We start from the raw sequence: 125,515 nt of genomic DNA, 5'->3' as shown, positions 1-125,515 counted from the left end.
AAACATATTTCTTCCATTTCGTCTTTGCAAAGGCATAGTTTGAACAATCTTTGCCAAACATTCTCCGAACAGATCCGTTCCCCTGGAACATCAAGTAAACTGGTGTTGACTTTAGCAAAAGCAATCTCCTCTGGAGCTACTATAGAGTCACTTGTTCTGAGAGTGTTGAAGTTGTTTGCCCGACTCCTAGTTGGATGTAAATGGGTATACTGTATGTCTTTTGATGAATCACTAGCCTGCCAGTCAGTTCTAGCAGGCTGACTCAGCTCTAGTGGCAATGTCAGGAATGGTTGGATCTACACATATTTTTAGCTTCCCACAATGCCCCAGAGCATCTCTAAATTAGGACATTGTGAGAAATCAAATGGTTAGCACTGAGAGTTGCAATCTGTGAAAAAAAAAGATGCCGAGAAGTAGCCTTACCCCTGCAGTTGTTGTGCTGAGGCTGCCCAAACAGCCATCAGGCAGCAGTTAAATTTTTGTTTCAGCAGTGATCTCTGCCCATAGATGTCTGGTCCGAACTATGTTGACGTCATGTATCATGACATCATCAACCCAATAGCATCATAATGCACATTATATCACTTTCTCTTTTCATGAAAACCCACATCTTTACCTTGCTGCAAACTATCAGCTGATACCACAGGCCAACCTTGGCTCTATGGAGATTTGACAACGCCCTTGGAAATGCAGAGTGTGTTCTCTACTACAGCCATTCCTCTCCAGATACAGACTACATTCACATGATACCTCACCCTACCACTCCATTAATTGGCAACTGAACTCCAAATTACTCCTCTTCCTATTATGCACAGCTCTTTAATTAACTTTGAGGCATGTTGTGTTCCCTAAATATGAAATGGCAGCCACCTGGGAATTCCTGCAGCTGGAACAAGTTTTGTTGGAGGTTACAGATCCTGGTTTCAGACCCCCCACTCCCCCACGGTTGTTTTGGATTCAGACAGTATGGCACAAGGTTTAGTTAAAGGACCACACAGGATGGGAATGACAATGTATCATTGTGAACCAAGCTTTTTAATGTGCTGTGTAAAGGCCCATCAAGCAAGAGATGTTCTGTGATCTAGGACAGCAATTAAGCCCAGCAGTGTTCCTCATCCTTAATAGGTATAATTGTTTTGGAGTCAACTTTAGCTGCTGGCTAAAACATTCCTACCCCAGCTGTTTCCCAGATGTCTTGGGAGAGCAGCTCCCTGAATTCCCAGCCAGCAATGAAAAGACAGATCAATGTCTCTGCAAGGGAACGAACTTAACCAAGACCATCCTACAGCTTCATGAAAGGTAAAACCTCCTTCAAGTCAAACACAGCTCCTGGTGACTTCATGGAGACATCTGTGCAGGTTTTTCAATAACAGTGATTTACTGTGGTCTTCTTCTGGAATTTTTTTACATCTCTGTTTAGCTGAAAGCCCTGAGTTTCCCTGACAAGGTCCACCAGACATTTTATACTTGTCTTTTTTTTCAGACCAAGACCATTCTCTGCATCTCAGTTGAAGTGTTCTCCATCCATCCTTGAACTTTCAGAGAACTAGACTGGAATGAAATGTCCAGTCTTCATTGCTGATCCTTCTCCTGCTTCGTGAGTCATGAAGCTTTTGATAGGATCCATATCTGCAAATGCAGGCATTTAATACAAGTCAAGATAATGCCTGTGTTCCCATTCGTTTTTACTTTGATCCAAAGAAATGGGTGACAAAGCCCAGCAGAATTCATATCCCTTAAGGCTGCCCTTGTCTCCTGTTGGAACAAATAGGAAAATACTGCCTTAACTCTGGTACAGCTGAAGATGACCCAACTCTCTTTCACTCATGGTCTGGTGAGAAAATGAAGAATTATGATAGGAGTAGACAGAAGGGACATCTGAGCACTCACTCATTTTCACAGACTGAAGTAGAACAGATAGGCTAAAAGCTTGCTAGAATCATGAAGCCTTTGATAGGATCCATATCTGCAAACACAGGCATCCAAGTCAAGATAATGCCCCATGCATCATAATATCACACAAATTATATGATTTAAGTCATTTACATAATGCTATCTCTCACACACACATATCCACACCAGCACTCATATCTGGAGACTTATTTTTCTTCCTGCTTCTGAAATCTTTTTTCCTCACTCTTTCACTTTCTGGTTTCCGCTCAAATCCTTGGCTGTCCATATTCTGGTGTCTTAAGAACAAGGGCCATTGGCAGCCAGCCACATGTAGTAGGCAGATCAGTGTGAGGAAATGAATGGGGCAGAAGCCGTCCATGGCAACAGGAAGCTCAGAACTACAGTGGCTGCTTATAAGAAGGGTCATTCATTTTAACAAAGGATACTTGGTTATTTTGCTCCACAGCTTCAGCCATCCCAGCAGATCTTTCATCAGTTTTATGAAACCTGCCCCAGCAGATCTTTCGTAGGCAGAAGCTGTTAGGATCTGGACAGGGCAACACCAGCTAGACTTAAACCCAGCAATATGGAGTGAGTTTGGATTTGGAAGCCCCTGTGATTCTTTAAGAAGTCTCTCTTTAACTCTGGATAGGTTGCAAACCTCTGGAAAGAGCTGCCTGACAATTTGGAGTCCTCTAGGATTCACAGCTCCTGCTTGAGCAGTGAGTTGAGGCGGTGGCCAGGAGAACCTTTCCACAGCTACATTTTCTTAAGCCAGGTGTGCTCACAAAATTCTGGAATCCTTTTCTGGAACAGGAAGTTCTGTGTATGATCACTCATGCCTAGACTACTGCAGTTCACTCTACATGGTGCAACCCTTGAAGACTTCTCAGGAACGGCAGCTGGCTCAGCTGTTGGGAGCCCAAGCAGTTAACCATGGTTCATTCATGTAACACCAATACTATGGGAGCTGCATCGGCTGCCGGTCAACTTCCAGGTGCAAGTCAAGATGTTGGTTGGCACCTTTTAGCCTTACATGGTACAGGATCTAGCTATCATCGAGAGCACTTTCTCCAGCTTGGAGAATGTTATAGAATCCAACCTGTAATACCAAGGAGAAGGGATTTCTTAAGGGACTCTCCCCCAAGGGCATATCAGCTACAGGAACCCCAGTGTCGAACCTTCTGGGTGGTGGCCATCCTTTTACAGCCTACACCCAGACATTTGGACTTCTTTTGTGTGTTCTTTTAAAAACATGGCTCTTTAGGGGAGCATTTGGGGACTGATTAATATTATTTTATGCCAAGGCAATGCATTTGGCTGTCAGTGTTTATATGCTTTTTGGTTTAATCTTATACATGCTGTTTTATAAGCCACTTAGAGGCTGCTGGAATTGAGCAGCACAGAAACCAAAGTAAATAAATACATGCCACTGAGCACACCAGTGAGTAAAAGTTCCAGGAAGTCCTGAGATTTGCATAGAGGTTAATCTTGCTGGGCTTGAATTTCATTCCTGCGCTGTTTCCTTGGAAGCAAATCTGGTAAGATGGAGGGGACCGACATCAAACAACTGGGAAGTTCTCTTCAAGCCAAAAAGCCCTCACTGCTTCAGTAACCCGGGCATGTGTTCAAGTAGTCCAGCTTCCAGCTATGGCTCCCCATAGAGAATTTGGCTCGTTTGCCCATTGCACTAAGCCAAACTCTCCTAGCATGTCTAAACACTACAACTACCGCTCCTGAGCAGAAATGTTTCACCATTTGTATCAATCCAACAAATTATCATCTAGCTATTGTGACCATAATTTGTGGGTCATCTAACCCAGCAGGACGAGGCAAAACATTAAGAATTATTAACAAATTGACTGTACTGTAGTTTCTTACCAGTTTGGCTTTCTCATGAACAATTCCCTGGCTAGCCACACATTGGAGCTATAGCACTGTCTAGTCCAATGTTTGATTTGGTTCACAGGTTAAACCAGATGTCCTAATCAGATGTCCTCCACTTGCTCTGGATTTTAAGTAATTTATTATAAAATCTAGAACGTAGGGCTGTGTTTCTCAACCTTGGTGACTTGAAGATGTGTGGACTTTAACGCTCAGGATTCCCCAGCCAGCATGACTGGCTGGGGACTTCTGGAAGTTGAAATCACACGTCTTCAAGTTGCCAAGGTTGAGAAACTCTGATGTAGGGGTTAGAAGGGACTTGGAAACCATCAAGTCTAACCTTCTGCCCGGTGTGGGACCCACTTCTAGAACATCATAAATGAATCCGGCTTAAACACCTCCAGTGAATGAAGTGCCAACACTTCCCAAAATTTCAACTAACATAATCCCCAATGTTGGCTGGAGATAGTGTTAAAGTCCAATGCATAAGGACACCAGTGGAGAAGAGCTCAATCACAGAATTGTGCTAAACAAAGTTCCAGATTTCCAGTTCCAAAGGGTGCTGCTATATATTAGATGCTTGTTCCACTGAAACCCTACTAATGTCCATGCATCCCACTGTCTTCAGGTTCCTACCACTATAGATAGCTGATGGCCTTCAACCACTTCCTTCAGGGCAAATGTCTATCCTAGTTTGCCCCAGAAGCATATCCACCAGGGCAAGGAAGATGTACAGTACTGCTTAGTCTTCATCTTAAGATTGGACACAGAATTGGAGTGGCTGCAGCAAAGTTCACATGTCTCATTGTTTAAAGAACAGATTGGTACAATCATAGAGCAGAAATGAGCCATGAAGGATGAGTGACAGATGGCTGGTAAGTCTTTGCTTAAATGCATCTAGGGAAGGAGATCCTACCACTTCTACTGTTAAACTGCTTTTGGAAGTATTTTCTAACAGTCAGGATTTGACTTTGTGTGATTTATCCACAGCTCCATGTTGTGTACAAGGTCTTGACCTCCTCTATGAGATTTCTTTTCATGTGTTTGAGGTTCATGCCTAAAAGCTGTGGATTGCCCATCCTGGGTAAAAGATGGGCACTGTGTAGGCCACTGGACATCCCCAGCCACCCTCTTCTCAATTTTTCACAAATGAACATGACCAAGCATTCTAGAACAGCCTTCCCAACCTGATGCCCACCAGATGTGTTCGATTTCTACTCCCATAATCCCCTGCCCACATGCCCCCTGCCCCTGGAAATAGGAATGCAATGCTAACACTTCTGTGCTTGTCCAAGCCTGATGGGACAGGCCTTAGCCTTGAGGTGGCAAGTTTTGAGGCTTTTGCCCTTCCCTTGTATTCAGGATAAAAACAGCATCTGTAATTCCCTTCTAGTCAACGCTTGTTGTTCAGAAATGGTGCCAGCTTTGGGTAATTTTATAATTAACCCGCTGACAATAGATAATTACCTGGATGGAAATTGTCTCATTCTTATGCAGGCTGTGCTGTTTAACCGGAGAAGGCTTCCCTTGCTCCTAGTGGGTTACACTAGGGCAATATGAAGAAAGGGAAGTCTCTAGAGTTTAGATCAGTAAACTGGACACCTCAGTGACTTGCAGAATCACAGAATGCTTGAATGCATCAGTTGGAAGGCACCTTCAAGGTCATCTAGTTCAACTTCTGCCCAGTGCAGGAATCCACCAAAACATCCCTGATCGATAGCCAACTAGCTCCCATTTGTGCATCCACAATGTTCCAAGCAGAGTAGCAGACTGCTCCGTTGCTGAACATTCTTACTATCAGGAAATTCCTCCTAATTTTCACCCTGAATCTCCTTCCTTTTAGTCTCAACCCACTGCTTCTTGCCCTGCCCCCAGTTTCAACAGCAAACAGTTCGATCCTCTCTTGCACATGACAGACTTTTGTTGACCACTATCCTGTTTCCCTCAGTTTTCTCCTCTACAAGCTAAACATGCCCAGCTCCTTGAACTGTTCCTCACAGGGCTTAACTTCCAGACCCCAATCTCCTGGAGTCTCTCTTCTGGACTGGACATCTCCACATCCCTTTTAAAATGCAGTGCCCAAAATTGGATCCAGCCCTGCAAGTGTGAGCTATTCAGTGCAAGAGTACAATAAAATGAAATGGCTTCCGAAGGGAAATTGGGTTCACTTTGTGGCGCTAGCTGAGTCATCAAGATGAAGCACAGCTGCCTCACCCACAAGAAGGAGATGATTGATGTGGGAGAGTATTTTTATCACTGTGGGCTATGTATCTTGATTCTTAGGTCTGATTCACACTTCACATTCAATAAAGCTTTGTTTAACCATGGTTACTGAATCAACCACAACTGACTGGGTTTACCAACATGCTAATCCAGGCTTCTCCAGAGTGGTCAATTTTGACCCCCAAAGGTCGATCGGTGTCAGGCCTAGCCCGAGGAACTCCAGGAGACCATGCAAGTTCTGTTCAGCAATGTTTATTAGCTACTACCTCTAGCAAGAATCTTCCCAGACTGAAAACTCTGTTCCCACAGTAGCTATGAAAACAGAGTGAATTCCTCAGGGAGGTGCCAGCCTCATCCTCTTATCTCTTCCTCATCCCTTTGGAGACGAAAGAGGATGCTTGCCTCCCTGAATGTGGCCTTCATAATTCCATTCCATCACAGCGGGACTATCCATTATTGTTGTTATTATTATTTGTAATACTATTAAAATAGTGTTTATTAAATTATTTTCATATAATAAATGTTTGGGTGTCAGTGAACAATCTGAAACTTCATGAAGGGATCAATGAGCTGAAGAGTTGGGGGATCCCTGTGCTAACCCATAAACCATGGTTTATAAATGAAAATTGCTGAGTTCCCACTAAGCCCCAAACAAGTATACCACATGATGGCTTTGTTCTTGCCTTCCTGTAAGATACACAGCCAGAAACAGGCTGCTTTGCATAGTAGAATGAGCAGCAAATTTCCTAACAAGGTTTCAGCCAGGTAAATCTAGGATACTGGGAGGAGACAGAGTTTAACATGTTAAGCTGGCCCACCCACTAAGAATAATCAGATTCTTACTTATTACACTGAGATTCTGGCTTTCTCTGCCAGATCTTAAAAAATGTGAAGGGATCCAGAGTTGTTGTGGAGATAAAACACTGAGGGAAAATCATGCAACATTTTATCTTCACAACCCTGGATCTCTTCACTTTGACACCAATATGCTAAACCAGTCATTCCTAACCCGATGCTTTCCAGATGCCTTAGGACTATAGCTGCTTGAAAATTAGAGGAGTTATAGTTCCAACACATATAAAGGGCTCAGGGTTGCAAAAATATTATCTATGCACAGTCTTTCAATTGTGGATCACTTGATGTGTAGAACTAAAATTTCCATCATTCCAGATAGGAACTATGGAAGCTATAATCCAATATATTTAAGAGGGCAACCAGGTTGGGGAATGGTGAAATCTTGCATATTTTTTTCTCTTGTTCTGTTCCTAAGACTGTCTAGCCAATTATCTCTTCCCCTTCCCAAGCAATATACAAAAAGAACAAATTATCCAGACAAAATTTCTGATGTGCTACCACATACAATTTTGTACAAATTGGTAGCTTAAATCTCTATAAAATATAGGAGTCCCAACAAATGCTCTTAGCAGGGGGGGTCAATGTTCTTTTCCCCATAATTACATAATTGAGCATTTCTAATGACCTTACAGATATGGCTGGAACAAATAGAAATCTCCTTTATGGCCTTAGAATAAGAGCTTTCATGTTTTGATTTTTTTGATTTTTTTTGATTTTTTTACTTGTTCAGCACAATGTGCCCTCTTGCAGAGAACAGGATCAAGAAAAAAAACCTCTCGGAAAGCAGATGTTTTAAACAACTGCATGAAACAGCAGAATGTAAACAAGACAAAACAAAAATGAAGGCCTCCAGGTTAGCTTGTAATTTAGGCTGAGAAAATATGCTTTCCTCTCCCTGGATTACAGCTAGACTTTAGGAGCAAAAGGCAGTTTCCATGGTTCTTCCTCAAGAGAATATTCCACGAGCATGCTTAACACTGTCCCTTAGTGCAGGGGCAGAGCACATTTTACTGAAACATGTCCAATTTCCATCTTCAGCTTTCTCCTAAATTACAAGGCAAAGAAACACATCTACAGAGTTTATCCCAGCCATGCTAACTCTACACCTGGTTCCATCCAGATATATGAATTCTAGCACTCATCATCTTCATCTAGAAGACTGGCCTGTTGACAGGGGAAAACAGAAATACAACTAAAGAGGAAAAGGTTGTGCAAACCATGGTTTTGCAATAGGTATGAACTATGTCTTTGCTTACTACAACAGCAAAAAACCCCCACTGCCTTCATAAACTGAGCTACAGCATAGTTACCTGGAAGTTCTAGGAAAACAGAGAATGTGACCTCTGTTTTGTTTTGTGACAATCAAGCCCAGAATCTAGAGTACGCTCAATACTTGCCCAGTGGAATAAATGTCAGTAAAGGAAAATAGATGGAGTAGTTCCAGTGGAAAAAAAAGGACTCCTGATGGACATATTGAATCAAGGTTCCATTCTCATAAATCTGCTAAAACCATTGGCAGTTTAGGAAATGTGGCTCAACTCAGACTGTTCAGCAATAAATCTGTAAGATTATAAGAAAAGCCCTGAGGTTGATTCAGGCCAAGACCAAGATTATAAGAAAAGCCCTGAGGCTGATTCAGGCCAAGAGTTCATCTAGGTCAGCATTCTGTAGCCCGCTATGCCCAACCAGACACATTCAGGAAGCTCCCAAAATGAAGAGGAGGCATGTTCCCCTTTTTCTCTGTTGCTCTGTTGTGGGATAGTCAAATATGTTTCGAGACTGATCACATGATTGCCAAGATATATAAAAATATTACTACAATTAAAATTGAAAGATGTACAAACTAAAGATTGTATGATCAAGTGGGTAAACAATTTTGAATACAATATTGAATATGACCAATGGGAAAGAATGTGGACTAGAGAACTTAAATTTACATTGAGTTACAACCTGAAAGAGAACTTTTATAAAATGATGTACAGATGGTACATAACCCCAGACAAATTATCAGAAATGTTTAACCATACATCAAATATTTGTTGGAAATGCGGAAGGGAAATAGGTACATTCTATCATATGTGGTCGACTTGCATGAAAGCAAAAACATTTGGACATTAATACACAATACTATCCAAAAAATGTTGGCAATTGATATAGTTAAAAAACTGGAATTATATCTCCTGGGTTTAATGGACAAAGAACTCAAAAAGAAACATGGAAAGCTTTTGCTGTATCTGACAACTGTAGCTCAGATTATTTATGCTTCACGATGGAAGGAAGAAAATATCCCAACAATTGATGAATTGATTATTAAGACAATGGACCTAGCTCAGATGGCTAAACTAATGGATCAGTTAAATGACAAGAATATGGATGATTATGATTGGCGATCTTTTCTTAGATACATGGAATTAACACAAAAAGTAACATTGTGTATATAAAATGTAGTTGTCAAATATTTAATTAAACAGAAATAGAGATATTTATTGGCACTAGTAAAGATGCGAAAATAACATATTTGTAGATACATTCACCATTCAGACAGTTAGAAACCCCAGTTTTAAAATGTTCTGCGTTTTTTTTCTTTCTTTTCTCCTTTTTTCTTTCTCTGTATTTTTCCTTCTTTACTATGTTTCTTCTTTTCCATGTATATATTGTTCTATGTCATACTTTTGCATATATATTGTTATATGTTACTGGTGTTTTGTATGTATCACACAATGCCTTATATGTATTCATTTGCTATTTTTAATTAATAAAGTTTAAAAAATAAAAAAGAGGAGCATCCATGAATAGTTCTATCCACCCTGGCTTAATGAAGTCCCCTTTCGAAGGCATCTAAATGAATGGCTTTCACCACGTCTGATGAAAGAAAATTCCAATTTAGCCCTTGGTTATCTATAGAAAGAGGCATGAATGTCCACTGAGCAGAGAATCTTTTCATCCATGCCACAGTAAGGGAGTACAGTGCTCCTGCTTCTCCTTCTCCTTCTCTCTCTCTCTCTCCTCCTTCTTCTTTTCAAATGAACTAAAGTAACTCTATGATAGTACTGAAGCTTCTGACAGTGGTTTGCAAAGCAGAACTCATGTCCCAGAGAGGAGGAAGCAGCAAGAAATTTCTCCAGCTGCCCTGAAGGGAGATGAGAATGAGACAAGACAGTCGAGCAAAGGAGTGAAAGTGGGAAGGAAAAGCGGAAAGGAACATAAACAGAGCGAGCCCAGAAATGATAAAGTCCTGTACACTAGGTCTCCGAAAACTACAGTTAACAAAACCAACCTCAGAATGCATCTGTTAAATCTTCCACTGACCTGGTTAAACCTATTGCATGAATATTAGCATATTCAGCTAATAATTTTGCATCAGACTATCCTTAGGGTTAACAATGCTAGATGACATGGCGATTCAAAATTATAGGCAGGGATAACTAGTTTGGATCTTGCCTTCCAAAATCTAAGAAAGCACTTCAAACTACTTGTGACCCTTGGTTGCAGGTAAGATGACCTGCACATTTTTGTTTTCTTTCCCTATAATGCAGTAAGAACACTATGAACATTTGCAATCAGGGATGATTATGGGCAGGCGTGGGGTGGAGTCAAAAATGCCACTTGGCAGCCACAACCATATGACTGAAGCCCTACCCCCATTTATTTGCATCACAAGAAAGGGATGAGGATTTAGTTGTTGGCACAGTTGTCCCTTGTTACAATGCAGCAAATAATATTAATAACCGTATTTTTTTAAAAAACTCAACGCTCATAAAATGAGAACTTTGCCACTGGCATTCTTCTTTGTTGACTATAAAAACTACCTTCTGGTAAGTATGCGTGTGTGTGTGTATAATATAGTATTACTATAGTATATAGTAATATAGTATATAGTAATATATAGTATATAGTAATATAGTATATTATACACTGTATAGTATGGAATACAGTGGTACCTCGGGTTACAAACGCCTCTGTTAACTAACTTTTCGGGTTACGACCAGCTCCGGCCGCAAAAATTTACCTCGGTTTGCGAACTCCGCCTCGGGGTACGAACAGGATACGCGGCCATTTTCCCTCCCATGACATGGTCCGTGGCTATTTTTCCACCCGTGACACGTGGTCTGCAGCCATTTTCTGCCCCTGACATGTGGTCCGTGGCCATTTTTTCGCCCCTGACACGTGGTCCATGGCCATTTTCCGCCCCTGACATGTGGTCCATGGCCATTTTCCGCCCCTGACATGTGGTCCATGGCCATTTTCCGCCCCTGACACGTGGTCCGTGGCCATTTTCCGCCCCTGACACGTGGTCCATGGCCATTTTCCGCCCCTGACATGTGGTCCGCAGCCATTTTTCCACCCCTGACACGTGGTCCGCGGCCATTTTTCTGCCCCTGACACGTGGTCGTAGGGAGGGGGACTCTCCCTCCAAGCAATAGCTGCCTCCCTGTCCTCCACGCCAGACCGGATTAACGGTAATTACATTGAACCTTATGGGGAAATTTGCTTCGGGTTGCGACCAATTTGGGGTGCGACCAGAGTCACGGAACGAATTAAGTTCGTAAACTGAGGTTCCACTGTACAGTGGTACCTCGGGTTATGAACGCCTCTACTAACGAACATTTCGGGTTACGACCAGCTTCGGCAGGAAAAATTTACCTCGGGTTACAAACTCGCCTCGACTTACGAACCGGATCCGCGGCCATTTTCCCTGCTGCCACGTGGTCGCGGCTTCCTGTGGGCGAGGTCACGGTAGCAAGGAGACGTTCGGTGAGGCTTGTGGTGTGTTTTGTGGTGTTTTGTGAAGGTTTTTGGTGTGCGTGTTAGCATGGCTCCAAAGAAAATGCAGAGCAGGCTTGGCAGGAGTAAGGCTCTGAAGAGAAAATTGCCTCGGGTTGCGACCAAATTCGGGCGGAGGGTGGAACGGATTAACCGGATTTACATTGAACCCTATGGGGAAATTTGCCTCGGGTTGCGACCAAATTCGGAGGGCGGAACGGATTAACCGGATTTACATTGAACCTTATGGGAAACTTTACCTCGACTTGAGACCAACTCGAGTTGCAACCAGAGTCACGGAACGGATTAAGTTCGTATCCCGAGGTACCACTGTATTTGGAATATATGTATAGTATACATACATATATTCCAAATATTATCTTTATAGATGAGAAACTGTAAATCAACCCAATCTTTCAAGTGCTGGGTTCAGGAAATAATGTTAAGGGCAAGATAAGCGAAAGTTTCCCTCTCCCCACATTCATTTGTTCAGCACATCCTGTACTCTGAAACCCGTAATTGAGCATGGGCGTTCAGTAATGAGAAATGTATTGTGGAATCATCACAAGTCCCAACTCTTCCATGAAAGTCCTGGTTGGCCTTGGGAAGCTGCCCTCTTTGCAAAGTCCGTGATGTCAGAGCAAGAATTCCTCCTGACAGGGGTGGTTTGTGGGCAATATAGCGATTGCAAAATAAAAAATTAAGGTTGCAAAACAGCCTAAAGGGCTGAGAAGAAAAAGGCATTGCAGCAGAGATAACTGTAGAGTCATAGTTAAACTGGGGATTTTATTAGATGAATTTGGGTGCGGCAGCAGGTGAGAGGCCGGGTGTACAGACTTGTACTATGGATCACATCAGAGGGCAGCATCAAAATGCTGAGTCATTAGGAGAAAGAGCACTTTCGAAATGCTGAGTTGCAGGCCTATAACGGGGTAATCTGCTATACATGTTTCTTCTCCCCATGCTGTTCTCGTGAGGATGATAAAGGGGACCACCAAAGCATAACTTCAGTGCATCAATTTGCAGCAAGGTAGCCCTGTTCATCTCTTACAGACTGAGTTCACCTAAGGGAAGAATGTAACCCAGCAGCCATGTAATCCAGAATTCTGGATCCACAGTGGCCAACAGATGCCTTCAGGAAGCTTACCAACATGGATGAAACCATGACCAAAGTTGCCCCAAGCAGCTGGGATTTAAGATATGCTACCTGTGATGCTGGACATAGCAAACAGCTATCAAGACAAGCTATACATTTGATCCTCCATGAGTGTGTCCAGCTCCCTTCTAAGACCAATTAAATTGGTGGCCATCACAACCTCAGATAGTAGCAAATTCCACAGTTGGACTATATATTGTTTAGCTAAACAGTAGTTTATCAGCTCAACTGCTGTTTGTTGGGTTTGCACAAAGCTAAAAACAAGCCAATCCTGTTTTTATGGCTTAGTGTAATGTGTGAACCTAGCTACTATTTTGCACCAAAAAAGTAACAAACTTAATCCTAACAATGTACCATAACATGCTAAGGTTTACTTAACTCTGTTTATTGAACCGACCTTATTGCCTGGGTTTGCACAACACACTGAATTATCTCAATCTACGTCGTGTGACATTAAAGGCATTGAACTTGGGATCAGGGAGACCCAGGGTCACATTTACCCTCAACGAGGAGAGATTGTGGGGAGGCTGGGAAGGGAGTGGCAGGGAGAATAGACCTGAACAATCCAGAAATAGAGGGCAAATCGGCTGGCGGCTTATCTCATAAACAGCAACTCAGAGGAAACCACAAACACTTTCTAAGAAGCAGTATTTAAACAGAGATAATAAAAGCAGAAAGGGCGCTTGGAATTACCCAACGCTTATAGGAGTTTTCGTAGTTTTCAGACTGGTTTTGGCAAACATTAGTAGTAAGTAGGCACAAATGTTCTACTGAAATCACTCATCATGGCTGCATTCACAAATCACCCTAGACCACCGTTTGTTTAAATTCCATGGCTCCATTCACAATAATTTGCTAAGCTATAAATTGTGGCTTATTAAAGACACTGGTTGGATAAAGCCAGAACCAACAACTGAGACTTCCAACTCTGGCTCCTTCTCTGCCCTTCTCCTCTTGGGTTCAGTATCCTCTTTCCCTCTGGGGGAGGTGGGGTGAGTTTCCTGCACTACTCCTGATATTATTTTTCAGAATCTTCCATCCCCCCCCCCACTGCCTCTGCCCCCTAAATTCAAGCCATAATATCCTATTCAACTTTCCTCTGAGCTTTTAATTAAAAATGCTCAGTGAGTCACTGTATGTTTATTTCCACCATTAGGTTACTTGGGTTTGCCAGCAGAAAGTTTCCTCCTGTGTTTTCTGGTCAGAGTAATATGATCACATTGCTGGTCATGAAGGGTGTTCAGTGAAATCTGTAGAGTCCTTGATTCCCTGATCTTGCCTATCTGAAGGAGCTTGACATCAGCCAAGGTCAAGGAAGGTCCCTGGGAGGCCTTGAGCCATTCACCGTCTCTCAACCCAACTGGAGTTGACAACCAGAGAGCTGTCACTGTGGGGAAAAAATAGAGGTGAAAGAGTTATGTACTCCATCCTGAACTCCTAGAGGAAAGACATGGCAAATAATTAATTAGCCATTAATTAGCTAACTACATATGAGTCTAGCCTGTTGTGTGCCTGGGTTTGCAGGTCTGAGTGGGAACATGTCATGCTCTGTCAGAGAGCTAGGCTGAGCCAGCTCTTGTCCTTCGGAGAGAGCTCCCACATCTTTACACTGATTTCTGGAGCTTGCAGAAATCCAGACTGCTGCCTGTCTGAGAAATCAAAGATATTAACTTCCAGGGATTCATAACAAAAGTGAGCATGCTTCTTCCATCATACAATTTTCTGACAATCAAAAGAACCTGAGGGTATAATGTTTATGTTACGTTTGTGCCCAGCCCAAAGGCAAAGAAAGAAGAAAAAGTACAGGCTTTTATATACTTGTCATGTTATCGTATATACAGCAATCTTCCTATTCATGCACTCTAGAGCAGTGCTTTTCAAACTTGGCAATTTTAAGATGTGCGGACTTCAAGTCCCAGAATTCCCCAGCCAGCATGCTGGCTGGGGAATTCTGGGACTTGAAGTCCACATATCTTAAAGTTGCCAAGTTTGAAAAGCACTGCTCTAGAGTCTTTCAACTTGTGCCTTCAAGATGTGGTGGGACTACAACTTCCAGAATCCCCAACCAGTGCACCAAAGGCCTTGCAGTCTGCCAGATGAGCAGCCCAGACTGGGGGAGGCTGATGCAGAGGAAGGGACTTTTCTTTCCTCTTTGATAAGCCCCAATTCAATTGACAATTTTTCCAAAATATAATATAAAACCAGAAACATAGTTTCTAAGCAGCAGTGCTTAACCAGAGCAGTGTAAAATCATCATCATGACAGAGAATCAAAAGGGTGCGTCTTGGAACCATCAAACATTGTCCGAGCTTTCATAGTTTTTAAGCTGGTTTGACAAAAGGTGGTAGAAGCTAGACATATATGTTCCATTGAACCCACTAACCACCAATGGCTGAGTTCCCACATCATGCTGGACCACAGTTTGTTTAAACCCCATGACTGCATTCACATTGCTAAGCTAAAAATCATGGTTTATAAAAGACAATGGTTGGCATAAATGTTCTATTCAAATCAACAACAACTGTGTTCACACATCACACTAGACCACCATTTGTTTAAATCCCATGACTTCACAGTAACTTGCTAAGCTATAAATCATGGTTTATGAAAGGCAATGGTTGAGTTTATGCAATGCATGAAGCCAGAACCAATCAAACTGCATTGTGGCTTCCAGGTCTGACTGCTCCCCTGTTCTTCTTCTCCTTGTTTCAACATCCTTTTTTCCTCTCGCAGAATTTCCTACTCAGCCTCTGGTATTGTTTTTCAGAACCTTCCATCTCTTTTGAAGTCATTTCCCCCACCTCAAATAAATTCAAGCCATAATATCCTATTCAACTTTTCTCTGAACTTTTAATTAAAAGACCTCAGTGAGTCACTGTGTTTATATCCACCATTAATTTTTTGTGTTTGCCAGCAGAAAAAGTTCCCTCCCATGTCTTTTTGTAAGAGAAATATGCCCACATTTTGTTTGGCAGAAAATCCTCCCAACAACAGGAAAATTCCAGCTGAACCAGTTTAAATTTGCACATTCTAAGCTTCTAATCATGAAATATTTTGCAAGAAGATGTCTGATTTTATCTTTGGAGTGAGCCAGGCTAACACGCTTGGTTTCACTTCCAGCTATTGTTTGGCAGAGACTAGTGTTTGGCATAACTGTTCTTAATTTAGCATGAATGAACAAACAAAAGCACTTACTGCATTGAAGAGGCAAGGAGCAAACAGGGCGAAACAGGCAGAATTTAGCATTAAGATCATCCAGATGCAGCGGTCACATCTGGAAAGGGCCACTTTTTGGAAACAGGCAATGTTGCCAGTCAATCTGCAGGGTATAGCTCTATCCCTTTTGCAGAACAAGAGCCACCCCTGACCTTTAACGGCATACCAAGGACCTCCTTGTCCCAATCATAAAGTGGCCACAATCAGAACAATGAGGTGGGTGTGGTAGATAGAACAAAAATAAAGTGGATGAAATTAATGTGTTGAAAAAGAGGTTGATTGACCTTTGATCGTTCTCTTCATGTATTTATTATTTCCTTCTTCTAGCTCAGTAGAAATTGGAGGTTAGTGAAAATAGGATAGACTGGAGGGCAGTGACATCCATAAACAAGCCACAGCGATCTCCAAATGATGGCGTGCATCTCATGGATCAGCATGCAAGTGACCTGATTATGTAGCTGTGTCATGACAACTGAACTGAGCTGCATCGTTTGCATGGTGATGCCATGATGCATCTGCTGTCGTTTGCACCCCTCCTTGCCATTGCATGGGGCAAGGAATGGCAAGTGACATCACACACTACATCATGCACCGCAAAATACATAACACTAATTTGCACCATGACGTCACGACACCTGTGACATCATTGTGGCTTGCACTGGACCAATGGATGGTCAACTTGCGGCATTCCAGATGTTAAAATAAAAATAAATAATAGTAACATCTTGAGCGCTAACCAAGCAAGACAGCTTAGTTTCTGAGCTCAGACAAGATTGCCACACAAAAATATGTAGCTTTGGATTATTTTCCTCAATAAATCAATGAACAAGTATAATGTTTTGGACTCATGTGTTTAATTGGGTTCTCTTTATCTAGTTTGAGGATGCGTGGAGGACAGATCACAATTTAGGTCATATTTATGCAGAAATACTGAACACTCAAAAGAGTTCACAAACTTCTCAGCACCGTTGTATGGTCATTGGCCAGAGATGCTGGGAGTGGTCCTTAGCAGCATAGGAGGGCAAAATAATCTACCTCCACACTGAATTACAATGTGGTTTGCTTGGTTTAAGTTTATCATATTGGGGGTGGGCGAGATCCTTCATAAATTATAGCTAAATAACCCCCTGCTTACTGTGTTCAGTGAACCAAGCCAGTATTATTAAACAAACACTTGAATGTAAGAAACTGTATATGTGATTATCTCTTTAATGATGTCTACAACTTTTCATGTTACCCAGGTTTCTTCCTGGTGGACTTTTGTTCTTTTTTTCTTTCCAGCCCGATGGAGAGTTAGAAAAATGTGGTCTAAGAGGCTGGGGGCTGTCTGTCCATCAGCAGGTAAGCCTCCGAAAGCAGAACAGAACGGGACCAAATTTGGGGTGGAAGGAGAAGCCATCAAAAGAAAGGTTGAGATAAAAAATGGGATGGGTCTGGCTGGGGGCTGAGGAGAAAAACAATCTGGGAAAATTATCCCAATGTACCCAGTGGAGATGTCGGGCACTAGCTTGAATGGTTGCTGATGTTTCTATTCAGTGCCTCCAGGCAGAGTGACTATTAAGGAAAGACCTCCACTAGCTGTGCCCTGCAGGGTGTCCCTTGCTTTGTTTCAGATTTTCAGAATGTTTGCACAATAAAACTATTAGCTATATAGGAAGCTCTTAAAAAGAATCAGAGCAGTGCTACGTTGATTCTGAGGCCCCAGATCTGCATATGCCTGTTTGGCTCTGGTCTATCCCTGGTTTAGCATGTTGAGCGAACCAGGCAACCTGTCTAGTGTTCTCAGGCACTCAGTTTTAAACAAAGCTGAAGGTGATGGACAGTGACATCTGTAGAAACCATTTTGATGTTATGTGAGTCGTACAGTCACCTTGAAAATGTCACAAATTGCACGATCTGCATTTGTTGACTGATAAAAATCCCATAATTTGTATAATTTGCATGACATGCCTGCCATCACTCCCTTTCCTGCTCCTATGATGATGGGAAACCCTGCACCTGTACCTGATGTTGAAAACAATAACCACTCTACTGCTTTACCCAAGCTGGTACCAAAATGGGTCACTCAATTCCTGACAGGGCTTCTCAAAGGAAATTGATCCTTGAAGTTTATAGCCTGGTGGGAAGCCTGTTGACTAATCACTGAATTTCTCTGCATTGCATTGCATATAATAAAGCCTGGTTTACACGTGCTGCAAGAATTGCAGGTGGGTTGAAGAGCCATCTCATAATATCTCAGAATGAGGAAGGAGGACTTGCCTTATCTTCCCACACCCACCTGGGCTTGTTTTTTGCACTAGCGGTGGCCACGCATGCAAGCCATCTCATCCATCTTTAGGCCTTTCCCTGAGTTATCCTTGCTCAGAGTGAGGTAGCCATAATACTGCATTGTTGTAATTTGGCATTGCCTTAGTTGCAGCTGGTTGACCGAGGGGATCAAATCCTGCCTTCCAGAGCACCTAGGCTTTCAATCATCTGCCCCAGGCCTTTTGTGCTAAGCCAAGTCTGGCCAAGGGAAAAAAACAACTGCAGTTTAGAAATGGCCAATTTTCTCTCAGCACACCCTGTAATACGACCTGTGCCAGCTCTTCTCCAAGAGCCTGTCCTTAAGGCTATTGTGTCACAGCATCCAGTGTGGAATACTTCAGATTGTAGAAATGTTTTGAACTGACCTAGCCACCCACAAATGGGGGAGAGCTGGGGAGAGCTTTAATGGAATATGATTAAGATTCCTAATTTTTCTTGGAACCCTGTATTCTCTTCTTGCAGAATTATGTCCTGTTCATGCACTGTGATATCATTACATGCTACATTAGCTAACCCCAGTTTAGGCTAGAGCAGGGTTCCCCAAATTCTTCAGCATATTGACCCCTTCGTGAAGTTTTAGACTGTTCATTGAGCCCCAAACATTTATTACATGAAAATAATTTAATAAATACTATGTTAACTAATAATACTATGAATAATAGTAATAATAATAGAGACAACTCAAGGCTGCTTTCACTGGCGGCTGACCATCCATCCCTGGATAACACTGTCTCGCTGCTAGCCACCTTACCTTCAGGACTAGGGACCTGTGTGGAGCTCTACAGAGACCCCAAAAGATTAATTGACCCCAATTGACCTTCTCTCATTTATCGACCACCTATTGACTTCCAGATATTTACTGACCCCAGCCATTTACTGACCCCTTGGATAGTCCCATTGACCCTTGTGGGTTGATACTGACCATTGGGGGAACCCTGGGCTAGAGTATGGTGTGAAATCAGGCAGACATCTAAAGGGAGGATAGCTAAGTGATGATTTATAACCTGCCATTCCTCCGTGCTGTCCTGAGCCATGTAACTGAGCCATGAATGCTTTGTAAATGTGTGTAATTATTCCCTTTCTGGAAAGTCCTCTGCCACAATAGGGAGACCTCTACTTGTGCCTTGATTGCTCTGTTTGTGTTTAGAAGGAACTGATTGTTTATTTGGCTTAATTTTAGGAAAAGATTTCAAGCTGGAATAAGATGAACAAAGACATTATGTAGTTGATTCCCCCACCTCAGGGACCTTCTGCCTTGTTCTTTTGCCCACAAACATATCTAGCTGGGATTTTAATTTCAAGTGGCTAGCTTGAAAATTGAACATAAAATAAAATCTCCTTCAAGCTGATTAAACTCCTGATGATGATATGGTTTGCCATAGTTCTGAGATTCCTACCTCCCACAACATTCCAATTTAGTTTACAGCCTAGGATATCTTGATAATCTTCCATCCAAATATGACTAGATCTGGCTCTGCTCAGCTTTCCAAGATCAGAGATGGAAATACATTTTATTCAGTTCAGTGACATTTACTCTCTTAGTATGCTTAGGATTGGAGCCTCAACACTATTCTACTAGATGGAACTGACATCTGAGCAAGTATGCACAAAAACAGACCAGGACATTGTACTAGTTTAACATGGATTTTAGCTCAAGAAAATGAAGCTCAATGAAGACTGTTCCTAACAATAGAAATACAAATGGTGCTTTCACTAATGAGAATATGTGTGATTTCAAACTGAGACAGTGCGGAATGAATTATTCTTTTGTAAATCATGCAAGCACTCCGTTGAAAACGCCCAACAAATCTGTGCTTCAGGTCATTACAAGTCTCTTATTATACATTGGATTCTCTTAGATACCATTTTGCAACCCTTTCTGTTAGCCTGTTATTAAACACTTGCAATGGATCTTATAGGGCGGCATTGTGGTTTGGGAACTTGGACTCGAGGGCGTGGGAATAGTACACAACAATGAACCCACAATCTCAACACAGTTGTTTAGAAGTAAATTCAACTGAAGTCAATGAATCAGAGAACCAAGAAGTTCCCAAGAAGAGAATAATGGAGGATAAAAAAAGTTCCTCTGTTTTCTGCCATGTCCAATATTGGTAGCCTCCTTTGTGTTGAGCTCAACTATTGATGAATTCATGGACGCATCCATTCTTGGCCACAAAATGGAAGTGGTCTGCTATTACCTTCTTCCAAGATGGTCATTCAACTTCCTAGTCTAGCCTCCAGCCCTCAGATTCCATTGTGGTTTCTCCTTAAATTATTAGCCAAGTCCACATTGGCTTAGGGTCAGCTCGGCACTGGCACCTGCTGGCACCCTGCCTAATTGGATCTGGCAGCTATCCAAAATCCACAAGAAAAGCAGGAAAGCAAGAGTCCTTTCATCTTATTGCTCCCCTTGATCTCTAGCAATGCATTTTTAGATGTTGGCAGCCCTTTGAGATAAGTCAGGTCAAGAAACAGACATCATAGGTGAAGAAATGATGGACTGAAGATGGCTCTGCAAAAAGCATAGCCGACGACTGTGGCAGAACAAAGGTTGGACATTAGAGGAAACCAAAAGGAACTAAAGATTACACTTAAAGGAGAACACTTAAATTTGACTTACTAATACAGAGTGAAACAAAATATTTTAACATTGGACACATTGAAGGATATTTTTGAACAATGGACCAGAAGTTAATTTTAAGACCCCTCTATAGATAGACTGTGTTTCAAAGATGTTGTGAAAGAGGAACAGGTTTAACCTGACAAGATTGAGACTGATCTGAACGTGGATTTAAAAATGTCAGGCTACAAGAATGATATGGAAAAGGTGCTACTGGACATGCAAAAGAAACTGGCTGATGTCTTAATAATTAAAAGGGATATACAAGTAACAAACTGGAAGAGTGACCTGGATAATTTTCCTATATTGGATTTACAAAAGAGACTTGTTAAACTTTGAAGAATTTTGTGAGAAGGGACAAAGAAAAAATGAAAAGAAATCAAGTTCTAGGATATTATTTGAAGGGACTAAAGATCAAGGTTGTTAGATGTAAAAGGAAGGAATGATAAACTTGGTTTACTTGATCAAGGTTAAAATAGATATGTTGATCTCTCTGGTAACCCTTAATGGACTTTTGCAGATCAGAACTGAATGACGAGGCTTTAAGTATTTGTTTATAGATAAGAGATGGGCTATGGAAAGAAGAGATCATTTGTTGTATTTTAAGAGAAGGTGATAAGTTACTAAAATTGTTTATACTTGTTGTATATATTTTCTTTTTCTTTACTATATTATTTTTTTCTATATTCCTTTCTATTTTTTCATTTTTTGCACTTTTTATTTATTTTCTTTTTATTCATTTTTTTAGTTTGTATTAGTTTTTATCTTTTTAATTGTAACTTTTAATAAATTATAAAAAAAGAAACAGACATTATAGGGATTCCAGGAATGCTCTTTATTATTGTAAAGTGTATTAATGTAATCTTGACAGCCTATCCAAGTTTCTCTCTGTCCTATCTTATATTGAACAAAAAATTAAGGTGGGGCTATTTTGAGTTTCTTTCTCCTGCTTCCTTCAATCTCTGGACTGTTAAATCTTTTGTCCAAGTCCCCCCTTAATAGCTTTCTCACACTTTCCCCAAGGTCAACTTTAAATTCTTCTATAGACATATGATATCTTTGAACTTACCTGATACAGCCATCAGAAGTAACACCCCAACAGGCTTTCTAATTTATCTGAAATAAAGATTAGTATATTGTGGGGCTATGTATTCCAAATTAATTTTGAACAATAAGGAGAAATATTTATTATTTATTAATTTTATAAGCTGCCTGATCACAAAGCAACTTAAGGTGACAAGGATGATGTCCAAAGAAGCCCATCACCGATCAAACTGTTAACATCAGCAGAACTCAGCGAGGAGTGATATCTACTTCCATTGCAACTTCCATACATAAAATAAGGGCAGGGAATCTTGACTTTTTGACCACCCCCTGGATGCCCCTGCTCCAAAATGTGCTCCTAAAGCCCCTAGCCTCCTAGAACATATTTGGAGGGAGGGTCTACAAGGAGAGTATGAGTTGCCCCATCTTGTATGCTGTTGGAAATAATTATGTCAACATAAGGACATCATTGGATCCCACCTGCATTGTTGCATCTGACATGGATCTCTTGCAAATCAGTTTTGGCTACTTAAAAATAATGTTTGTGTCCTTCTGGGTCATAGGGGACCTGGCTGGTGATATTATGCATGATGTCACCAGAAAGGGCATGGCCAAAACGTTCAGTCTTGTAGAGGCAGCAGTTCAGAGAAGAGAAATAAGGTGCTCAACTGTCTGTGGACCAAAGGTGATGGATTATGTTATGTTATAAACTTTATAACTCACTTTTGCTTTACAGGGTTATCATCTCTCTCTCCCCCCCCCCCTCTCTCTCTGTAATCCACCTGTAATTTTAAACTAAGGGCCACATCCACCTTAGTCTTAGTCTTGGGATCACTTAGATGTATTCATACTTGCACAGCCTCCTTCAAGACAAACTCAGCTCCTGATGATTCCATGGATCCATCTTAGTTTTCTTGGCAGTCGAATTGGCTTGCCACTGCCTTCTTCTGGGATGTGTTTTTGAAATTCCATGGTGGTCTCCCATCCAAGAGCTAACCAGGGATGATTTTGCTTACCTTCTGAGTCCAAGGAAGGTTCGCTAAGTGCTACCACCTGCTACAACTCACTTAACTTGATCTGGTAACGGTCTAGCATTCCCACAATGTCCTAACTTTGATTAAAGTGAGCCTTGCTAATTGTGTGTGGTTTAATAAATGGTGTGAATGCAGGTTAGTTGGCTTGTTTATGGTTCACTTTATTCTGCAAGATAGAAAACAGATTTACAGGAACCAAATTAAACCTGTTGTTTTAACACAGCAATAATCAAATGGGATGAAGGTCAAGATGCTACATTTGTGGAACCAGCTACTGTATTCCAAACTTGAGATCTTCTATGGCACTCGTGTTTTTGTTTCTGCACACATCCAATATATCCAGATATCAAGATCATCCTAAAACTGTGGAGCTGGAAGAAACATCCTCTGCAATATGCAGAAAAACCAATTAAACCTACCAAGAGAGCCGCCTGTCCAGCCTCTTCTTCCAAGCCTCCAGAAATGGGGAACCCACAACCTCCATAGATAGACTTTTCCACTGCTGGACAGGTCTCACCACCAGGAAGTTTTTCCTTATATTTAAATGAAATCTGGGTTGTTGCAACTGATACACAAGATTTCTGGCTCTAGTGACTGCAGAAAACACAGACGATCACCTTGGCATCATTTTCTATCAACAATTTGGGCATTTGTATTAATAACTTAAAATGTGTTTTTTTTCCCCGACCCACCCACTTATGTGTTTAATATGCAGGGAAAATCTGGGGGTCTTAGGCAGGGATATGATTTCTGCACATTTACCCCTCCACAGGTGGGTCCTTCCTGTGCACTTTTCTCTTCGGTTATTCGGGAACAGCAATCTTCAGTCTCGTTTAGGACACCTGAGCCTCTTAACTGATAAGGGAATTAATCCCAAGCGGGCAAAACGAACAGCAAGATCCAACAGTGTCTGATAAAATCTACAGCAATCCTTCCTCATTTGCCTTTCAAAGTCAATGGAACCTCAGCTGTGTTACTCCCAGTGAATAATCAAGAGGCTTCCAGAGATATATAGGGACATCATAATATTCCCTGTTTATGAAGGGTTATTAATCCGACGAGCTAAAAGGCAAGGCGGTGGCCGCGGCAAGGCCACTGACGCTCTGCCCGTGCAATGCACGTGAGAAACGGGCAGACCGTCGATCGCGCTGCTGGGGCCGCGATCTTGACTACGCCCTACGGACACCCGGCCTGGAAGGGGCGTAATTTTGGTGAGATGACAGCAGGATGGGGAGGCTGTTCCCGACCCTCGCAGTGGGTGAGGAGGAAGGGGGGAAATGCCTGCTCGCGCTCTCAACTCAAGCAAGGGAAAGTGGTCCTTGGATGACCGGCGCGGTCTCCGAACCCCGAAAAGGGGCCCTTCCTCGGCAGCGGGGTCCGAGTTCAGCCTTGGCGCCCCCGCGCAGGGCGGCCCCCGAGCCCCCGGGGCACAGCTGCCCCTCCTTCCTCCCCCGCGCTCGCGCGGCAAAAGCCCCCGGGCTGTCCGGCCGCGCACGTGGGCCGGGGCCTGGGCCGGGCTCAGAGGGTCTCGCGCGCGCCGGCAGGCGCTGCGGCACCGGCGAGAGGGGGCGGGGCAGGGCCGGCAGCGAGGGGGAGGGCGGGCCGTATGGAAATGAGCCGGCTGCGCCGACGGCCTTGTGGGAGACGTAGTTCCTCCCCGAGGCGGCGCCGAGACCCTCGGAGGGATCGCGGACTACCGTTCCCGGAGCGTCCAGCGAGAGGCGGAGGCGGCGGCCGTTGTGTTCGCCCAGGATGCCCGCGCAGGCGCACTGCGATGGGTTGCCACAGAGGAGCCGCTTGAAGGTCTTTCTGCCTGGCTGCTTCCTTCTCCGCCGAGCAGGAGCGCGGCCGCTCGAGCAGGTAGGAGGGCGCCTGCGCGCCTCGGCTGGCGGGGGGCCGCGCACCGCGGCGGAGCCAGGGGAGGGTCGGGAAGGGTGGCAGGGAGGGGTCCCGGGGGAACCCCCATTTGGGGAGGGGGCGTCCGGGTTCCTCCGAGAGGGGCGGGGGCGCTGGGGGAGAGAGCCGTGCCCGGGCGCGCCCGAGCAGGGGCCCTGCCTGGGCGGGGGGCGCTTTCCACAGGCGCAGTTTCCCCCGCCTGCCGCCTCCCGGGGGGCCTGGACTCCAGCGCTCATCATCCGCAGCCGCAGGCAAACGCTGCCTTTGTTGTGGATGGGGTGGGGAGCTGTAGCCCCGTATTCCGGGGGGGGCTCTCCAGGCTGTGGAGGTTTTCGGGGCGGGGGGGCCGCCCTGCAAAGACCCGGGCAGGGGCGGGGAGGCTTGCACGGGGAAGCGTGGATGCGCTCGCCGCGGAGTGGGTGCGCGCGTGACAGCGCCTGTGCGCACCGGCTCACACGCGCACCAGCCCTCGGCCAGCCCGCCGAGCCTCCGGGCTGAGGCCGCCGCGGTCTCTCGCTCTCCCCGAGGGGGCCGGTTTCTCCGTCCCTGCGGGCCCGCTGCCCGCCCCTCGGGGGGGCGGTTTGGGCCAGTCGGACCGCTGCCAGCCCCCTGGGAGGGCGCGGAGAGAGGGAGGGAGGCGAGGGCGAAGGGGCCGGGGCGGCCCTGCTAGGCGGGTGGGTGCCGGAGAAGGCCGGCCGGGGCTGGGACCCCGTGCGCGCGCCCGCAGAAGGGGCTGGAAGGACCAACCTCCGGTTGGCAGCGCTGCAGAGCCTGGAGATGGGGGGAGGGGGCTGCATGGAAATGCGTGAGAATATGTCAGCCGGAGAGGAGTGGGTGGTGAAACTGTACCTGGGAGGGGGTGAAAAATTCTGAAATCGAGGCTGGAAGAGCAGACTACAGGTTGGAACACCCCCCCCCCCGCGCCCCTTGGTTTGCTGGTTGTTTCTCCCAGCTGCAGCAAAAGCTGCCCGGAATAGGTGAGCGCTGGGGAACCTTTCTGGAGGGGTCAGGAGGTGGGCTACCTGTTCTTGTCTCCCGGATCTGAAATGATGCTTGAACGTGAGAATTGCTGGGCGCCGTTTACAGATGGGTCCTACAGAGGGTGCTGCGAACAAGGGAATGAATGGACCGGCAGTCAAGCAGGAGGTGCCCAGCTGAGGCCTTTCTGCTTGATGCCAAGCCATTATGTAAGCAAGGCATCTTGTGTCACTGGGGAGGGGAATGGAGACATGAACATGAATACGTGATATAAATAAAAATAAATTAAAAAATAGTAAAAATAAAGGCATGAATAATACAGAATTACTTTAACAAATTGCAAGTGAAATAATATGTTGGTTGTAGTCCCTGCATCTTAGGATCATTGCTTTCCTGGCTGTTTTAAAACAAGTTATTTAAAATGTTTGTAAGGCTTTTTGTTATTTACAAAAAGGGGAACCTCTCATTGTGGTTACAGAGTTTTGCTGACTCATGCGGTCTAGGGTATTTTTCCCCTGGTCTTCCTCTGTCATGTGGTGATTCCTCAGAGATATAAAATATAAAAGGCAATACAACAGGGTGACTTAGAAGGAAGCAGTATAATCCAGGTGATTGACATAATAAGGGAAGGAAGAGAGGGAGGAGGGAGGCAGGAAGGAAGGAAGGAAGGGTTAAATTTTCAGGAGGGGAAAAACAACTGTGCACCAGGGAATCTTTATTGACTTTAATGTACTCTATTAGCTCTGCACAATCCAGAAACAGGTTGCATTTAACACAGTGGGCTCCCTGTGTCTGCTGAACAGCACGAGGAAACAGTGCAATGAAGTTGTAAATCTTTGTTTCTTGGAAGGATGTGCTGGGGAATATATTTGTAATTGGTTAAGAATAAATGAAAAGAGGTTGATGGATCATTTTTGCATTATGTAAAGCTTTATCACTTCATGCAGCAAGGATGAAGACAAAGCAATGTGCCTCAGCTTTTGAGCAGAACAGTATTTTTCAGTGATTTGGGCATTTATGGCTAATGTTGTTTGTGTTGCTGACAAGAGCTCCTTTTCTATTCTGCCTAATAAAGAATTCTAGATAAACCAGTTGTTTGGATAGTTTTGCTTAACAAAATTGCCCCTCCCAAAAAAAGTCTGTAGCCCCATTTTTGTAGCTGTAATTGATTTTTTTTCTAAACCTCATAGTGACTTGAAGGAATCCTTACCTGAATAGACTCTGCATTATAGTTGATATCTGTGCCTGTCAAGTATATATTCAGATTGCCATTTGTAGAGGATTTGCTGTGTGTGATGTACTTTGAGGCTGTTGAGAAAGGGTGCTGTAGCACAGAACTGAAATGCTACTTGCAATTTTTTATGCAAACTTAAGACGAAGAGCCTGTTTCTCCTCATGTTGGATTATCCGGGGCCACGGCTGCAGGAGTCCATCTAAAATAGTATCTCTTCTGCCAGGAGTAGTGGAAGTACAGGAGGCAGGCCATATTTGGGAGTAGGGTTACAAAACTGTAATCCAACCCTGTTTAGGGCATCCTGTAAGAAGGACGAGATAGAGTGCAGCAGATGTCCTCGTGCATTATTTCTTTGTCTCTTTCTTTTTCCCCAGAGTTTTCTGAGTGGCAAACATATTTGTTAACCCTGGCGTTTACAGAAAAAGATGAAAGATATCGATCTAGGAAAAGAGTATGTTATACCCAGTCCTGGATATAGAAATATCAGGGAGAGAAACAGCCTGAATCAACGTGAAGGACAAGATGGGATCAAGTTCCGGCAAGATAAATACAAGGTCAGGAGCAATGACTGTTTTTTAAATGATATTTATTCATTAGATTTATATCCTGCTGTTATTCTAGGAGCTCAAGGCAGCTGGGGATCATTCTTCATTTTATCCCAACGACAAGAACCCTGTGGAATAGGTTCGGCTGAGAAAGAAGGACTGGCCCAAAGTCCCTAAGGGAATGAGGATAAAAGGGGAGGTCTCACCAATGCTAGTCCTAACACCTTAACCACTGCACCACACTGCCTCTGACACTAGCACTTGATTGAATTGCATCATGTCATTGATACAACTCTGTGCTACATAAATGGCGAGCGTAGTGATCTTTCACTCTAATTATACAGCATAATCAGCTTCATGCTTTGAGTGCCAATCAGTGAAAAGGAGACTATGTCTATTAAAGATTGATTGCTGTGGAAGTATGTCTGGGAAGAACCTGAAATTCAGGTTTGCTTGGCTTAGCTAATAACTGTATGTTAATGAAGCTACTAGCAAAGGTATTTCCCTCAGAAAGTGGAAAATTTAAGGGAATCAGAGCACAAACTACCCCAAAAAAATGCAAACTGCCAATATAGAGATTTAAAAGATTACGGAAACCTATTCCTAATATCAAAGAAGAACTAAAGGAATATTTTATGTTATCAGGTTTTATGTTTAGGCAATAGATGAATATTTAATACTAAATAATAGTAAATAATACATATAATAATAATAAATACATGAAACTGAAATTTCCCAGATGGGAGTCTTAGGAGCTAAAGCAGATAGTAGTGACATGAATTAAATTCTAGAATGGAACAAATTGCGTGACTTTGATCATGTCTTTGTGCAAATGTTGTAAAAGGATTCAAATGTGAATTTTACAATGTTCTAACCAGTGCATGGACAATTGTTTAAAAGAACCCCAAGGAGTGGGCAGAGAAATTCAGGAAATTACAGGTTGAGTTAACTTTATTTCTGTTCTGGATAAGTTGATGGAAACTGCTTTGATAAAACATCAATATAAGTTCTGTGGGGAATCTCACTAAAGTGCGTATGAAGCCGTTCTTCTGGCAAATAGCATGAAATAAGTGAGGGAAGGACGTGGTCCTTGGGCCTTATTCTCTTCTTACTGTATTCCTGCTGCAGGATCCCTTCTAAAAGCAACGTAAATATCACAGCTAATGGGAAACCTAATTTAATTAATTAAATTAATTAAACCTAATTTAAACCTAATTTGCAAGCTTCCATCTCATCCCAGGTTATTATCTGACTTTGACTTTGCAAATTTCATGACCTCAGCCCCAGATTAGACCTTTTACCCCTGCAGGTTGCTTTTTATAGCATCCAGCTGGCTGGGGGGAGAGAGAGAGAGAAATGGCAAGGGCTTGCATATTTATGCGAATTTGGAGTTGGCCTAATGAAAGTGTTGCCTTAGGATAGGTAAATAAAAATCGGTGAGGTAAGGTGAGGTGAGGAAACGGATGTTGCCAAAGTAATTTCTGCCTCGCTGTTCTTTTAGAGTTCTTTGGAGTGTCAACAAGCATGTGAAGAGGCGTAATTGGTATAACATTGTTTCTTTCAAGTTTCAAAGGACCTTAAGCAAAGTCCTTGACCGAGGACTTTTAAGCAAAATTAGCAGTCATGGGGTAAAAGGAAAATCCCTGAACAAGCTGAACAATATTTCTTAACCAGTATCTTTTTTTATTTTTTTTAATGAGCAGAATATGGGAGATGCCTTGCATAATTAACCCTTTGGGAAATGGAATCTTTGTTTCCTTTTAGAACAATAGAGTTCAGGGGGAATATACGGTACATCGTTGTGCTTGTTGATTAATTTAAACTTTTGAGTATCAACTGAATCAAATTAGCTGCAGGGGAAGTTCAGAAACCTTTTTTGCTGGGGATAATGAATGTATTGCTTTTTTTCCTTTTCTAATTGTTGCAGTGGTTATTAGTACCTTGCTATTGCTAATACAGTGCTGTCAGTGTGGAAATACTGCCACATAATGAAGAGTGTGGGCCACAGTTCCAGGTTCGTGGTCAGCCTTTAATTATCCCCTCGCTGCTGTTATTGTTGGACTTCCTAGTAATTTGTGACTCAGCAGAAGTTATTCTCAGCGTTAAGGGGCACTAAAGTGGCTGGTTTCTGTGTTCAGAGGTGGCTGGTGAAGTTGAGCTGCTTCGAAGCCTTTAATTAAGCGGACGCTATTGGCAAAATTCACCACAACAGTATTACTACTGGCAGGCAATCGTTGTTTTTGAGCTGCAAGGACCCGAAGTTAGCTTTCATTATATTCAGCTTGGCTTATGTCCTAAATGTCCTAAACTGCCCTCAGCGAAGCTGATGATTGCATCTTGCCTGGGCAGTGTGTCTGTTCATCCTGGGTGGTCCCTCCAGCCTCCAAATCCTGCTTCTCACTGCCAAGCTAGTTGTTGGTAAAGCATCTGTTATCCAGGATTTAATCCTGGACGAAAGTGCTGACCTGACGTCAGTCATGGAGATATGGGTGATGGAAGAGGCATGGGGTGTGTGTGTGTATCATAATTCCCAGTGCTGCCAACCAGATGACTCCATGGTAGAAGGCAAGGCGGTGGAGTGGCATCATCTATAGAAATTCTCTCTTAGTGCCCACCTGGCAATCTGCTAGTTTTAAGCAAGTGCTGCTGTGTTTGAGTGGCCAGGACAGCATAGGAATACTCTTAGTGTACCACCCACCCTCTGCCTAATATTTTCCCTCCCTGAACTAGGTGGGACAACCCAAGTCATGGCACTGAATTGCCCCAGGTTCCTTGTTCTGGGGGATTAAGCGCTACTCCGGATTTCTTGGTCTCTGTGATACCTAGTAACTGCCCAATTCATACGGCAGAGCCCAGCTGCTTTGGGTATTTTGTTTGGATGAGTCTGGATTCTGAAGGTGGACTCTGAATGTGTCATTCTGTTGTCATGCACAGATTACTCCTTAATTTAGTTCTAGGCCAATGGCTGGTGTACAAATGCTTGCAAGGTGGGAGCACTGTTAAAATGGTCCATACCTTGCACCTGGTGGGCCTGATGGTTTCATGAATGCAGTTGGGGAATTTTGACTGTTGCCTATCAGTGATTGGTAAAATGTGAGGGTGTAACAGGCAGTTTCCACTGCCACTCCTAAGCAGTCTTGTCCATCTTGCAGAGCCAAAGGGCCTCTGTTTATTATGGAGCTGGGCATGATAGAGCTGGAGTGCAAGTGGAAATGTTTTTGGGATGGATCAGAGTACAGAGGGAGGCATATCTCAAGAGAAGACTTACTTCTCTGCTTCCGTTGTATTCCCACATAGTAGTTGCACCATTCCTTTTCTGGACTATGCTGCATCTTCTTAAGCAACATACTTCAGGCTGGGGAGAATTGGCTGTGTGGGATCCCAGAGATTCTGTCCTGCCCACATGCTGTTCAGATGCCACTCAGTTGCTCCTTACCATCCAAGGAGACAATTTGTACCTTCGAATGTTGCCTAAGTCCAGTAATTACATGGATGAGGAGGGACAAGCTGAAAACCTTGCTTTTGATGGAGCTGCACTCTAGAAGTGCAGCTCCATCAAAAGTGTTCAAACACTGGAATGGACTCAAACATTCTCCTTCAAGAAGCGCTCCCCTGTCATTTGAGTTCATTCCACTGTATGGTTATGCACAATGCACCACAGGGGTACAGTCAGTGGTAAACACAGTTGCTGGGCTACGAAGTGGTGCAAGATATAGGGATTATGTGATGTCTTTAGCGAAATGCCTGCAGAAGTTGCCAATGCCAATGGCTGACCAAGCACTGTTTTGAGAAAACCTCTGCTATCAGAAGCCCTGTCTTTCTGCCATGTAGGAGAAGGCCTTCTCTTGGCTATGGAATGACATTTCCTTCAGAGTGGCATTTGGCCTCCACTCTCATGTATAGAAAATCTGTAAGGAGACATTTCTTTCATCAGGCTCTTCATTGTGAATTGATTTTAGCGTTCATTTTAATGTCTCTTTTAAAACTACTTTTTAGTTTTTAAAATGTTATTGGCCATACTGGGTCCTTACTGGGATAGAAGAGCAGGGCTTAATTCAAATAACTGTTTACCCAATCCTTCCTGAGGGAAGGAAGAGCTGAGGAATTGGGTGCTGGCAAAATAGCTGCTTCCTCTGATTTCACCAGGTGTTTTTCTTGTTTCTGGGAATGGGCAGGGAAGTCTGCAAGTGGGAGAAAACAGCTGCTCGGCTTCTGCTTCTTCCTTGTCTGACAATTGTAGCAAGACAATAGCTCTTGTTGCAGGAGGAGCAGCCACCTCACTTGCTAACCTACATCTGGACAGGATCCTGTCTCTTGATGTGCTCCTTGTAGTTTGCCTCTTCAGCATTTTAACTACTCACTCATCCTGTGTTTCCAGCATATAGCAAGAAGGACTGATCTTTAATAGGACTGCTTGCTAATGGGAAGAGCAGAATCTGGACACATGGTGGGAAAAGAAGTCAATTTTCAAAAATGCTTTGTGGGTTCCAGTATTTTTTTTAATGCATGAATATAAAATGACTCACCAATTTTCATGAAAGTCTTACCAACCCAGAAAGGCCAATTTTTGTCATCCGTTTCTAGCCACTTAACAGGGATCTGGTTAGGAGGTGCCGGTTGAAGTAATTTCATTCAAGTTTACAAATTAAATATAATCTCTCATGTACGTCCTGGTCTTTTGTCCAAGGGCCTGAACAACAGTGATCGTCATTTGAAAGTAGATATGGAGCCATGAAAACTGCTTTTCCCACACTTGATGGCCTTTTTTTTTTTTGTCCTTAGAATGAGTCACTGGTAGCATTTACTTTTTAGAAATAAAAATAGGAAAATAGCTTTGCCATTTGGAAAAAGTTAAGTTCATGATGGGTAACTCAGTGGAAACTGATTTGTGCAGCAATAATGGTGGGGAAGGAAGAATCCATATCAGAGATTATTATGAAAAGCTAAAAAATAAAACAGTTGGCTTCTGTACATAACATTCTGCATGGGCATTCAAATCTATATTGCAGCTCAGAGCTGGATGGATGGACAGATTTGCCCAAAGGATAGAATAGAATGCAGAAGGTTAAGAACAGGAATTTTCATGCGGAAAGAAGATAAAATAAATAGACAGGGTTCTCCAAATTAGCACTAGGGATGTTCTGCGGTTGGGTTGGGATTGCATGTCTGTGCCAACTTCTAACTTATTTTGCCATTTTCTTAGCTTCTTATTTCCATTTAACTTCTTTCTTTAGCCTCTTGATCATGTTCACACAACGCGGCTTCCCTTCCTTGTTTTGAAATTACATTTTTATCAAAGAAAAAAGAAAAATTGATGATGGCATAGTTGGAGTCATTGTCCCTGTGGATGTGAACAGTGGGGCTTTACTCATGCCCCCCCATTCCAAAGGAGTTTGTTCTTGGATACTGGCGATAGGGCCTCTCTAGACTGTGGAAGAAGAAAGGATTGGTTAACCCCTTCTCCCAATCTGGTGTGTGGATGTATCTGTGATTATCTGGGGCTAAAACTAACCACTTTGGGTTTAATCACCTAATTCAGTTCACCCCGTTTTTCTGTTTGTACAGCACCATACTCCCTCGCCCCTGAACCAGTTAAGTGTGTTGTGCAGAAACGTTTGGGCTGTCCACATGATTGTTGTGTGTTTGTGTGATGTTGGGGGGGGGTTCTTCTTTTTTGGAGGTGCTTACCTAGATGGAAAGGTTTGTTTGAGCAGTTCAGGCTGGAGGTTCAGGAGTGGGCCGGACTGGACCAGAGACCGGCATGCCGGAGGACGGTGGCATTTGCTGCTTTGCTGCGTTCATTGTTTTGCTGTGTTTGGTGGCATTTTTGTGGCGTTTTGCTAGTATTTTGCTAGCTACGCCTGCTGAGCTGCATTGGGCTGGTTACACTGTGCTGTCCTTGTGGTGGGCTGGGCAGCAGTTTCTTTTGGTTGGGATGCCGGCTTTGGAGTGGTTTTCCAGAGGACTGGACTGCTGCTGGACGATAAGGGTGGACTGAGAGGCGGGCTACTGCTCTTTGCCACTGCCTGCTTCCTTCCGCACTATCGCCTTTATTCTTCTGTGGGACGCTGGGGCTTTGGGGGTCTGGGTGGTGGCCGGGCGGGGGGACAACAGTAGAGTGGCAGGCTACTGTGGACCCCCTTCCCCCATGGAGGCTGCCTTCCAGGCAGCCCTGAAAAGGCAGGGAGGAAGAAACAACATGACTCCATCTGTTTTAAGTGCCTTTGTGAATTGACTGTTTCCTCCTTCTGGGTAAGAGCCAGGGGAGGAATTGGTGGTGGGTGAATGAGGGGAACCCTCTACCAGCTGGTGGAAACGGCAAGGAGGGGAGCCTCTGTGTGTATGAATGCGTTTGTGTGTGTGTGTGTGTTCTATAGTGTGTGGGAAGGTGGCGGCTAGGTACCCTGGTGGGGCTGAGAGCTGGTGAAACTGAAGTGCCTCAGGGTGCCTGGCTTCCCCTCCCAGGATTAGGATTAGGGTTCTAAGCTTAAATGGGCTTAATACTAAACTTAAATGGGCCTGACTAGTTTTTGACTAAAGTCAAAGAAACTCAGGGATTTATTTTGTTGATCTTGACTTTGTACAGTTTTCTGGTAGTGTTACGGGAGTGCCTTGCCGTCATCTTATTTCTGGATCTTTTCTAACTTCCCAGTATACTCAGCTGCCATGGGATTCCCAGGTGATTCCCATTCAAACACTAGTTAAAGCTGACCCTGCTTAGTTTCTGAGATAGGCTAACATTAATTAGATGCTGGTACTTGTTGAGGTGAAAATCAAGTAGCTTTCTTGATCCCTATAATCTTGGACTTAAAGTAAGGCTAAAGCCTTAGATACTAAACTACGTATTTGACCAAAGGCAGAATATCTGTTCCATACAGCAGAAACCAAGATGGCTTGAGGGGAAGCAAGTTGCCCAAGAAACCTAAATATAAGGCAGAGATTGGGGCTCTGTATGAAATAGAAAATCACATAGTTGCTACCGCAAAGCATAATGAATTAACCATTTCACAGAAGAAAAGCTAAAGATGCTGAGGGAATGTCCTCTCTCTGCTGTAAAATATCCAAACTATCCTCTCAGACTTCTCCCTAAAACAGTTTTTTTCTTTAAAAAAAAAAGCTGTCTGGTCATTTTGTTTTTTAAAAACCAGAATTCTAACTCCAGCTGCTCTACCAGCTGAGATCCACATGGTGCCCAGAAGCGTGCTGAGCGAGAGGCAGGAAGAGAAGAGAATGGAGTTGTTGGAGGGCCAAAGCTTTGCTTTTAACTACCCAGGCATTTTTAAGGATTGTTTTTTAACCCACCTTTATTACTTTTATAAATAACTCAAGGTGGTGAACAAACCTAATACTCCTGCCTCCTCCTATTTTCCCCACAGCAACCCTGTGAGATGAGTTGGGCTGAGAGAGCGTGACTGGCCCAAAGAACTGAATAAATAAAATAAGCACAATTAAAAATAGCAGGGGCTAAATTGGTGCCAGTGAGGACACCGATGTCCTCACTGTGCTGTGATTTAATAACAAGCATCTGGTTGCATTAGGCCAGCTATTGCTATTCCTTTTGCTATTAACAGTTCATATAAACAATTATATCTAGTTTTCTCTTGATTGATATTTTAATTGACTGATTTCAGTTTGAATTAAAAACCCCGTAGGACAAAACTGTGCATAATTGCTTATGTAACCCACTCATAATAATATTAAGAGCTGCAGTGCCATTCTGCAGTCACAGATGGCTGGTTCTTCAATATTTTCCCTTTGCCACTCCCCTGCCAGCTGAGTGGCACAGTTATTTGAGAGACTGAAGACTTTTTGAATGGGAAAACCTGTCTTTGAAGGGCAGCATACACATTTTAAAAATAAGATGAAGTTTGCTGTAAAATCAAAGTTCCTGTTCTGGAAATGCTATCAGTTTTTATGCCTCAGATGTACGTGGCAAGCCTTGGGACGCTCCTTGAGGTGTAGAGTGATGCCAACCGTGCTTGAGCAGATCTGAGTGATCAGTCTCAGGAGGAACCTGATGCTTTTCTGGCTTGGGGTGTATGCAGACCTAATTAGAAAGATTTCAGATAGAAATGTTCGTTTTTCATTGCTGAATTACAAAGGACAATTCATCCAGGACAGACATAGGATGCTATAGCCTTGTCCATTCCACAAGTGTTCCTCATCCTGTTTGCTAGAAGATGTTCCCACTTCTCTCTACAGTAACCCCAGCAGTGGAGGCTATTTTCAGTCTTTTTTTTTTAATTTTTTTTATGGACAGTGGCAACTTTGAAGGGGAGGGCAGATCTAAGCAGTTCATGCTGGAGTGAAGTGTCTGTGACTTTCTGAGCCCTGATCTGAGGAAATTGAGTAGGAAATCATTCTGCCACAGCATCACAAATATAGGAGAAACTGTTATAACTTTAAGTTTTTGACATGGTGCATTTTCAGGCAGAAAAGTTCCTTGACTGTCTTAGCTGAGCTTGCGGGCAATAAGTTAGTAAGTTGCTGTTTGCAGTGCTAACACTGGTAACCTATAACATCTGAGAATTAAAAAGAGTCAAGGCTGGATTGATTCACTGTATTGTACTTTGCTGTTATCAAGGCCCACACAGCTGCACAAGATCAAGGAAGCAAGAACTACACAGATATCAGTAAAGTGTCTTTACGGAGACAGATACAAAATCTTGGAAACAGAGTCTGAATGATTTGAAATGCTTTTCCCCAGGTTCCTTTCCACCTGGGCTAAGTTGTCATGTAGGACAGGGTTCCTCAACCTTGGCAACTTGAAGATGGGTGGACTCCAAGTTGCCAAGGTTGAGGAACCCTGATGTAGGAAATAAGCTGCCATCTGACCTGCCTGTTGTCTCTTGGCTGTTTATGACACCTTTCTCTTCCTTTCCCAGCTCACAACAGTTGCTCACAGCTGGACTGATGCTATTGTATTAATTCCACAAAAGCTATTTCCCTATTCTGGATCAGGCAACGTCTGTGTCAATTTAATTGCTCTGTAACTAAGAATACAGTGGGGCAAAAAAGTATTTAGTCAGCCACCAATTGTGCATGTTCTCCCACTTAAAAAGATGAGAGAGGCCTGTAATTTTCATCATAGGTATACCTCAACTATGAGAGACAAAATGAGAAAAAAAATCCCGAAAATCACATTGTCTGATTTTTAAAGAATTTATTTGCAAATCATGGTGGAAAATAAGTATTTGGTCACCTACAAACAAGCAAGATGTCTGGCTCTCACAGACCTGTAACTACTCCTTTAAGAGGCTCCTCTGTCCTCCACTCGTTACCTGTAGTAATGGCACCTGTTTGACCTTGTTATCAGTATAAAAGACACCTGTGCACAACCTCAAACAGTCACACTCTAAACTCCAGTATGGCCAAGACCAAAGAGCTGTTGAAGGACAGCAGAAACAAAATTGTAGACCTGCACCAGGCTGGGAAGACTGAATCTGCAATAGGCAAGCAGCTTGGTGTGAAGAAATCAACTGTGGGAGCAAGAATTAGAAAATGGAAGACATACAAGACCACTGATAATCTCCCTCGATCTGGGGCTCCATGCAAGATCTCACCCCGTGGGGTCAAAATGATCACAAGAATGGTGAGCAAAAATCCCAGAACCACACAGGGGGTCCTAGTGAATGACCTGCAGAGAGCTGGGACCAAAGTAACAAAGGCTACCATCAGTAACACACTACGCTGCCAGGGACTCAAATCCTGCAGTGCCAGACGTGTCCCCCTGCTTAAGCCAGTACATGTCCGGACCCGTCTGAAGTTTGCTAGAGAGCATTTGGATGATCCAGAAGAGGATTGGGAGAATGTCATATGGTCAGATGAAACCAAAGTAGAACGTTTTGGTCTAAACTCAACTTGTTGTGTTTGGAGGAGAGAGAATGCTGAGTTGCATCCAAAGAACACCATACCTACTGTAAAGCATGGGGGTGGAAACATCATGCTTTGGGGCTGTTTTTCTGCAAAGGGACCAGGACGACTGATCCGTGTAAAGGAAAGAATGAATGGGGCCATGTATCGTGAGATTTTGAGTGAACACCTCCTTCCGTCAGCAAGGGCATTGAAGATGAAACGTGGCTGGGTCTTTCAGCATGACAATGATCCCGAACACACCGCCCGGGCAACAGAGTGGCTTCGTAAGAAGCATTTCAAGGTCCTGGAGTGGCCTAGCCAGTCTCCAGATCTCAACCCCATGGAAAACCTTTGGAGGGAGTTGAAAGTCCGTGTTGCCCAGCGACAGCCCCAAAACATCACTGCTCTAGAGGAGATCTGCATGGAGGAATGGGCCAAAATACCAGCAACAGTGTGTGAAAACCTTGTGAAGACTTACAGAAAACGTTTGACCTCTGTCATTGCCAACAAAGGATATATAACAAAGTATTGAGATGAACTTTTGATATTGACCAAATACTTATTTTCCACCATGATTTGCAAATAAATTCTTTAAAAACCAGACAATGTGATTTTCTGGATTTTTTCCCCCATTTTGTCTCTCATAGTTGAGGTATACCTATGATGAAAATTACAGGCCTCTCTCATCTTTTTAAGTGGGAGAACTTGCACAATTGGTGGCTGACTAAATACTTTTTTGCCCCACTGTATGTCTAGAAGTACTTTGTAACAGTTAGAAATGTTTGCAGAATTTTTAAGAGCTTAACTGACTAGACAGATGTGTTTTTCTGTCTGAAAATGACACATAGGAGAGCTCAGGTTATGTTGAGCTCCAGGTATTTATGTGTATGTAGCTTTATATCAGTGTTTTTCAAACTTGGCAACTTTAAGATGGGTGGATTCAGCTCCCCGAATGTGTGGGATTTACAGAGGATGAGAATCTTTTCTATTGCTGTGTCTCTGGGGTAAATGGGAGAATGACCTTGGAAAGGCCTAATGTTGCAAGCCACATTTAATTTTAAAAACATCCTTTTCCTGTAATAGAAGCTGATGCTTTGAGCTTGGAAGTTTGAAATCTTTCTAATATTATTAACTGAGGAGATAATACAATAGTTGTGATGAAAAGAACTGCATTATCTGACAGTCACTCTGTCTGGCTCAAGGTGACATTACCCAGGCTCTTACAGGTATGAGCCAAACGTTTAGTGGCAGGTGACACTGATTATATTACTCTGGTTTGGGAACTTTATTGCTGTTGGCCTTCACCACCAGAAAATGCAGTGCCATCTATTTTAACAGGTGGGTGACAAGAAAAAATTGTGAAACACCGTTTCAGAGGCCTTTATAAATAACGTTCAGTATAGATAAGCAAGTGGGAAGATAAAAATGAGGTAAATAAAAAGTTAGTATTTGGATGAGAGACCACCAGGGAAATCCAGGGCCATGGACTAGACTGGGAAGTTAAAAAAAATCCTGCAAGGAGTTAATATTAAGCCTCTTTGGTGGTCCTGTTGCCAAGAAAACTGGATGGGTGTTGTCAGGTTTTCCTGCTAGCAATCTGGACTAGAAACAGTTAATCCGAAAAACAAGTGTCTCAGAGTTCTGATTAGTATAATATTTATTAGAAGGAAGGTTAAGCTTACAATACAAGGATTTCTGTGTGTGGTCTACTTTCAAATTATATATATCTGAGGCAGAACAACTCTGGCCTATTTTCTCATACTCTTTTGGTGCCAAGAGAAGGACCTTGTCTCTTTTGTAAAGGCAGGGCGGCTTGCATCTCTTGATTGTTTGAGTAAGTGCTGCTAGTCTGCTTATCAGCATGTGAAGTTATTCTCATAGATATGTCTGTGTAATTACCAGGAGTCAGTCTTGAATCTTAATTTTTTCTTAATTGGAAGAGTAGAACCCATAATTGGAATCCTGACCCAGCATTCCTGCCACAATCTCTATGAGCAGTCTCAATATATTCCCTTAGTCAGGGCTGGGGAAAAGTTCAGAAAGGGGGATAGTGACACTAGCGAATTATCAGGGCTTAGATAGAGTGTGAACTTGAGCTCACAATAAATCAAAGAAAAATAGTACGTGCACCCTGACCAGGGAATCTGATTTATTTGATGGATTGCATTCTCTTGCATTCTTCAAGAGAAAAGAGATGGTTGTGAACATTTGCGTAGTGAAATAATGAACTTTGTGACTTGTTTGGTGCTCAGTCGCACTCTGCTGAAGTGTTCCTTATGCGCTAGTTAAGAAGATTATTACATGATGATAGGTAATTCAGAGTTCTATTTCAATTTTGGGAAATTCCCATCAACTTAATTAGTGGAGGCACTTCTTAATTCAGTTTGTTGCAGAGATTTATGAACAATAGTAATTAAAGTTTTTTTTTTCTTTCTGACTAATTCTATCCATGTTTCTCAGCTGGGCTCACTGTCAAGAACAAGCATGCAAAAAAAAAAAAAAGGAACTGGAACCAAGGTTTTCTGAATATAAGGCTGTAAAATAGATATTTTGGTAGGTGGCAACCCATAGCTGACCTTGAGTGATCTCATAAAGCTAAACAGAGCTAGCTAGTCCTGGAATAGGAAATCTCTAGGGACTATCAGTGCTGTAGGCTAGAATGGGAAGACAATAAACTCTGATGAACTCAGTGGCAAACCACTTCCTTCTTGCTGCCAAGAAGCCAGAGAGCCAATATGCTTGAGCTTTTCTGTGACATCTCCCCCCACCAACTTTTTTTAACATCCTCTGAGGAATATATTTTTTCAAGGGATTTAGAAAAGTGCAAGAGATTATCACCTATCTCATTGTTCAACTGTCATGAATGCTAGTGCTTTTTAGCACAATTTAAATAACTATAGAGACTTGGAAGGAGTCTGGTAGCACCTTTTCTAACTAACACATTTTATTAAAAAGCATAAATTTTTGTGTAACTCACAGAAGCACATGGCTTTTAATAAAATGTGCTAGTCAGAAAAGGTGCTACCAGACTCTGATTTTTTTGCTACCCTAGGAGACGGACATATAATTAACATTTATAGTAAGGGTCTTTTCTCTTAGCCAGACAATTATTCAAATAAAAAGAAGGGCCCCTCTGTATTTAAGAAAGAAAGCCAACCCTGTTTTTTTATTATTATTATTTGCATTATCTGCCTGGAGTGGACAATACTCTCTTCAAATCACTCAAAGCAGTCTAGCCACATGCAAACTACGAATATGTTTTAGAAATGCTTGTGGGTGGGTGGGGGGGAGTAAGTGGCATTAATATGCAAATATATCTAACAGATGTCTCATCTGTTTCATTCAGGGTTTGAATCAGAAGTCATTACTAGCATTTAGTTCTCAAGAATAAGGTGATGATACACATTTTAGTATGAGTAGTGCTCAAAATCTCAGGGGGCACCGCTTGGTCAAGCTTTCTTGCTCTTGAAAGCCAGAGGGGGTCGTGCATGGTTAACACATGAATAGGAGATCTGCAGGAATGTCAGGGTTGTAGGCTAGACTGAGAAGTAAAAAAAAATCTGAGGAGGTTCATGACTTGGGAGTCCTCTTGGATTCCTGACTCCTGCTAAAAGACTATGTGGAAGCCATGGCCAGGAGTTTTTCTCCTGGTGTAACTAGATGACCCTATCTCGACCAGGATGCCCTGGCAATTGTGGCTTACAGAGTGATCCCCATTTGTCTGGATTACTATAACACGCTCTCCATGGGTCTGCCTTTGGAGATGACTCAGAAGTTGCAGCTGGTACAAAATGTAGCAGTGGGAAATTGCTGTGGGACAATCCTGACAATCCAGAATCACGCCTGTTTTAAAGTTGTTGCATTGGCTACCAGTAGCTTCTGAGCCCAGTTCAAAGTGCTGGTCATTACCTTCAAAATCCCATGCAGCTCAGCACTTGTTTGCATTTGACAGCACCTTGCCAGAGTAGAATCTGCCCATCTGGTCCAGTCCTATAAAGAGGGCTTGTTGTGAGCCCCCCTCCTTTTAAGGTATAGTGGGGAACAGCTGGGCCTTTAAAGTACAGAGAGAGTCACCTGATCCCTGAGTATCAATAGAGGAAAAGAAAGGGGATCTGTCAGGTTTTGGGGGTCTTTTGTGAGATAGTTGGCTGGAGTCCTAGATGAGGGGTGACCTCAGTCAAGGCTGGAAATTGAGCTGTTTGGCCTGTATAGGTAGTCCTTGATTTACGATGGCAATTGTGATCCAAATTTCTGTCACTAAGCGATGCAGTCATAAGCGTGATGTCACACGGTGTTACAAGATGCAAAGGAAAGGGGAAGATTGGGTTTACCTGATTTGAAATTGTATTTTGCAGCTTACTGTTTGGTTTGGATGAAAGAGTGGGTGTTGCTGAGAAATAGAAGGCTTTTGGAGTTAGAAGAACATGACCTGAGATTTGGGTGGCACGGATATTTGTGGTATGATAAAGTCAAGGTTAATGTGGATTTTAAAAATCATTGGGTTAGACATGCCATATTGAGAATACGGAATACATGCAAACCCAGGTTGTACTTGAAAACACCTTTGTGGATCTCAGCCCAAGAAGTATTTTATAGAAGAGAAATAGCAGGCAAACACAAATTGATAACTTAGTGAGATACTAGAATTTTGTCAAGGGGAATACAAAATACAGTCAAGAGAAGAACTAGTTAGCAGAGGGATATAGTTGTTCAAAACCATAAAGTTTGTTGTCTACTTTAAATCTTTCTGATAATTGTAAGTACGAGAACTGTTATTAGAAAGATTTAAAGTAGACAACAGGATTTATTGGTTTGAACATTGTAAGACTGAGTTTGAAATAGAATTGTGTACAAATGATGAACATGTAATTGCTAAAATGTATATACTTTTATTGAAATTTGAAACAGAAGAAAAAGTGAAAGAATGTATGATAAAGTGGGCTAAAATTTTTGAGTATAATATGCAGATGGAACAATGGGAAAATATGTGGCTGAAAGGATTGAAATTTTCACTATTTTATAAACTTAAAGAGAATTTTTATAAAATGATGTCACCAGAGAAATTGTCTAGAATGCATAAAGGCACTTCAAATTTATGTTGGAAATGTGAACAAGAAGGGACATTTTATCATGTTTGGTGGACTTCTAAAAAAGCTAGAACATTCTGGATTCAAATACATACACTTTTTCAGAAGATTTTAAAGATTAATATACAATTGAGATCAGAGGTTTTTCTTTTGGGATTGATGGACAAACAGTTTGAAAAAAGTCATGGAACTTTGTTTTTGTACATGATAACTACAGCGAGATTATTGTATGTATAAAGATGGAAAGATTCAGCACTACCCATAATGGAAGAATGGTTGGTGAAGATGATGGAACTTGCTGAGATGGCTAAATTGACTTTTTTGGTCAGAGAAAAGACAATATCAATGTTTATTGCTGACTGGAAACCTCTTATAGGCTTTTGGGGTGAAACAGAAAAAAATTATTTAGATTTTGATGATTAACCAGGATAGATTATAGACAGAAGAGAGTTATGTTGTAACCATAGAGGTAAATTTATAATTGTACTTAAAACTGCTGTAAAGAAGATAGGAAGCTACTTCTTGGTATCTTTTTTCTTTCTTTTCTATTTTTCTTTTACCTTTTCCCCCCTTTCTTGCACTTTTAACTTTCTTCTTGATTTCTTTTTCTTTTCTTTTTCTTACTTATATTAATTTGTATTAGTTTTTATCATATATAGTTTTATCATATATAATAAATAAATAAATAAATAAATAAGAACACACCTGACCTAACCAAATGCACTAAGGTTAAAATACCCAGAATCATGGACTTCATCAACCTCTGCCTCACTACCTGTTTTCAGTTTGATGGACAAATATACCAACAAATCAGAGGCTCACTCAAGGGATCACCACTCTCAGGGCTCAGAGCAGAGATTGTAATGCAACATCTAGAAAATATAGCACTTCCACACATACAACCTATGGATCCGGTATGTAGATGACACGTTTGTTATAATAAAGGAAAACTAGAGAAGATACATGAAACCATCAACACCTTCAAAGGAATAAAATTCTCCAGAGAGGAAGAAAACAACAACACGCTACCCTTCCTGGATATCCTCATCTGCAGAGGAAACAACAGCAAATTAGAAACGCAAGTCTATCGGATGACAAGCCACACTAATCAAGTACTCCATGACCAAGTAACAACCCAACCTCCCACAAGAGGATCTGTGTAAGAACATTATTCAAACGAGTACAAACACATTGCAGCAACCCAGAACAGCAGAAAAAGGAAACAGACCACCTATACAACATCTTCCAACAAAATGGATATCCATGCAACTTTATCCAAAAGTGCCTGGCCACTCAACCTACTACAACACAACCAACACAAGCCATGAAAAGGATAACACTGCCCATACATCAGAAATGTCTCAGAAACTACCAACAGACTACTACAACCACATGGCATCTCTGTAGCACACAAACCAACTAAAGCCCTCCAAAACATCTTACGCAAACCAAAAGACCCAGTAGCCCAAGAAGAAAAAACAGGAGTCATCTACAACATACAGTGTAAGGACTGTAACGACCACTATGTAGGACAGACAGGCAGAACGCTTGCAGAGTGCACCCATGGACATCAACTAGCAGTCAGAAGACATGATGGAAACTCCTTAATTTCACAATACATGGACAGACTTAGCTATAGTTTCAACTGGGAAACTGTCAGCATCTTAGACCAAGCTAAATCCAAAAATGCAAGGGAATTCCTGGAAGCTAGGTATTCAGACAAGGCAGCCATCAACAGGCACATAGAGATAAACAACATCTACACACTATTCAAAAGAGACAATAAAAAGGAAACAAAAGAGCAGAACATCTCCTCACCAGCAATCATCACCCAGATAAGCAGAAATTAACACCAAGATTATCACCAGGCATACAATCAAGCAGTAAACAATACCCTAATCAGGGAACTACCAGAGGGAAAAAATAAGACAAAACCCCCACCCCCATCAACACTGGCAAGGCCTGCCACAGTATATAAACAGAGAGCAAACCCCATTCCATTCTAGCACTGAAGATGTTACCTAGCTGGGTAATGAAATGTTTGCAAGAAAACAACCAAGCTCAGAGTACCCCAAGGACTCCACATTTCAACCCTGAGCTACACATATTCACTTCTATAAGCAAGCACCTCCTCGCAACTTCCTGCTGGCTTCCAACAACCAAAGTCAGTGGGGAAGCTAGCAGGAAATTGCAAGTCCTAGGTGGCTCACAAGCAGGCTGGCAGGTTTGATTTCCTTTCTGTAGTCAGCCAGACCCAGGGTGGGGTGAGGATGTCCTCTTCAGTCCTTCCCTGGTTCCCCAGAGGGCTGGTGAGGGAGAAACTGGTTGATAACAAAGAGGTGGCAGAAGCAAAGAAGGCTAATTTTCTGCTAATTTTCACTCCCAGATGCGAGTTACCTCAGAACCGAAAGGTTTGACCCTGAGAGCCCCTTCCTTGTTAAACAAGGTAAAGGGTTTATGGACAAGGCAGTGGGCCCTCTCAGCTGCCGCCCCCACTTTCTGAAACTCTCTCCCTAGAGAGAAAGCACATGCAGTCCCAACAGTTTGTATTCTGAAAGCAGGCAAGAGGAATCCTATTCTATCATGTTTTTGCCATGAGTTGATTGGTGGTGCCCCTAAAGGGCTTTCTGGTTTTCTTCTTATAATTTTAACTTCAGCTGTTTGCTGCCCAGAGTCCTCCAGGGTGGGGCCAGACTGGAAATGTTGCTAATCAGTCAGTCAGTCAGTCAGCTAGTCAATCAGTTTGGGAGTGCTAGGGGTAGAACCTGGATGCATTGTAGTTTTTAGGATTCAAATAAAATTTCGGGGACCTAGCAAGTTAGAGTTCAGTTTTTTTCGGTAATACTTAAAGTTTAACTCTGCGCTTTCTGTCAAGCAGGTGGAATGCCAAGATGCCTTGGAAACAGCTGCACGGGCAGAAGGCCTACCTTTGGATAGCTCAACAGATTCTTACTTACGAGTGTTGGATGAAGATCATCCCAAGGGGAAATATCACTATGGGCTGAATCTGATGAAACCCATCCGGACTACTTCCAAGTAGGCTTTCTTTTAGTAAGCTGTAAGAGGCAGCTGGTTTTAAACCAGGAATAGCTAGCTGAATAGAAATCTATTGGAAAACAACAGAAATTTTATTTCAGAATATAGGCAGAATTCCATATATTGTGTTAGGTATGGTTTGAGGAGTAAGCAACCACAGCTTGTCCTCTACAGTCATGTATGGCAAAAAGCTGTATATTGTGTCTACAAACAAAAATGACTGGGTTCATATAAAGCACTAAGCCAAAAATAAACAAGCTGCTTTCTGGTTTGGTCCAATGTACCAATATAGATGTAGATGTAGATGTAGCCATCTACTCAAACTAGTTCATACACCATGCTAAGCTATAGTGTAGATTAACTCAGACATCCAATATAGCAAAGTGTATACTTTAGCCTTTAATATTTTCTCTTTCTTCCTTACTACCCTTTTAGGCATCGGCACCCAACTGACAATGCTGGCTTGTTTTCCTATATGACATTTTCTTGGCTTACTCCTTTGGCACGAATAGCCTACAAGAAAGGAGAACTGCTGACTGAAGATGTGTGGCCTTTGTCGACTCATGAGTCTTCAGAGGTTAACTGTAGAAGGTATGGGATTGCAATGCTGTGAAAAACCCTGTTCTCCCCCAAGGACCACTTTATATCAGCTCACACACATATATATATAACGGAACTCCCACAATTTTTCCCTCTATAAATCTTGGCAGTTAATATGCAGCTTTCATCTTTCCCAGTGTTTCAACATCTTTTCTACTTGTCTGCACACCTGCATTCCAAAGGCACATCTCCTTCCTGAACGCATGGAGCCTGAACAGCATCTTCTGTTGCTTTCTTAATCTATTTTGCCATTTTCATAGGTCTAATATTCCCCACATACACATTCCTTACCAAAGATTTGACTAATACTAACAGTATCTTCCTCTTCCTTCCACCCCAGGGCATGGTTTCCTCTATCCAAAAATACCATTTTCTGCTGCTGCTTTTTCTGAGCCTCCCTCCTCTAGTCTCCTCCTCTCCTTACTTTTCCATCTGGAAAACGATTTTGATTTCTCCTTCTCTGTCCATTTCTTTTTACAACCATAGCCAGGCCAGTCTCCAGCAACAGATTGCCAAGTTCCCTTACACCTTCAGCCACCCCTAGTCCAGCCAAAATCCTATGCCAGCTGTTCCTTTCATGCTGTCTGGCCAGAAGATCACCCCCTTCCCATAAGAGGCTTTTTAAAATAGCTGATGTAAACCCTTACTGCTTTATAACTATGAAACACGACCATGAATTCATGTTTATTTACAGCTAGGTTTCTGCTTTTACAATGAGGCTTGCATTTCTCTGTTGCAATCTGCTTTCCTTCCTTCCCTCTGTCCCACCCATCTTTTTACTGTTTTAATGATATAGAGAATATGACTATGTTTGATCTGTCTTATGATCACTTAAAAGGTGATCTAGAAATCTCTATTTGGCTTGGTTTCTTTTTACATTGCTTCTTTCTGCTTATTCTGCTTTGACCATCCCTATCCTTAAAAATGCAAAGCAATAGCAAAAAATAAGTGTCCATGGCTGGTGGATTGAAGTACAGCTAGTAGGCACATTACAGGTGTTACACTCATGACGTTGAAATCAAATACCCACATCTGAGCAGTACGAAAACTGGTTCTTCATTGAGATAGACCCTCCTTAAACTCATTGTTTCCGGTAAAAGGCACTGATTCTTTTTAGTGATGAATTATAAAGCTCACGTGCATATATTAATATTAACCAACTTACTCTTAGAGTGAAGTCAATCCCTTTTCTTAAATAACAACATCTGATTAAGAGCCTTCTTTATATAAAGGGAAAAAATACATTTTTCATGGCCTCTAGGTAGAAGGATTGCCTGGATGTACTGCGTGTGGTTTGTGTTCTTTCAGGTTGGAAAGACTATGGCACCAAGAGCTTCATGACTGTGGGCCAGACGATGCCTCCCTCCGAAGGGTCGTGTGGGTCTTCTGTCGCACTAGGCTCATCATTTCCATAGTGTGTTTAATGGTCACACAACTCGCTGGCTTCAGTGGACCAGTAAGTACAATCGATCCTTTTTCTTACATCCAGACTGGCCTCTGTCCCACAGCCAGTGCTAATGTATTCAAGTTGCATTGCAGAGGAACTCCTAGGTGTTGTGATTAGTTAGAAACATGCCTTCCAGCTTACAGAGAAGAAATAGGCCTTCCAGAATGCTGCAGGAATCCAAAGGCTTTAAAACTCTCCCTCCCTCCCTCTCTCCCTCTCTCCCTCCCTCCCTCTCTCCCTCCCTCCCTTTTTCTTGATTTTTGTGTACCTAAGGTTTTATTGCTTGCTATCAGTGGCTGTAGCTGGAGAGGGGGAGGCAAGGAACTTTCCTGGGCTAAAACTACTATTATCTATGAATACAGTTGTAAGTTACTTGTTTGGATCTCTCTTTCCAAGAAATGGAACTGAATGCTGGTGACAAGTTACATTTTAAGATTTCTAGGAACTGGGGTTCATAGGAGTTGATAGAGCTAGTGCTGTTCAACTTGTGTGAAAACACAGTTGGACAGGTACCAGTGGCATGATTAGATTGCTCCTAGCAATGTTGGTTGATGAGGAAGAGCGCAGCATGTAGGACTTCATATTCACAGCATTTTCTTTCGCCTGTTTGTTGCACGTGCTGTGCAAAATTTACTCTTTGACATCTTGACTAAATCTATTCTCTACAAATTTCCCTTGAGGAGTAGGAGCAGTGTTATTGCTTGTAGTACACATTTCAGTGTGCTGATAAGCGGGAAGGTTCAATGCTCTGGGTAAGTACAGCTGAGGTTAATGTTGAAATAGTTTTGTCTTCTGTCTCTTAAAAAACCCAATCTTATCCCATCCTTAAATCTGAAAAGTTTGCTTGCATTGCTTATAAAGAAGGAATTAAATAGTTTTTCTCAGTATTTTTTTTTATTGTTGTTGTTATGGGAATTAAAGTTCTCACAAGCAATTTCATTGGATATGCTTTTAATTGTCAGTAAGAATGAGGTTTTAACAGAACCAGTTCCCCCAAGAAGAGCTTCTGTCATTGTTTCACTACAGGGCCCTGTGGATGCTCTTACTTCTAGCAGAGAGTGGGCAACTGAACTGTCATCTTTATTCTGCACTGTTTCAACCCATCAGGTCTGAAATACAGGACAAGAAAGAAGGAATAGCATGCAGTCTGTCCTGGATTTGGATATATGCAATAATTTGTATGCATCTTCCATTGTCCAGGAATTCATGTTACTTAAAAGAACTCTCAAGGTACTCCATTATTTGGAGTACGAGATGAATTCTTATCCCTACCCTTGGAGTTTGATTGCTGTCTCTACAGAAATTTCAGTGGTTTGGTTTGGTTTGCTTTTTGATCCAAGCATATATTTTCATGTGGAATTGATGCCTGGAAAAGAGGGTATTGATTTACTCCTTTGCACTGATAAATAAAAGCGAAGATTTTTTTGCAAGCTGCCTTTCTCATCTGAAGGTCCAGAAACCTAAAATTCTGGTGGGAAGTAGCAGAATGGGGTGGTTGCAATTCTTTGTGTTAATGATGCCTAAAAATAGAAGTGCTGTTGTTCATAAGCTTCTTGTATATCCAGACTTGCAACAGTCTGTCCTCTTTTTTAGCAAAGTAGTTTCAGAAATTTCTTGTCTGGTATCTGGTTTGCCCCACAACCTATTGAGACAGCGTATATTCTTCTAAAAGCCCTCAGCATCAGCATGAGATTCATTTTTTTTAAAGGAGACACCCCTATGTACATTTTCTAAACAGGTCAAGCAAAGCCCTCTAACTCCATCCGGCCAAGGCTTGTCAACCTTGCCTTGGTTTCCGTTGGACGTCTAGTTTCTCGTTGGAAAACTAGTCAAAGCGTTGAGTGAAGTGCCCTCAGAGGTCTCATTTGCAGAGGGTCTTGTGGGATGGGGGAAAGGGGTGGATTGGTTGGGAGAGCCATTTAAGGGAAGCCTCCCACTCTTCCAGGTTCACTCCAGTCACAGCTCGTTTTCTGCTGTAAAATGCTGGATGTGGATTGGGGGAATTTTCTCTGTAGTGGAGCCAATGACAGAAGCTGTTCTTTAGAATTTCCAGGATGGCTGTATTCTGCGATCAGAATGAGACAGTCAAGCTGGGCAGAATCCAACGCCAAGATGAAAGGTAAGGTGACGTTTATTTGTGGGAATGTTTACGACAGCCAGGCAGCTAAGGACAGCTACTACCATTAATAGTTTCAGGAATAATTTCCTACGCTTCTGCTAGTCTTGGGTAGCTGTATGTTTTTAAATGGAAACTATATGCTGGTGTTCTCGTCATGATTTTAACCAAAACGATGTTTTAAGATTGCATATATTGTCTCTCTTCCCCTTTTAATCTTTCTACAAGTACTTTCTTTACATCTATCACCAAAAAACCTAAGCCACTTTGTTGTTCTTCCCTGGAATTGCTGGTTCTGTGTGCAAAAGCCCCCTTACTCTCTAGTTATTACGGTAGAAGAGAGTTCCTGCCGATGTTGCATATATTACCCCCGGGGCCGTTTCCTCCTGTATGGCGTTGGTTTGTGAGAAAATGTTGGCAGCCCTTGTCAGCCTCTTGGGTCATAGCTTATGAACGTAGAGCACAGAATGGTTATTCGCTCTGCCAGTGACTTAATTTCAGTTGATGGATTGGATCCTAGAAAAGAAGCCAACAATCTTGTTGCTAAACAGTGCGAACCAGCCAATAGCCAGTTGTGTCTCGGATGCAGAGAAAGTAAAACCAAGCCCATGGAGGAGCAAGCTGGCGTAGTGTGACCTTGGAGTGTGAGCTCTTGTACTGTGATCAGAGATTTGTGTGAGGTTCTTCTTTTGCTTGTTTTGTTTTGTCTTTTTTTGGATCACTTTGGGCACATGATGGACATCTGGCTGTTAACATGTGCACGTGGAAACTCAGGGGAGGAATCATACCGCCGAATGAGTTCTCAGTTGGGAATTCAGAATCAACTGCCTCAGGACTTACCTCACGGGCCTTGCCTTCACTTTTTAACTTGTCTCTTGATCCTGGGCCTTTGCAGTTCTGCTCGTTGCTTGAGAGCTTTGATTTTCCACCCGTTCTTGCCCAGAACTGTGATTTGCAAAGCCAGTTTTAGTTGTGGGGACTTCCTGCAGACTCTGAAAATCTGCCCCAAGCATCTCCATCCTTTCACATTTTTTGTGGTGGGCAACAGTACTTCTTGCCTTTGATTAAAGAACCTTAAGCTCCAGGATTTCTAGGTGTCCTTGTTGGAAATGCCCAGCTGGAAAATCTTCCGTTTAGCAAAGCTGTATTAAACCAAAAAGGGAGCACATCTGGCCGCGGAAGCCTTCCCGATTAGCCACAAATGTTTCTCTCCTCTCTGGACTTTGTGAACAAATACTGATCCTGCTTTTTCTTGTAATATTTAATTTTTGTGTCTTTGCGAAATGTGAGCTCGATTTTGTGTTGGAAGCTAGAGTTGGATTCAGGCCTTGTGTAACGTTTTGTTGTGCATGCCGATTGTACGTTTTCCACCGTACCTTTCTTTTCTTTTGTACAGTGTTTGTGACATGCTCCTTCTCACTTTCATAAGATGCTACTGTTTTTGCAAATAAAAAGTTTCCTGCTTCCCATTTATTAGTACTTAATCTTGCTCCTGAACCTGAGTTGTAATACTGCACTGTCCCTTTGGCCAATGCACGTGAGTGGGGGATTTGTGGCTTGGGGGCTGTTTTTCTCTTTTTGCAGGTGGTGTTTTGAAATGTGATTCCTGAGGTAAAATTGTTTTTGTCTTTAAAAGGAGGGAGGCCAGGGGGGTGAGGGTTGAGGGCTGGTTTTTGTTTTTTGTTTTTAATTGGTATCGCCTGATTTGATTTTTTGTTTTTTTTCTTTTTCTGCTTGTCCTTTTCTTTACTTTTAAACTGCTGATGTTTATTTTCAGGAATGTTTTGCAAAATGTCCTTCTCACACTCTTCCCCAGTTCAACTGTAGGTACATTTGTTCCTTTTTCTCAAATAAGCACGTTTGAAACAAAGAATAAAAAGGTCTTATGTTTGTAATATGCTCAGTTTTTGCATAAGTACACATTATCATAAAATTTACAGCGATGATGAATTGCTTCAGCTAACTGTCAGGTTTATGTTAAGTTAGACAATATGTGAAGGAGCAGCCACAGGGCAGCATAAAGGATTGGGAGATTCTAAATTATTCCCCATTGCTTGATACGTTTGATTTCCTTTTGGAAATTCAGCAGGGTGTTGTGTAATACCTGCAGTTCTTACCTCTCAGAAGACTTCTGATTAATAATAAAAATTCCTGCCTGAGAATCAAATGGCTCCTCTTTTCTAACTTAACATAAAAAAAAAAAAATTGAATGGTTCCTCTGACATGCTAGGGTGTTCATGCAGTGTTGCATTTCTTCCTGTAGGCATTTGTGGTGAAACATCTCCTTGAATACACTCAGCAAACGGAGCCCAACCTACAGTACAGCCTGTTGTTAATTTTGGGCCTCTTAATGACGGAAATAGTGCGTTCCTGGTCTTTGGCTTTAACTTGGGCTTTAAACTATCGCACTGGGGTCAGGCTACGTGGAGCTATCCTTACGATGGCTTTCAAGAAGATACTCAGATTGAAAAATATCAAGGAGAAATCTTTGGGCGAGGTAAGCTGAAATGATGTTGGATCTCATTTTATTGATTGTTAAATTTATACCCTGCCTTTCCACGTACTTCAGCACTCAAGGGGCCATACAGCAATAAAACAGTATATAAAATAGCGAACGTGCCGCTAACTGCAATATAATCAAGAGTTAAACACTTGGCAAAGAGAAGTCATTTTTGCCATTTTTCTAAATACGGGGAGCCAAACGCACCTCATGGGGAAAGTATTCCATAGCCGGAAGCCCTTCTGAGCACCAGATAGCCAAGGCCTGACAGCAATGCTTCTTCAAAAGGGCTGATCTGTTCTACTGATCTAAATAACAGCTAAATTCATAATGGGAGGGAGAGTTCTTCAGATGGCCTCCCCTAAGTTGTTTCAAACTTTAAAGATCCATACTAACACCTTTACTTGTACCCAGTGGGTAATTGCTAATACAGTGGTGCTTAAAAGTTTGTGAACCCTTTTGAATTTTCAATATTTCTGCATAAATATGACCTAAAACGTGATCTGTTCTCCACACAAGCCCTAAAACTAGATAAAGAGAACCCAATTAAACAAATAAGTCAAAAACGTTACACTTGTTCATTGATTTATTGAGGAGAATGAGCTAAAGCTACATATTTGTGTACGCTCTCACTTCTTCTCCCTTAATGCATCAGAGTGCTGCCGTCCGGCAGCCTTGTTTATGGTGGTGAACTCCCTCTTGGGGAGGAGACACTGCGATTAGCCTGGGGGGGGGTCTCCCCCCATTTTTATTAAATTATTAAACGTGCTTCTTTTATTAATAGTACACTGCTTTTCTTTCCTGTACCTGTTTGGTCTAAACCAGTGTTGTCCAAACTTGGCCACTTTAAGATGAGTGGACATGGCTGGCTGGGGAATTCTGGGAGCTGAAGTCCACTCATCTTAAAGTTCCAGTAGTAATGTATGGCTGTCAGAGCTGGACCATAAAGAAGGCTGAGCGCCGAAGAATTGATGCCTTTGAACTGTGGTGCTGGAGAAGACTCTTAAGAGTCCCCTGGACTGCTAGGAGGTCAAACCAGTCAATCTTAAAGGAAATCAACCCTGACTGCTCATTGGAAGGACTGATAATGAAGCTCAAGCTCAGATACTTTGGTCACCTAATGCGAAGAGAGGAGTCTTTGGAAAAGACCCTGATGCTGGGAAAGATTGAAGGCAAAAGGAGAAGAGGACGGCAGAGGATGAGATGGTTAGACAGCATCACTGAAGCAATGAGCATGAAACTGAGCAAACTCAGGGAGGCAGTGAAGGACAGGAAGGCCTGGTGCAATATGGTTCATGGGGTCACGAAGAGTCGGACACGACTTAACGACTGAACAACAACAACATCTTAAAGTGGCCAAGTTTGGACAACATTGGTCTAAACAATATAGAAGACAGCAAAGCTAACAGCGATTTCTGTCCTTTGCCCTGGATGATTTCTGATTTGCACTGTATATGTTTCAGCTGATAAATGTATGCTCCAATGATGGCCAGCGAATGTTTGAAGCTGCGGCTGTGGGTAGCTTATTGGCTGGAGGTCCTATTGTTGCCATTCTTGGCATGGTTTACAATGTTGTTGTTCTTGGACCGACCGGCTTCTTGGGTTCAGCTGTTTTCATCCTCTTCTACCCAGCAATGGTGAGTAGAAAACTACCGACTTAAAAGTGAAACCACTGTTGGATTGCAGTTGTGATGAGTGCTAAAACGGGGTTCAGAATATAGTGGATATTGTTATTCACGCTACAGCCTGACTCTGCAGGGATTCAAAATAATCTCAAAAATTACTGAGAAAAACTAACTGCCTAAACAGACTATTAATTCAGCACAAGAATACTGAACCATGTATCTTTTTTTGCTTATGCTACCCTATAGTTCATGTGGGTTTACTTCTTTGTTGTTGTGGGGCTGAAATAGTCTTCAGGCCCTTGCTAAGGAAGCATGCAAATTGCTGCTAATGGTGGTAAGAACTGAAATTAGGCTGATGTGATGGAATGTGTCTACAAAGAGGAGGGCGATGTGAGGGATAGCAATGGAGAGCAAGGCCACCAGGAGCGGGGAGGAGGCACAAGACAACACAGTCTGCGGGGGCGGGGGGTGAGAAAAGAAAGAGGTTCAGGACAGCCGCTCCCTAGAATCTCCCAGGGTATATCCACTAGTTGCAGGAGTATAGATTTAGTCTGGCGAGATTCAGTCTATAAGGTGTAAGCAAATAAAGGGACTTAACTCAAATGGACAGTTTCACCGTTGTTTCTTGGGCTGGGCCTGACAGCTGCACATCTGCATACCAGCAGGCAAATCTAGTTTAAAGAAATCCTTCATTCAAGGAAATGCCTATGAAAATAATTCAGAAACTGCAGCGTTTTGAACAGCTATCATGATTGCTTCTGAATGTTCTTCCTTCCATGCCACCCAACTGATAAATAGCGTGTGAGATAGAGGGATCCCCAAGAGTGATGAAGAAGCTGAGAAATGTTGGGAATGCAGCTAGCAGAGCTCAGGGTGAAGCGAAGAGACAATTTTTCTTATCCACAGTCTGAGGAGAAAAGTTCCTCTGGGCTGGTCTCCTAGGGCAGTGTTTCTGAACCTCAGCAACTTTGCATGGACTTCAATTCCCAGAATCCCCCAGCCAGCATGCATAGACGTCAATGCTCAGAATTCCCTAGCCAGGATGCTGGCTGGGGGATTCTGGGAGTATGAAGTCCATACATCTTAAAGTTGTTGTGGTTGAGAAACACTGTTCTAGGTATTAGCTAATTCACCCAATAGATGAAGCTTTTGACAGTGTTTTGTTCGTTGGCTGAAGGAATCTGCACCTTTTGTTCTGCTGATACCATCTTTCCTTCGATTCCAGATGTTTGCATCACGTTTTACAGCTTATTTCAGAAGGAAATGTGTGTCTGCAACTGATGAGCGTGTCCAGAAAATGAATGAAGTGCTTAACTATATTAAATTCATCAAAATGTATGCTTGGGTGAAAGCCTTCTCTCAGACTGTTCAAAGTGAGTGTCCTGTTTCTTTATTGTCTCATCCATGGGTCTTCCTTTACTCTCCTCTCTGGCCAATGAAATGGTTGTACTATGTAACTCTGTACTCTACTGCTGGCTGCTGCAAATACTGGATATGCAAAAGGGAGATTTGTTTGGTTTTTCTACACTTGCATGGCTAATCATAGGATAAAATTGGCCTTGCATTTTTGTTGGCAGGAAGGGCCAATCTGAATACAAACCAGTTCTTTTAAAATGTATAAATCATGCTAACTTTTGCATTTTCATTTTAGTCTGCTGTTAGGTGTGGTTCCTGCAGATGACAAAACCACAGTTAACTTGGAATTAACTTAATCTTCTGGTAATTACTTTGTGTCCTGCCTTCCCAGAAATCAGAGAGGAAGAACGCAAAATTCTGGAGCGTGCAGGATACTTCCAGAGTATCACTGTAGGAGTGGCACCCATCGTTGTTGTTATAGCTAGTGTGGTGACCTTCTCTGTTCATATGATCCTCGGCTATGATCTCACAGCAGCTCAGGTAATTCTTGGGAACAGATGGTATTCACTTCAGACATGGAAAGGGATAACTTTATGAATTTGAGATCATCTACACTTTTCTCACATGGTCTGATACAAATATGCATATCGTTTTCCTGTGTCATGAAAAGTTGTCAGGGGGCAGGGTTAGTCCTTCATGAAGATATCATTAATGACATTTGTGAACTGGGAAATAAAGTGAACCTAGGAAAAAACTCCAGTACAATAGTAAGCTGTGGTCAGCATCTTTTGTGTTTCTGATTGTTGTAGGTGTTGAGGAAAGCTGATATCTTTTTGGGATGTTCCTGCAGGACCCCCTTTCCTGTAATTTTTATTATTCCAAGTGGACTTATGGCTTTAATAGTATTTGAAAATAAGAAAGAATATCTATGTCTGCTTGAGGCATTTCATTGTTGCTGTATATAGACTGTACCAAAAATGTAATTGAGTGCTCAGTGTTCTTAAACTAAAAGGGGATTCTACTGTTGACCCTGTAAAAAAACTTATGCTACAGTATTCATGTTTTATGAAAAACTTCCATGTGAAATCTGATTGCCACACTTGTTATAATTAGGAATTAAAACAAGTCCAGCTATGATCTTCCTCCTATTACTAGTTTCCAGGAAGAAAGAAAATCATCTGAGTCATCAGCTGAGTGATACCTAGTTCCTTTTATTCTTGTTAGCAGTTGGTAGATTATTATCTATCCTAGAGGAAGAGCACAGAAGTACAATCAAGTTTTGACCTTCTGCTCAAAACAATGAAAACACAAAAGCTTGGAACTTCTGGAGCAAAATATAATTTCCTCTTCTCTCTTCCTTCTATCCACCTGCAATCTGTCGAATATTTATTTTTAACCTGAAAGAATATTGTCACTGTTGTTGATTAGGTATAAATTCTTGGATTTATGTAGGGCTTATGATTGCTGCTGCAGTCAAAAATGGCTATTTCCATCTGTGTTTCAGGCTTTTACAGTGGTGACAGTATTCAATTCCATGACCTTTGCTTTGAAAGTCACTCCGTTTTCTGTGAAGTCCTTGTCTGAAGCATCTGTTGCAGCTGATAGATTTAAAGTGAGTCATCTTTGCCTTGCTGTGTTTTACTAGTTGGTTGGAGTCTTTTGCATATTCTAAAATATTCACATATTAAATATCTTGCTACCTTCATCACTCTTTTCTCACCACAAGGAGCATGATCTAAACACCCTGAAATTCTTATTAGTGAAAGCTTGCAAATGTGGCCATTTTGCTGTAAAATACTAACATCCCTAATGTTAGTAATTAATTGCATTCAATTTACTACCAAGTCAGAGGATAGGATTGCAGCCTTTTAAAAATAAATTTAAAGCATGGAAATGAAGCATGATACGTGCATGCACAGTCTTGTAGAATGCAACCTACAGCATGCCTTATGGTAGCGTATAGTACCAAATTGCTTGGCAGTGGTTTTCATATTTTTTTCAAAAAAAAAAAGCTTTTCCATATTTGCTTGTCTACAGTAGAACTCTTGTGAGTTGCTGAAGATTCTAGCATGCGTAGTTCATTCAGATGGAAAGCTGGCTGATCGGCCTCGTTCTTGTCACAATTACTTTAAAGTGCATTTCAGAACATAACCTGGAAAATATTGGGAACAGCCCAACTGAGATGTGCTCTTCAATTTTCATTTTTCTCTCAGTTTCTGAATGTTTGCAATTCCTCTCTCACTGTGCTTGAACTAGCTAATGTCCAACTTTTTTTTTCACTGTAGAACTATGTTATCAGCAGAATTATCTACCTGAGATTGCATGAAGGCATTGTATATATGCTTTGAATTGTAAATTGCTTTTAGGTTTGTCATTTGAATACGCAGGAATTCCATCAGCAAGCAAGTCATTTAGGCCAGTGGAATAATTTTTTTTTTTAATTGTTGGTGAGAACAACATTATCATTTTGAAATATGCAGGATGCTAAATCTTAGTCAAGAGAAGGTAGGGAAAGAGGAATGCTTCAGAGAAAACCAGTAATATTGTCTCTTAGGACAGAGGCTTATAGATTGCTTATCTGTGGATCATTTCAGTGCAATTCCCATAATTATTTCGGGGACGGGAGTCATTAAAGAAATAAGTATCTTTGGAAATACTTGTTTAACTAACTCAAACTGTTTTTGGTTTTTCTGTGTAAACTGTTGGAACAAATACTGCAGAACTGCCTGAGAATATTTTTGAACAGACGGATGTGGTGGAAAACATGACATAGAGGCTCTGGCTTTTAATGATGCTGTTTTGTTCTCAATGGTAATAGATGGTCAAATCCCTAGGTGCCTGATTTTTGTGCAGCAGAGAATTGAGCCTTTTCCAAACCTTGGTTAAGAAATGCTCTCACCCTTTTAAGCTTGCGGTGTTTCCAGTATGCAAAATTTCTAATCTGCAAAATGGATCCAGAGTCTAAGTCTCTCTGTCTGAGGACCACTGCATTCGTGGGTAACCAGGCCCCTTTTAAGGACCTGGAGTTAGTTTTCACTAATGAGCTACCTTTTGCTCTTCAGCTTCCTCGCACTGTATAGCCTGATGTGTTTTGCTGCGTGAGTGTGCCATAGACTTGTCCCCCCCTCAGTCTTGACCAGGTGTCTCATCTTTGCACCTCTCTCACAACTCCTATCAGAGTTTGTTTCTAATGGAAGAGGTTCATATGGTAAAGAAAAAACCAGCCAGTCCTCACGCAGCCATAGAGATGAAAAATGCCACCTTAGCCTGGGAATCCTCCCATGCTAGTGTCCAGAGCTCACCCAAGATGACCCCTAAAATGAAAAAAGGCAAGACGGCCACGAGCAGGAAAGAGAAGATGAAGCTGCAGCAGCATGAGGGACGGCAGACCATGTTCACTGAGCAGAAAGGCCATCTTTTAGTGGATAGCGATGACCCCCCAAGCCCCGAGGAGGAGAACCAACGCATCCAGCTCGCGAACGTCCGGCTGCAGAGGGTTCTTTACAATATCGACCTGGAAGTCGAGAAGGTGAGGAGATGGTTTCCCCCCACCCCACCCCATCTCTCTCTCGTTTCAGCTAGAAAGTTATTCTCCCTTGAATTTGTATATTAATAAAAGGCTTTCTAGATTGTTTTGGAGGTATTGTGGTGGTAAAGTCCCTTATGATTAATTTTGATTGACTATGAGTAACTTGGGAAAATGCCTTGGTGGTCTTTAATTAGCAGTGCTAGTTTAGTTTTACCATATTGTCTGTTTTCCCTAGCTCATATAAAATGGTTTAAGGCAAGGGATTTATGAACTATAAGAAAAAACTGGAAACTAAAGTACATGGAGTGGGGTGGGAAGTCACTGGTATTTCAAAGCAAGGAAAATAGCTTTGGTTGAAAATGAAGGCACAGCAAAGACTTGTGGAACATATACTTAAATATTGTTTTATACACTTTTGGGTTCCATTTTTTATATATGTGAACAAAATAATAATGGATTTCTTCCTTCTCCACAAAGGTCTTTACGGGTAACAAATTGGATATGAAAGTTTAAAATCTCTCATTAACATAAATGCATTTGTATATATGTCCCAAACGATGTGTTTTGTGTAGAGGGGAGTGTTTTTGTTTCCTTTTCTGTTTGAATTTATTTTTGTTGCTGTGTTCCTCTTTTATTTTTAGAGCTTTGTTGACCGCTATATGTTTACAGAGAGTAACGGGAGTCATTTAATATGGACTGCAGTGCATTAGCACACTGTGTTCATTTGGGCTTCTTGCTAAGTGTGGAATGCACCTGCTGACCCCTTTCTTTCTCTGGCCTGTGCAGTTAGCACACAATGGTTGCATGTTAGTTTAGGGCAGCGTTTCTCAACCTTGGGAACTTTAAGATGTGCGGACTTTGGGGGAATTCTGGGAGTTGAAGTCCACGCATCTTAAAGTTCCCAAGGTTGAGAAACACTGGTTTAGGCCCCGAGCACAGGACACACTGTGCTTGCTCTCAGACCTTGAATGTAGCGATGGATTGTTTATACCAGTGTTCCTCAACCTTGACAACCAGAAGATGGGTGGACTTCAACTCCTAGAATTCCCCAGCCAGCCATGCTGGCTGGGGAATTCTGGGAGTTGAAATCCACCCATCTTCCGGTTGCCAAGGTTGAAGAGCACTGTCAGAGCCAGCTGTTTGCCAGCTGAGGGAAAGAACTGGCAAGTGAACATAAGGACAAATTGGTCCTTTGTGTAGGAAAAATATTTTCAGCACAATGAAATATTTATCTTTCAGAAAGTTAGGCATGTAGCAAAGAGATGCTGGAGCAACAGTCTTATCACAAATTAACACTGATAATATCAGGCGGCTGCATTTTCATTTATTTATTTATGAAAAGACCTCTGTTCCACATAACTTCAAACAACTCAAGCCGTGTATATAATAAAGGAAGAGCTGAAATTGCCTCCCTTTCAACAGTATCTTTGGAAGTCCACTTGTCTGAGTGCAGGAGGACTTGGTTCTTAAGTAAATCTCCACAGGATTTTGCTATCCATCTAGTGTAGTCTTTCCTTCAAGGAGACATTGACAGCTGGTGGCCTGAGCCTAAAATGCTTTATGCTCAGTGCTGCAGTGAATGATCTCATCATCCACTAATGTTACATACAGTAATTGGATTCTGTTTAATGTGTATTAAATATTTGGGCTGTCAATCGCGTTACTTTCTAGCGTGCTTCCTCAGGCACTAACTTTTTTTTCCCTTTTGCCGGTCCAATCTAGGGGAAACTTGTTGGGATATGTGGCAGCGTGGGGAGTGGGAAAACCTCACTCATTTCAGCCATTTTGGGACAGGTGAGATACCGTTACTTTTTTAAAAGCATATTTTTTCTAAGCTGTTGGTTCTTATTTCCTTGCTTGTTCTTTGGCTGTGACAAAAGATGCTGGTTGACCACCTTCCCTGGATTGACTCTTCTTGTTCAGTGAAATCAGGAAGAGAGGATGCGATCAGAGTGCCTTTTGGGTCCTCAGGATTTGATAGAAAATTCTGTACAAAATCTACTTCAGATTTTTTTTAACCCTGTTTTTAAGAACCATATTAAAGTTGACAGCAAATCAGTTTGGTTTTCCTAGTGCCATTTGGCAGACATAACTAATTATATTCCGTTGTGAAATTCTCCCTCCTCCCAAGCCTTGATAGCACAAGGAAGCTACCTTCCCTTTAAATTGTAAGGACCAGATGCCAAAGTTGCTTCCAGCAACTGAGATGCAGCAGTAATGTTGTTTAAATCTCTCCCAGCTGAGTGTGCACAGCTGCACCAGTGATGTGCTGGCCAGCCTGGGAGAGGCTTCTTGCTTACTTGCAAATCATTCACTCTTACAAAGTATGGGAGCGTCATCCTGTGGCCCAGGTGACCCATTGCACTGCCTAGCCTGCATGCTGATTGGGGAGGCCTCGGTCTAGGCGGAGGAGGTACCTGGTAACACCACACCCAGAGGGTGCTTTGGCATGTGGTGCACCCCAATCTACTAGCATTTCCAAGCTTGCTCTTTGGGCTGTGACAGTGCTTTGAGGGAATGCCATCTGCAGAGAATCCAGGGGCAAGCTTTCTTTGTGATGGCCCCCTTCAATGGAACAGCCTGTCTCTGGATATCTAGTCCTCCACCATCTTATTGGGTTTCCAAAGGGCTATAAAGATGCGGTTCCACAGGAATGCATTTTAGGATGTCGTAGTTTAGTCTACCTCCAGAATTGGGGGGGGGGAGGGAAAGAAGAGTCTGAGAGGGAGGGGAGGGAATTTCTGTACAAGACTTTGGGGCAGTATCATTGATAGACCTGTTTCTGCTGTTTCAGATGACTTTATTGGAAGGCAGCATTTCCGTCGATGGGACATTTGCCTATGTGGCCCAGCAGGCCTGGATTCTCAATGCCACACTTAGAGACAACATCCTTTTTGGAAAGGAGTTTGAGGAAGAAAGGTCTGTCAGTTGGAGTTTCCTGCACTTGCTCTCTGTGATACAGGTGGGGAAAGGCTGCTGGGTGGAGGCTGTTCCTGAACTGATCTTGCAGCTGTTTTGGATGGACAGCTTGTGTCTGGTAATGAGACTGTGATTCCATGTCTATACTCCCCTTACTGTGTGAGCGTCCTGCTTTTAATCTTGGCTGGCTGGATTGAAATAGAACATTGAACCAGGCCTTGTGTAACATAGAGCCATGTTTTAGCATTAAGTATACGAGATTCAGTGAGCCTGAACTAATACTGGAGCCAAGTATCTTCCGTCCTCCTTTTCAACCAGGAGAAAATCTTTAAACCCTGATTTTCTCCAGTTCCTGGCTTATTATTTCAGTACAGTACATCATAGGAATTGTGGTTTTAACCAAACTAGAGCTGCTTACCAAACCAGAACCAATTCAGTTGTTCAACAAAATGGAGTAGGTTTTCAAACGCTATTTTTGGGCATAGATAAGAATTTGGTAGGAATCACTGAAAAACCAATGAGAATCCATGTGGTGTAGTGTTGAAGGTATTGGATTAGGAGTGAGGAGGCCCAGTTTCAAGTCCACCCTGAACTGCAGAAGCTCCCTGGGTGACTGTGGGTGAGTCATTCTTTCTCGGCCCAGCCTATCTTGCAGGATTGTTTTGGGGAAAATAGGTCTTGTACTGTCTTTAATATAAGCCCTTAAGAAATAAAAATATTAAATACTAAGTCAGATCTAATGATAGTTTGGTGTAGTAGTTAAGACACCAGGCTAGAAACCACAAGACCGTGAGCTCTAGTCCTGTCTTAGGCACAAAGCCAGCTGGGTGACCTTGGGCCAGTCCCTCCCTCTCAGCTGTAGGAAGCAGGCAGCGGCAAACCACTTCTGAAAATCTTGCCAAGAAAAACTGCAGGGAACTGTCCAGGCAGTCACCAGGAGTCAACACTGACTTGAAGACATGCACCCAAAAAATCAGAGCTAAACTTGGCAGGATTTTTCCTCCTTGGCTACATAAGGGGACGGAAGAGAAATATATGTAATGCCAAATTGTAATACAGCATTAGGTAAGAGGCAGCCTGATAACTATATCACTGAAAATGCAATTGACTTTACAAATCAGTTTTTAGCCAGTCACTGTCTTTGGTGCCCATTGTTGTGCTTGCCAGGCACATATCTATGTCAAAGCAATTATTTAATTGGCCTAACAGTCACAATTCTACCTGGGGTGAAACCAGATAAATTTCTAAATGCCCCAATGTCATAGACGTATGTCTGAGATGGATGTTCTAAATCTGCCTTTCACTCTTTGAACAGGCCCTGGGAAATGCTATGGGGGAGGAATTACTGTCCCAATTAACCTGGAAGTGTTCTGTTGTTAACTGCTTTTTAAAATATGTGTATCCATCTATACATATATATTTAGGTACAACATGGTGTTGAATGATTGCTGTCTCCGGCCTGATCTGGCTATCCTGCCAAACGGGGATCTGACTGAGGTAAGAATCTTGCTTGACAGTATCAGCCCACAATTCTAGGAGGCCCATCTGTGGAAGGAAAACATGTGACATACTTGGGCATTGATGAACAGCTTTGCTTGTTAACTTCATTACATCTTTAATTGCTCTGAATATGTAATAAGACTCTAAAATATAGGAGCTGTTTACCTTGCCATGTCATTAATGATTTCATGGTTAATTAACAAAATAACAATCAGGGCAAGTACATCTGTGTTGTACTTCAAGGAGAGAACTCTCAGACTAGTGTTGTGCCCACCGTTGTGTTCCTCTCTGCACAAAAGGTAGGTGCCTTTAGTGAGTGGTGAGTTTAGTAAGGTATTTGTTGTTAAAGGAAAGGTTGCTTGCTTGTGATGGAATGGAATTATGAAGGCTAAGCTCAGGGAGATAAATATTTTCTTAGCTCACCAGAACCACATGGGAGGAACAAGAGGATGAGACTGGCACCTCCCTGAGGAATTCACATGATGTCAGGCCTAGCCCAAGGAACTCCAAGAGACAATGCCAATTCAGTCCAGCTATGTTTATTAGCTACAACCTGTAGCAAGAATCTTCCCAGACTAAAACCCCAGTTCCCAAAGTCCTCCAGCCACAACAGTGTGAATTCCTTAGGGAGGTGCCAGTCTCATCCTCTTGTTCCTCCCACGGGGCTCTGGCGAGCTAAGAATATGTTTATCTCCCTGAGCTTGGCCTTCATAATTCCATTCCATCACATTGCTGGAAGGAACGGGTTCTACTTCTTGTTTCAAATTAAGTTCAATTGATGGGAATATTGTATAGGGCTTTTTGAATGGCACCCGCTAGATTGAACAATTTCCTCCCAAAGAAGCAAGGGCTAACTCCAACTTTGTAGGTGTTTAGGTAGTAAAAAAATTTCTTCTTTAAATGTGTTTGAAATGTTTATTTTACCCCGTTCAGCTTTTTAGGACGATGGTTTTCATTTCATTGTTAATTTCTTAGGGTCAGAAGGTAGTTGAAGAGACTTTCCAATAATTGATTAAACGCAAGTGAGTGTTGCTTGGATGTACTCTCTGCTTCTCATCTCAATTTAATTGCAAAATCATGTAACTGTATTGAAATCAGTGGATGCCCGTCCACTGATTATTGTTGCTGTTCTTTTAAATGGGTATCTGCTGTTTCAGTTAATTATATTTTACGTTTCTGTTGTTTTTAAATTTTATGTTAAGAAGCTTTGTCTCAAAATCCTTTAAATACACATTCTTTAAATAAATAACAGGATGGATACATTTCAATAGGCTACACTACTAGGTAGTTTGACCCTGTACGGAACTGAGTTTTGAATCTTTGCTTTCAAATTCAGTAAATGGTTTCAGGTTAGGCCTGAGTTATTTGAATCCTGTTCTATTTGAACGCTGCTTTGAATCTTTGGACAAATGGCAGTATTGATAAGTAAGGAATAAAAAAGGTCTGCTGTGCCTTAAGTGATGCCCAAACAAATATTTTAACAAGGCATGTTTTATTCAGATTGGTGAGCGGGGTGCAAACTTGAGTGGGGGACAGCGCCAGCGGATCAGCCTTGCCCGTGCACTGTACAGCGACAAGAGCATTTTCATCCTTGATGACCCCCTCAGTGCCTTGGATGCCCACGTTGGAAACCACATCTTCAACAGTGCAATCCGGAAGCACCTAAAGTCCAAAACAGTTATTTTTATTACACACCAGCTCCAGGTACCCTGACAATGTCTGCTGCTGCCCTGTTCTGCTCAGGATTTTATTGGCTGAAAAATGTGGGTGATTGGGACTTCTGCTGTCCAGAGTAACTCTTAATTTGGCATGGTGAATGGGTGGCCATACTGAATGAATGAATAAATGAATGATCAGTCCACCTCACCATGAACGTTCTTCTTCTTTTAATTGGGCTTCAGTACCAGTATAATTGGGTTGCTGCTTTACAGAGAAAATAACTGCAGAGGATTATGACGTAAGTGTATTTGAGAGTTGAAAGCAGCAAAGAGTGAGAAGGAAAAGCAAATAATCTGTTTACTGATATAAAAATGTATATTCTGTACTTTTGGTGCATATGGACTGCTTATATCCGAAGTTATCATAGGGTGGAAAGGTGGGAAGAATTTTTCGATATGATAAGAGGCTATAGGAGTGGGTGCTTCCAAGTTTAGAAAAATCTCGTGGCTTACTTAACATGAGCATGAAGTGCTCTGCTGAAGAGACAGAAAGCTGGCTCAAGATGAAGAGATGAAAATATTTCTTTTGTACATAATCCAATGTGTTATTCATCTCTTCTGCCTTGCAGGACTGTGATAGTGACTAGTATAAGAAAAATGAAAATGGGTGGGATTTAGGAAGAGTAAATCCCGTGGCGCATGGGAGTTGCATGGTGAATGGGTGGCCATACTGAATGAATGAATAAATGAATGATCAGTCCACCTCACCATGAACATTCTTCTTCTTTTAATTGGGCTTCAGTACCTTGTGGATTGCGATGAAGTGATTTTCATGAAAGAAGGTTGTATCACAGAGAGAGGAAGCCATGAAGACTTGATGAATCTGAATGGTGACTATGCAGCCATTTTCAATAGCTTGCAGCTGGGAGAAACACCACACATTGAGGTATTTATTTCTGTGCTAGGATTCTTGCCCTAAGCAAAAATAAAGTCATATGTACATTATCCTAAAGCCCAATAATGTATTATTACAACCATTCCTGTAATAGCAAAATTACCATATCAGCTTGTAATGTGTCTTCTGGACCAACCAGGTTTCCACATGCTTGTGAAAATCTGACAAGAAGAAGGCTGGGTAAGCTTCTGACTTCTGGGAATCACCAGCCAGCGCTGCTAATATTTTTATCTTGCTTTTGGCCCTTCACTTGGCTCTCACAGTTGTGCATATAAAAGAACAAAGATATGATAAACAACCGTTCAAATAAAACAAAACATAATCCATGTTTTTACTCAGTGGCTGGCAGAAAGAGAGGGAGGTTTCTACTGAAGCCAGTCTTGAAAATGGCAGTCCTAGTATATGGGACATCCATTTATGAAGTCTTTAGCCATGACCTCCCCCCCAGGCAATATGCTTATGAAGTTTTCCTTGCAAAGCTGAGGTAGGCTGAATCTCAGTTACCTCCTCTCCCTTTTGCAGATTAACTTAAAGAAGAATGCAAATAGCTCATTGAAAAGACACCCGGAGAAAGGCACCAAAACAGGATCTGTGAAGAAAGAGAAAGTAGTCAAGAAGGAAGAAGGTACAGGTTGTCACCCAAAAATACAAATTTAATTTCTACCCACCTTGTGTGTATGCAAGTATTCTGTTACAATTCAGTAGGTTCCAGATGATTTTAGTGGATCTGAGCTCAGATTAGGTCTTGCCTTTTCTTCACCCTCAAAGACTAGTGCTAATTTTGAAGCAGTATGCTTCCTTGAGAGTAGTTTTTCATCTACAAGATGAGCAAAGGATTCCAAGCAAGAACTTAGAGTAATTTAAGTCATGATTTCCCAAGTGTGGGAAAATTTAACCAAAGTTTAGTTCTAGCCTATTAGGAGATTTTGGTTTGCTACATTTGTATACTCTCCATGTATATAAACATTTTCAGAGAACTTTGTATAAGAATTGCTTAGCAGTACATCTAGTATAGATTGCATTTGTTGAATTCTGTCTGCTTATCCTCCTCCTCTGTCCATATGTGTCCTTTAGTTCAGCTCATGCAGTTGGAAGAGAAGGGCAAAGGTTCTGTCCCCTGGTCGGTTTATGGGGTCTACATCCAAGCAGCTGGAGGCCCAGTTGCCTTTCTGATCATCATGGCACTCTTTATATTGAATGTGGGCAGTACTGCCTTCAGCAACTGGTGGCTGAGCTACTGGATCAAACAAGGCAGTGGGGTAAGAGTAACAGTATCTTTGAATTGCTGTTGGATTAAGAGAAGTCCCAAGATCACTCTTCTGTTGGCAAATAAGTAAGGAAACAATATTGTTGTCATGTGCGTTAACTGATATTGAACAAACGGTGTGGCATTAGCAGTACGCTGGAGCTAGTATCCTGGTTCACAGAACCAGTGCACGGCACCAGGACAAAGCAGCCTATAAGCGAACGCTTTAAAGATTTCTCTTTGTAGGATCTGTGGTCCAAAAAGGAAGACTTCCCAAGAAAACTGGGAGAACTGCATGATAGACACAGCAGACTTTATTGTCTAGTTAAATCTTTCCTGACCGAACAGGCAAAGCCCAGTAGTAGATGTTTCCCAGTCATTTTTCTCATGCTTTTTAAAAATTCAGAATCTTTGAGAAACCTTTTCTTACTAATTTGTTTAGACTGCTTTGAAAATCATTAAACACCTGAGGTGGAAGCCACACATCCTTTTTATAGCCTTGGTAATGGACTGCCTCCTCAGTTTGAAGGTGGTGTCAGCAGCAAGGCCGTCTATACGTTGCCTATAGAATATGCTGGCATCATGTGCTATAGTCACATTGACATGGAGACAATTAGTGCATGCCATGCTGTGTGCATGAACAGTCATGTTCATTTTGTGCACAGTGCAATATGCTCTGAGACTCTGCTTTTATCTGTCTTCACAACATGATGGTACATCATCACCACCACGTCTTCATTCTAACTGAACAAATGAACATGAACACATGTCAGTAAATGTTAGGTTGCATAGTAATATTACATACAGTGGGGCAAAAAAGTATTTAGTCAGCCACCAATTGTGCAAGTTCTCCCACTTAAAAAGATGAGAGAGGCCTGTAATTTTCATCATAGGTATACCTCAACTATGAGAGACAAAATGAGAAAAAAAATCCAGAAAATCACATTGTCTGGTTTTTAAAGAATTTATTTGCAAATCATGGTGGAAAATAAGTATTTGGTCACCTACAAACAAGCAAGATGTCTGGCTCTCACAGACCTGTAACTACTCCTTTAAGAGGCTCCTCTGTCCTCCACTCGTTACCTGTAGTAATGGCACCTGTTTGACCTTGTTATCAGTATAAAAGACACCTGTCCACAACCTCAAACAGTCACTCTCCAAACTCCACTATGGCCAAGACCAAAGAGCTGTTGAAGGACACCAGAAACAAAAATGTAGACCTGCACCAGGCTGGGGAGACTGAATCTGCAATAGGCAAGCAGCTTGGTGTGAAGAAATCAACTGTGGGAGCAATAATTAGAAAATGGAAGACATACAAGACCACTGATAATCTCCCTTGATCTGGGGCTCCACGCAAGATCTCACCCCGTGGGGTCAAAATGATCACAAGAACGGTGAGCAAAAATCCCAGAACCACCCGGGGGGACCTAGTGAATGACCTGCAGAGAGCTGGGACCAAAGTAACAAAGGCTACCATCAGTAACACACTACGCTGCCAGGGACTCAAATCCTGCAGTGCCAGACGTGTCCCCCTGCTTAAGCCAGTACATGTCCGGGCCCGTCTGAAGTTTGCTAGAGAGCATTTGGATGATCCAGAAGAGGATTGGGAGAATGTCATATGGTCAGATGAAACCAAAGTAGAATGTTTTGGTCTAAACTCAACTCGTTGTGTTTGGAGGAAAGAGAATGCTGAGTTGCATCCAAAGAACACCATACCTACTGTGAAGCATGGGGGTGGAAACATCATGCTTTGGGGCTGTTTTTCTGCAAAGGGACCAGGACGACTGATCCGTGTAAAGGAAAGAATGAATGGGGCCATGTATCGTGAGATTTTGAGTGAACACCTCCTTCCATCAGCAAGGGCATTGAAGATGAAACGTGGCTGGGTCTTTCAGCATGACAATGATCCCAAACACACCGCCCGGGCAACGAAGGAGTGGCTTCGTAAGAAGCATTTCAAGGTCCTGGAGTGGCCTAGCCAGTCTTCAGATCTCAACCCCATGGAAAGGAACCCCTTTGGAGGGAGTTGAAAGTCCGTGTTGCCCAGCAACAGCCCCAAAACGTCACTGCTCTAGAGGAGATCTGCATGGAGGAATGGGCCAAAATACCAGCAACAGTGTGTGAAAACCTTGTGAAGACTTACAGAAAATGTTTGACCTCTGTCATTGCCAACAAAGGATATATAACAAAGTATTGAGATGAACTTTTGATATTGACCAAATACTTATTTTCCACCATGATTTGCAAATAAATTCTTTAAAAACCAGACAATGTGATTTTCTGGATTTTTTCCCCCATTTTGTCTCTCATAGTTGAGGTATACCTATGATGAAAATTACAGGCCTCTCTCATCTTTTTAAGTGGGAGAACTTGCATAATTGGTGGCTGACTAAATACTTTTTTGCCCCACTGTAAGTTTAGCAAAATCTCCTGCCAGTCAGCATGGCATTAATACTTTGCATTTATACAATGTTCTGAACATTCAGATTATCTTTTTGTTGTAATATTTGCATCAACCCTGTAAGATAGGTCAATATTATAGTCAAATAAACACGTAACTTATTTAAATTGGGAAGATTAATACACGGTTGATTGGGAAAATTTTTAGTTAAGCTGATAGTGATCATGTGCATAATTAGTTTGGAGATCCAGTAATCAAAATGTTAATAACTATCTCTGGGGAAGCTTTAATACTGGAGTGGTACCAGGTTTCTGAGAGACAACTATGTTGGTCCTGTATTTAGAAAGAGTTAAGGAAAAGGATGGAGAATGCTGTAGGTTCTAATAACACAGAATGTTCTCAAGTTAAAACTTGAGATTTGACTGATCTTAATATCTTTGACTGATATTGCCAGTCAAAATATGTTAGAATCAAGTGGGTTTTATAGTAGTGGAATAATTAAAAATAAAATGAAACTAAGGAGTCTATTCTGATTTGGTGGTTTGGCTTAAATAAATGTCCTGAAGTAGTCAAGAGCCTCTGACTATTAAATTGAAACTGTTGCTCTCGTTTAAAACACGGTTTATTCTAGAAGGGCAAGTTTGAGTGGAGTTCCATAGTGTGAGGAATATCAGTAGTAGTCATCTTCAACCTTAATTCTTCTAAGTATTCAGGCAAAATCATGGACAAGATATTATGTGCAGATTTCTTAGCCACATCTGTGAAATGGGCCAGTGTGTATCCTATTTCTGTCTTAACCACAAAATTGGTCTTTGTTTTTTTTTTAAAAAAACACAGAACACTACTTTGATGTTGGGGAATGAAACCATGGTGAGCAACAGTATGAAGGATAACCCTCATATGCGTTACTATGCTGGCATTTATGCACTCTCAATGGGCATCATGCTGATTCTGAAGGCTGTTCGTGGGGTTGTCTTTGTCAAGGTAGGTATTTGTGCGGGGAGGAGAGAACAAAATAATTCCTCTCTCTTATCTTGCTGTTCCAGACAGTAGATTGTTTCAGTGAAAGCAGCTGCCTTCATTTCCTGATTTCTCCTTCCATAACTTGGTGTCATCTCAGAAATATGTTGGAAGATTTTCGTAGCATATTTCTTTTCACCCTCTTTCTCTTGGTGGCTTCTCTTGCATAGCAAGGGAGGAAGGATACTTCCTGAGGACTGCAGTCCCTTCTGATTTGTGAACTTCCTTTTAAAACTCCTAAATGCCTAGTTCCAACAGTCCTCTGTTACGGCCACTACAGGGGACGTTACGAGCCTCATCCAGGCTGCATGATGAGCTCTTCCGGCGGATTCTTCGTAGCCCAATGAAATTTTTTGACACCACACCTACAGGACGGATTCTCAATAGATTCTCCAAAGATATGGATGAAGGTAATACACTCTCATTTAGTAATCTGTTTGTGCTAATACAGTCTGGAATCTCCAGAGAAAATGACCAGCATGAGCAACCCCAGACTGCAGAACTCCATGCTAAACAAGTATCTGCTTTTTAGCCTCTTCAGTTTCTTTGAGTTTATTGGGTTCTTCCTACAGACATTTCACAGTAGGAAGAGAAGAAAACTTAGATAACACCAGGAGCAACTGAACCCTGAGCTACATTATTCTTTACTATAGCATCCTTTTGATTTGTCTGAATGTTATGGAAACTACAAAAACCTGTTTATAAAATGGGCTCTTCCAAGTCTTTTGCTAACTCTGATAGTGAAATTAGCAAGCCCGGGAAAAGATACGAATTGCTCAGAAGCAGAAGGTTGATATTGTGTATCACAGCAGTTCTTGTGATGTCTACCAGAAGTTCAGGGTGAGCATTTCTTGTAATCGAGCTTGCCATCTAGGGTTTTCAGGTGTAATCTGGTATATACAGTGGGGCAAAAAAGTATTTAGTCAGCCACCAATTGTGCAAGTTCTCCCACTTAAAAAGATGAGAGAGGCCTGTAATTTTCATCATAGGTATACCTCAACTATGAGAGACAAAATGGGGGAAAAAATCCAGAAAATCACATTGTCTGATTTTTAAAGAATTTATTTGCAAATCATGGTAGAAAATAAGTATTTGGTCAATATCAAAAGTTCATCTCAATACTTTGTTATATATCCTTTGTTGGCAATGACAGAGGTCAAATGTTTTCTGTAAGTCTTCACAAGGTTTTCACACACTGTTGCTGGTATTTTGGCCCATTCCTCCATGCAGATCTCCTCTAGAGCAGTGATGTTTTGGGGCTGTCGCTGGGCAACACGGACTTTCAACTCCCTCCAAAGGGGTTCCTTTCCATGGGGTTGAGATCTGGAGACTGGCTAGGCCACTCCAGGACCTTGAAATGCTTCTTACGAAGCCACTCCTTCGTTGCCCGGGCGGTGTGTTTGGGATCATTGTCATGCTGAAAGACCCAGCCACGTTTCATCTTCAATGCCCTTGCTGACGGAAGGAGGTGTTCACTCAAAATCTCACGATACATGGCCCCATTCATTCTTTCCTTTACACGGATCAGTCGTCCTGGTCCCTTTGCAGAAAAACAGCCCCAAAGCATGATGTTTCCACCCCCGTGCTTCACAGTAGGTATGGTGTTCTTTGGATGCAACTCAGCATTCTCTCTCCTCCAAACACGACGAGTTGAGTTTAGACCAAAACGTTCTACTTTGGTTTCATCTGACCATATGACATTCTCCCAATCCTCTTCTGGATCATCCAAATGCTCTCTAGCAAACTTCAGACGGGCCCGGACATGTACTGGCTTAAGCAGGGGGGTACTGCAGGATTTGAGTCCCTGGCGGCATAGTGTGTTACTGATGGTAGCCTTTGTTACTTTGGTCCCAGCTCTCTGCAGGTCATTCACTAGGTCCCCCCGTGTGGTTCTGGGATTTTTGCTCACCGTTCTTGTGATCATTTTGACCCCACGGGGTGAGATCTTGCGTGGAGCCCCAGATCAAGGGAGATTATCAGTGGTCTTGTATGTCTTCCGTTTTCTAATTATTGCTCCCACAGTTGATTTCTTCACACCAAGCTGCTTGCCTATTGCAGATTCAGTCTTCCCAGCCTGGTGCAGGTCTACAGTTTTGTTTCTGGTGTCCTTCAACAGCTCTTTGGTCTTGGCCATAGTGGAGTTTGGAGTGTGACTGTTTGAGGTTGTGGACAGGTGTCTTTTACACTGATAACAAGGTCAAACAGGTGCCATTACTACAGGTAACGAGTGGAGGACAGAGGAGCCTCTTAAAGAAGTAGTTACAGGTCTGTGAGAGCCAGACATCTTGCTTGTTTGTAGGTGACCAAATATTTATTTTCCACCATGATTTGCAAATAAATTCTTTAGAAATCAGACAATGTGATTTTCTGGATTTTTTTTCTCATTTTGTCTCTCATAGTTGAGGTATACCTATGATGAAAATTACAGGCCTCTCTCATCTTTTTAAGTGGGAGAACTTGCACAATTGGTGGCTGACTAAATACTTTTTTGCTCCACTGTACAACACCAGCATGGTGCAGTGGATCAAGTGTTGGTCTAGGACCACAGACCCAGGTTCAAGTCCATCCTCAGCCATGGAAGCTCACTGACTTTGGGCCAGTGTGTTATACCAGCTTACCTCACCAAGTTGTTGGGGATAAAAACTGGAGGAGGGTGTGCTATGTATGTCATCTTGAACTTTTAGAAGAAATGCAGGTTATAAATCTAAGAAATAATATGATGAATGAGGTAGTTATTTGGTCAACTCACTGATGACTTTTCCTTGAAGGAAGGCTAATGTTTGTCCAATTGCATATAGCTCTTAGTGAAAGCATTTGAAGGTGTTTACCACTTTGGGCAAGACTTCCTAAAATAATGATAGCCAGTAGCCATTGGCACTTGGGTGGGGCTGGGAATCTGGCTACTGAACACTTCTGAACAGACCAGTTGATGAAAGCAGAATAGAAGGAGAAGCCTGAATGAATCTTAGGTAAGCCTAACGTTTTGGCCTTATATAGGGGTAGATTTCTCTCCCTGGACAGAGAGAGCATAACAAGGTGCTGAACCCCCTGTGTTGTGTATATACATAAGATACTATTGTTATATTTTTATCCCACCTTCTTTATTTATAACTCAAGTCACCCAGCTGGGTTTCTTCCCTGGGGGAAGCTAAGAACTCACATTCTCCTGGTTTCTAGGCCAGCACCTTAACCACTACACCAAACTTGGCTCTCTATATTCACGTGGGTGAGAATTTTAGTGTGCCCTAATCTGCTATCTCTGTCCATCTCCTCCAGTTGATGTCCGCCTGCCATTTCAAGCTGAAATGTTCATACAGAATGTCATCCTGGTGTTCTTCTGTGTGGGAATGATCTCTGGTGTCTTTCCATGGTTCCTAATGGCAGTGGGGCCCCTTGTGGTCCTTTTTACCATTCTGCATGTTGTATCTAGGTAAGAACAACAATTGTTCTGGGTCATTTAAATAGGTGTTCCCCTTGGGGCCTTCCATAACCCTGTGCTGGAACAACTTCATTGGTTGCCAGTTGCCAGGTTGCTGATACAGGTAAATAAAGCATTGTATGGACTTACAGGACTGCTTATTCTCATGAAGTCTGACCTGCACTTGCGTCATCAGTGAGGCCACAGGTGTATTTGATATCTCCTGTAATTTAGAAGAGAGTTCAAAATGCATTTCTTTTCCCAGGCAGTTGTATGATACTGTTTCTGTTTTATCTGTAATAGTTTAATTTTGTTTAAAAAGTAATTTATTTTCTATACCCTGTTAGCTCCCCAGTGCAGTTAAGGAGATGAGCAGCATATAATTATACATAATAAAGAAGTGATTTTAAACAGGTTGGAGGGCCAGATCATCAAGTTAGAAGGGACCACAGAAAGCTCAGTGCAAGAGTCCCCCCCCCAAATTCCAAATGATGGCTGTAAACCTCCATTGAATGGGAGCCAACCATGTATTTGGGTAACATGTTCCATTGTCAAACTGTTTTTACTGTTAGGAACATTCTAACATACTATCAGAATCTACCAAGTCATTATTCTGTGTGCTGCGCTTTGGTATGAGGTAAAACATTGACCTTTTATGTGGTATCCCTCTAGGTATTGGAGGAATGCAATTATATCCTCCTTCGGTTGTCTTTTCGCAAGGCTAAACATATCTGTCAATCTTTCTTCCATCTTAGTTTCTTCAATCTTAGTTTCTAGTCCCATAATTATCTTTGTTGCCCTTCCCCAAACCTGTTCCATTTTCTCTAAATCCTTCCAACAGTGTGGTGCCCAGAACTGCACACAGTCCTGAAGGTGGGGTCTAACCAAAGGAGAATAAAGTGGAACAATTACTTTGATTGCAAGCTATTGGAAATGCTTTGGAAACTAGTTCTGTTGAGGCAGAACTGTGCCTCCCTATATTGTGCCTCCCTATATTGCTGCACATCGTACTGCTGGCTTATATTCAGTTTATAGTTATTTACTATTCCTGGCCTGTTGCAAAGCCACAAATCCCCCAACTCTTTACCTGTTGTTGTTGTTGTTGTTCAGTCGTTAAGTCGTGTCCGACTCTTCGTGACCCCATGAACCATATTGCGCCAGGCCTTCCTGTCCTTCACTGCCTCCCTGAGTTTGCTCAGTTTCATGCTTATTGCTTCAGTGATGCTATCTAACCATCTCATCCTCTGCCGTCCTCTTCTCCTTTTGCCTTCAATCTTTCCCAGCATCAGGGTCTTTTCCAAAGACTCCTCTCTTCGCATTAGGTGACCAAAATATCTGAGCTTGAGCTTCATTATCAGTCCTTCCAATGAGCAATCAGGGTTGATTTCCTTTAAGATTGACTGGTTTGACCTCCTAGCAGTCCAGGGGACTCTTAAGAGTCTTCTCCAGCACCACAGTTCAAAGGCATCAATTCTTCGGCGCTCAGCCTTCTTTATGGTCCAGCTCTCACAGCCATACATTACTACTGGAAAAACCATAGCTTTGACTATGCGGATCTTTGTCGGCAAGGTGACATCTCTGCTTTTTAATATGCTATCTAGGTTTGCCATAGCTTTCCTCCCAAGGAGCAAGCGTCTTTTAATTTCATGGCTGCAGTCTCCGTCTGCGGTGATCTTGGAGCCCAAATAAATGAAGTCTGTTACTGCTTCCATTTCTACCCCTTCTATTTGCCAGGAATTGATGGGTCCAGATGCCATGATCTTAGTTTTTTTAATGTTGAGTTTCAAGCCAGCTTTCGCACTCTCCTCCTTCACCCTCATCAAGAGGCCCTTTAGTTCTTCTTCACTTTCTGCCATTAGGGTGGTATCGTCTGCATATCTGAGGTTATTGATGATTCTCCCTGCAATCTTAATTCCGGCTTGTGATTCTTCCAACCTGGCATTTCTCATGATGTACTCTGCATATAGGTTAAATAAGCAGGGTGACAGTATACAGCCTTGTCGTACTCCTTTCCCTATTTTGAACCAATCGGTTGTTCCGTGACTGGTTCTAACTGTTGCTTCTTGGCCCGCATACAGATTTCTCAGGAGACAGGTAAGATGGTCTGGTACCCCCATCTCTTTAAGAATTTGCCAGAGTTTGTTGTGATCCACACAATCGAAGGCTTTTGCATAGTCAATGAAGCAGAAGTAGATATTTTTCTGGAACTCTCGTGCTTTCTCCATGATCCAGCGAATGTTGGCAATTTGATCTCTAGTTCCTCTGCCTCTTCGAAACCCAGCTTGTACATCCGGTAGTTCTCGGTTCACGTACTGCTGAAGCCTAGCTTGTAGGAGTTTGAGCATAACCTTGCTAGCATGTGAAATGAGTGCAATTGTGCGATAGTTTGAGCATTCTTTGGCATTGCCCTTCTTTGGAATTGGAACGTAAACTGACCTTTTCCAATCCCGTGGCCACTGTTGCATTTTCCAAACTTGCTGCCATATTGAGTGCAGCACTTTAACAGCATCATCTTTTAGTATTTTAAATAACTCAGCTGGAATACTGTCATCTCCACTAGCTTTGTTGTTAGCAATGCTTCCTAAGGCCCACTTGACTTCACTCTCTAGGATGTCTGGCTCAAGGTCAGTGACCACACCAGCATGGACATCAGGGACATTAAGATCTTTCTTGTATAGTTCTTCTGTGTATTCTTGCCACCTCTTCTTAATCTCTTCTGCTTCTGTTAGGTCCCTGCCTTTTTTGTCCTTTATCATGGCCATCTTTGCACTAAACATTCCTTTCATATCTCCAATTTTCTTGAAGAGATCTCTAGTCTTCCCCATTCTATTGTTTTCCTCAATTTCTTTGCACTGTTCATTTAAGAAGGCCTTCTTATCTCTCCTTGCTATTCTCTGGAAATCTGCATTCAGTTGCTTATATCTTTCCCTTTCACCCTTGCTTTTCACATTCCTTCTTTCCACAGCTATTTGTAATGCCTCATCAGACAGCCATTTTGCTTTCTTGCATTTCTTTTTCCTTGGGATGGTTTTAGTTGCTGCCTCCTGTACAATGTTACAGACCTCCGTCCATAGTTCTTCAGGCACTCTGTCTACCAAATCTAACCCTCTAAATCTATTCATCACCTTCACTGTGTATTCACAAGGAATATGATCTAAGTCATATCTGAGTGGTCTAGTGGTTTTCCCTACATTCTTCAATTTAAGCCTAAATTTTGCAGTAAGAAGCTCATGATCTGAGCCACAGTCAGCTCCTGGTCTTGTTTTTGCTGTCTGTATAGAGCTTCTCCATCTTTGTCTGCAAAGTATGTAATCAATCTGGTTTCGGTATTGACCATCTGGTGATGTCCATGTGTAGAGTCGTCTCTTGTGTTGTTGGAAAAGAGTGTTTGCTATGACTAGCTTGTTCTCTTGACAGAATTCTATTAGCCTTTGCCCTGCTTCATTTTGTGCTCCAAGACCAAACTTGCCTGTTATTCCAATTACTCCTTGACTTCCTACTTTAGCATTCCAATCCCCTATGATGAAAAGGACATCTTTTTTTGGTGCTAGTTCCAGAAGATGTTGTAGGTCAACTTCAGCTTCTTCGGCATCAGTGGTTGGGGCATAGACTTGGATGACTGTGATGTTGAATGGTTTGCCTTGGATACGCACTGAGATCATTCTGTCGTTTTTGAGGTTGTACCCCATTACTGCCTTTCCCACTGTCTTATTGACTATGAGTGCAACTCCATTTCTTCTAAGGGTTTCTTGCCCACAGTAGTAGATATAATGGTCACCCGAATTAAATTCACCCATTCCCGTCCATTTCAGTTCGCTGATTCCCAAGATGTCGATGTTCAATCTTGTCATCTCATGTTTGACCACATCCAGCTTGCCTTGGTTCATAGATCTTACATTCCAGGTACCTATACAATTTTGTTCTTTACAGCATCGGACCTTCTTTTCGCTTCCAGATACATCCACAGCTGAACGTCCTTTCAGCTTTGGCCCAGCCGCTTCACTCTTTCTGGAGCTACTTGGAAATGCCCTCCACTCTTCCCCAGTAGCGTATTGGACACCTTCCGACCTGAGGGGCTCATCTTCCGGTGTCATATCTTTTAGCCTTCTAACATTGTCCATGGGGTTTTCTTGGCAAGGATCCTGGAGTGGGTTGCCATTTCCTTCTCCAGTGGACCACATTTTGTCAGAACTCTCTGTCATGACCTGTCCGTCTTGGGTGGCCCTGCACGGTATAGCTCATGGCTTCACTGAGTTACGCAAGCCCCTTCGCCATGACAAGGCAGTGATCCATGAAGGAGCTTTACCTGTACATTTGATTAACATTTGTTCCCTAGGCATGTAATTTTGTGTTTTTCTCTGTTAAATTTCAGTTTCTTTATTTTCAGCCCATTTCTCTTCTTCAGGGTCACCAAATCATTTTTATTTTTATTTCTCTCTTCCAGGATGCTAGCTATCCAACCCAGTTTTTTTGTTAGATCTCTTACTTCAAGTTGGTTGTTTCTTTGTATGCAGAGTCTTCATTCGGGAGTTGAAACGACTGGACAACATTACACAGTCTCCATTCCTTTCACACATCACTTCGAGCATTCAAGGTCTCTCTACCATCCATGCCTACAATAAAGGAGAGGAATTCCTGTACAAGTTAGTACTCTGTTTCTTCTCTGAAATATAGTCTTAGCTCACACATAAGCCAGGACTTTTAAAGCTTGGGTTTATGGAACAAGCCATAGTGGCATAATTCACTCAGAATGCAAGTTCACATATCATATGAACCTAGAGATAGCAAACCGTAGTTTTGGATTAATATTTCAGGCAAATCGGGCCACTGTTCATAAGCTGATGACTTAATTTGGTAGCAGTCACAAATTATGTGATTATGGCCTTCATGTTTTGTGAAATTTGTGAAACTGAATTACGTTCTTCACGTTTTGTGAAATTTCCCCTCCAGCTCAGGTTAAAAATGAGATATTTCCATTGCAAATATTTTCTGTTTCTACTAGATACCAACAACTGCTGGATGATAATCAGGCACCATTCTACTTGTTCAGCTGTGCAATGCGCTGGCTGGCTGTCAGACTGGATATTGTCAGCATTGCCCTCATTACAACCACCGGCTTAATGATTGTCTTAATGCACGGCCAAATCCCACCTGCTTATGCTGGGCTCGCCATCTCTTATGCTGTTCAGGTGAGTGCTTCTCTCGCATGTTAAAATGAAGTTGCATTTTGGAGCTCCAGTTGGAAGAATGCTGCAGGTGTCCCAATCAAAACTCCATTGCTGGATTAGCTTTCTATCAGAGGCTAACAAGTAGCTCCCTTCTGCGGGCTCCTCTGTCCGCCAAATCCTACGATGCTGACAGCAGGGTAGTGAGGACACTGTGGAATAGTTATGAGCATCCCCTATTAAAGTGGCTTCTTTGGACGAGAAAGTGCCCGTGGACAAGAAAAACTGGAACTTCAGATGGAGGGATAAGGTGTGGCTGAGGAGGCAACAGGGTGAATAAAGTTAAGTGTATTTTTTGTCGGTGCTTGTGCTTCCGCACACAGGCAACTTAATGGAACTTGACCGCTAACAAGGAATGGAAACCCATGAATTTCATGACACAGTTTCCTTCCTGTTGGAGTGTGGTTTGTGAGAATGACTCAGGTACCACAACCACCAGGGGGAATAAGTTGTTCCATGGATAATCCCTTTGAGGGTTTCACAGCTAACAAGTTGATTAATGAATGCAGCATAGCGGCAGGGCAAGTAACTGTGGTTTGTTTCCTTCTCAGTTAACGGGGCTGTTCCAGTTTACAGTCAGGTTGGCCTCAGAGACAGAGGCTCGCTTTACTTCTGTGGAGAGGATTGACCATTACATCAAGGTATTTAAGCATTCTGTCCATTGCCCAATATTTTCCCTGGTGACCTGTCTCTAGAAAAGTGCCCCCTGCTCCTGCTGCCAAGCTCTAGTTGATTTCTGCAGTATATTCTTAAACCATCCAGTAATAGAAGTCTCTAGGCAGTGTACAAATTAAAGATAAAATTAAAATCAAAAGCATAGTGAGTAACATCAACAATGAAATGGTGGTAAAAATCTGAAAAATTCCTCAAATGCCTAAAAATTATTCATCGGGAACCAAAAAGAACATAATCTTAGCACTAGGCTAATTTCACAGATGAGGCGCCACTCTATGTGTTAGCCTCTCACTGGCCCCCAATAATAAAGAGGGACTCAGAAATTCTACTTGAGGGACATTTAGAAGCTTGAGTTGATGCAACACGTTGTGCATAAGTTGAAAGACCTGCAGTGGTTGTTAATTGTTTTCCAGGCACCAGTTAAAGTGTGGTTTTTAATTGTTATAGCTCTAAATAGGTTAAGGTCTGATTATCTCCACAATGCCATATCTCAGTATGAATCTGTCTGGAGATTCAGGTCAGCAGGAGAGATGCTGATAAAGATGCTTTCACTTTCTGAGACCTGGTTGTTGCCTGCATGGAGTCTTCTCTGCTGCTCCCAAGCCATAAGAATGTGCCCCCTTAGGAGTTGTATTGGGGAAATACAGGTAGTCCTTGCTTAATGACCATTTGTTCAGTGACCATTCAGTGAGCATTCCTCCTGTTGCTGATGAGGTGCACCTGGAGGCCTCACTAGGCATTGCGAAGGACCAGCAGCTGCCTCAGTCAGGAGTGCCTCCTCAGCAGAAGGAGGAAGACAGTAAAGGTCAGCTGGGGGTGGCAGGGGTAGGCAGTAGTGCAGAGCAGTCAAAAAGACAGAGATGGGGGGAGATAGGCAGGTGGGGGGAGTTGAAGTGGAGGCAAATGTGGCAGGGCAGGAGAAGCATGAGGTCCTGGCCTAATGACTGCAACTGAGGTTACTGGAACTGCTGTCACTAAGTGGTGTGGTCACATGATGTTTCACCCAACAACCACTTCGCCTAGCGATGGAAATTCCAGTTCCAATTAGGGTTGTTAAGGGAAGACTACATGTAAGTCAAAGCTATCCTCTTCAGCCATACTCTCATCTGAGTTAGTTATAGCAGCGATTTTAACTGTTTTTATAAGATTTTGAATTTTTTGAGTGCTGTTTGGGGTAACAGATGGGATATAAATCATGTCAGTAAGTGCAAAGGGTAAAATCAGCTAACTGGGCCTAGAAATAGACATGCAACTAAAGTAGACTGCAAAGTTCTACCATGTGGTGATCATACTGTGCAGTCTGCATTATCTATTTAGCTGTCCTGATTTGGATTGGATGAAGTTACTAATCCACATTTATCAGCAGCTCCTAAATTTATTTTCCTCGTAGTGTATTATAAGCTGCCCCAGGTCTTAAGGTGCAAGTGGTATACAAACCTGAGTAAATAAATACGTGAAAGAGAACACGGCCGTCATATTAAAAAGGGAAATTACCGAAGCATGGATAAAACTGTCTCTATCCATATAGAAGTATGGTTGGCTAATTACAGCCATCAAGGACCCTTTTGTAGGGAGAACAATCAGCAAGATGGATGGGATTAGGTATCTTCCGTGAGAGAAAGTTTGACTATATTTTGGGCTATTATGTGTGATGTTCACTGTACTGAAAAAAACAGTGGTCTGCCTGAGAAGTAATCAGTGGTTGACTGATAATACATACTGGTTCCTCCAGCAGCTCTGTTGCTAGGTCCTTGCTCTAGGGCAGTGTTTCTTAACCTTGGCAACTTGAAGCTGTCTGGACTTCAACTCCCAGAATTCCCCAGCCAGCATGCTGGCTGGGGAATTCTGGGAGTTGAAGTCCAGACAGCTTCAAGTCGGCAACACTGCTCTAGGGCAACCTGTCTCCACACCGCCCCTTGAGTGTTCCATAAATAGCTGTCCCCACTAGCTTCCTAGCATGTAAACATTGGTTCCTGATGACACTTGCTGATGTCAATTGCGCAAGTCTTTCCAGCTTTAGTCTGTTAAGAAGAATCACTCCTAGCATGTTGTCCACAGCTGACTTATCTTCTCTTTTCTCTGCCACCTCCCTGCCCGATTCCAAGACTCTTTCCCTGGAAGCCCCAGCTCGGATCAAGAATAAGGCTCCCCCTCCAGACTGGCCCCCCGAAGGAGAAATTATCTTTGAAAATGCAGAAATGCGGTATCGTGAGAGCCTGCCACTTGTCCTCAAAAAAGTGTGCTTCACCATCAAACCCAAGGAGAAGATTGGAATCGTGGGGAGGACGGGCTCAGGTGAGGTGCGGGTGCTCTAGCCGCTCCCGTTTAGTTTTTTAAGAGCTCACTGGAGCCACCTTGTGGGGACTGGAGGTGGAAAAATACAATTTCTGAGGAGGAAAACAGCAGCAACTACCATTTTCTGTGCCAAAATAAGTTTTATGGAGATGGCTGTGACTAATTCACATTAGCTAGGGTACATGTCTGCCCAGCCAATGCACAAGTCCTCCTCATTATTTCTCACTGAAATATCTCCTAAAAATGTCCTAGTTTTGGTGTTCTTGATGTCACAGGGCATTGTCTGTGAACCAGCAAAATGGGCATGTTGTGTGAATCTGTTTCTCTGTTTTGAGTGTGCATTTAGTGACTCTTTTATTAAAAGTGCATTGTAGGGCAAGAAACTAGAGTTTCGTATTCTGTGGGCAGCATGGCATATTATTCCTTATACCATGGCTGTGTATAAAAACTCCAGACTACTGCATAGTCATGGATACCGGATGCATTTTTTTTCCTCCTCTTCTTTCTCTTTGCATTTTTCTTTTGTATAATGTCTACTGCATTGTAAAGCCCTTTTTTAAAACTCTACATTGCCTTGGATGTACTGGCTATAAAATTGACACATTGAGATAAACCACATTTACACACCATTCAAAAAAGGCAAAAAAAAAAAAAAAAAAAAGCTAAGAAGGAAACAAAAAGACCAGAACACATCCCCTCCAAAAGCCAACACCCAGATAAGCAGGGATTAACCCCAGACAAACAATCAAGCAGAGAACAATATCCTAATCAAGAATTTACCAAGGAGAAACCCACACACCCACCCACACTGGCAGAGCAAGCTGCTGTGTATAAACAGAGAGCAAACGCCACACTCCCTCGCACTGATGATGTTACCTAGTCAGGTAATGAAATGTCTGCAAGCAAACAACCAAGCTCAGAGTACACCAAGGACTCCACATAAAATAGTATTAAAAAGCAGCAAATAATTTCTTTTTTAAAACAGCTGCTAAAGAGCTCCTGTGATAGTAATGGAGAAAATCACATATTTGTTTCTTTCTAATTTATGAATATAGGCCAAGCTTGCACATTCCTCAAAATGATAGCTAACTATGATCTTCCTTGCTTTTTCCAGGAAAATCCTCTTTAGGAATGGCTCTCTTTCGCTTGGTGGAACTCTCAGGAGGCTGCATTAAAATTGACGGAGTAAAAATCAGTGACATTGGCTTAGCAGATCTTCGGAGCAAGCTTTCCATAATTCCCCAAGAGCCAGTCCTCTTCAGTGGCACTGTGAGGTTGGTATAAGATAATAGCAAAAAGAGAGAGAGAGAGAGAGAGAGAGAGAGAGATATGCTGGCTGGGGAATTCTGGGAGTTCAAGTCCACACAGCTTCAAGTTGCCAAAGTTGAGAAACACTGGGTGAATAGTTAACAAGTGGTCAGTGTGTGCAATTCTAGTCAAAGTAACTTAACAATTCAACTAACTGTTCTGGTCCTCCTTCCTTTTGTTCACTCTACTTTATACAAGATAAAATTGTCCTTGAATTAACTTTGAAACATATTTAGTTTCCATGGTTTATATTTTGATGGAAACAGGTAGTGATCTGCTATTATATTTTTGTTCTTTTAGATCTAATCTGGATCCTTTTACACAGTACAGTGAAGAGCAAATCTGGGAGGCTTTGGAAAGGACTCACATGAAAGACTGTGTAAGTGCAGGAGTTGGTAGCCAAATTCCCATCTGCTCCAGTGCCCCACTGTGACCATAACTTGCAAGATCTTGCCAGCTTTTCTGCAGCAGAAAATGGCTGTGCTATTCAAGAATCCTTTCCATGGGCTGGAAGGAGAAGAGAGGGGAGAGTGAAAAGAATCCACATGTGCGCGTTTCTGTGATAGTTGTTGGCTTTCTTCCTCTTTCCAAGTAGTCTATACATTTTAAAAATAGGTCTGGATTACAAATCCTCAGTGCTGAAACCTCCATTATCAGAATCACCTTCGCTTCTAGTGACATACCAGGTCAAATATTGTATGCATTCTTGATTGAATGGACTGATGTAATCTGCTTTGGAGATTTCTAAAAATCAGCAGTGTAAAATGCTTGCTTTATTTTGGGTATCTTCTTTCTGTATGCTGTTCCCACTGGTGGAAAGGATTTTATCTCTTGTGATAAATCAGAGGTTCATTCGGTCATTGTTGCAAGTTCATAAACTGGTGTGTTCTGAAAAGATGGTGGAGCGCCTGCAACCATTTGAAGCCATCCATTTGAACTTGCTCCATTTGTTCTCACTTAGATTTCTCAGCTGCCCATGAAACTTGAATCTGAAGTGATGGAAAATGGTGAAAATTTCTCCGTTGGGGAGAGGCAGTTGCTTTGCATCGCCAGAGCCTTGTTGCGTCGTTGTAAGGTGAGCTTTGTGTAGAAAGTTTCTACTGTTAGAGAAGTTTGTTCTGAAGCCAAGACTGAAAATAATTTTCCATAATTCATTTTAACCTTGTCCCAAGTTGCAGGTTGATTTCTTCTACCAATCCAGCAGGAATCCTGTTTAGCTTTCTGCAAGTTGTCGAGACAAAGTCTCAAAACTTTGTGGGGTGTGGGGGTTTGTTCTTCAACACAGCTCACTTACATATTCTTTTTCCTGGTTTTATTCTTTTAAAATTTCTCTGGGTCCTTGTTCAGAGTAATTGTTCTGAGCAATTCTGGGAAAATGAGATGGCAGCAAGGAATTGTTTTGACGTGCTCCCTGTAGTCCTAAATTTTGTTTTCTTAATTTAAATCACAGGGATTACATGTATTTAGGGAGGGTGTAGGGCACTCAGAAATGCTGCATGGTTAATTCCTGGTCTAGGATTAATGTTGCTTTGAAACAACCCTAACCCAGTCCAACAAGCTAGGGGAATGGGAAGATTGTTCTTCTCTTCTGGTTACTCTTGGAGAAGAAGCTGTAGGAAGACCACTAACTTTTGCTCTAACCGTTTGCAAAGGGAAGGATTCCTTCACACACTTGTCTGTATAGAATGGAGTATCAGATACAGCAATATAAAGAGCAAAATGTTTTGTGGCATTTTAAAGCATATGCTTTTGTACAGTAGGCAACAGTCCCCCATGAAAGCTTATGTTACAATGAATTTATTCCTTATGAATAAAATAAATCAGCCATTCCCCTCGAAGATGGAGCAGCAGTCCTCATGTCTGAGCTTTGAAAAATTTTAGTGCTGTGCTTGCCTCGTTCTTATAGCAAGATTACCAGTGCATGATGTAATGAGGGGCTTGCATTTTCAGGCAGCGTGTTTCAGACTCTGACACTGATTTAGGGCTGAGAGGGAATGACTGGCGTGAGGTCATCCGTTGGCTTCTGTGCCTGAGAGGACTAGAACCTGGGTCTCTCATCTCTTAGCTGAGTGCCTAAACCACTACACCATGCTAGCTTTCCAAATACACACTCAGCGATGGCTGTATTTTTATCTGCAGCTTCAGACAGCATTAAGTCTCTTGAGCTGGGGAACACAAATGCAGGGTTGCTGTTGTGCTCCTGCCCTGCTTACGGGTTTTCTGAATCCTTGATCACAGTGGAAACATGATAGGCCGTTGGCCTCAGGAGCATCCATGGGGTGTGTGTATGTCAAAAAAGTCAAGATGGCAGCCACACGATTGGATCCCTGCTGTTTTTAATGGGTATCATATGTAAAAAAGGAGCAAGACTTTGACTGCACAGTCATGTCTGCCATCTTAACGCTTTTGACCCCCTTCTCTCCTGCAGATGTCCCTCGTTGGCTTGATCCAGCATTGTTCTTTTAATGTTTCTGCATCCTCTTCAATCTGACTTTTTTTTTACTTATTGACAACTTGAACATTATTCTCAGAATTGTTGCCTGTGTCTCTGTTCAGACAAGCGTGTAAATTGAAACTGGGGCAGGCACTAGAGAAGTAGACCACAGTTTTTGTAAGCACAATAAGTAATAGCCTGTGGGGCAGGAAATTTGCCCACACAAAGGTATTATTCTATTTTATATTATTTTATATTATAGAGTTATGTTGGCAATACTATGAAAAAAAGTCATTACCCTTGAAGGCCGAGGGGGAAATCAAGATTGGCATTTCTTTATTGCTCACAATTCATCAGAAATACACTGAGGGTACACCATCTAGTCAGTGTTTCTCAACCTTGGCAACTTGAAGATATGTGGACTTCAACTCCCAGAATTCTCCAGCCAGCCACGCTGGGGAAATTGCCAAGTTGCCAAGGCTGAGAAACACTGGTCTAGTTCAAGTTCTCCAGGATAACCTAGTGATGGATTGGTTAATTGGTCAATCATTTCAATCAGGTTCAGAACAAAAATTCCAGGTCCTATTTATATTCTAGGGTGAACAACGTTGATGCAGGACAACTGAGCACAGGCTAAGCTGTTATTAGATAAATGAAAAGAGCTGTATTCCATGGTGCCCCCCAGCCCCCTTCTTACTTTCAACACTTTAGGTATTTCATGTTGTGTTCTGCTAATCTTTTAGTCCTAATGGAAGTACAAAGAAAGGATTGTAGCTGTATGTTTTTAATGGTTCATGCTGTGTTCCACAGATCTTGATCCTGGACGAAGCAACAGCTGCTATGGACACCGAGACTGATTTACTGATCCAAGAGACTATCAGAGAAGCCTTTGCAGACTGCACAATGCTGACAATCGCTCATCGTCTGCATACGGTTCTGGGCTCTGATCGGATTATGGTACTGATGCAAGGACAGGTGAGCGAGCCACTAACTTCTTTTTCTTCTACAAATTACCATAGAACCAGGGTTTTCAAACTGTGGATCCGGGAGCCGTTTCTCAAGGGATGGCAAAACTCTGCAGCTCTCATATAAATAAAAGAGTTCTTGCAAGGGAAATTTGGTTCAAATCCTAGTCATTTAAAAGCAGCTAAGCAATGAAGCAGTCTTCCTTGTTTGTAATGTAAACAAGCTCTTAGTGGGGATGTTTCCAAAATGTTAGATTTTCCTGGAATCAACCTAGACTCCTAGTGACTTTATGGATATGAACCTGTACTTCTCATGGCAGCATTATGGAATTGACTGGTTGCTGCCTTCTTCTGAGATGTTTCCTGGTGGACTCCTTTCCAATCACTAATGAACCATCCTGCTTAGCCTTTTTTACCCCTAGGTTAGCAAAGAGTGGAACTGTCACTTGCTGTGACTCTTGAACTTTAATCCTTTATCTAAAATAGGAGATCTTTTTGGTCCTTTTTCAACAGTGATGCTATTTACTGCTATAATGTGCTGTATTTCCTGAACTTTCTCTTCCGTTTGTTTCAGGTGGTGGAATTTGATACTCCATCCGCTCTTCTGTCCAATGAGAATTCCCGCTTCTATGCCATGTTTGCTGCTGCAGAAAATAAGGTTGCTGTAAAGGGCTAAAATTCAGGGCAAAGTCACTTTAATATGGAGTGTAATTCTTCTCTGCCTGTGGCAGGGAGGTTCCTCCTCCTCCATTTCCATGTCTTTCAAGCAGGTTGTCTTTTCACTCTTAATTTTTTAGGATCGTGGGTCAAGATTTGAGTTCTTTTTTTAAGGAAAAAAAAATACTGTAAGGAGGATTCTTTATGGTTTTTATTATGTATTTATTTCATATTCTTCTTACTAATTTTTGCTATTAAATGCACTCTACGAAATGGCTCAGGGAGCCATGTTATAAATGTATCCAGAGGCCTATATTGAAGCTTTATACATGTAGCTATATCTATACAGAATACTGTACATAGCCTATATTTACAGTGGAAATGTAAGCTGTTTATTTTATATTAAAACGAGCGCTGTGGTAATACCAGTGCATATTCTTTTCTATCATTTTTTTGTACCATTTAATGGCGTTGGGAATCTGGCTTTGGCCAGGCTGCACTGGAGTCTCCCTGGTCTGTTGCAGCCAGGTTTGCTCTTGGTGCTGGATTTTCCCCAACTTCCTTGTGTGGCCTCCCTCCCTCCCTCCCGCATTTTCATTGTCCTACACAAGGGGTGTGGACCTTGATGAGACGGCGGAGGTGCATCCAAGCAGTCAAGGACCTTGACAAACCGTTGGCACAGATGGATAGGAGCCCCAGTTTCCCATGGTACCGACCCCTGGAGGGGTTAACCTTTTTTCCCTTTGGGTGATTTTGTTAATGAACTCTTATCAGTAGCAGTAAGTGAAGAGCTACCACAGCACCTCAGGTACCTTCAAACCCATGGCCATTCACTCGGGTGCAATAAAGAGACCATGGTGACCCTGTTGGTTGGCTGGCTGATATTTTATCAAGTGCAAATTCAAGCCACTCCTGTTTTGCTAAGCAAAAGCACCTGTCCAGAGCGTCCAGCATTATTGCTGAGCTATAGCAGCGAATCTTTTTCAGACTGGACCCTGCTACTTCCTATAGCGTTTCTCTGCTGAGTTGCAGATTTAGAGATATTAATGCTTACTCTGGACAGTTCTCCAGATATTTTGATATTTCTAACAGTTATTCATTCATCCAACTCTGTACGTGCACAAACTTTTGCTCCTGCATACTTGTTACTGAAATTGTTACATCCCCAACACCTTGCAGCTTTTAGCAGGCACCTGATCAAGTTTGACACTGGTGTAGGAAATTTTATTTTCTAATTGTAAAGAGACCTACCTCAGGTTGCTGGTCCTGTGTTGTACGTTACCATGGTTACTGTACACCATCTGTGTTGTATGGGACCAGTAGCCCAGATGGGCATGGTCAGTCTTGTAATAGCTGTTTCAATTGGTCAGCACTGCATGTTTGTTGGTTGGTTTGTTTTTCTTTGTCCAGGTGGACATTTTATAGCCTTAGCATGTTTGCAAATTGTCTTGTCCAGACAGACATCTGCAAAAGTAAATAAAGATTATTTTGGTTTTTGTAAAGACGTGTGTGCACTTTTATTGTGGAGCACTGTTGATATTTCCCCCCCCCCCCCATTAAGTAGCTGGGATGAACTGTATAGTTGCTATTTAATCAGTAATAATTTAGGAATTGTGCTAAGCTATAATGGCTTATGTTGTTTTATTTAGCATGCTGTGTGAGCCCAACCATTGTGGTTTCTAAAGCCATTGCTTTCTTGCTTAGCATGAAAAGTGAACTCGGCCTTCATGGCACATTCAGTAATCCATAGTTAAATAATCCATGGTTTAAGATGATGTGTAAATCCAGCCAAAACATCACCACCATTTAATTGCTCTTAGAGTTTTTCCCACACTTCAGTTAGAATCCTGCTTTCATCTAGATTAAACCCATTCTTCTGTATCCAGCATTCTGGGAAGATTGAGAAGTGGTCCTCTCCTCCTTTTCTGTGATACCCTTCAAGACATTTGAAGAATGCGATTGTATCCCCACTTAATCTTCTTTTAAGTTGCCTATCTCCTTCGCTCTCTCTCTCTGTAGGACTACATTCCTTATCCTCTGATTATTATTTTACCTTTTTCCAAACTTGTGCTAGTTCTGTTCTAAAAATCTGGAGAAGTCTGGTAGCACCTTTTCCGACTAACAATTCCAATTCAAAGGCATAAACCCACAAAATGTTATACCTCTGAATCAAATCTGTCAGTCAGAAAAGGTACTACCATCCTCCTCCTGATATTTTGCTACAATAAACTAACACAGCTCTCCTCCTGCAATGTCTGGTTCTCATCTCTTCTTTCTGAATCATTCTTAAAATGTGCTTAGAACACCACAGTTCCTGAGGCCAGGTCTGAGCAATACCATATAAAGTGGTACAATTCCCAAGATTTTGAAGTTACATTTTCTGGATGCAGCCTAAAAACTGTATTTCCCATTTTTCCCCCATACAATGGTTCATACACATACAGTATACAGGTGAAACTTGAAAAATTAGAATATCGTGCAAATGTTCATTTATGTCAGTATGGCAACTCAAAAGGTGAAACCAATATATGAGATAGACGCATTACATGCAAAGCGAGATATGTCAAGCCTTACTTTGGTATAATTGTGATGATTATGGCATACAGCTTATGAAAACCCCAAATTCACAATCTCAGAAAATTAGAATAGTGTGAAAAGGTTCAATATTCTAGGCTCAAAGCGTCCCACTCTAATCAGCTAATGAATCCATAATACCTGCAAAGGGTTCCTGAGCCTTTAAATGGTCTCTCAGGCTGGATCAGTAGAAATCACAAGCATGGGAAAGACTGCTGACCTGACAGTTGTGCAGAAAACCATCATTGACACCCTCCATAAGGGGGGAAAGCCCCAAAAGGTAATTGCAAAATAAGTTGGATGTTCCCAAAGTGCTGTATCAAAGCACATCAATAGAAGGTTATGTGGAAGGGAAAAGTGTGGTAGAAAAAGGTGCACAAGCAGCAGGGATGACCGCAGCCTGGAGAGGACTGTCAGGAAAAGGCCATTCAAAAGTGTTGGGGACTTTCACAAGGAGTGGACTGAGGCTGGAGTTAGTGCATCAAGAGCCACCACACACAGACGGATCCTGGACATGGGCTTCAAATGTATTCCTCTTGTCAAGCTGCTCCTGAACAACAAACAATGTCAGAAGCGTCTTACCTGGGCTACAGAAAAAAAGAACTGGTCTGTTGCCCAGTGGTCCAAAGTCCTCTTTTCTGATGAGAGCAACTTTTGCATCTCATTTGGGAACCAAGGACCCAGAGTCTGGAGGAAGAATGGAGAGGCACACAATGCACGATGCTTGAAGTCCAGTGTGAAGTTTCCACAGTCTGTTGATTTGGGGAGCCATGTCATCTGCTGGTGTTGGTCCACTGTGCTTCATTAAGTCCAGGGTCAACGCAGCCGTCTATCAGGAGGTTTTGGAGCACTTCATGCTTCCTTCCGCAGACGAGCTTTATGGGGATGCTGACTTCATTTTCCAGCAGGACTTGGCACCTGCCCACACTGCCAAAAGTACCAAAACCTGGTTCAATGACCATGGGATTACTGTGCTTGATTGGCCAGCAAACTCGCCTGACCTGAACCCCATAGAGAATCTATGGGGCATTGCCAAGAGAAAGATGAGGGACATGAGACTGAACAATGCAGCGGAGCTGAAGGCTGCTATTGAAGCATCCTGGTCTTCCATAACACCTCAGCAGTGCCACAGGCTGATAGCATCCATGCCACGCCGCATTGCGGCAGTCATTGCTGAAAAAGGGGCCCAAACCAAGTACTGAGTACATATGCATGCTTATACTTTGCAGAGGTCCGATATTGTTCTATTTCCAATCCTTGTGTTATTGACGTCATGTAATATTCTAATTTTCTGAGATTGTGAATTTGGGGTTTTCATAAGCTGTACGCCATAATCATCACAATTATATCAAAGTAAGGCTTGACATATCTCGCTTTGCATGTAATGCGTCTATCTCATATATTGGTTTCACCTTTTGAGTTGCCATACTGACATAAATGAACATTTGCACGATATTCTAATTTTTCGAGTTTCACCTGTACAGAACGGGAAGGAAAGTGACTTGGGCTTACAATATTTCCACAGCAATTGATTCAACTGATTATGAGTGTGATTTGAAAAATAAATCAGAAATCTCCATAGTTCGGAAGAAAAATTGAAAAATAAATATAAAAAGTTACAGCATAAAACTATGTATGCTGAATTCAGTAGACATTCCAAGAAAATTGAGTACTGAACAGGATGACAACCAGTTTCATTCCTCTCCCATTTTCCTCCTCTCTTCCTCTGTTCCCTTTTATCTACAGTCACGTGAAAAAGTTAGTACACTGCATGTAAACTTTTTTTCTGTTTTAACTTATTTTTATTTATCAAATTTGTCACCACCCATCTCGAAACGACTCTGGGTGGTTTACAGCAGAGATAAAATTCATTAACATACAATATAAAACAGTCCTAACAATGAATAAATGGCTTCTAAGCAAGATGGAAAGTTGGTGAATAATTCAAGGGAGTGTTGTCAGGGCACTAACCACCCCCAAGGATGGTTAGAGCCCATATTGCCCCATGCACACAGGCAGAGCCAGGTCTTTAAACCTTTTCAGAAAGCCGGAGGGTAGGGGCCTGCTGCCACTCTGGGGGGACAATATTCCAAAGGGTGAGGGCAACGGCAGAGAAGGCGCTCTTCCTGGGCCCTGCCAGCCGACATTCTCTTGCTAATGGGGTCTGCAACATGCCCTCTGCCTGACCGGGTGGGACGGGTTGAAATCGTGGGGATGAGATGGTCCCTCAGGTAATCTGGCCCCATGCCATGTAGGGCTTTAAAGGTGATAACCAACACCTTGAAGTGGACCCGGAAGCAAACTGGTACCCAATGCAGCTCCTGCAGCAAAGATGTTACATGTGCCATCCTTTATTTATTTATATTATTTATATGTGGACATATCAATATTTTATTTTCATTCAAACAGTATATAAAGATAAAAGTGATGTAACTGAACAAAAAAACCCCATGAAAATTGACTTTGCAATCATTTATTGAACAAAAAATTAAGAGAGAACGAACAGATTTTTCAGCCATTCCTTGGTGGCCATTTCCTTTTGTGGAAAAAGTACACCCTTTGTTCTAATACCTGGCATTGCCCCCTTTGGCAGAAATCACCTGAAGTAGGTGTTGGTTATAACTGCCTACCAGTGTATGACATCAACTAGGAGGAAGTTTTTCCAACTCCTCCACTCAGAATTTTTTCAGCTGTGCAATGTTTGAGGGATTTCTTGCATGCACAGCCTGTTTCAAATCACTCCATGGCATCTTGATGGGATTTAGATCCGGGCTTTGACTTGACCATTCTAGAACCCTCCTTTTTTTTTTCAGCCATTCCTTGGTGGATTTACTGGTATGCTTAGAGTCATTGTCATGTTGCAAGGTGCACTTTCAAGACCTTCAATCTTCTGAGTGAGGATCTCACATTATCCTCAAGTACCCTCTGGTTCAATGAACTATTTATAATGGATTCTATGATGGTGAGCCGTCCGGCCTCAATGCAGCAAAGCAGCCCCAAATCGTAACATTTCCACCACCATGCTTTACAGTTGTGATCAGGTTCTTCGGATGAAATGCTGTCTTTGGTTTTCACCAAACACGTCTTCTGGTACTGTGGCCAAATAACTCTTATCTTTGCTTCGTCTATCCAGAACACATTATTCCAGAAGGCCTGGCCTTTGCCTAGGTGTTCATGGACAAACTTTAGCCTTCCCCTAATGTTATCTCTCAGGTCCTCTCTAATGATGTTCTAATCCTTTGCATCTGGTGTGGTGTACCTAATTCTAATTTGAAGTAGTGATAAATGTAGGGGTGTGTTTACTTTTTTCTACATGCGAAATTTGTACTGATGTTTATTTAAATTACACAATGGACTACAAAATGTAAATGGTGCATAATATTTGTTATATTATATCCCCTTTATCAGTATTGTTGAAATGAAGATCAAATAGATGTTGAAATACATTGAAAAAGTTAAAAATTTCTATGAGGTGTATTTATTTTTTTTCACATGACTGTACTTCAGAGTTATAGGAGCAGAAACTGCTGAATTTGCTATTCCATGTACAGTGCCAACATACTGCATACAATGAAAACGGCCTGCTTTTAGGGGCGTCCAAACACTCTAAAAGAATATGGCTGTGTAATGCTTAAGAGGAAAGGATGCTTTGGGATACGTATGTAGCCTGTCTGCAGTCTCTTAAAGCAACTGCATCTTTTCCCAGCCCTCTGCTACCACTTTCTGCAGCTGCAGCGGAATCCCAGGAAAAGAGGCATTTGCTTTAAGGGGTTGTAGGCAAGTGTTGCTTATGCACCCACACGTGTTTCTAAGCAACTGGACAGCCTTACAACTGAATCGGTTATGAGCAAATTGACTCAAACATTTACCTATTTGTTCTACTGCCTTCATCTGTTTTCCCTCCCCTGAACATCAGAGGGTGCAAATTCATGTTTTGTATGCCTGTATCCAAAGCAAAGCGTGAAAAAGACAGGTCAAGATATTCCCAACTCTTTGGTGCCCAATGCAGGGTATTTCTATCACTAATATTGTCATGTGTACTTACTACATCATTGAAAGAGCTGTTGTTTGCCATTGCACCTTCAGGCCACGTTAATCTGTGAAGTCCACAGATGCGAAACACACAAGAAGCATCAGATACCATGCAAAATTAAAGCGGTGTACTTGGACTGTTTAGAAATCCCAGAATTCTGGTGCAATTGTGAACCATCTTCGGACATACTCCTACTGATGTCTGGAAGCAGCGGGAATAAATGGCATCGTGCAGCGTTTCTTCACCTCAGCTGCTTTAAGATGCTATGAGGCAGCGCTGAAGTCCACACATCTTAAAGCACCCTGGCTGGGGAATTCTCGGCGTTGAAGTCCACACACATTAAAGCAGCCGAGGCTGAGAAACGCTGTTCTCGCACAGAAAGACTCTGGTCTTTCTGGCTGAATAGATGGTCCCCGCGAAAAGAAAGTCTCCTTCCCGCCCGGCTCGCGATCCTCCCCGGAGCTCAGTCGCCAAGCGCTGGGAAGCGGGCGGCCCTTGCCGCCCTGCACAACGCGGCCCCGAGCGCCGGCGGACCTTTCGCGGGGCCCCGCGTCCCGTGGCTGAACGCCGGCGCGCTTAGCTCTGGGGAGCGCGATGGAGGGGTCCGCGAGGCGCCGGGGCTGGCCCGCCCGCGGCCCCCGGCTCGGCAGGGCGCGCGTCCAGAGCCGGGCCCGGACGCCTCGCGCCGCTCTCGGGCGCCGCCCAGCGCCGCCGCCAGCCGCACGCAGCGCGCCCCGCTCGGGGCAGGCCGGCTGGGCCTCGCCTCTTCCTGGCGCCGGCGAGCGGCTTCCCGGGCGGCCTGGGTGAGTCGTCCGCGCTCCCGGCCCCCGCGCCCGCCCATGGATTTCACCTAGGCCCCATGGCGGCCCCCGAGACGCCCCCGGACGTGGCCTCGGCCTCCAGCGCGTCGCTCTTCCGCCTCCGCCACCTGCGCCTCGGGCTGGACCTGCGGCCCGAGGCCCGCGCCCTGGCCGGCTGCCTGGTGCTGGAGCTCTGCGTCCGGCCGGCGCCCGGCGGGGCCGAGCAGGAGGCGGCGGAGGCGGAAGCGGACCGCCGCCCGCGCCGCCGCGTCCTGGTGCTGGACACGCACCCGGCCGTGCGGGTGGCCTCGGTCGCCTTCCGCGCCTGCCCGGGCGGCGAGGCGCACTGCGGCTTCGTCTTCCCCTGCGCCGGCGGCGGCGAAGGCGAAGCGGCGGGCGAGCCGGGGCCCGCCCGGAGCCCGCCACCGCCGCCGCCCGCCCGGCCCTCCTCGGCCCCCGCGGGCCACCCGCACCCGCACTGCCCGCTCAGCACCGCCAGCGCACTTTCGGCCCTCGGCCCGGCGCCCGCCGAGGCGGACCGGCCCGGCCCCGGGGACGTCCCCGCCGAGGGCCCCCCGCCGTGGGGCGAGCCCCCCCGCGGGCCCCCGGCCGGCCCCTGGGCCTGCGCGCCGCTGGAGAGCCCCGAGGCGCCCGCGCCGCCGTTGCCCGCCTTCCCCCGGCCGGGGCCCCCCGCGCGTGCCCCCTGCCCGCTCTTCTTCCGCGTGGACCCCTTCACCGACTACGGCTCGGCGCTCACCATCTCCCTGCCGGCCTCCCTGGAGCCGCAGCAGCCCTTCCAAGTCATCATCCGCTACACCTCCGTGGATGCCCCCGCGGTAAGTGCCCCCTGGGGAGCCTCTCGGGGTCGGGGGGGGGGAGCCGGGGGGACTCTGGCGGGCCCCTGGCGCAGGTGGAGCCGCGTAATGTCAGGACCGAGCGGGGTCCTCAAGGCAGCGGTGGTCAGGGGCCCCCAGACCCTTCAGGGGGTCCGCGAAGTCAAATCAATAAATAATTTAATATCTCTCCCTTTTAATGCTTAATGCTGCACAGTAAACATCCATACAGTAGATACAACCCACGTAAACCAACGCTCTTTGGGGTCCCCCATCCTTTTTAAGAATGTCAAGGGGTCTGGAGACCAAAATGTCATCTTGGGCAACCTCCTCTTCGGTGGAGGAATAGGTGCCCCAGGCCCTCGCAACAAGCCCTGTTTGCCCCTCTCCAGCAAGGGGTTTCCACGATTTAGCAGCTCAGCTCTCCTCGTAGGGAAAAGCCACCTAGAGCACAAGGATAAAATCTGGGCTAGCGTACCCCGTAGCCCAGATTAGCAAATGTCCCATTAAGAGCAGGCTTCCTCAACCTTAGTAACTTTAAGATGGGTGGACTTCAACTCCCAGAACTCCCCAGCTGGCTGGGGAATTCTGGGAGTTGAAGTCCACCCATCTTAAAGTTGCTGAGGTTGAAGAATCTTGATAAGAGGGTGCCAGCATGGTTAAATGAGCAGCACAAGGAAGACTCCTGCAGGAAAAAGAAAAGATCTTGCCCCCCAGAGCAAGAGTCAAGGAAAGCCAATGCAAGCTGGGAGACCCCAAGGGTTGTGACAGAAGAATCTGAAAAGCCTCTTCCTTCCTTTCCTGCAAGCAAATCACAGTAAATTCCACCTCCTTTAAAAACAGCAGGGGACCAAAAGATGTAAAATAGGATGGGAAGATTTTAGAGAGGTCTAACCAATTCTTTGCAACTCTTTTCACCACTGAAAATACTTGAAATGTGTTTGGGGGCAGGGGGTTAGAAGGAGATGGACAAGCAAATGGTGACTGGGGATCAGGTTCTAGGATTTATTCAGAATAATCAGCCACTTTGGATGTCACACACTTGATGAATTATTGATGGCACATTTACCTGACAAACTCTGAAACTTCTGATCTCCTAACAAAGAGCATCTTCCTAAAATTGGTCTCTCTGTGTCCAAAGATTGAAAAGTAGCTAATGTAATGTAAGTTTTAACAGTGGGTTTCAGGAGAAACCCTAAAATTACAGGCTTCATTGTTTCAGGTATAAATTGATGGAAAGCATGTATAAATATAAAGTTATCAAACATAAAAAGGGCAAATTTAGCAGAAGAAGGATTAATATAGATTCTGCAACGCTACAGGCTTCCCTTGCTAACCTTTTTTACTTCTCCGAGTTCTTCCAAAATGGCTAGGATGACTTAGCAAAATTTATTTACTTGGATTTTCAAAAAGTTCTTGATGAAGTCCCTCACCATCAGCAAACTTGGTTATCAAGGGAGAAGAGAGTAAATTTCCTTTGTTTAAAGGTCAGAAAACAGACAATGGGGGGGGGGGAATTATTTGGCCAAAATCCAGGATGACAAAACAAGATTGCAATGTAATCTGGACAGAATGGAAGACTGGGCTGAGAGGAACAAGGTGTTCTTCATCAGGGAGATATGTAAGGTATTATATTTAGGGAAGAAAAAATGTAGGACAGACATACAAGATGCGGGACTCATGATTTGGAAGAGGAGGACTTAGGTGAGGTAATAGACAGCAAGTTAAATGTAAGCCAGCAGAGCGAGATAGTTGTGGAAGAGCTAATGCAATTCTGGGCTGCGTTAGAAGAAGCATTGTATCAAAGGTGTGTGAAATCATTATTCCTCTCAACTGTGAGCTGGTGAGACCACACCTAGAGTCTTGTGTATACTTCTGGGCACCACATTTCCAGGAGAATATTAACAGGTTCAGTTCAGAGAAGGACAACAAAGATGATACAGGGAATTGAGGATGTGCCCTATGAGAAGAGGCTGAAACAACTTCCTATGTTCAGTCTTAAGAATACTTAGGGGAGATATGATAGTCCTGCTGTGGTACATAAAGGGAAGCTATAGGGAAGATGGTTGATGGTCAAGAACTGTTTTTCGTGGCCTCAGAAACTGGGACAGGTACAAACTGCAGCTACGTAGGTTTCATTTAATTACCAAAAAAAACCCCATCCACCTTCCTGATAGTAAGAGCTGTCCAAGAGAAGAACAGTCTGCCTATGGAGGCTGTGGGTTCTTCATCTCTGCAGGTTTTTAAGAACAGCCACCTCTAATGGATGTTTAAATGTTTCTTCTGTGCATTGCAGCGGATTGGACTAGATTATCCTTCTGGCCCCTTCCAACTTCCCCATTCTATAATTCCTATGAAATTGGATAATTCTTATAACAAAGGAATGTAAGGAAGGGGTTCCATCAAAGATCTCTATTGTACTTTTCAAACAAAAAACTTGTTCATAAATAATCAGGATTTGTGCAAGCAGTGATGTGATTTCACCAGCTGAAGTGACTATAGATTTCACTAGCTGAAAATAAAAGCAGGTTGTGAAGAGCTACAAAAGGATTTGTCCACTATGCGGGGTAGGAAGACTGAAGAGAAAACCTGGCTTGGTACAGCGAAGTGTGGATTACAGCAAAAATCCTAAACATCACATATCTTTGGATGGAACACGGTTAGCAGGGCCTCATGGAAAGAATATCTTGTGGTTATGTTGGAAATCTCCATGAAAACATTAATCTAGCACGTGGCCGTTGTGAACAAGTTAAATTCTGGGTTTGGATAAAGGGAAGGAAAAAAAGAAACTGCCAATCTTGAAATGACCCTATACCAACTTATATGTGTATGTTTATTTATAATGCAGTGTAAAATGTTGGTCATCATATCCCCCCAAAGGATAGCGTAGAGCCAAAAGAGCAGAAGTGCTTTGTCTGTGGGGGAAATGTTGCAGTGTTGGGGTTTCAGAAATAATGTGTATGTTTGGTATGGCTGAAATGAAATTATTTTCCTTTTTCTCGTGAGGCTGGAAGTAACAAAACTGAAAAGTGATTCAGGCTGGGGTGCCCATGAAGGGCAAAAAAGTCAAGATGGCAGCTGCAATCCTGGATTCAGAAGAAAGTAAAAAAAGTTCTACTTCACAGAGTATGTCATGAATTCATGTCAGGAAAATAGATGGCCTTAATAGGAGATGATGCCACTTGTGTGTGTGTGTGTGTGTCTAAGCTTCTTCATTGTTAAAAGCCATCTCTGAGTAAGATAAGATTTTATAAATAACCCTTGCTCTCCATAAACTTGTCTAAGCCCATTTTAAGGCTGAAGCTAATGGCTTTCCCACGCACGTCTCAAAGGGAAGTTCACCCAGCTGTGACTTCTATGACTGATTTAAGGTTTACGTTGCTCGTGAATCACAATGGGAGAGGTCCGGATCTGAACTGGAAAAACCCTGAAAACAAACCAGAACCAACTGTGGTTGCTAGAGAACCTTTAGATCACAGTAGCCTAGTTAGAACATAACAGATGACGAAATTGGCATGCTCTTCTGCATTTAGAATCATAGAGTCCTAAAGTTGGAAGGGGCCACCAAGTCCAACCCTTGCTCAGTTTAGGAATCCAAAACTTGCTTCCCCAACAGATGACTGTCTAGGCCCTGCTTAAAACATTCAGTGAAGTTAATCATAGGAACGGAACAAGAAATGCCTATGCTGGTTGACTCCTAATTCTCAGTGAGTTATTGTTTCTTGAAATGGCCCTGTTGGCCCAGAATTTGATGACAGCTTTCATTTTGTTACAGGACAATTCTTCCAATAGAGCAGCAGAGGTGATTCTATCATTTTGCTATGTTTATAACAATCTCTGCATTTTTAATTTAAAAAAATTTAACAGGACCATGCTACCAGTTACTCTGACGTGTTGTAAGACCCCAAACAAGAGGTGACCAGGGTGTGTCTAACCGCAAGCAGAGCCTCCTGATCTGGTATAATTGATGAACCAGATGGATTTGTGCAAAAGTCCTCTTCACCACGGCTACCATCTGCTCTTTCGGCAGGAGCCAAGAGTCAAGGAGGACCCCCAAATTGCACATCGATTCTGCCTGGGGGAATGTAACCAAAGAGAGTCTTCAGAGTCAGGGGACCCTAAAATCCAGAGCTACTTGGTCTTGCTTGGGTTAAACTGATAACTCTTCTTCATCCAGATCCCCACAGCCTTCAGACATTGGAAAAGAACCTTTACTTGGATGACCCAGGGTAGAGATGTGTAAGTGGATATCATCAGCATATTGATCCTATACTGATGGAAGACCTCACCTGGTGGCTTCACGTAGATATTAAATAGGAGTGGGGGAAGAATAGGATAGGATTTACTGGGCTATTTTGCAGAGTAACTGGCACTCCTTTTTAGATATTGAGAAAATTGTGTATACTGTAGTAGAGCGATTCATTCTTATTTCTGGGACTCCAGAAATAAAAAAATGCTGTTTGTCATAATAGATTCTGTGACGATTAAATCTGATTTACAGTTATTAGAGGCAAATAGGGTTGCAGTCACCATTCTACAAGTGAATTTCTTAAGAACATGTGATCCAATTGGATTGAATTTTGGGCTGTTGTCAGATCTTAGCTTGGGTTCATCCTTGATCTTTTTTCATCTCTTCTGACATTTAAACCTCTTTGAATGTGGTTTGCTCTACATCAGTGTTCCTCAACCTTGGCAACTTTAAGATGTGTGGACTTCAACTCCCAGAATTCCCTAGCCAGCATGCTGGCTGGGGAATTCTGGGAGTTGAAGTTCACACATCTTAAAGTTGCTAAGGTTGAGGAACACTGCTCTATATGTTGCTATCTTTTTATTCCCCAGTGAATTTGTTATAATATAGCTGAGTTCTGTTTTGTCAGTAATGTCTGGACCAACCCACCTCTCCCCAGTTTTCCATTTTCCAGATGGTTTTTGGATAGATACAAACATTCTTGTTTCTTCAGAGAAATTCTTTCGGTACTGGCTCAGTATCTGATCCTTGGAAGAACTTACTTTTCAGATGGAACAACTGACGAAAATTATTCAGAGAAAGTTTTTCCATCCTTATATGTTTTTCCATCACCCAGGGAGTATTCTGTTGCAGTAAATTGCTTCTCAGTATAAGAAGCAATCTAATTGTATATAAATATATGAGTAAAAGCCTCCCTCGATTAGGAAAAATGAAAAAAAAAAGGTTGTGATCGCACACCATTAAATGCGCATATGGAATTGAGGACTCTGGAGTTGTGGATATGTGTAGCATTTGCCTGTTGGGGGATAATAAAGTGAAAAAAGAATATTCTTTGTTTCAGTGAAGTATGGGGAGCTGGGCAGTGTACAATTGTAATTAATAATACCAATAATAATTTTATAAAAAGTGTGCTCAGATTCAGGTGCTTTTACACATGGGAATGGCTATGAGTTGGTCATTTTCCATTTGGAGTGGATTTCTGTCCTGTACTTCTCTATTAGGTGATGGCATTCTATCCCTCCTGCCCGACGTAGATAATATAGATGCATTAAAAATAGAATTTCATGGAACAATATGCCGCCATCTTAAAATATGCCACCCCTGGCCAGCCTTTTTGATCTCTAGGAGATCAAAAAGGCTGGCCAGGGGTGGCATATTTTAAGGTGGCGGCATATTGTTCCATGAAATTCTATTTTTAATGCATCTATATTATCTACTTCAGTCAGGATGGATACCTCTCCAAAAGGGTGTGTTTGGAGGTTATTTTTGGAGTGGGTCTTCATAATGAGGCAGGAGGGTGAACGTGCATCCCGTTGCTGTTCGATCTTGTTATAAAAATAGTAAAGTCCCCTATCTGCTATAGCATAAAGCTCTTGTTAGGGGAAAAAGGAGTGACTTTAGGAGGCAGTTTAATTGTAAATGCAAAAGAAAAAAAGAGATGGGGCTTCTTTATACCCCATACCAGGGATTTTTAAACTGTGGGTGGCTGTCCCCACCCTCCAGAATGACAGATGAATGCATGTGACTCCCAGCTCACAAACCAAAGCAATGATTTCACTGGGTTTAAGGTTATAATAATGACATTTCAATTTCCCCAGGATCTGTTAGATCACACTCCTGCTTCACCCGGGCAAGTGCTTGCCCAGGCAGAGCAGGGTTGAGCGCTAGGAGGAATCCTGCCCTAGGTGTTCAAGCCCCCCACGCCGGTTTCTGACCCTCCATTTGAGAGCCCCTTTCACAAACCTAGGAATTGCTGGGCACTCTTGTCCTGTGAAAAGATTTTCAGCATTCCCACTGACGTAAGAGGATGGTCACAACTATGCAAAGCCCCCCCCCCCCTTATATGCATGTGACAGGTAAGAAAGGAGCAGGACATCAAGTTCAGTTAATGTAATTGTTCATAAGTAATTGTTAGTATATAAATAACATTGTAAGCCACTCAGAGTCACTTGTAAAACCAAGATGAGCGGCCATATAAATATGATGTAATAATAATAATAATAAAAATAACTGCGTGGTTGTGACCTCCATCGTGATGTTTTTGACCCCTTCTAGAGACCCATATCCCATATAATCCAATAAATAAAGTCTTGAATGCTGCCCAGAGTCATAATGGAGGTGGATGGGTGGATCGATGGGAGTTCTGCCCTAGCATTCCCAGCGGTATTCGTGGGGAGGGAAGGCCGGGGAGTGAGAGGTGACCTCACATACATTGCACAGAAGGCAGTTAGGTAATTTGCATGAGTTGCGCCACAGTGTAATGATTGTTTACAAGGCTTATAGCTACATTTCAGTTCCGTAAATGCTAAAGAATCAAAAACACGTACCCAATTAAAAGAAGAGTAACATGAGTAATTTTAAAGAACCGCATGCTCTCAGTTAGTTATTTTCATTCTTTCGAGTTGTTTTCCTGGCTTTACCTTTCTGGGAAAAAAAGGGAAATCCATATGTTTCCTCGAGGTTTCAAGTCCCTGGAAAGATATAGTGAGTGATGCTGACATTAGAGAAGTATAGTGAATACTGAATATTGTTGGTGTAAACTGGATTTAGTTCAGTTTCCTTCTCTTGTTTTCTTATATCCTGCCTTTAATTTCATTTGTCCTTCTGAACTTTGCATGTTCCCTTGAAAGGATATAGCACACTGGGTAAAGGATGCCTTTATGTGCGTGATGAGCCCTAGGGAAGATAGGCTGTAACTCTGGAAGACCCATTCCACAGTTTCATGAATCAGACTCGCTTGCCTGATGCCTTGATGATCTCAGCAAATCTCCTCTAAGGCTGCCTTTCCCAAATCACTGCCCCCAGGTGAATTGGACTAAAATTCCCATCATTCCCCGCCAGCCAGCCCTTGGACTAAATCCCATCTTCAGTTAACGTATCGATAGCACTACTGGCTGGGGATGATATTAGAGAGTACAAGTACAATGATTTGTTTTGTTTCTCATGTGTTCCTTCTTTATGTTGCTGTCAGATCTGGTGGCTGGATCCTGAGCTAACCTATGGCAACTCCAAGCCGTTTGTTTTCACCCAAGGCCATTCGGTGTGCAACCGCTCCTTCTTCCCTTGTTTTGACACGCCAGCTGTGAAATGTACCTACTCTGCAGTTGTCAAGGTAAGGAATTTTCTTAGCGCAAGAATGTAAGAAGAGCCAGACTTGATCAGACCCCAAGCAGGGCCTGAACATCATGTTCAGTAACAGCCAGAATTGAGCAGTCTTTGAATTCTGCCTTTGATCCAGGAGCTCTTACGACCAGTAGCAGGCCTTTTTCACCACGAATTTTCCCAATCCTCTTTCTAAATCATTTCCCCTGGTGGTCATCACCTCATTCGGAGAAAGCAAACTCCATACTGTTACTTTCTTTGTCCTTCCTGGAGCTCCCACTGTTCGGTTTCATCAGATGAGCCTTGGTTCTAGTAACACTAGTTTTTCAGTTCTAATATCAATTAATTGTTTTTATAAATGGCTGTTTTGTGATTAATCACATCCCCTGTGGTAGCCGTTTTGTGAATGGGATACCCTGCTCCTTCCAGTAAGCTATTTCTGGTAGCCCACCTCTTGATCTCAGAACGTCAAATGCTGCTGTTGAAGCCTCTGATCCCAGGGAGGTGGTAGGATCCACTTTAGGATTGGGCATGGGATTTGAGCATCATAACAGCACTTAACTGCACAACTGATGCATGAGCAAGCTTTCTTCAGAACAGAATTTAGGTTGCTAGGACACATGGTCCAATTCATGTTTTTAGAGTAGATATAATGGATATTCCTCACACTTTTGTCAGTCATTAGAAGATTCTTCCTTTTTTCCAGGCCCCTGCAGGTATGCAGGTGTTAATGAGTGCTACCCAAAGTACCTATGAGGAAGAAGAGGGCATATACCAGTTCTACATGGAATACCCCATTCCTGCTTACCTCGTGGCTCTGGTGGCTGGGGATCTTGTAGCTGCAGACATTGGTCCTAGGTAAGGCACTCTTGTCTGATTTAGCAGTGTTGGTGGAAGGCAGGGATACTGCTAAGCCATACCTTACCCCCGTGCTTGGTGGAATTGCTGGGAATTGTAATTCAACTTTTTTTATATATAATTTTGTATTGCTTTTAATTAATAACCAAAAGGAAAAAAACACAAAATAATAATACACAAGAAGAAGGTAGTATTACAAAAAAGTGACAAAAATTAAAAGAACAAAAAACAAACAAACAAAACAAAAACTTAGCATAGTATACCATTATATAGTAAGTAGTCACATGTCTATATATATATTTATTTAATGCAGATATTATTCAAACGCATATATATTTCCAGGACATTTATATGACTGTCATTTTCTTTAACCCAGTGTATTTTGTATAAATGAATCCCATATATCATTATATTTGTCCATACAAAGACGACATCTATAGGCAGTCCGCTCATAAATGGCAAGTGCAGTCAGGTCTCCTATCCATTGAATAAATGGGGCCGTACATTTATGAGTTGCTGGGAACTGTAGTTCAACAACTTGTGGAAAGCCATAGGTATCAGATCAGATCAGGACAATAGTCCTGCTCACCTGCAGACGTGAGCAAACGTAAGATCTGACCCCTGCAGTGTCCCTGTTGCCGATTGGCTCTGCTGCAAGGCATGTCTCACCAGAGTTGCTTTTCTGGATGACCAATATTGGACGATCATGAACTTTCTTTAGAAGGTATAGTTAGGTGTCAGTTTGCATCTTCACAGCAAGACTGCAGAATGAGTACTGGGCCCAGCATGAATTCTGTTGTTTGTCTGCCTTCTTTGCAACAGGAGCAAAGTGTGGGCAGAGCCATGCCTGTTGTCAACAGCTATTGGCAAACTCTCCGGTCGAGTGGAGCACTGGCTCAGTGCTGCAGAGAGCCTCTATGGTCCCTATATATGGGGCAGGTAAGCTTGGTTTGGTTCACCAAGGAGGCTGTTACAGCACACATACAGTGGGGCAAAAAAGTATTTAGTCAGCCACCAATTGTGCAAGTTCTCCCACTTAAAAAGATGAGACAGGCCTGTAATTTTCATCATAGGTATACCTCAACTATGAGAGACAAAATGAGAAAAAAAATCCAGAAAATCACATTGTCTGATTTTTAAAGAATTTATTTGCAAATCATGGTGGAAAATAAGTATTTGGTCACCTACAAACAAGCAAGATGTCTGGCTCTCACAGACCTGTAACTACTTCTTTAAGAGGTTCCTCTGTCCTCCACTCGTTACCTGTAGTAATGGCACCTGTTTGACCTTGTTATCAGTATAAAAGACACCTGTCCACAACATCAAACAGTCACACTCCAAACTCCACTATGGCCAAGACCAAAGAGCTGTCGAAGGACACCAGAAACAAAATTGTAGACCTGCACCAGGCTGGGAAGACTGAATCTGCAATAGGCAAGCAGCTTGGTGTGAAGAAATCAACTGTGGGAGCAATAATTAGAAAATGGAAGACATACAAGACCACTGATAATCTCCCTTGATCTGGGGTTCCATGCAAGATCTCACCCTGTGGGGTCAAAATGATCACAAGAACGGTGAGCAAAAATCCCAGAACCACACGGGGGGACCTAGTGAATGACCTGCAGAGAGCTGGGACCAAAGTAACAAAGGCTACCATCAGGAACACACTACGCCGCCAGGGACTCAAATCCTGCAGTGCCAGATGTGTCCCCCTGCTTAAGCCAGTACACGTCTGGGCCCGTCTGAAGTTTGCTAGAGAGCATTTGGATGATCCAGAAGAGGATTGGGAGAATGTCATATGGTCAGATGAAACCAAAGTAGAACGTTTTGGTCTAAACTCAACTCGTCGTGTTTGGAGGAGAGAGAATGCTGAGTTGCATCCAAAGAACACCATACCTACTGTGAAGCATGGGGGTGGAAACATCACGCTTTGGGGCTTTTTTCTGCAAAGGGACCAGGACGACTGATCCGTGTAAAGGAAAGAATGAATGGGGCCATGTATCGTGAGATTTTGAGTGAACACCTCCTTCCATCAGCAAGGGCACTGAAGATGAAACGTGGCTGGGTCTTTCAGCATGACAATGATCCCAAACACATCGCCCGGGCAACGAAGGAGTGGCTTCATAAGAAGCATTTCAAGGTCCTGGAGTGCCCTAGCCAGTCTCCAGATCTCAACCCCATGGAAAACCTCTGGAGGGAGTTGAAAGTCCGTGTTGCCCAGCGACAGCCCCAAAACATCACTGCTCTAGAGGAGATCTGCATGGAGGAATGGGCCAAAATACCAGCAACAGTGTGTGAAAACCTTGTGAAGACTTACAGAAAACGTTTGACCTTTGTCATTGCCAACAAAGGATATATAACAAAGTATTGAGATGAACTTTTGATATTGACCAAATACTTATTTTCCACCATGATTTGCAAATAAATTCTTTAAAAATCAGACAATGTGATTTTCTGGATTTTTTTCCCCATTTTGTCTCTCATAGTTGAGGTATACCTATGATGAAAATTACAGGCCTCTCTCATCTTTTTAAGTGGGAGAACTTGCACAATTGGTGGCTGACTAAATACTTTTTTGCCCCACTGTAGGTGTCTGCTGGGGGGAACGTGATGAAATGAATGTTGGGGTGCAAATTCTGTCCCTTATGTGTTTGTGTGTGACTCACAACATAGGCTGAAAAAGGCAGAGTTTGTGTTACGATGCCACAATACACATTTCTTCATCTTGGTTAGAAACAGAGGCTGATGACAGAATGTTTTTATATATTTTCACACAGACTTGCAAATATTCACACATGCTTAAGAATACAGGTAATAATAGGTTTTTTCACAGAACTGTCTTCTGTACATAGCAGAGCACGCACGATACCTTTAAACAAAATAGGGACATCAGCAAAGATTACAAGGAAATGTCCAGCAGTAGGCAGTACCTTGTCAGTCTTGGCTGATCTAAAAAAAAATCTAAGCAAAGTTGGACCTGGTTAATAGTTGGATGGGAGACCACCGGGGTATCTCAGGGCTAAGCTAGAAAGTTGAAAAAATTTCCCCAAAGTCGACCTAGGCTAACCATGTCCGTACTTTGCCCATAAAAAGTACATAGCCATGTCCATGTCATTACCAGGATTTGAGCTCAGCTCAAGCAAGTCCTGTATTTACTCACAAGATTTATCATAGGTGTTTACAGAAAGGAGAAACTATTGAAGGAAAAAATAACTAATAGTCCTCACTTAATGACCATTCATTTAGCAACCATTCAAAGTTATGACAGCGCTAAAAGTGACTTATGACCAGTGCCCAAAGTTATGACCATCATAGAGCCCCTGTGGTCATGTGATCGTGGTGCTTGGCAACCAGCTCGTACTTAGGATGATTGCAGCATCGTGGAGTCATTTGTGACCTTCCCAGTCAGCTTCCAGCAAGCAAAATCAATGGGGAACTGCACAATTCACTTAATGACCATGTGATTTGCTTAACGACCATGCTGATTCACTTAATGGCCACGGTGATTTGCTTAACCACCACAAAAGAGGTCATAAAATCGGGTCTGGTCACGTGATGATTTGCTTAACAACCACATTCTTAGCAAACAATCGCTTAGCAAAAACCAGTCCCAATTGTGGTTGTTAAGCATGGACTACCTATAAAACAGTTTGGCCTAGCCAAAATGACTACAGAAATGCTTCAGTGCTTAGCCTAATGCTTGAGAATATAAAATACAAAAAGAGGTAGCCCTTGAGTTACGACCATTTGTTCAGTGATTGTTCGAAGTTATGATGGCACCGAATGAAGGGACTTATGGTGGGTCCTCGAAGTTCCAGCCATTGCAGCGCCCCTGTGGTCACATGAACAAAATTCGGGTACTTGGCAACTAGCTTTCACTTACGACTGGCTGCAGCATCCCCGGTCATGTGATCACCATTTGTGACCTTCCCTACCAGCTTCCCACAAGCAAAGTCAATGGGGAAGGTGGCAGGGAAGATCACAAGTTGCTTGGGTAAGTCTCCTCCACCCCCCTGGCCTTTCTTTGCTCATGCACAACGTGGTTGCCTTCCCCGCCTCTCTGCACTCATACACACGTACGCACCTACCAGCACCCTCCTTCTCTGAGCCTTCCTGTGCTTGCACAAACGCATCCCACACCCTGGGCTCCCTGCGCTTGTTCCACTCTGCATCACTCCCCCAACTCGCCCACGGCCTGCACCAGGCCTCCCCCACCCCCCGTGGCACCCCCCTGGGGTACTCCCGCACTCCTTAACTGGGACTCCCTCTGCTTCCTGTTTAACGATTTGCATGTCTTGGGGTTACGATGGCAACCTGGATTGCATGGATTGCTGTTGCCAAGCGATTCAGTCATGTGACATCGCGCTTTATGACCGCATTGCTTAGGAACAGCAATCCCGCTCCCAATTGCTATCATAACTCAAAGACTACCTGTACATTACAGGTAGGGGTTGAAACTGCAAACTCAGGGCCTGTGTACCGGAGAAGAGGAAGTAGACCCCTTGCCGACTCCTGACTGTTACTCAGGGCTTGCTGAGTAAACAAATCAAGGGCTAAAAATACTAGGTTGCTAGGAAAATGGGTTTGGGTGGGCTCTGTCACTGGGTGTGTGTGTGTGTGTGTCATACTGTCCTTTCCCTGTAAACAAGACCATTATATGAACTTTTTGTCTCTTCCTTCCCTCAGTGGGCCCGATTTTGTATTCTGTCCCCTGCACAGCAAACTTGATTCAAGCAGACTGTGGTCTCCACTCATCAGCTGCGTCTGGGGGAGTTTTTCCCCTTCAGTATGCAATCCCTGGCATTGGATTGGCAGACTGTTTCTACTACCAGCTTACAAAGATAAAGAGGATGTGTGGGAGGATGCATGAGGACCTGTCAAGTTAGGGCTTGAGAGGCTATAAGGCACAGGGCTGCCCTTGATTTTTAATTGCCCAGGATGAACCACGGGATGGATTAAGCATCATTTTAAGGGAAAAATAAGAACTAGAGTCAAAATGGATGTATTGATCTTGTTTCAGAAGCTCAACTTACCATCTGTTCTTGTCAAAAAGGGGTCATCAGCAAAACTCTCTAGACCATCTGGTGTATCATCCTGTCCAGGAGCTGTCAGAAGGTCTCTGAATCCCATCCTGGTTGGGCTTAAGCCAGAGGAGATAATGTAAATACCAAATGCCAGAGTAAGCCATCATGAAGGACCCCAAAGCCAAACCCAATATGATTGCAGAAACATATTTGGAAAATGAGAAGCTAATGCCGAGTCTCTCCTTGGACTTTGTGTTCAAACAGTTACAATGAGCTCAAGAATAAAAACAAATCTGCTAATTTCTCTTAATAATCTCAAGAGAAGGAGCAAGGAAGGGGAAAAAAATCTACTGGTGATGCAGAACTGCAGCACTCATTTATTTCCCCAGGATAAGTAGAAAGTGGTAGAAATAGGGAATGACATTATAAATTAATTCCAGAGACATCTCAGGTGGGTAGAAGAATCATATTTCATATTTAGCCGCAAAACCAGTTCCTGCCTTTCACCTTAAGCTACTTGGTTAGGATTACTAACAGGATGTGGAGGAGAAGCAGGATACATTTGGATCACAAATGATACCTGATGCGCAGCAGTCGTTCTCCAGTGACGTTAACCCAACCCTGATTTTTCCCCTTCCTTTTTCCTTTTATTACTGTTTCAATAAATTATGGGGAATTTTATGTATATATGTCTACATATCTATGTCTGTCTGTCTGTCTCAGCTTTGAGAATTATGACTTCAAGGTTCTAAAATTGATCTGGGTTCTCGCTCCCTCCTCTCACCTCCAGGTACGACATTGTTTTTCTTCCTCCCTCGTTCCCTATTGTAGCCATGGAGAACCCATGTTTGACCTTCGTTATCTCTTCCATCTTGGAGAGCGATGAATTTCTCATCATTGATGTCATCCATGAAGTAGCCCACAGCTGGTTTGGCAATGCAGTCACCAATGCCACCTGGGAAGAGATGTGGTTGAGCGAGGGGCTGGCCACTTATGCTCAGCGCCGAATCACCACAGAGACTTATGGTAAGCTCTCTCTTAAGCTGAGGATTGCACCTCCAACTTGTGAGGGTTGCTGAGGCCAGCCATCCCCAGATTGGACACCCTCCAGATGTGTGGACTTCAACTACCAGAATTCCTTACCATGGACATTCTGGATGAATAATTCTGAAAGTTGAGAGCCCAGATCTGGAACTGGGGAAAGCTGGTCTGGGATATTGGAGAGCTTGTTCCTGTTGGCAAATGCATTAAAACACAAGCCTGGTTTTGTGCCTTGCAGCCCCAGCAGAGGTTCTAGATAACTGCACAGCTGCCATGTAGGTGCAAAGACAATTCCCAATAAATGTCCAGTTGAGCAGAGTCCCCTTTTAGTTGTTTAATTATCTTGTTTGGTTCACCATTTTAGATATTGGGGTGTTTTTTAATGACATCGGGTTATTTTTGTCACTGTTTATTTTTGTTGATGTGCCAAGGGTCACATTGCTTGAGTTGGATGGCCTTATAAATGTGTGAAATAAAGAAATAAGGTTTGGGAACTATAATCTTGGCAGTCTTTACTGTTCTGGCCAATGTAGGTGTTGCTCACTTAGATTCTTAGTCAAATAATGAGCTCCTGAGACCAGAACTGGTGGGAAGCTTGTCTCAGGACCACATGTAACATTTCTGCTGCTCTTGCCTTCTCCTGACTGAATTGTCACCTTGTCCTTTCTCCAGCATCAGCAAAGCTGTTGAACAGTATTTGTGCTAAGGAGGAAGCGATCTTTTATGAAATGGGCTTGGGGAAATAAGTCCAAAGGAATGCAATTAGCTTGCAGCTACTGATTTTCTTTTTCCTTGGCAGCTTAATTCTAGAAGTTCAATAGCCTTCTAGAATAAACTTGAAGGTAGAAAGTTTTGCTGCTTCAGCCAGGGAAAGAAGATATTTTTGTTTTTTTTAAATTAAGTGGTACATTAGTACTGAAATTAATGATATGTGCTTAGTAGCAACAAGAAACAACTCAATTCCATCTGAATTTCTTCATCTTTTTCATCTCTATTCAAACCCTCTGACTGTACATCTCTCCAGCCCATTCATTTTCAACTCAACAAGTACCTTGACAGGGTAAATCACGGAAACTGCAATCAGTTAACATTAATATGATTTTTTTTTTATTCCTCTGAGTCAGTTTATGACTCCTGGCAACTACCTGGACACGTCCCTATGGTTTTCTTGGCAAGGTTTTTCGGAAGTGGTTTGCCATTGCCTCCTTCCTAGGGCTGAGAGAGAAGGACTGGCCCAAGGTCACCCAGCTGGCTTCATGCCTAAGGTGGGACTAGAACTCAGTCTCCCGGTTTCTAGCCTGTTTCCTTAACCACTACACCAAACTGGCTCTTAATATGACTACTGTAGAGTAAATATGCTTTATACCACACCCTGACCTTAATTATTGATCTATAAAGAGTAACCTTTGAAGTCATATGCAGAAACTCTCACAGGTAGTATGATGTAGCTGAACAGCTCACCACATCTCAGGAGTTGCTGCCCAGAATTATTTGAAAATGCCTTCTGGGTTTCTCTTTTGGAAATCCTGTATCATCAGCTACATTCACAACTCTGTACTATTTCAAATGGTTATTATGAAAACAAATAATTACTTGCCCTGAATCTTTGGGATGTGACAAACCATGCTGAAGTTCTTCACTGTAAGACACTGACTCTCTAGGGCAGGGTTTCTCAACCTTGGCAACTTTAAGAGGCGTGGACTTCAACTCCCATAATTCCCCAGCCAGCATGGCTGGCTGGGGAATTCTGGGAGTTGAAGTCCACGCCTCTTAAAGTTGCCAAGGTTGAGAAACACTGCTCTAGGGCATAAGATTACCTATTGCCTCTGGCGGTGATTAATTGAGCTACCATGATGTCACAGATGGGTGGGGTAGACTACCAGTGGCTGAAGTGCTCAGATTGCAGTAAGATGGGACAGATATGCTTCAGGAAGACAGCAAGCAAGATTGAGTGGAGCAATGTAATGAGGCCATGCAGCTTGGATCAGGGAAGGGTTCAGAGCAAGGATGGAATAAAAGCAAGTGTTTGAGAGGACAGGATTTATGGAGAAAAAATATACAGAGGGGTAGGCGTCATATGTTGGAAGGCAGAGGCATCTGAAATTCTGCATAATCTGGAAATATTACAGGTCTCAGATTAAAATACATGCATTTTGGGGGACAGGTGCTGCTTTTACATGTCTGGAGACAGCCTTCCGCCTTGATGCCCTTCACAGACAAATGAAGCTCCTTGGGGAGGACAATCCTGTTAGCAAACTTCAGGTTAAACTTGAACCAGGTAATAAGGTGGCTGGGTCTTGTCTTTCATAAATCAAGCCAACAGATTTGCCTTCTTGCGCATAAATGCATGCTCTTCCATTTTCTTTGCCCTGGAGCCCCGTGGCGTCTGTAAGAAGCCACCATGAACTCAAATGACAACTTGTGCCTGCTGATAGGCAGATGTCAAGATTATCCTGACATCCCGAGAAGGAATGCAAACAGGCCCTGGGAACTGGGCAGAGGTGAACGTTAAGGAAAAGGAAGAAGTTCAGAACGTTAAGGGCAGAAGAAGAATCCACCAGAAAGAACCCCACTTTGATTTTGTTTAGTGTGAGATGTAGTAGGGAGAAACTCTGGCAGGCTTTCAAGATTCTGTTATTATACCACAATAATAACAACAACATTATTCTTGGAACCCTGCTGGTCCTGCTTCTCAGCCTTGTTGACCTTGAAGGGCTGACCCAGCATCTGACTGTGGTAGGGAAGTCACAGCATTTGCATGACAGCATCATTGCGTGCATATCCCAATTTGATGCCTACACCTGCCCCCTTTCCAGCCGCAGTTCAGGGACACTGTTAGATATGAAGGCCCCTGTCAGCAGGAGGGACTGAATTTCTACTTGTACTCATGTTTAATCAACTAGTGGTAGCTGTAACTAGCTGAAAACTCCACAAATACATGGAAGGACTGGGGCAGGAGGGGAGGACGGGACTTGTAACTGTAAAAAGCAATTAAAATATGCTAAGAAATAATTACTTTATGTTTGGTGTACCGAGTGTGTGTCCTGATTGTGATTTTTTGTTTAAACTCCCCTGTCTGAAATTAGAATATTTGTGAAAATTTGATGAAATTGCAAGATCTGGGCTAAGAGACAGTGGGTTTACTTAGGTTGTAAACATTCGGAGTTAGGCCTGTTTCCTGTATGAATGTGTATCTGTCTGAAAGTGTAAGCATTGCGTGAAGCCACTAAGCTTAAGGTTTAAAGTGTTGTGATTTATAAATATGATTTAAGGCTTAGCATGAGCCCATCCCATTGTGGTTTGTTCAGTATACCCTGGCTTAATGCAACAACAACAACAATAACTTAATACAATAATAAACCAGGATGGTGTATTCCCTTTAAAACTGTAACCCTGTATCCAATTTTCTGGAGCAGTATTTCTCAGCCTCAGCAACTTTAAGATGTGTGGAGGTTGAGAAACACTGCTCTAGAGTAAGTGTCTCTGTATAAGAATCTCAGGCACTTATATGAGTCTTGAATTCACATCCTTCCCCTATATGTGTCTGTCTTTATGACCCCAGAAAGGAGATCTCCAAAATTTGCCTAAGCCACACCACTCTTGCACACAACGAACCGAAGAAATTGCTCCCCAGTTACATGGTGAATCCAGTTAATGGGAGGTGGCCAAGCATGTTTTCTTTTTATAGCCACAGGAATATGGGTGCACCTTTTCTTTCCCTTCTCCTCTGGGTGAATTGTTCAAGGAACTACCAAAATGAAAGTTGCTGTTTGACCACAGCAGGAGGTGAAGAGAGGAAACGATGGCTTGGTTCATCATAGCTTGTGGGATAAACACTGCTTGGCTGGGTTCACAGAACATGCTAAGCCAGAGTCCAGTTTCTGACTCTGAAGCTGATTTGTCAGCTCTTTGATCCCGGGCTTTGCATTTATAGAATATGTACAGTGATAGTTCTAGAAAAGTAAATTCTAAAAAAAGACATAATTTGAAGGGGAAGAAAATGATGCCCCCGAAAATGTATATTGCCATTTTTTTCCTATAACCATATCAGAAGTCCCTCCTTCACTCCTTCCTTTTTTTTTTTTCCAGGTGTGAATCCCAGCAATCTGATGAACCTCTTTACGTACGAGAAAGGGTTCTGCTTTGTTTACTACCTGTCTCAGCTGTGCGGAGAGCCAGCACATTTTGATGCCTTTCTCCGAGTTAGTAACCTGGTTTGGGGGTTGGAGGGGAATGTATTCATGGGTGCCCATGAATACCTAACACACCTTCAACCTTGCCCATGGATTTCAGTTGAATCCTTCAGAAAAACAGATGACCCCACCAAAAAACCAAGGGTGGAGTTTAGATCTCAGTCATTGGTTTGGAAGTAGGATCACTAGTTGGAACATACCAGCAAAGCGTCTTGGTGTGTATTACTCTGGCATAACCTGACTAAAGCTTTTCTGAGAGTAACAAGTAAACAAGTAGTAACATGAGAACACAGGAAGCAAAAGTAAAGACTTCATTAGGTCAAGCTTGGCTGATAGTCACGTCTGTGTAGATTTTTTGGCAGCAACATGGAAATGTTTTGTCATTGCCTCCTTCCTTTTTCCAACTTCCCAATCTAGCATTGGGATTTGACACCTGGTGGTCTCCCATCCAAGAATAAATTAGGTTCAACCCTTCTTAGCTTTTTTTCAAGATCCAATAAGGCCACCTGAGAAAGATTGAGAGGGGTTGCGTGCACATACTATGTATGTGTTTAAAATCCCTTTAGTGTAAGTACTACTCTGATTACTATAGAGACATGGTTCGGTAGCTTTTAAGGCAAAAGTAGGAAAAAGTTTTGCCATTGCGTTCTTCCTGAAAATGCCTTTCTTTTCTCAGCAGTGGCTCCTGGGTCTGTCAGCATTTAGCCAACATAGATTCAGTTTGGTGCAGAATATCTGAAGGTCTCTAGTGCATGTGAATATACCCCTACACCCACTTGCTAAAAACTCTGAAGCATTATTGATTTTATTTCAGAATTTAGCTTCAGTCTCCTAAATTACTGCGCCATCATAAAAAACTGGAGCCCACTGTTGTTTAAAGAAAGATATTATGACGGATGAATGACCTTTGGAAGTTTTCTGGGTGGGGGGGATTTATGTGTCAGAGCATTAGAAGTGCAGCATGGCTATTCTTGGTTTATCTAAACCTTGATCATTTTCTGCTGCTTCCTCTTGGAGAACAAGAGCTCCCTTAATTGTAATATTTTACTTTGTTCCCTAGCATGTTTGCCCCATCTCTGTTGCTTTTCTGATAATGTCCATGCCCTGTCCCCCAGTTTCTGTGACCTGGCTAGACCTTGGTGTTTCTGTGAATTCTGTAACCCATTGTTCGTTTGTTTAATTTATATTTCAACTTCAGTCACCTCCCATCTCACTCAAGGAGTGACTCTGGGCAGTTTACAAGAAAACAAGAATAAATATTAATTAAAATACAATAAAAACAATGTACATAAATACATAACGTATTCCTCTCTTTCAGGCCTATATTGAGAAGTACAAGTTCACAAGCGTTGTAGCCCAAGATCTGTTGGATTCCTTCCTGGCGTTCTTTCCAGAACTGAAAGAACAATGCATTGATTGCAAAGCAGGTGGGAAAGGGGACCTTGACAGAATGTAACACACACACACACGACCTTAGGAGTATTGCCCAGATGTAGGAGACAACTGCTAGCATCCTGTTTCTTCAGTGAATGCGCCACATGGGTCTACTTTTGACTGGGGCAAAGATGGGATAAAGTTCATTCCCACCCAGTTGTTCCCTGTCTTGCAGCCCAAACCCAAAAGAAGAGAAGGGGCCAGGGAAACAGTGAAGCTACAACACACATTTTCCCTGGCTGACATTCAGCTGCTGTTTTTGCACACTTGCACACTAAGGAACTTTTTAGTAGTGCAAAAATTGCATGGTAGATTAGGATAGAGGGTTTTGTAGGCAGGCCACCCTTGTGAATCAGTCAGCTTCAGCTGTAGATGGGATAGGCCTTCTCTACAAATTCGGCCTCAGCTATGAAGGGAGGGACAGTTCTGAGCCTCTTTAGCAGCTGGTACATAGAGCACTTTGATCTCCCAGTAGCCCTTGGCTAACTTAGGTTATTCCAAGGTTATACTCTTGAAAGGGGTCCATAAATTGCCATTGGTGCAAAATGCAGCAGTGAGACTGCAAAGAGATATGAGATACTGAGATAATCATAAAGCTTGTACTGAAAGAGCCATGTTGGTTGCCAGTTGTTTACCAAGTGCGGATAAAGCATTGATTGATTGATTGCCTCCAAGTCAGTGTTGACTCCTGGTGACTGCCTGGACAAGTCCCTGCAGTTTTCTTGGCAAAATTTCAGAGGTGGTTTGCCCTTGCCTCCTTCCTAGGGCTGAGAGGGAGGGACTGGCCCAAGGTCACCCAGCTGGGTTTGTGCCTAAGGCAGGACTTGAACTCACGTCTTCTGGTTACTAGCCCCATTGCCTTAACCACTACACCAAACTGGCTCTCTGGATAAAGCCCTAAACATCTTAAAGTCTGACTGTCTAAGGGATGGCCTCTTCCATTATGAACCTCTCCAGATCAGCAGAAGAAGCCCTCTTACAGATCCAAGCCTGTCTTTCTAGGATGCAGGTTTGGGTCTTCTCCATCATTGCTTCTAAACTATCAAATAGACTCCCTTCAGAATTACCTTTGGCCCCCACTTTCTCAGCATTGAAGAAATGCATAAATATGAGTCCATTTTGCCAGGTTTTTATCTGTTAAATTGTTAGCACTCCTTCCGTGCTAACATTATTTTTAACTTGTATTTTTACCATTGTATCGTCTTTATTTTTAAGTTGCTTTAGCTGGTTGGAGCGCTTGCCACAGCAGAAATGCAGGATGTGAATTACATAGATTAATTGATAGAAAGAAAAGGCACATAGGGTGGTTGTCTTGGGCCTCTGGAGATAATTCAGACGTGTGGTTGTCAAATCTGGGAGCTTTGTGCTATAGTACTGTGATAGACCAAAAGTCCCATTGTGTCCTTGGTCTTGAAGACCATCTCTTGCTGCAGAGCTAGGGAACATTTCTGTCTCTGATGATGATGATTTATATTCATTTATAAAGGTGGTGCACATAATACTCCTGCCTCCTGTTTTCCCCAAAACAGCAGCAACTTTGAGAGAGGGTCTTACCTAAGAAATCCACTGTGAGCCAGAGCAGATAGGGCTGGGCCAGCAGTCAAACCCTGATTGTACTGCACTTATGAAGAGCACTCAGCATTATCTGAACTGTAAATTCATTAAACAGGCTTGGTATACCCAACCAGCTGAGCCTTAAAAAACTAACCCCAAATCAGCTGAGTTGAGTGTGTTACACAAATGTTGCCAGCTGATTTGTTGGTGGAAGCTTTCTGTGCAAACCTGACTGAGAGAACACAGCAGCAGGTACTCGGCACACCTGCAGGATGTTTCCAATTTGATCCTTGTTGGCAAATCTGTTTCAGGACTAGAGTTTGACCGCTGGCTCAGTGCAACAGGACCTCCTTTAATTGAACCAGACTTATCTCAGGGATCCAGCCTGACCCAGCCAGTGGAGACGCTGTTCCATCTCTGGACCATGGAGCCTCTGGATGCCGGAGCTGCTGCTAACAGCGTCGACATCACCGAGTGGCGAACATTCCAAACGGTGCTTTTCCTGGATAGGTTACTGGATGGGTCGCCCCTGCCACACGGTGAGCTTTGTGGTTGGAGATGCAAGGAGACTGACACTTCATTAAAATCCATGCTTTTGCAGTGTCCTAAAGTTGCTTTGTTCTGGGAGGAAGTAAGTAGAGGTAGTCCTCACTTAGCAACCACAATTGGGACCAGCAACTCCATCACTAAGCATCGCGGTTGCTAAGCAAAACATCACATGACTGCGATGGGCTTATGACCTCACTTCTGCGGTGGTCATTAAGTGAATCGCCCATGGTTGTTAAGTAAGACGTCACCTGACCATGACTTGCAGTTTTACTGCTGGCTTCTCTATTGACTCTGCTTGTCAAAAGCTGGCTGTGAAGGTCGCAAATGGTGGGATGCTGTGATGGTCATAAATGCCTGCCAGTTGCGAACCGCCCAATCTTGATCATGTGACCATGTGGACTCTGCAACAGTCATAAATGTAACGACTGGTCATTAAGTTATCTTTCCAGCACTGTTGTAACTTCAAACGGTTGCTAAACAGAACAGTTGTTAAGTGAGATCTACCTATACCTATATTAACTTTTAGATAAAGTTTAATATTTTCATATGTCCAACTGTATAACTCTTTCATTCTTTCATTCATTCATTCAGTCAATTATATAGCTGCCCATCTCTCTATAGTGACTCTAGGTGGCTGAAAAAAAAATTAAAACCAAAAGAACAAAACAATTTAAACAATATACAGCAAAACTATAATATAAAACATGGTTATATTAGTTTCTTTTTTCTTTTTTTTCCTCTGATTTATTCATTCTACTTCCTCTTCCCTTCTGTTTTATTAAATAAATAAAGCAAAAATAAAAAAGTGCTCCAGGTAAAATGGAATGGAAGTCAAAGATTGGCTTCACATGACTCATAATGCGCTAATTGGCTTATGTGATTTTACTATTAGTGTGTTGAGTGGTTTATGGCATGTTATGTGTTGGTGTTTTTGCCAAACCTTGGCTCAGCATGATTTGTGAGTCAGGCCTTTGCATAAGATTAAAGGATGCAGCCAGGCAGTAATACTGAATTCTTAGTACAGTGGAACCTTGAGTTACGAATTTAATCCGTTCTGTGACTCTGGTTGCAACTCGAATTGGTCGCAACATGAGGCAAATTTTCCCATAAGGTTCAATGTAATTACCGTTAATCCGTTCCGGCATCCGCGGACCACACGTCAGGGGCGGAAAAATGGCCGCAGACCATGTGTCATGGGTGGAAAAATGGCCGCGGATCACGTGTCGGGCGGAAAAATGGCCGTGGACCACGTGTCGTGCGGAAAATGGTCGCGGACCACGCGGCAGGGCGGTAAAACGGCCGCGGACCATGGGGAACGGGCGGAAAATGGCCGCGGACCACGCGGAACGGGCAGAAAATGGCCGCGGATCTGGTTCGTAAGTCGAGGTGAGTTCGCAAGTCGAGGTAAATTTTTGGGGCCGGAGCTGGTCGTATCTCGAAAAATTCGTAAGTAGGGGTGTTCGTAACTAGAGGTACCACTGTATAATTAGGCACAGGAGCCAGCAATCAAGTGGTATTAAATTTATACTACTTGAATTCTGGATTCACATGTCCTACTTCAAAACCAAACTAATCACATTACAGCTTAGCCAGTGGAAGACAGTTCATCACTATTAATTTTAAGAAATGGCAGACTGAGCCTAAAAACTAGGAATATTGTTATACTTTGATCTGGCTGAACAACCTTCCTGGATTGAGTTAGGCTTTCTGATGGAATCTCCAGTAGGCTCTGAGCTACTTCTAGATGACCACAGTTCCTGTGTGGGGGATGTGTTTTTTCTCTCTCTCATGTTCAATGTCTTTTGGCCCCAGGAGGTGACCTGGGGTTGGGCTCATGCAGTGATGTCTGGTTCTCTGAGGGAGGTGGCAGTCCCCACAGCCTTGAAAGACACTGTGGTGAGCCATCTCCTGAAGAGGCCTTTGCTGGACCCAACCATCCTGGACAATTTCTGTCCAGTCTCCATTTTTGGGGGAAGGTGGTAGAAAGGGTGGTCAGGCTTTAGTTCCAGAGAATCCTGGAGGAAGTGGATTATATAGACCCATTTCAGTTGGCTTTTAGGCCAGGTTCAATACGGCAAGAACCCTGGTCACTCTTGTTGATGATCTGTGGTGGAGCCACAGGAACGAGATCCATATTATTTCCACTGTAATGACTTTCCAGAAATTAATCTATATACACACACATGAGCCACCCAGAGTCATTGCAGAGTTGGACAGCCTCTAAATCAAATAAAGAAAATAAAAGCAAATAAGATAAATTTTGTCCTCCACAGAGGTGATAACAAAGTTGTCTGAATGCTACTCAGCCCAGCTGGACAACATGAATGCTGAGATTCGTATCCGCTGGCTGCAGATCATTGTCCGCAACGATTACTATCCCGACCTTCATAAAGTCCGTCGCTTCTTGGAAACCCAGGTACCAGCTGCTGGGTTGAAAAGCTTTGTGTTGCTCAGGGTGTGAGACCTGTTGATGTACAAAGGCCTGGGAATTTCTGATGCTTGGTCCCGGGAATAGATGTTTGTATGGCGTTTGTTGGCTGAGGCAGTGGAAAGGGAGGACTGTGGGCAGATACCTTTGTGTTCAATTCCATAGTGTAAGCAGTGTAGTTTCAGCTCCACTTGACTCCCCCGTGGCTGATTGCTGTTTACCTAAGTGGTTTGAGCCCCTGCTTTTCCTAATTTAGCTTTAAGCTTTAGCTTTCCTAATTTAGAATTAGGAAACTAATTCCCCCCACCCCAGACAGACCCAGCTTTTTGCTAAAAATTGGGCCAGTCATACTCTCTCACAGCCCAACCTACCCCACAGGGGTTTTGTTGGGGGATAAAGGGCAAGAGGGAACACTGTGTATGCCTCCTTGAACCAAAAGGCAGGATATAAATCCGATAAACACAAGCAATAATGGAATAAATACAGGTAGTCCTCGCTTAATGACCATTCATTCAGCGACCATTTGGAGTTACGAACCTACTGAAAAAAGTGACTTATGACCAGTACCAGAAGTTATGGCCATTGCAGCACCCCTGTGGTCATGTGATCAAAATTCAGGCACTTGGTAGCCTGCCTGCACTTACGACCACAGGGGCATTTCAATTCCCCCCATCCCCTATCTCCTCCCCACCCATGCCCTTTTGGTCCCCTGCACCCTGCGTTGTGCGGTGGCAAGCAGCCTCAAAACTGCGTGGCTCTGCGGTTGCAAGAAGCGCCTGAACCACAGCACAGTGTGAAGCCACAGCCACCCCTGGAAGTCTCAGCCACCCCAGCCTATCCCAGCAAAAGTCAGCAAGCTGCAGCAGCCAGGAAGCATCAGCAAATATTCATTCACCCAGCTGCCTTCTCTCCCAGTTCCCTGCACCAGCCTTTTGCCTTTTGCACCCAGCTGGAGGTGAGGTAGGTGGGCGAGGGGAGTTGAAGGCAGTTGCTTACTTGACTGAGGCTTGGGGCTGGGAGGGAGCAAGCCTGGGATGGCTTGGATTGGGGTGGGTGCTCGGTTAAAGACTGGTAAAATTTGCTTAACGATGGCAAGGGGAATTGCTGGGATTGCCGTCGCTAAGTGAAGCAGTCGTGACATCTCGCTTAACAACTGCATCACTTAGCGACCTAAATTCCGGTCCCAATTGTGGTTGTTAAGCGAGGACTACCTGTAGGCCTCCCTGCTTATCCTGGGGGAATGGGCCACTAGGTGGCAGCAAAGAGATTTCCAAGTGCTTAAGAGACATTAACTGGCCACAACTCAGTAAGGTAGGCCACAATTATTCCCCTGCTGCAGATAAGGAGCTTTGGCTGGGAGAGAAAGCAGGAGTTTTAGGACAGATTCAGCCTTTGACTACTTAATTCGTAGCTGGTACCAGGTCTTGGTTATTATGACCATCCAATTCTGACTCAACATGAGTCTCTTGGAATGACACTCGGCTCCTTCTGCTTGCACCGCAGATGTCCCGGATGTACACTATTCCGTTGTATGAGGACCTCTGCACCGGCACCCTCAAGTCCTTTGCCTTAGAAGTTTTTTTCCAGACCCAGAACCAGCTCCACCCAAATCTGCGGAAGACCATTCATCAGATCTTGACCCAGGGCTTGAACCCGCCACTCCTTGCCACGGACGCAGCTGCTGTCACGGTGGACCCTCCAGCTGCTGAGCTCGAGGACAGAGGAGCTGCGCACGGTGCTGTTTCTCTCAGGGACGTCAATGTGTCTGCATAGCTCTCCAGCTCATGCCAGGCCTTGGAAGCTGGAGGGGCCAGCAAGAACGCTGACCTAGTACTGCCCTCTTGCCCTTTGTGCCACTGCTGGGGGGCTGGATTTTTTAAATTCCTCCCCACGTGTACATTGAGAGTCCTATGTGCCTTCAGGTGCCTGACCCCCGAGGCACAGCGAGATATCAGGGATGTACCTTTTTCTAACTCTAAGCAGCGACTGGTATCAGGTGGCTCTTTTGCCTTGATGCATCATGAATGTGAACTCCAGGTTGATTTTTGTTTCTGCCAACAAAGAGCGTTTCCAGCACTTGACAGGCGTTTTGTTTGTCGCCCTCCAAGCCTTGAAGGAGACAGAATCATCACTGGCCACATGCTGTCCACGCACTAAGAAAAGAAAAATTTATCAGGATCATGGTGATTTGAAGGCGGGGCAGTGCTCTGCAAAGCACTCTGTCTTCTCTCATTCATTGTGTGTGTATATGTACACACACACACATGAATGGGATTCATTCATATATATATATGAATGAAACTGTTTAAAGGAACGTGGGAATCTGTTCTGTTTTATGCTCTGCTTGTGACTCATGAAACTGTTGAAAGTAATGTGGGAATCTGTTCCATTTGACGCTCTGCTTGTGATTCAGAGTCCTGAAGAATGAAAGATTTCTTCCAGGCAATGCCTAGATTTCAGGAAAATGGTGAAAATGGTTAGGGGTCAGCTATTAAGAGATTTGGGTGGGGGTTGACAAGCTGAGGGTGAATGCACAGCAGGCTTTATAGAGAAGCTTCATCCGAAGCAAAGGATGGGGCGGAAGAAGAAACCTTAGGGGTGTGGGGTAGGAACGTGGGTGTGTTAAAATTGCTTTGCTTTCTTCGGAGACCAGCATGCCCCAAGGGTTACGGTGTACTAGGCACCCTCTGCTAAGCAGGGGTGGGAAGGCCTTTCAAGATTGTGCCACTGAAGTCAGTGGCCAGTCACCAAATGCAACAGTGCAATGTTCTGTTTAATTTTCCTTCCAAAAAAGTAAAATAGGAATGTTAAATCTTTGCAAAAAAAAAAAAAAGGTGTCCTGACTCTGCTGTAGACATACTGACTTGTCCTCCATCCTTGAGACTGCACCTTTGGAGGGTGCCGCTGGTGGCTTCCTTTGCCCGTGTTCCCTGCACACGAGCTCACACCCTTTTCACGTGTTTTACCAAAGCAACTCTGGGATTTCTTTCTGCACATACCTCCCTTGTTCAAGAGTAATATTTATTCTCTGTCCTGGAAAAGACGGGCAGAGGAACCCCTGGATACCACTCTGTGTCCAGCTCTGGCAGGGAGGATGCCTGTCTGCCGCCACCTGCCTTGTGAAAACTAGTTCCAGATCCACAGAGGTGCTTAAATTGTCTGTTTCCTCTTCCTTTGCTCTGTTTCCCTTGAAATGTATTTTCACCTGGGGTGACTCTTGGCTTCAGACAAAAGGAGGAAAAGCAATAATGAAGTTGGACTCCAAAGTCGCTTCAGTCGGGTTGGGATAATTTGGCTTTTTGGCTCTGGGATTCCTCCTTTATTTGGAAACGTGCAGGGCTGGCATCTCCCCAGACATACGTTCCACTTCTAAAGTGCTTGGTTTGCAGCCCTTTTGACACCTGTTCCAGTCTGGCAGAGACCACAACCACTACACCTTCCTGCCATCCTAAGCTCTGTTATCCTGCATTTTTATTTTTTCCAGGAGAATGTATGCAACCCAGGGGGAAATTCCTTGGAGATGTACATGGATGCCTTACAATAACATCACTTATAAATGTTGAATTAAACTAAACTTTGTGACTTTCGGAGTTTTGTGGTTGTCTCCCCCAGCTATTTACAGTATCATAAGGATATTAGAATGTGGGTGCAAGAGATGCAGAACTTTGCTAAAGACAGACTCCAGACAGTTGAGCTGCTACAACAGAGCACATAGAAAGGGTGGGGCTCTAACTTTGTGGCAGCCATCTGGACTTTTTTGACCCGTGTGGACATCCCTGACTCCATGCTTGAAAACTCATTGCATGACACCTTTTTCCAACCATTATTTTAAAGCTACATTTTAAAAAGGTTTTGTTTCACTTGGCAATACAATATGCAATGCACATCAGTTGAGGTGTGAAAGTGGTGTATCCCCACCTTTCTGCCCTAGAGACTTGGAGCATCTTCATGGTAGTACCCAACCCCTGTTGAAGGTAAAGCTTTGTCCTCCTTATTGTTATGTTGGCACAAGTGTTGGGTGACTCCAGATGAGGCAATAAATCGCTACAGCAGAAATGTAGCACCTGTAAATAAACACATTCCCTGAAAATCCAACTTCTAAGGGAATTAAGCCTTAGTTAAAAGCTTGGACCTCTGTAAAGTGGGGTGCCCGTGTATGCGTGCTCCTGAAAAGGCAAGGGAGAGCAGAGGGAAGCGCATTTAGCCATGGAGGGCTGTGCAGCTGGTTACACACGCATGCATGTAGCTGCCCAAATACTACGATGCCTTTGAACAAGTCGGTATTACTAACACGGCTTTCTCAAACTTGACAACTTTAAACTCTGTGGACTTCAATTCATGGCTGGCTGGGGAATTCTGGGAATTGAAGTCCACACATCTTAAAAGTTGCCAAGTTTGAGAAACACTGCTGTAGAAGTATTATTGCAGAAAACGGAACCTTACCAGTAAAGAGAAATGCTGGAGAAATCAACTTCAAAGGCTCCAATTACACGTTAGGCTTTTTAACCAGAAGCCTTCCAGCTAAGGCTAACTTCATCCCTGAAAGAACAGCCTGCAGTCCCAAATGCAAGTTCCTTTTGGCTGCAGTGACCATCTTTTCTTGGAAAAAAATAGGAGGACAAACCTGAAAACGGCAAATCTGAAAGAGGTCCATAAGGAAAAAATAATAATAATGGCTTACGTTTATAACTTCAAGGAAAATTCAAGCGCAAAACCCAGAAAATAATACCAGTCGTGATTGGAGCCCTTGGAGCAATACCTAAAGGACTCTCGATATTTGGAAATTTTGAATTTATCGGACCTGACCGTCCTAATTTCAGAAAACAATACCCTGCTTGGAACTGCCTGTATCCTCAGACGCTGCCTTAGTCGTTTAGGTGCTTGGTTAGGACTTGAATTATTAAGTTTCCACCCGTCTTTGGCTGTGAACCGAATTGTAGATTAGCCGAATAAGGATGATGATGATGATGATGATGATGATGGCTTATGTTTATCACCTTGCTTCACCAAGGAAAATTCAAGAGCAAAACCAGGGAAATAATTAAATAAATCTAATGCACAGCTCTCTGGGAAAAAAGCCCCGTCCTTCATGATGAGGGATGGACGGTCGCTGGACTCCGGGGAGAGCCTCCCGGTCCTCCGTTTGGC

The 125,515-nt window shown here is 43.0% G+C and overlaps 2 protein-coding genes across 7 annotated transcripts; both read left to right on the top strand.

Annotated features, from left to right (window-relative positions):
- The first annotated feature begins 24,698 nt into the window (after positions 1-24,698).
- ABCC5 (ATP binding cassette subfamily C member 5) lies at positions 24,699-88,978 on the top strand. 6 transcript variants are annotated; one of them, XM_088132435.1, is made up of 30 exons: positions 24,699-24,856; positions 27,479-27,658; positions 45,470-45,627; positions 46,063-46,218; positions 47,536-47,683; positions 52,054-52,287; positions 53,754-53,927; positions 55,141-55,288; positions 55,663-55,811; positions 56,776-56,883; positions 58,450-58,800; positions 60,523-60,594; positions 61,595-61,719; positions 63,144-63,216; positions 64,720-64,923; positions 65,680-65,823; positions 66,355-66,463; positions 66,907-67,091; positions 70,317-70,463; positions 70,780-70,909; positions 73,776-73,929; positions 78,432-78,560; positions 78,920-79,106; positions 79,694-79,783; positions 81,923-82,112; positions 83,227-83,386; positions 83,721-83,799; positions 84,382-84,495; positions 86,665-86,829; positions 87,394-88,978. In XM_088132435.1, the coding sequence occupies exons 2-30, from the start codon at positions 27,530-27,532 to the stop codon at positions 87,493-87,495; spliced, it is 4,314 nt and encodes a 1,437-aa protein (XP_087988561.1). In that variant the 5' UTR covers positions 24,699-24,856; positions 27,479-27,529; the 3' UTR covers positions 87,496-88,978. The 6 variants fall into 6 exon arrangements, with proteins under 6 accessions (XP_087988561.1, XP_087988562.1, XP_087988560.1 ...); XM_088132436.1 differs by having other exon boundaries at positions 45,467-45,627; positions 66,355-66,457; XM_088132434.1 differs by having other exon boundaries at positions 45,467-45,627.
- Positions 88,979-94,772: 5,794 nt separating this feature from the next.
- On the top strand, positions 94,773-123,949 carry RNPEPL1 (arginyl aminopeptidase like 1). The gene is made up of 11 exons (XM_088132674.1): positions 94,773-95,719; positions 103,156-103,296; positions 103,993-104,144; positions 104,967-105,083; positions 109,959-110,194; positions 112,374-112,487; positions 114,299-114,411; positions 115,721-115,829; positions 117,702-117,929; positions 120,213-120,355; positions 121,871-123,949. The coding sequence occupies exons 1-11, from the start codon at positions 94,943-94,945 to the stop codon at positions 122,138-122,140; spliced, it is 2,400 nt and encodes a 799-aa protein (XP_087988800.1). The 5' UTR covers positions 94,773-94,942; the 3' UTR covers positions 122,141-123,949.
- Positions 123,950-125,515: the final 1,566 nt, after the last annotated feature.

Source organism: Python bivittatus, unplaced genomic scaffold (genome assembly GCF_059951505.1).
Source record: "Python bivittatus isolate LINGU-HERP-01145 unplaced genomic scaffold, Pbiv_v1 ctg000980_np1212, whole genome shotgun sequence".
NCBI classification, from domain to species: domain Eukaryota; kingdom Metazoa; phylum Chordata; class Lepidosauria; order Squamata; family Pythonidae; genus Python; species Python bivittatus.
The sequence above is the reverse complement of the archived record's forward strand: the minus strand, read 5'-3'. Positions and strand labels throughout refer to the sequence as shown.

Excerpts from the sequence above, each read along its gene's own strand:
- RNPEPL1 (XM_088132674.1), top strand. The coding sequence starts at position 94,943 with ATGGCGGCCCCCGAGACGCCCCCGGACGTGGCCTCGGCCTCCAGCGCG. Across the intron at positions 112,488-114,298 it reads TCAGGTTAAACTTGAACCAG|GTGTGAATCCCAGCAATCTG; the intron begins GTAATAAGGTGG and ends TTTTTTTTCCAG. Across the intron at positions 120,356-121,870 it reads GTCGCTTCTTGGAAACCCAG|ATGTCCCGGATGTACACTAT; the intron begins GTACCAGCTGCT and ends CTTGCACCGCAG.
- ABCC5 (XM_088132434.1), top strand. The coding sequence starts at position 27,530 with ATGAAAGATATCGATCTAGGAAAAGAGTATGTTATACCCAGTCCTGGA. Across the intron at positions 61,720-63,143 it reads AAGGAGTTTGAGGAAGAAAG|GTACAACATGGTGTTGAATG; the intron begins GTCTGTCAGTTG and ends ATATATATTTAG. Across the intron at positions 79,784-81,922 it reads GGATTGACCATTACATCAAG|ACTCTTTCCCTGGAAGCCCC; the intron begins GTATTTAAGCAT and ends CCCGATTCCAAG.